This window comes from Sander vitreus, chromosome 15, assembly GCF_031162955.1.
Source record: "Sander vitreus isolate 19-12246 chromosome 15, sanVit1, whole genome shotgun sequence".
NCBI classification, from domain to species: domain Eukaryota; kingdom Metazoa; phylum Chordata; class Actinopteri; order Perciformes; family Percidae; genus Sander; species Sander vitreus.
The window spans coordinates 14,253,982-14,398,160 of NC_135869.1; the positions used below are offsets into that span (position 1 = coordinate 14,253,982).

The 144,179-nt window shown below is 38.5% G+C and overlaps 6 protein-coding genes across 11 annotated transcripts; 5 read left to right on the forward strand and 1 right to left on the reverse strand.

Moving 5' to 3' along the window:
- The first annotated feature begins 16,675 nt into the window (after nt 1–16,675).
- psmg3 (proteasome (prosome, macropain) assembly chaperone 3) lies at nt 16,676–19,670 on the forward strand. Its single transcript, XM_078270205.1, has 3 exons — nt 16,676–16,784; nt 17,666–17,894; nt 19,071–19,670. The coding sequence occupies exons 2-3, from the start codon at nt 17,676–17,678 to the stop codon at nt 19,221–19,223; spliced, it is 372 nt and encodes a 123-aa protein (XP_078126331.1). The 5' UTR covers nt 16,676–16,784; nt 17,666–17,675; the 3' UTR covers nt 19,224–19,670.
- Nucleotides 19,671–20,534: 864 nt separating this feature from the next.
- tmem184a (transmembrane protein 184a) lies at nt 20,535–42,272 on the forward strand. Of its 2 annotated transcripts, none has more exons than XM_078270542.1 (9): nt 20,535–20,927; nt 21,153–21,374; nt 24,510–24,675; nt 25,312–25,402; nt 30,112–30,187; nt 36,769–36,860; nt 38,103–38,272; nt 38,361–38,558; nt 40,639–42,272. In XM_078270542.1, exons 2-9 carry the CDS (start codon nt 21,153–21,155, stop codon nt 40,866–40,868), a joined length of 1,245 nt encoding a protein of 414 aa, XP_078126668.1. In that variant the 5' UTR covers nt 20,535–20,927; the 3' UTR covers nt 40,869–42,272. The 2 variants fall into 2 exon arrangements, with proteins under 2 accessions (XP_078126668.1, XP_078126667.1); XM_078270541.1 differs by having other exon boundaries at nt 20,535–20,900.
- Nucleotides 42,273–44,414: 2,142 nt separating this feature from the next.
- Nucleotides 44,415–53,970, reverse strand: mafk (v-maf avian musculoaponeurotic fibrosarcoma oncogene homolog K). Its single transcript, XM_078270543.1, has 3 exons — nt 53,785–53,970; nt 47,348–47,426; nt 44,415–47,263 (listed from the first exon to the last, which is right to left on the reverse strand). The coding sequence occupies exons 2-3, from the start codon at nt 47,390–47,392 to the stop codon at nt 46,826–46,828; spliced, it is 483 nt and encodes a 160-aa protein (XP_078126669.1). The 5' UTR covers nt 47,393–47,426; nt 53,785–53,970; the 3' UTR covers nt 44,415–46,825.
- Nucleotides 53,971–59,237: 5,267 nt separating this feature from the next.
- ints1 (integrator complex subunit 1) lies at nt 59,238–77,681 on the forward strand. 5 transcript variants are annotated; one of them, XM_078268956.1, is made up of 48 exons: nt 59,238–59,366; nt 59,608–59,730; nt 59,849–60,139; nt 60,266–60,462; nt 60,565–60,702; nt 60,811–60,970; nt 61,089–61,194; nt 61,332–61,518; nt 61,929–62,074; nt 62,163–62,304; nt 62,448–62,624; nt 62,720–62,828; nt 62,921–63,041; nt 63,145–63,222; nt 63,320–63,477; nt 63,786–63,882; nt 63,965–64,056; nt 64,156–64,216; nt 64,688–64,885; nt 65,371–65,500; nt 65,902–66,081; nt 66,307–66,456; nt 66,549–66,728; nt 66,835–66,948; nt 67,593–67,760; nt 68,089–68,200; nt 68,286–68,444; nt 69,086–69,232; nt 69,331–69,429; nt 69,712–69,836; nt 70,070–70,324; nt 70,410–70,569; nt 70,655–70,786; nt 71,127–71,295; nt 71,884–72,010; nt 72,121–72,236; nt 72,337–72,424; nt 72,532–72,782; nt 74,208–74,337; nt 74,566–74,699; nt 74,803–74,995; nt 75,120–75,244; nt 75,381–75,490; nt 75,686–75,799; nt 75,896–75,966; nt 76,064–76,155; nt 76,354–76,463; nt 76,633–77,681. In XM_078268956.1, the coding sequence occupies exons 2-48, from the start codon at nt 59,676–59,678 to the stop codon at nt 76,746–76,748; spliced, it is 6,570 nt and encodes a 2,189-aa protein (XP_078125082.1). In that variant the 5' UTR covers nt 59,238–59,366; nt 59,608–59,675; the 3' UTR covers nt 76,749–77,681. The 5 variants fall into 5 exon arrangements, with proteins under 5 accessions (XP_078125082.1, XP_078125084.1, XP_078125085.1 ...); XM_078268958.1 differs by having other exon boundaries at nt 71,887–72,010; XM_078268959.1 differs by having other exon boundaries at nt 66,835–66,939.
- Nucleotides 77,682–87,986: 10,305 nt separating this feature from the next.
- LOC144530025 (visual system homeobox 2) lies at nt 87,987–90,019 on the forward strand (the record flags this gene model as incomplete). The annotated part of the gene is made up of 3 exons (XM_078269427.1): nt 87,987–88,239; nt 88,540–88,697; nt 89,597–90,019. Coding segments are annotated over 3 exons (834 nt in total), but the record flags the coding sequence as incomplete, so codon positions are not given.
- Nucleotides 90,020–93,552: 3,533 nt separating this feature from the next.
- Nucleotides 93,553–106,137, forward strand: micall2a (mical-like 2a). Its single transcript, XM_078270364.1, has 17 exons — nt 93,553–93,766; nt 94,241–94,289; nt 95,547–95,688; nt 95,871–96,037; nt 96,239–96,369; nt 96,459–96,971; nt 97,119–97,303; nt 98,093–98,147; nt 98,796–98,995; nt 100,045–100,152; nt 100,340–100,404; nt 100,591–100,714; nt 103,412–103,514; nt 104,182–104,255; nt 104,339–104,453; nt 104,596–104,642; nt 104,734–106,137. Exons 1-17 carry the CDS (start codon nt 93,624–93,626, stop codon nt 104,811–104,813), a joined length of 2,301 nt encoding a protein of 766 aa, XP_078126490.1. The 5' UTR covers nt 93,553–93,623; the 3' UTR covers nt 104,814–106,137.
- The last annotated feature ends 38,042 nt before the right edge of the window (nt 106,138–144,179 follow it).

Genomic DNA, 144,179 nt, shown 5'->3' on the forward strand with positions numbered 1-144,179 from the left:
ATTAAAAGATTCCTTTTTAAAGTTTAACTTGAAATTGTGTCAGTTACAATATGCATCAGTGGTACCAAAATAGTTTCAAAGAAGAAAGATGTATTAAAACTCAATGGTGGCTGGAGGAATGTATTTCAGTGGGGGTTATGCCAAAAATTGAGCAGACTTTCTGCTGATACAAATATATAACCTGTAACACTGAGACAATTGTGTGTCAATATAGGCCTAATGAGTGCACACTGAAAGAACAGCTCATATTGTCCCTATCAATAACCAAAAAGATAAGATAATGACTGACACATTTTTGTTACTGAACTGAACAGAACATAACTAAACATGCTTTTCTTTCAGATGTCTACTTGAAATATTTAATTAACCAAACATGGCCAATTTCATGGCATTTTCAAATTATTATTTCAGAAAGGTGCTGTAGATATCTACGCAGGCTTGGTCTGTTCCTTTGATTTGGAAAAGGAGGCAAGAAAAGCAGAATAGTGCCGGAGCATCACAACAGGCAGCTAGCCATGACATTTTTGCAAACCATTTGTTCCAAAACAATCGATTGTATTTTTTACCTCTGTCACAGGTTTTCTGGTCAATTGTAACATCACGCTGATCTGGTGCAAGTTGTTTGACAACAAGTTTATCTGATAGTGATCTTCTCTCTGTGAGATTGGACAGTCAAGAACAAGTGAACTGAGGCCTGTACTACAAAGCAAGATTTGGCGTTAACGAGCTAACTTCAGGTTCAAGCCAGGATTTTCTGTACCACGAAGGTGGATTAGTTGTTATCGGGTTCAATCGCCGTGGTAACTCATGCTGAACACCTAACCTGCTCGGGAGCAGGTTAAGTTGGAGATTAGAGATCAACCGGTGTTAAAGCACCGCCTACTGACCAATCAATACTCGGTTGATAACGGCGTCACCGTTCTTAGAAGATCAGGTGGAGCTCGGTGCACAGAGAGAGAGAGAGGGAGAGGGAGAGAGAGAGAGGGGTGCGCTCATAAAAGTTAAAACATTTAGAGACCGACAACCCCGTTAACATTCACTGATGGGTATCTTTATCAAAGATTTAGATTTTTAAGCGGAGGGAATTACATATAGGCTATTTGTCAGCTTCTTCAGCCGTGTGTTGCCAATACGCACATCGGTTAGAATTATGTTTTGATATTTCTCTCACGATCGCTTACCACTGCCAGGGTTTCAACTGAAATAAAAGGCTAAAGCAATGACAGTTCATGGAAAGCAAAAGTGTAATAATGGTCAGATCTTGTGCCTGACTGATGGGGAAGTGACCAGTGTAGTCTAATGTATACTATTATAGTGGGTGTACTGTAGCCTACTGTATATTGGCCAGAATCTGCCTTTGGGGGAGGAAGGGGGCATATCATAGTGGGGGGGCCTGGGTGTCCTCCCCCAGGAAAGTTTTAAGCATCAACGACTTCATTTCCTGCATTCTGATACACTTTAATGCACCAATTTACGGTAAAAATACCTTTATTCAGCCTATAGATGTTAGAAAAGCAGGGATGACAATTCAAAATTTATCATAATTATAATGGAAAGTAGCCTATGTTGTTACGTGTCATTGGGCATTTTTAAGTGGGTAGCCTATATAGACATCCTGGAGCTTACTATCACGTAGACTACACCACTGGAAGTGATATTGATAGGATAAGTGTTGTGATTTACGTAAAACAGCGTATTTACCTGAGAGATGAGTAGATGTTTGCGAGTGGTCATGGTGCGCAAACACCGCCTCTTTTATGTGAACGCGCGCGCTGCTGGATTGGGAAACGCGCACGTTCACATAAAAGAGGCGGTGTTTGCACAGCATGACCAATCGCAAACATCTACAGAGCCACATATTTTACATAAGAAGAGCAAACTATAATTCTACATGAATATGAAGAACACAGACAGTTTTACAGGCAAAACGCAGGAAGGAAAGCTGGCAAAAAAAGCCAACGCTGTTATGCGTAAATCACAACGCTTATCAATATCACTTCCCCATCAGTCAGGCACAAGATCTGACCATAATTACACTTTTGCTTTCCATAAACTGTTGTTGCTTTAGCCTATTAAATATCAGATGCAACCCTGGCAATGGTAAGCGATTGTGAAAGAAAATAAAAAAACATAAAAACTAGGGCTGTCAGCATTAACGCGTTAATCGCGATGCGATTAAGGGCCGACGCGATGCGATTAACTTTTTTTAATCGCATTAATTGCATGCCGGCATTTATTAATTTATGCTCGGAGCGAGCAGCTGCAGTGGCCGTAGCGGGCAGTGGCCGGAGCGGGCGATCACGGGGGGACATCCTCAGCGGTGAAATGCGAACGGGGGCTAGAGTATAACCTAGCTATGTCAGTGAGTAATCAACATTATTTAGGAGTTACTAAACACTATATTGACTCTAGTAAGGATAGGGATTTTTAGTTTTTTAGTTAGGTACTCGGAGGAATTGTGCAATAATGACAGATTCACACATTTTCCTTTTGTTTAGGGACCGTTTGGTATTTATGGAATGGACCACCGGAGGAAAATAGGGGAGGTCATCCAACATTTTTTAGTCCAGAGGGGGGGGTCACCCAACTTTTGTATTCATGAAACAGCAACATTTCAAAGTGGCTTGTTTGGTGCATATTTTTCCATGTAGCTCTTAGTCTCGGCCCTCCTTCTCTACCAGATGGGTCTGACCCATGAGTTTTCTGGGGGGCAGAGGGAGCTGCCCCCCTGGTGGCTGAAACGAATAATTGCATTGTTTAAAAAATGAGTGGAATAATTACGTCTGACATGATCAGATATTTTATAAATATCTTAAATAACACAAAACAATTAAAATACTTTCGTAAAAATACTAGGGCTGTCAATCGATTAAAAAATTTTATCTAATTAATTACATACTCTGTGATTAATTAATCGAAATTAATCGCATACATAATTAACGGTGCCTGAACCGAAAGAAAAAAAAGGATACTAAACAACAATCGGTGACATTAAAGAACAGCTTGTTTATTGCTAAGGCCATATGGTCAAAATTAAATGATTTAATAATAATGTATAACAATAACTTATTTCACTAGTAAATTGCTGTTGAACGACAAAAACAACCTCCAGATGGGAAATGGACATTTACAATAACTTCAAATGCACCACGAGGCTGTAGTTTACCAGTTTAATTGAACGCACCGCCTGTGTTGTTTCTCCGATGGCAGCTGCAGATTGTTACATCCCGGTGTTGAATCCTCTACAGTAAAACACAGTCAAACTTTACACCGTTTAGCGTTAGCTGTCAGCATTTTAACCGTGTTTAATCCAGCTACTAGCTAGCAGTAGGCTAACGTTAGCTGCTGTCGAGTATAGTGTACGGGGTTGTCGGTCTCTAAATGTTTTAACTTTTCTGAGTGCACCTCTCTCTCCCCCCCCCACCGAGCTCCGCCTGATCTTCTAAGAATGGTGACGCCGTTATCAATCGAGTATTGATTGGTCAGTAGGCGGTGCTTTTACACCGGTTGATCTCTAATCTCCAACTTAACCTGCTCCCGACCAGGTTAGGTGTTCAGCAAGTTACCACGGCGATTGAACCCAGTAACAAGTGATCCACCATTGTGGTACAGAAAACCCTGGGCTGAACCTGAAGTTACCTCGTTAACGCCAAATCTTGCTTCGTAGTACAGGCCTCAGGCTTTTCTCACCTCGCTGGCTCGGTAGTTCAGTTGCCAGCAACCTCCACAAAGGAAAGTATCTATTTGCATTTCAGTCGTAGCTTTCAGTTGATTGAGAGATTGAGTTCATAAATTTGATGTATAGCAGGAGGTGCGGCGCCTTGGCGCCCTCTATGTGCCAGCCGCCACTGTGAACTGAGACTTTGAATCTACTTTACCATTGTCCATCCATTTGACCTTACCCCTAGGGGGTCCTCAGAGTAGCTGCAGGGGGGCCGCCAAATTATTGTGCAATGGTTTAAAAAAAAAGTAAACTATAAAATATGTCTGAAAATATACATACACATGAATCTGACATATTATTAGTAAAGATCATTTTTGTATGTGGCCTATAGATAAGGTAGCCATCCACAGATACAGTTAAGCTTTTTAACATTAAAACATGATGTCTAAATATATGAATATGCCAACATTGTTTTTATTTTAAAAGCTTATATTAGTATTGTATGCACCGTAAAAAGGTATGTGTAAAGGCTTTAGGCCACCCTACACGTTATTGTAGGTCCAGTTTAATATGCAACTAAATTTGATACGATATATGTAGTAGGGGTCCCTGCTCCGTCTCTCTTTCAGTGAAGGGGTCCTAAAAAACGTTGAAGATCCCTGCCTTACACGGTCGAATCTGGCTCAACTTTTGTCGTGACACAACATTTTGGTGGATTACCGGTACTTTGTGATGTCAATGCCGTATTTCTACCGTTGACTCATGATCATTGTGCAGTGTTTTGGTGTCTGAGAAGCTTTTAAGACTGGACTTCCTGGATCATATTTCTTGTCTAACCAGTACCTCAAACAACACCTTGTACCAATGCAGACCTTTGCATTGTTTTAAAGCAGGGTTGCTTTCGGTGTGAACGCCTGCTTGCTGTTCTTCTTGACTGCCCAGTTTTTTTGGTTTGTTGGCCAATTTGTGTTGGTGGCAAAAACTGCCCATTTCACCCAAAATTGTACCGGGAACCAATACAATAATAAATTACGGAGTAGAAACGTGTAGAATACAATACTAATACACTAGCATTAGCTCAGTTTCCCACACTGTGTATGTAATTCTGTCAACTCTAATTAAACACTGACATACTGAGGTAAATGTTCTCCATGTGGGGTTTAAAGTTTTAATTCATCAGTCCCTGTTGTGTGCAAAAATATCCACATGATAACAGAATGGATCGGCTTGCTTTTTCGTCTCCTTCATGGATTGACGGCTATTGATTTAAATTATTTTCCTTTTTAGAAAATAGCGAGCAACCATTATTGCCTGAAGTGGAATTGTAACCATTCTCTTTATTTCTTATACTGTGGCAGTATTCATTTGAATAATTTAATAACAAATATGCCTTTCAGTGGAAACTGGAAAGCAAATTAGAATGTGAGAAGGATACTACCAAGGGGAAGATAAGGACAGCCAAAGTCAAACACAATGTTTCTCTTCAGTGAGCACATTAAACTGGCATAATTTTGCTCTTTGTGCCTGACGAGCCCTGGACACTGGCTACACTTGCAGAAACACAGCCTTGAACATTTGAGGCTTTGCTGGGAGTCTTTTCAAAAGAGATTGTAAACCAAAGCAAACACCCCAGAGGTACACACCTCTCTGACTTCATCAGGCACTCCCCTCTTATTCTTTACACCTCCAAAACACACATACGTACACATACAATGCTCTGATGCCTTTGTGAATGATGGCTCTGAATTTATCCTGCCATGTTGTTGATTGAGTGGAGCCCTGGGGGAGAGTTAAAAACAAGACTAGGTTGAAACCTAGTATATGGCTTGACCGTGTATGTGTCAGTGGTGTCTATAATGTGAATTCCTGAATGTTAAAAGTTCATCTGTAGTGGTCCAAGTATTTGTTTGTTGTGTAATGAGTACATGAAGCACATCACATGACATGGTTAAGATATTTTTAGACAAATAATTGAGGATTGCTTTAATGTAAAAGAGAGCTATTTACTCGTTTTCAGGTAAATACTTGTATTTTGTTCATATGCTTTAATGTAAAAAAAAAACATTTACAAACATACTGCCCATGGCTGCTGTATTTACCATCTGTTGGAGTGCCTGTAATCACGCGTTTACTTCCCCCGCCAGAAACCGCTTGATTACATTAGACTCGAGCGGTTGCGGTTACATTCGGCCTCGACATACTATTTACACACTCATACTGACCGACACTAGACTCACGAACTGACCACGGTTACATTCGGTAGCCTGGTGCGCGGTCTCCTCGTGACAGTCTAACTACTACTAATGTAGCAACATTCACTTCTAACATTTATCTTAACATAACTACCAAGATAACATTACGTGTATTTGTATGTGATATAATACTTTCCCCTTGGTAATGTAGCCTATGAATTTCCATGAACACAATTCTAAAATGCACGAGACATAAAGGCTTCTGGGATCGGTTGATAACTCAAACTTGCCGAGAACCTAGACACCCGTTTGAATATAGACTCATGCAGTACCCTCGGTTATGGTCCTTATGGTCTCGTTCAGTAGCCTGGTGCGCGGTCTCCTCGTGACAGCCTACCTACCATGTAGCAACATTCACTTCTCTAATATTTAACTTTAACCAAGATAACATGACGTGTATTTGTATGTGATGTACTTCTCCATCGATAATGTGTGAATTGCCATGAACACAATCATCTAAGATGCACCAGAAACAAGGCTTGGTTCAACTTGCCGAGAACCAAGACACCGCTTGATTACATTAGACTCGAGCAGCCAGGTTGCACGGTTACATTCGGTCTCGTTCATGGATGTATTAAGAGAGCGGTCTCATTCAGTAGCCTGGTGCGTGGTCTAGGCCATTTCCTGATTGATTCTACCACCACTCCAGTGGAGGCGCTAGCAGTCTAGCAAAAGAATACCAGCTACACATAACAGCACGAATGCATGGATGTATTAAGAGAACAGGAGTGAGTCGGTTCATTGACATATGGCACTCGATTCTCCCGGTTCAGTGACACGTCGGGTTAATTAACCGGCTCTTCGGTTCGGGCTCAACGGAGTATATAGCGGGACTATGTACTGTGAAAAACAGCAACACAAACGGATATGTTCCAACAGAAATGTGATCGGAAATTGGGGAGAAATTAACAATATCAGTTCATCTGAAATGTTCATTGTATTGAGTTATAGAAGCTAGTGGAATAGAGGCTTGCCTGGAAGTAACGTCAGGACTGTCTATACAGAAAAAGGAATAGCAAAATTAGGGCAGTACAAACATGTAGTACATTCTGATCTGAGCCACTGAGAAGCTCCACTGGAGAAGGAATTTCAAAACAGTCATACTTTTTTTTTTTGCTTTATAAAACTGCATATTTAATATGCAGCACAATTTTTCAGTGTATTAAATATTTTAAATATAAATTAAATACTTGATCAATAAAATCATTAGCAAGAGAGATTGTAGCCTTGATGAAGAGATGTAGTCCCCATTCACAGGCCACATGGTCACAAACCTCAGGGATGAATGAGAAGGCATATTAATCTTTGCAATTGCAAAATCTTGTAAATCATTCAAAACTCTTTTTTTTCAACAAGGACTTCAGCATTATTTTAAAGCAAAAACAAACAGACATAGTTAGACATAGACATAATTACTTATCTGGAAAGCCCAAAACAGCTTTGAGGTTATTTTACTCATATTCATACATTTGGCATTAGACATTATAAACCCACAAATATCAATTAACCCTGATGTTACCACAAAATCAAAAATTAAAGACGTGGTAATAAAAAATGTCCTTCTAGTATTCCTAATTTCCCTTAGGAGGTAAAACAAAGAATTTGTTGACAAGTAGAAAACACCCAGGCCAGATTAATGTAACACAGTCAAAGTTCTCGGCCTGTGGCAGACTGGGTAACATATTGTGGTAACAAAGACTAGTAATGTGATGGACCGGCAATTAGCCGCTGTTCTCCATTTTTCTCTGTGACCTTTTCTCAGGTGTGTTTAATGTATCTGTGTGCCTCCTGCTGTTCTAAATAATGCCAAGGCAGAATCACAGACCTGCCACTATACCTGCACTCAGTCTTCACAAAAAGCCACCCAGTCATCAAACACAGAGACCCAGATTGATGAATGAATTTAGTGTGGTCCGCCTACAAAGACATTGCCATGTCACTGTAAAATATTGTGCCCATTATGTCTCATGAAAAACAATACCCAAATTGACATGCTTTCATCAAACAACCAACACCAGCCAAATGTGAGATGAATTCTGCTACTGAAATCTACCATGGTGGGCAAAATGTAAAAGGCGTAATAAAGGCTGGTATTTCAAAATGAGGATCTTCATTTCAAATTAGCATAAATGTCACATATTGAAGAAGTAAGCCTATTTCGGTTCATTTTTCTTCAGCATTTCTTTTTAAGTCAAGTCCTGACACCATTCTCAGTGTGTGTTAGCAGTCATCTCACTGGTGATAAATCATGCAAAATGACACACAATGGCAGCACTGAAACACCCACCACAACTACAAAAATGGGAACCAAGCACTAAAAAGGAGGTCCGTGCTAAATTGAAGAATGCTTGTTGAGACTGCTTGTAGATTACAGATTCAATTTCCCTTGCTCAGCCAAAAATATATTCACAATGTTTTCCACATTTAAGAATATTAAATGAGGTCCTGGAGCAACCCAAATTTCATGAACCTGCTGCAATGGCTCTCTATTGAGACCACATCTGTGATTAAAAGGTTTCTTTATCTGCTGACAAAACCTTCCTCAGTTGCTCTTCCATTATACACAAAGACAGGCAACAGACACCAGAGCTCCATGTGACAAGCCTAACTGAGGCTGGAAAACTGAGTGCTGTAGAGGCTGATCTGAGCAGGAAAATTAAAAGGCCCCATTCTCACAGAAGCCACGAGTATTGTTTTATTCATTGATTGTTTTGAGGTTCAACTCATGCTAGCTGAACCTTCAGGGATGCATCGCACCAAATGTACAACAGACTCAAAAATGGGATCACTTCATCACATGAAGTATTCACATGTGAATTTCCTCTTAACTGTAATGTATGAGAATATGAGAAAATATGTATATCATGTATTTTTTGATCCAACATAAAATACCACCCCTTCCCCTGCCTGGATGTGAGACGTCTTACAAGCTACAGTATATTGTATTATCTACTTAATTGACCTGCATAATTCTGCTTTTTTTGTTTTGTTTACTGGGTGTTAAGTGTATTAATCACAGTGAATTATCCATTTGAGTGTCAGAGGAGTAATAGTAGTAATACATTTTTTTGTCAACCTTATTCCATACAACAGTCGTGTGGAGTAAATACTCCTTGGGAATACTCAGGGACAGTGTAGAAAACAAATGGATGCCATTTGAGTCCAGTTCCTGAGGCTTCAAGGAAAAAATAACCCTTCCCCATTAGGCCTACCATCTGTGAAAATACATTGGATGTACTTTTTATAACCTGCATTTTTCTTCACAGCTTCACCGTTTTCATCCATAAAGTGTACTGAAGTTTCAAATACGTTTCAGTGTACATTTAATAATTCAATTAGGAATTACATTCTGCACATCATGTTGCTGAATATCAATATTAGTTTGAAATATATAATTTTGTAGCTAGACTGCTATGAATGCCTTCTGGCCGTGCTGGTCTAATGAGGTGCTGCATCACAGACCAGGCAGATAATCAGTGGCACAAATTAACAAAGTTATTTGACTTAATCAGGTGATACATTTGTGGGAAAATTTAAACAACACTAAAGGGCACGCTACTTATGTTTCATTTACATGCACGTGTCAAGAGGCAGTTGAAACTGATTACCGTTAATGAACTCATCAACCAAATATGCTCAACTATTTAGACGGTGTTGGTGAAACCCATCAATATCTCCTGACTCTGACGACATTAATTCCATCTTGTATTAACTATTATATTTTCCTAATTGGCCAAGTCTGGCTCTCAGTCTGCACAGTAAACATGCATGGACATAGATAAACTAAGTTAGGACCTAATGGAGGTTGTTAGTAATGATTAATGATCACAAATACAAAATGGAGGACCAAATACTGCTGCTTAATTTGTGAGAACAATGAAAATGTGAAGCACTTAATATCTTAAGTACCTCTGGGATGAGAGCAATTTGTTTAAAGCAAGTCTTCTTTGCTGCTAATTATTCACATATTCTTGCTGAAAAGGTGAAGATAGGGTCTTTCCATTCTATAAAAATGTTGCTTAGGAGACTAACAAGGATGTTTGTAAGTGTAATCCACAAACACGGACAAGCAAAGCATACATCCATTGCTGATCGGAATACTGAGGAATCTAAAGGTGCTGCTCATATAACACCAAAGGAATAGGTTTCACTTTCAACATGAGGCAAGTATTAATAGTGCACAGAGTTCCCACCTCCACTCAGGTCTATGGATATATTTTGCCCTTCCTTTTGGTATGGATATTTCATAAATTGATTCAGACAAACAGTTATACTAATGTTAACTGCATGGAAATGGAGAGCTTGAAAAATGTTTACACTGATATGATTAGTAATTATTGTGTTGGCCTACACATTCTTTTTTGAAACATCAAATCAACATTTTTTCCCCAACAGGGTCCATTTTGTTTTTTATTAGCCACTTCCACATCTACATTACTAATTACACCACAAAGCTATGTACAGTAGACACATACGAATGGATCCCTTCCCGTCTTTTCCAGGTATTAAGGTTTAAGCAGTTCTTTTAAACTGCTTCTGTAGCTTATTATCATTAACCTCATTATTTTTTTAATTTAACATGCCAATTTAATTAATGTTTTAACACGAGTTGCTGCTTGCACCCTATTTTAATAATTGTGTTTTATCTTAACCTTTCCTTGTTTTGTTATTTTACTTTCAGGGAGTCTATTGTAACATATGGCCAGGGACTGCAGGTGAAAACAGCCTTTTGGCTAATTCTGACATATTTACAGTAATATATATTAATATGCACTGTCCCTGTCAAATAAATAAAAATTCAAATATGTTTACGGTATACAGTATACATAGCACAGGAATTTCCCCAGTGTGGGATTAATAAAGTCTATCTTATCTTATCTTATATCAGTCCAACGTGTTTACTGTAGTAACAGATATTGCTGGTGAGAGAAACTTTTAAGTGGAAGTTATGTTATTTGACAGGTAGCCTAATTGGATCATAATTGGATTAAAGGTTACCTCAGCATGCTATGTTTGTTTCTTCCAAAGTATTAACTTTATTACACCTTGAGGTATTAATGGCTGCCTCTGCATCAGCTTTGGGAGAAGTTTTTACAAGCTGGCTAATGGTTTGTCCACGGCCATAAAACAAGTAGAGCAAATTATTTTCAAATAGATAGACATTTCTTTGACTTTTGTATGCTACAGATGGACATCACCATTGCAAAGGCACTTCAATCAGCCATGATAAGATTATTTACATTTTTATATTTATTATTTATAATATTTACAGATTATTTTTCTATTAGTTATATGGAATTATTATCTTGTTTTTATGTCTCTGCTTTTGTGTGATATGGTTTGAGAAGCATGGAGTCAATTCACAAAGCATTCAAACATGAAGCCAAAAACCTTTACTGTCTGAAAGATGTTCCAGTCATGATTTAATGTGTGCATTTCTGGAACACTGTGAAGAGCAGAGATGAGACAGGGTGGGATGCGTCTTTGTTGCTTCTCTGATTTCTGTTTTCCTCTCCACGTATTTGGATCTGCCTTCTGTCAGTCACAACTCATTCAAGCCAGCAGACAAACAAAGAGATATAGAAACATGGTGCCTTAATATGGTTTGTGAAACCATATTAAGAAATTGGTAACCTCTTTCACGGTGTTATATACTGGAATGATAGGGCTTTGTTGTGTGCTTATTCTGATTTAAATGTTTGATATGAAGGTAGCAGTGGTGGGATTTTAAACAAAAAAACTGACTACCAAACTCAAAAGAAATCATTAAGCCATACCAAAACCAAAACTATTGTTATTGGGTGGTCTGTGGGCAGAAAAGGTAAATCCAGTCTATTGAGACTGAGGCAAATGCCCTGAAAATTTTGTTTTTTTACCCTTTGGTTTGTCTTTGCCTGTATTTTATAAACAATTAACGGAAACTAATCCCAGGGGTTAATCCCCGTGGCGTGAGTGCAACTTTCAAATGTCATGGTAAAGACGCTTTTGAGCTCTATCTGTAATACAGCACAGCACTCTAGTGGCCACAAGGGTAATAATTGTCTGTGTGTATGTACTGTATGTGTGTATGTGTGTGTGAGCATGAGAATGTGTGACTATGGAATATACTGAGGCATGAAGGTGCCCTTTTCCCCTCATCCACCTCTATGAGCTTCTCTGATTTAACAAAGCAGGTGTGAGGAAAATGTTTCAAATCCACTTGGCTAACGTTATCATCGATGGCCTAATACTGAGATAGTTATTATTCAAAAGGTGTAAAGAGAGAAAAATTAGTCTGCATGATATGTATTCAATGCGTGCCAAAGAGACTTGATTAACAAACAAATGCAGGGTGGTGATGGGAGCTGCCTCATAAAGAATATAAGATATTCTCATAGGGGATGACATTTTGACACAGAGGGTCTGTATGTTTTGTGACAGACAAATAAAATGCTTGACTAGTCATACAGACACCTTGGATGTCTTTGTAAAATTGAGAACCCTGAAGCACCATCAACTCTTTTGGAAAAGTGTGACAATCAACATTTCTTTTTCTCTGTGTGACACCAACACCTAACTTTTGGGATACAGCTGGCATTTGTAGCATGTTTATAGCCCAAAGAAAGATCATGAAACATAATATATCAAGGATGTCCTAAAAAACTGTTTAAAAGTGCATTGTGTTCCTAAATTTGACATGTCTGTCATCCAAAGTACATGTTGATGAGTACAAATCTATTTACATAGCCAACTAAAATTCAACTCCTGCCCCTTTGATATGTAATGCAAAGATTTTGATATCAAGGCCCTCCAATGCATGTACATTTACTGTAGCTTCAATGCTACTATTGTTAACATGTCCTATGATTTGGAAAAGGTTAGGGAAAAAGTCTTGTAGCCTTTGGGATGAAGCTGTCCCTGAGCCTGGTGGTACGGGGGTGATACATACCCTGTTGGCCTTCTTCCTGCACTGCTAGGTGTAGAGGTCCTCTATGGATAGCAGCTCTGTCCTGGTGATGTGCTGAGCCGTTTAACCACCCTCAATAGAGCCTTTCGGTTGAGAGTGGTAATTTCCTATACAATTTCTGCTTATAATTCATATGTGTTTAAGTATATAAATGTTAAAGATGGACAGATATATTGATGAAACATTTGCTTTACTGTATGTAATGACTGTCTGTGAACATCCATTACAAATTTGGTGACATCCTGATAATTATTTTCTGAGACACGTGATAAGGCTGACCCTTTGGGAGAAGCCTACATTTTCATTATTTTCGGTTTTGGGGAGGATCCAAACATCAACCAAATACATTTTTTTTTGCAGTAAAATATTTTTCATCTATTTAAAAAAATAGACATTTTAAAGTTATGAAACATGGTTGTGCTTTGTTTTAGGTGTATCTCAACTTTTAGAGGCCTTAGTTTCCCTACTAATATCTTCATATGAATCAAATTATAATGGATTGAACTACTCCTCATTTTTCCTGGAAACAGCTCCAGGACCCTTGAACCCCTGAAACAGCCACTGTAACCATTAATGTGAGTCTACTGTAATTCATGCAAAACAAGTAATTAGTAATTCACAAAAAAATATTACATGGAATGTGTAATATGAAACTCACACACATTTTATATAATTAAAAACCTACTTGTGACCCACTGGATAAACCTGGCATGAGCTATTTTTCTCCTTCCTGCCATATAGCTGATGTTAATGAATAACAAGGGCCATGAGGACATTAGACTTAAACTGATATGAACACAATCTTCAAGAAAATATGTCATGTAGCTGTTTTGGTGTGTTTTAAATTATGATGTATAAAAAGTGTCAAGGGTCTGGGTTAATGTTTGTCTATTTGTATGTGGAAATATCTAATTAGACTAAATACCATGTCTCATGTGATGGGAAATGCTTATTCATGGTAAGGCATGTCATCATTGTCATAATTGCCTTTCAAAAACATTTTTGTGCATTGCTCGTTCACATGAACATGTATACCATCACAGATTCTGTGCACAAACAATGCTGAAATATTGTAAATTGATATTTGCATTACAATTTTGTTTAGATCAAAATCATCAGTCAAGGACACAGATGGTCAGCCAGAGAGTATAGGGAGCGGTCCAACCAATTTCATACCTACTGCTGCTTACTCAGAGTGCATAACAATTCCGCTGAGCCGGCTCTATTTGACATTGTGAGTGTGTCATGTTCATAGGGATGGCTCCTTTTGGATCAGCCTGATGCAGCACTCGCAGACTTCAGTGGAGCCTCACATCCACCTAAAAAAAAAATGTAATGCAAGCACTTTTGCTAACAGTTCCTCCACTGCTAACCTCTCCTGGACTGTTGCAGATGTGACAGCTGTAGTTGGCCAATTTGTAGCCAAAATGGAAGTGTCCTACTAAACTGTCCTTGTAAAGCCTATAGCATTTGAATGCAGTTCAAATAGCAGGTCAGTACAACCACTGCTGGGCTGAAAACTGTTTTTCAGTTGATTTTCTTCACACATGCTAAAAAATTAATACTTCCATTTCATTTTTCAATCATAAAAGTCTTTGCACCACTTATGTCATAGTGCCAATATTTACATCTCTCCCTGTAAACAAAGGGTTTATTCATCCTGGGGTGTAAAGTGCTACTATTAAATAAAATGCACTGCAAAAATAAATAAATAAATAAGAATAAAAATGAAAAGCAGGACTTTAACTGCTCCTTAAATTAAAGGTCCATTGACAGTTAATTAAAACGTCTTGCCTCTGTGGTTTCTTGCTTTGGAAGAGATGGTTTTGTTACTTAATATTGATTGAAATGTACCAGGGCAGAGGATCAACTTAATTTTTAAACCTAAAGAAAGTCACTCCTGATAAGTTCAGTTCAATCATCCTCACTACATCAGTCATTTCTGGGAAAATCACTAGGCAGATTGAGTATAATTATGCATTGTGAACAATGCTGGAACCTTGAATATTATTTTTAAGAAAAACAAAGAGAAACACAAAGTGCACTTAAATCTGTTAATCTTCAAGTCTCTGGCAAACCTCAGGCAAAAACAGAAAATTCCAACCCTAATCTATTTTATTACTGTGGGTGAAGTCGTGGTGATCCTGCAAGGAAGGTTTATTGTGAGGCCAATGGCTAGGACAAAAAACAACTATAAAAAGATTATGAACAAATAGCAAATACCTTAAGGGACAATTTCGCTGTTTATTTAACTTACCACTGACCATAACGCTATCTTTTGTTCTGAAACACTTTTTACCCACTCTGCTGCAGTTCCTTGTGGATTTTAAGATTATTTTTGTGTGCAGAAATTTCAAAATAGATCCTAATGAAAATATGAATGGTAACAGTTGTATGATTTTGGAAGGCCAACAAGTAACAAGTGGACAAAGTACAGTCATGTGAAAAGATTAGGACACCCATGCTAAAGTTGACTAAAAAGAGGAATAAAAAAATCATCTTTTGGAAATTGATCTTAATGCCTTAATTAAAAATATGAGGAAAAATCCAATCGAGATGGGCATGGGGTACTTTCCATAAAATCATCTCTCAATGCAAATCAAACCAGCTATTAGGCTAACTGAAATAAAACCATGCCCATCTCTAGGTATGGTGAAGATTATGTGATGATGTGGGGCTATTTTAATTCCAAAGGCCAAGGGAACTTTATCAGGATGCATAGTATCCTGGATCCATGAAATAACTGGCCTTTAAAAATAAAAATCTGCCTGCCTCTATGGGAATTTAACATAGGGCTGTACTTACTTATGCCCCCTGTATTTTAAGGAAGAACATTTATTTATTTACGATACATTATTCATTCACAAACAAAATTGGTGTCCTTAAAGGTTGGATTTTTCCTCATATTTTTAATTAAGGCATTAAGATCAATTTCCAAAAGATGATTTTTTTATTCCTCTTTTTAGTCAACTTTAGCATGGGTGTCCTAATCTTTTCACATGACTGTACTTTGTCCACTTGTTACTTGTTGGCCTTCCAAAATCATACAACTGTTACCATTCATATTTTCATTAGGATCTATTTTGAAATTTCTGCACACAAAAATAAATCTTAAAATCCACAAGGAACTGCAGCAGAGTGGGTAAAAAGTGTTTCAGAACAAAAGATAGCGTTATGGTCAGTGGTAACAAATTTTTTCACATGACTGTACATATCATGTATTAGCTTTTATTTAAAATACATAGAAAAAGGAATAGAAAATACTTCAGTATCATTTAGTAGCCTATGTTCAAACTTTCATTTCTATATTCTCGGTTTTTCATTCAATTAGACATGCCACTGCGATTGGAGGCTATATGATGTTCCACATCATTTAAGCCTTTGCATAGAACTATACATAATAATTGCCTAATCATGTAGCCTACCAAATCTGTTAAATGAATCCAATTCAAAACAATTCAGATTTAGTCAGAAACAGTAATAGCCTATCCATCAAAAACGATTTTATTCAACAGCCTTAACAGAGAGAAGCCTTATGGGGGCTGTAGTTGCTGGATTCTAACGTACTAGTGTAAGTTATGTGTCCAGGACACATTTCCTAACTCTATTTTATCTATCTTATCTTGTAATAATCTGAACCAGAATCAAGTTATTTGCTAATTATGCTGACACAAAAAAACCCAAATGTCTGGTTTCAGCTTTTCATGATGAAAAAATGATTGACCCATTTGTTTTAAATTGAGCCAGAAACTACCTCGGAAGTCAGGCGTGACTTTAGTCTACGTCATCACGCAAAGATAGCATACGCTCAACCAAACGACGCACGTTTGTTTTTGGCAAATGACAGAGCCCTACTGAAGTTGCTGAAAGTCAAGTGTCTCCGTGCAGAAGCTGTTACTTTGTGCACAAACAAAGAAACAGGGTGAGGATTTTTTTTATTTTACACAGACGCTGAAAAATCTGTTCATTGTAATGTCAACTGTGAAGATTACAACTGAAGCTAACAGCAACGTTTGCTGTTTAGCTAGCTAACTGCATGTTAGCCTCTGCATGTCAGTAAACAGTAAGCTAGCTACTTCCCTGTAGCCGAGCATCACATAGCCTATGCGGAGCTTTTCTTTCTCGACCCCGCTGAAAAGTAACACTATAATCGATCTTAAAATGTCTCTGCAGGTGGTGGCATGTGGATTTTAGCGAGGACACTCAATTATCCAATACTTATGTCGTTTGCTTTCTGAACGTTAACGTTATTTAATGTTAGCGGCTAACAATGTGCTGTATCAGAGTCTGAATATCCCAGTATAACTTGTTTGAATCGTAACGTTATGCCATCTTTGAAGATTATGTCCACGTTTTTGCAAATAAGTGAGAGGTTAAAAAGGTGTAAAGGGAACTTAATGTAACGTTATTTAAAATCTGGAAATGCACACTAGACTTATCTGAAGGATGCTAACGTTACATAGAGCAATCACTATTAAATAACTTATCTGACTGGAGAGGCATTTCCTTTGCACTTAGGCAGTATTTGTAGAGTTAGCTAACTGTAGATCGTTAGGCTATATGACAAACCTATACCAATTAAATGTTATGACTAATCTATAGTGTGATGACAGTAACGTTAATGATTTTGCAACTGTTATTTTAAAAGCAAAAATACCAAACATTTGCTGTACCACCATCTCATGTGTGGTTTTAATGATTTTCTTTGTCATATATGATAGTAAACTGATATGATGATACATTTGGGGATTTTGGTTGTCACCTTCGGCTCTTGGAAATTGTAACTGCCATTTTCTTCCCCAGGATTACCAAAATGTCTTCTACTGAGCCCATCATCAGATCAAGACAGACAGAGAAAGAAGTCAATGGAATTTCAACACAGGTCGTCTGTACAGAGTTCAGTAATTACATATTCATAGTTCTCACTCAGTATGGCAAAATGGGGACGTTGATATCTGTCACACCTGACTCCAGATCTAATGATATCAGCACCCCGACGTTCTCCACCAAAGTATTGCTGGGCAAAGACGAGGTAAGCTGGATGAATTTGGTATAGATTAGATGGACATGTTCACAGGACATAAGACTGACTTGTTGCAAGATTTGGTTCTGAATTGCTGTGGTGAATGGAGAGAAATTAGATGTGTGCAAGCAGAGTTCAGTATTCAGTGTCTGTTAACAGTCTGTTAACGTTTGCACAAGAAAACTTATTTTGGCTCTGCATTAGCATGTCATTTTCTAACTGGCATGCAGTGCCAGACACGGATCATCAATAGAGAATTGGATAATTTGTTTCACTCTTCTGGTCATTTTAAATAAGACAATACTTGCACTTTATTGTAAAATGTGGGGGTTTAGAGTCAGGGAGGGATGCAGTGTTGAAGAATGGTAATTGTAACTACCTTACCTATGGGACAGTTAGCAGTGGGGATTCATGTTTGCTAATAGTATGTTGGATTCATGTTAAGACTTTTTTTTTTAATTTTTGAAAAAACTTTTTAAAAAAAACTTGGAGGCCCCCCTGCACTGACTCTGAGGACCCCCTAGGGGCCCGGGACCCCCTTTTGAAGATCCCTGGTCTAAAGCATATGAGGGAATATTATTGTGATTATTATGATCGGGTTAGCCGAGTCTTCATCTCTGTTATTGTCAAATTTACAGATTACACAGCAGCCAGATAACCTGCTACAACCACATTAGGGGTTTCATTAAAATAGAATAAAGTCATATAGTAAGATGTGAAAACGCTTTGGGAAAACGTCACAAAAATAAATCACTTTTCTCATGGTGTGTTTGGAATATAGCCCAATCAATAATGCTGCAAGACTATTTACGACATATTCAATGGCAACACCACAATGTTATTAGAAAGGTCTTTTTTTCTGATCAACAACAACACTGACATTATTTTAAAAGTGAGTAGATATCTGTAAAACAGTGTTGGACAATTTGCTGTACACTTAAAAAAAAAAAAAAAAAACTGGTGAAAACTGGTTTGTGTGTTAACTACAAACGATTGTTGATAGGTGTGTGAGGAAAGTGCTACATGTGTAGTTTCTTCATTTGATTAATGAGGTTTCACAGACCTTTGCACATGCAAGGATTGTAGAAGTCAATTTTCATTTAATTTTCTTCTGACATTAACGTGTTACATCACAGCATTTTTATGTGTAATTATCTCACGCCTGATTTGTATTTCTATTTTCAGCCACTGACACATGTTTGTGCCAAAAACCTGGCAACTTTTGTGTCGCAAGAAGCCGGCAACAGGCCTGTCTTACTGGGACTGGCGCTCAAGGATTCCTCCATAGATGCAATAAAACAAATGAAAGAGATCATAAAAAGTTGTCAAGTCTGGTAGAGGATCAACATAATGGACATGAAGCCGAAAGGCTTGGTAAAATACAGGCCTCTAGATGCCCCCAATGTCACATTTTTCTCTTGTGTATTTTTAAACTGGAATATTTTGAGTATTTTCTAAATGCCAATCTGTGATTTTAAAAAAACAAAACAAAAAAAACAACCTGAGGCTTGTGCTGCGAGACAAATGTTTGTTTGTTGACTCTGATCTTTTTGATAAGTTGAGACAGTGAATAATGTCTTCTGAAAAACAATTTAGATTGTATCTGGTGCTTTCTGCAAGCCACTGTGCAATCAAAAACTGAACTGTGCAATAGCTTCAGTTTAATGTATGAAATATGTATTAACCTTACCTTTTTTGTTTGTTTGAATTTGTTCGACTTTATACTGGTTATTTTTGTATGAAGAGAATTAAGAAATAAAACAGCTCACTTCTAAAACAAAGTAACTCCTGTCATCTCAGCCCCTATTCTTTTTCTAATCTTTCTAATCTGAAAACACTAAGCAGTGAGTTGCACTGTTATTTCAGATCCATTGGCTGTGATGAATATTTATTTAATTGTGTAAAGTGCCTTAAATGAATTTATAATATGTGGGAGTCATTTGTAATTATTTGTGTTATTGGTTATGATATGGGCCCTAACTTTGTAAAGTTGATGTTATGTCTAACTTGTTTTTGTAACATCCAGCTTTTAAAGCATGGATATAGTATAACCTGCATATACTATTTATTATGTGTTGAGGATTTTATTCAACGTTATGCTTGATTTTCTATCATTTCTGAGTTTGTGGTTGATTGTATTGGATTGCAGTAGCCCATATATGCAAATAAATGGCAATACAAATAGTAGATATGTAATATTTTAATGTTAGTCTTAGGCTAAAACCTATTTTTTTCAATCTTAATTGAAAAAGCATTCACATTTACAAACAATGCAGACGTGCTCAACATAATCGTACAAAAAAACAAGGGTATGACTTTTATACAAAATAAATATATTTGGGATAAATAAACTTAAATAATAGAAGAGTTTACTGTACAGTTTGACAGTTTTATTATAATTTTTAGTGTTATAGGCTACGTTTGAGAGTCTTCATTTGTCTTTAAATTCAAACTTTCGTTACTGTATATAGAATTGACCACATATGACAAATAAGTTAGTTGTAGTGAAGTAGTACAACGAATTCAATGTTATATTCATTTTTACACTTCTGATTAGTTTTACACCATATGTAGTTTAATAATAAACGTAATAATTCCAGACATACTGTAGGCAACGTGATGACGAGTTGTGGACACGTGACCCGTTCACCTGTGCCCGTGCGTGTTCAACCTGTTTATGTTTGCTGCTCCTCTGGCTCTCCGCTCAAGGATAAATTCAGATTGCCGTCGTTTACACTGAAAATCAGACTTTTTCTACGTGTTTCACAGAGTAAACGCTTCAGGCTACCGCAGTAGTACGTTTTTTGTTACAAGTTTTGTTTTAGTTTTTACTCGGTGACTGTGTGGACTTCGACCTCGGTAAGACACCTGTTTCAAACAAGGAAGTCCAGTCTGTTGAACCCGTCGTTGATTGAGTCGACGGGCCTTTTGTAAATGGCAGTAAATGAGGTCGTTGGCATTGTGGACAGTATAATCTAAACGGGATAAAGCTGCTCCCACCGTCCTCGGGACAAGGTGAGCTGTTTGACGGTGAATTTTAAGGTAGTGATCATTTAAATATGTCAGTCTTTTACTTCCCTCAACAGTAGTATATTTTCTAATGAATTTATTGTTTTAACTTAGTATAATAACAATACAATCTAGATGTTGTGTTCACAGTAGGCGGCATGAAATAATTGGGCAATATTCTGTCAAACCCACAGGGGAGATGTTCTTATGTTTTACCTGAAAGCCTTACTGACTGTGTTTTTATTCCATCGGTTTCAGATGAACACTTCTTTTGAAGGGATGGATTCATCAACCGAAAATAATTCTATTGTTCACCTGGCTACACCAATTCTCCCAGACAAGTCAGACATCTCCAATATGACTATTATTCGAACAAGCAACGGGTCAATCATAGAAGACCAGATGTTCTTAAACACATTGGCTGCTCAGGGCCTCTCAGGGATATTCGTCTGGTCCGCCTTGCTCATAACATGCCACCAGGTGAGTTTGTGTCATTTAAAAAAAGTCCTAGACAGGAATATTTCTAAATACCCATGCTTGAAGAAAATCACTGCACACCATAACACTAGTGAATAATACAGCCTCAGTGGTGTAAATGTGTAATCAGGGATGGTTACAGAGTGACGCATTGCACCTCCCTTGCCAGAGGACAGAAACATCTTATGTCTTATATCCATAAAGGATTACTGGCTTACACCATAGTGTTGTAAAGTCAGTGTCTATGTTTACACCGCTTATTTTCATACTTGCACTTTACACAAACCTTGTTTCAGGTAGGTATTATTCTTTCTACTTTGTGATCACACTGTCTATCTGCATTGTGGAGATGTTTTGCTTAACTATCAGGTGTGTGTGTGTGTGTGTCCATTTCAATACTGCTGTAAATGAGTGTTTCCTCTTGTGTGGGTGAGTTACCCACTGTGCACACATGATAGCTTATCATTATGGTTTCATCATTCGGAGAGAATGCGGTGGGGTGCAGTGTATTATCAGCAGGGAAATCAATTGATATTGAGATAACATTTACAGCGTTATTAAGGATGAGGGTGTTGTTTTCTTGTTCGCTGTGGGCTTAATGTTGTGCAGCTGTAATAGTTGCCAGTTTTAGTTGATTGTATAACCCTTGTATTGAATATGCTTCCATCCGACATCCTCAGTCCAGAAGCATATGCCTGGATCATATAAACGTTAACACGCATATAGTCATAGTATCTGTTTTTTAGGGTACCTTTTCTAAGCTTTGTAACAACCTCAAATAACAAAAAAACTAGCATACTGTGAGTATTGTTTAGGGATTTGTGACTCAATATCCTGCAAATTGGTTTCTATCTTTTTAATTTTAATAGTACTTGCTTTGCCAAACACTTGCGATAAGACATTTTAATTGGACAAATGAATACTAGCAAGTGTACTGCAGGGAGATTGGAGCAGGTTTGCAACAGGCATCCCTTGTGTCACACAGGTGGAATGAAATGGTCTGCAGGACTATTGTTGCAATGCTGGTGGTGTTTCATCTGACTTGGCTCTTGAGGATTGCTATAGACTCCTAAACTCACATTCTGAATACTAAACACAGAACACCAATGACCTTAGATCCTCCTTGCTGTAAAGTCGGCAATGCTTTTCGGGCTGGTAATCGGCAGAGTGTGGCTCACTTTTCTTGGTTGGCTTTTTGGTCCCTTTGCAACGTGAAGCATTTGGGATTAGGAGCAGCAGACTATGCTTATCATGTGCTGTAGCTGCGTCATACTTTGCACATGTCCCTCTTATTTAGTGACAGTATGTGCAATCACTTCTGTTATAGGTTATATATGTTTTTAAAAATGTGATTTTTCTCTGCCCCCAACTCTACTCTTGAGCAGAAATAAGTCTGAGCTTTGCTTGGGCTCGAAGCTATTATTCAGCATACAACTATGCATTAGCGGTATGGAGTCAAGTAGGACGTAGTCTATTCTGGTTTTCAAGCAAATGGAGGACGTCCGTCTACAGTCGGCTTCGAGATGGCCAAGTGCATCACACCCCCATCCTCACAGTAATCGGGCTTTAATGTGCAGCCTCTAACGGGCATTTAATCAAGCTGAATTGTCAAGCAGAGTGAGACACTGGATGTTGTTTAGCTTGCTCCTACATATGGAGGTTTTCAAAACAAAAAATGTTCAGACCCACTTTTTTTTTTTTAAAGCTTTTTCAAAAATTAAAAAGTCTTAACAGGAATCCAGTATATTATTAGCAAACATAAATCCCCACTGCTAAATGTCCCATAGGTAAGGTAGTCACTAAGGCCATCCACATACACAGTTCATCCTAAGGGTTCATTGTGCCACATGTATAACATTTAAACGTGATTTATCATGCCAACAGTTAGTAGGCCATTTTTATATCTTAGTATCCTATGCAAAAAGGTATAAACGCTTTAGGCTGGTTTATTATGCAACTTCATTTTATACAATATATGTAATACGGGGTCTCTGCTCCATCTCTCATTTAGTTAAGGGGTCCTTGGCTTAAAAAAAACGTTGAAGACCCCTGCTTTAGACTGTAATAAGCACTACTTTTTTTGGAGCTCTTTCTGCACAACTGCAGTGATCGGCTGAGGCACAATAATACTGGAGAAACAATTTGACAGATTTTCCTAGTAAATATGCTAATTGTTTAGGAGATCCTATGTGGAGATCCTAAACAGGTTTGGTTTTGATTTGTTAACATTGTTGCGATTAGCCAATCTGCAGTCATCTGCCAGTATTGCCTGAGAAGGGCAGTTTAACTGTACCTTAATTTCACTGTTGAAACATGTCTTCCTTTACTGACATACAGATCATAAAGTGCTGTATTTACTTGATCAGAATTGATAAGCTAACACTTACCTCAGCTTTCAGTTTTTTTTTAAATGTAATTCATTTGGATGAGGCTCACATGTGTAAAAATGGTTATATCAGGTGTTAGTTCTGCCATGTCTAAAAACTAAGCCTTGTATATAAAACTAAATGTCACTGGAAAGAATGATAATCAGATCGTCGGCCATATGTTGTGTGTATTCCAATAAATGTTGGCAGCTGCACCATATTACCTTTTTTATGGGGGCATTTTGCAGTTGTGTGTTTTTAAAAAGCCTAATACCTTTTTTATCAGCTCAGTTAAGTTTAGTGATCATATTGTCCGCTTCTGTATCTGACGTTAAAGCTGCACAATATAAGGTGTGGCCACTAAGTTTAAACCTGGAATTTTTTGGTAGGTGATTTTAAAATGGGAGTTGGGTGATCTCTCTTTATTCTAGTCAATCCCGCTGCCGTGTTTCATAGTGACACATCTTTACACGGACAGAGCAGTCAGTGCAAGATCAAAAAGCTATAATTAATATCTAGGTAAAGAGCATATCTAGGTAAAGAGCATATTGAGCTACTCACACAACAAACCTCCTCACGTGCTTCAGAGTTAGTGCTACAGGAAAACATTGTAGGCTACTTCATACGTCCATGAGCAGAACTTAAGTTTCCTAGTTATATAATTGACAACTCTATTCTATTGAGTCTGTAACAATGCTCACCAAGATCAGGGAATACGCATTTTCTTGTTGACTGTTTTTCATATACTTTGTTTTATGTATTTTCATTGTAGATCTATACACACCTTCGATCCTACACTGTCCCCAATGAGCAGCGCTACATCATCCGCATCCTGTTTATCGTGCCAGTTTATGCCTTTGATTCTTGGCTCAGCCTGCTTTTTATCAGCAACGACCAGTACTATGTCTACTTTGATTCTGTTCGAGACTGCTACGAAGGTTTGTGACAGTTTAAATTATCTGCATGATAACGTCCTTTCTGGACAGTCAGGGATGTTCCCTACCCTCGCATTTTACATGACTGAAAAATGTAAGACAAGGGAACTTGCCAAACTAGTTTTACACACCAGTCATTGTTCTCATGTAGATATACCTCATTATTTGAGGTGTTTCTAGGTGGAGTAATTTTAGAAGCATCCTTTGTGCACTGGTTTCAGTGTTTGCAAAAAGAAAAGAAACAACTTTATTAAGTAGGCTAATTGATAGTGCAGGGCATCAGAAAGCAGGGAGGAATACCACCAGTGGCTACGGCTAAAACATAATGAACCTTCTCTTGACGACACCATCTGCATTAGCTTCATTTAATCCCTCCTTAAATAGCAACAAAGGATTAGGAAGGGATTTCCAAGACACAGAACCCTTGGAAGCTTCTTAATGGAAAGACTGAAACAGTTATTGTTCCAAAATGTAGGACTAATTATTTTTTATCATGTGGACGTTTTCTCCCCTTAAATGACTTGACCTTTTTAAATGAAGTTATACTTGAAGGTGATGAGAAATTACTCTACAGTTGAAATCATGCTATGCATGGTTCAGGGTTTAAACACGTAACTCTCTCCCTCTCTTCTGTTACAGCATTTGTCATTTACAATTTCCTGAGCCTGGCCTTTGAGTATCTGGGAGGAGAGAGTGCAATCATGTCAGAGATCCGAGGGAAGCCCATCCAGTGAGTGCTCTCATTCTAATTCTCCATTCAGTTGTGGCATACATACATACATAATCGTTTGGTTTGCTACTGGTTTGAAGATTTGTAAAATATTTTTAAAATTATTAAGTTGACAGACAGAATTCACTTCTCTTAAACTCGACTGGGGCCAACTATGATATGGTTTTGTCTTCATGTTTACAATCCCAAATGGTGCAAGGTACATCTTGCTGCCCTTGAATTAGCATTTAGTTTGAAAACACAGTGAAAGAGCACGCAATAAATTGCTGTTATCTATGACACTTTTGACCAGCCTAAGACGGGCTCTATTTTATGGCTGACTCAGCCACAGGGCAGCAGCTCTTTGCCAGGTTCTTAAGACAGTGGAGACACTGTTGAGCCCTGATAAATGATGGCATTGCTCAACACCAGCCACTGGAGACGAAGCATACATTCTACATCTTGTTGTTTTTTATTAACTGCACTGCTTGCTGTTACACTTAGGATTTCCATAGACATCCAATATTGTGGATGTTAATATTGTAACGGGTTAAAGTTCAAGTTGAGTATGTTTTTAATCAGCAGCATGGCAGAATAATTAGTTCAGTTTGTATATACGCCATTACCATACTAACAATGTAGTTGTGTTAGCATGTTAGGAAATGGTCACAGCATTTTAGTGGCACATCAAGCCTACTCCTATTCTAATTAATATTGTACATTACTATTAGATTCAGTGTAATATGTCACATTCCCATTAATAAAGTGTGAACTGCTTAAATAAAACAACTCAGATGCACACAGGTTCTGTGGGAATCAACACAGAGCAACAAATACTTGGACTACTTTCACTCTGCAGGAAAATCCCAATTTGTTTCTCAAATTCAATTTGACTGAATATCCATGCTCATTTGCAAGTGATGACAATGCATTTGAGTGTTTTGGGCATCAGTACCCTGTCTACAAATAAGAAAAAGACAGGGAAATTAAAATAACTAGATGTGTAGACATTATAGGCCAGTAATTAAATATTGCTAATCTTTGTAAAGTCTGATGGTTAGGAGCATTAAAAACCACCAAAGCGCTCTGAACAGCAGCACCTTAGTCTGATGCAGCTACAGAGCATCCTGATTGTGAGCTGTTGTATAGAGTCAGTTGTTCTCACCAGTTTATTTATTCCATTTGCCTCCCCACCCCCTAAAGCACAGCTCTGATACACGCGCAGAGCTGCAGTGCAGACGGAGCGAGACTAGGTCGCCTTGGCAGCTTGATTAAGTCACGGCAATGCCGATAAAGCGGTCACAAGTGTGGTTACAGTTTTTAAAACTTCACGCAGACAGCGTTTGCTGCAATATAATATAATGGCGAAATCACGCTGCAGTTAACGTGCCGAGACAGACGGGCACAATAGTGTTCTCTATGCCCTGGTGACAGGCTGACAGACTTTATTTCTATAGCACATTTCAGCAACAAGGCAATTTTAAAGTACTTTGCTTTACTTAAAACATTATAGAGCAATTAAAAATGGTCATGAAAATAAAACCGGCTAAAATAGAATAAGATACAAATACATGAATAAAAGTTACAGTGCAGTGTGAAATTAATAATTATTTGATTTAACAGGTTCATCTATGGAGGCACAAAGTTGAAGTATTCCTCTGCCTGGAAAGGTTATGAGGTTATGTTGGACACTGACCTGAATGACACCTGGGTACCATTGTCTCAACTTAGATAGCACAAGCACATAAGCTGGAAATTCCACAACAGAGAGGGAGAGGTTTTATTTTGTTCTAAATAAATAACAATGTTCTAAGTAAATAGGATAAATACAGTGCTCGGCATAAGTGCAAACGTTGACTAAAAAGAGGAATAAAAAAATCATCTTTTGGAAATTGATCTTAATGTCTTAATTAAATTAACCTTTAAGGACACCAATTTTCTTTGTGAATGAATAATGTATCGTAAATAAATAAATGTTTATTATGAGTGGTACCCGGTGGTGTCTTCTGCTGGTGTAGCCCATCTGCCTCAAGGTTGTGCGTGTTGTGGCTTCACAAATGCTTAACTGCATACCTCGGTTGTAACGAGTGGTTATTTGAGTCAAAGTTGATCTTCTATCAGCTGGAATCAGTCGGCCCATTCTCCTCTGACCGCTAGCATCAACAACATGCCACAACATAGCATTTTCACTGCTGTGTGTGTGTGAGTGTGACCAGCCTGTCTGGCACCAACAACCATGCCACGCTAAAGTTGCTTAGATCACCTTTCTTTCCCATTCAGTTTGGAGTTCAGGAGATTGTCTTGACCAGGACCACACCTCTAAATGCCAGACATGGGGGACTCGAGTCACATGACTTGATTCGAGTTAGACTGGAGTCACAAATTTTAGGACTTGAGACTTGCTTGATCAACATTCATGAAAGACTTGACTTGATATTCATGTCTTGAGACTTGACTTAGACTTGAGTCAAATGACTTGATTTTCTATTTAATAAATATATTGTTTCCCCTCTGATATTGAGGAGGAGTTAACTTTACGCAGTAAACGAGACTGGCTACGGCTAGTAACTTAACGTCATGGATCCCTCTGCACCGAAAATAATAAAGTTTGGCTATAAGGATTACATATCTGATCAGGCAAAGAAGAAACGAACTGTCTACAGTACAACAATTTCCGACGTCACCACCACCACGTCGAATTTCATCAGACACTTCAAATCGGGAGAGATTCGGGTTCCAGTCCCCATATTCAGCTGAACCACTATTTGGACGTTTGTGATGGACAGAACTCCTTCAGTTTTGGGCCATGAATAAGCACCCCCTCCCCTCTTTGTTCAAGGTGGCAGTAAGAGTGAATAAAACTAGGCACACACATACATGCATATTACACACAACACAAACTGCTCCTTTCTTTCTTTCTTTCTTTTTCTTACTTGCTCTCTTTATTTATTTTTATATATATACATACACACACTGCACTCATACACATTCACTCACAAATACACTGACAAATATTAACATATGCTATCCATTCCATGTGATACATACACTCAGTCAATCTCTCCAAATTACACAAATGTGGTGGGATTTAGCTACTCTTAAACCCTTTAAGACAAGGAAAGGTTAAAGGATCTTTCTGTCCCATAAAAGTGAGGCATGTTTGAAGAATATTATTTGACTAGAAACCATTATACTTGAGTTGTTTGAATGAATTTCATGATTTGATGTCATGTTTGAGGCATATTGAACAAATATGTATGTTGATTTATTGTTGACCTAATACCAGTTTTAGGCTGTGCTTTTATCTGTATAAATGTAAACTGTTCAGATGTATGTGGCTTGGACGCAATGCCTTTTTGAATATCGAGTAGGAAAAAATACAAAAAACTCCAGCAGTTCATAACCACTGTCTTTAGCTTGTTTAAAAAAGGAAACTTTTGTATGACTTGCTTGATTGTCACAAAAATGACTTGGACTTGCTTGAGAATTGAAGGTTAAGACTTGAGACTTACTTGTGACTTGCCCATGTGACTTACTCCCATCTCTGCTAAATGCATTGAAGCAGCTGCCATGTGATTGGTTGATTAGATAATTGCATTAACGAGAAATGTAACAGGTGTTCCTAATAATCCTTTAGGTGAGTGTAAGTAAATAATACGGTAACAATATTAGCAACATCTTTCAATGCATTGCATGCAAATACAGCACTACAGAACATGTACCATAGAAATGAGTTAACATACAACCAACTAAAGCAGCAATGTCAACTAGGGCTGCAAACACATTTATTTTCATTATCAACTGATCTTTCCATTTTCTTGATTGATCGATTAGTTGTTTTGTTTATAAAATGTTATAAAATAGCCATCACTGTCCCAAAACCCAATGTTGCATGATGTAATTGTTTGTCCAACAAACAGTTCAAAACCCTAAGATATTAATTTTACCGTTGCATACACATTCAAGCGACTGAGTTCTTGAAAAGCGCTATACAAATTCAATTTATTATTATTATTACATACAGTAAAACTGAGAACAAAACTGCAAATACTCTGACTCTGGAGAAGCTGGAAGAAGCAGATGTCTGGCATTTTTGTTTAAATAATTGATTTAACGGATAATGAAAATCGTTCTGTCAATTGACTTTATTAGCTCTAATGTCAACAAACACTAATTAAGCAAGCTAGTGTTTATTGTATAGCAGTATTACATTGTACGTGTGTTTCTATCTTGTCACTCAATACATACTTTAACTTGCTTCTGTTATCTGATGCTAAATACAGTCGTGAAAAAATTAGGACACCCATGCTAAAGTTGACTAAAAAGAGGAATTAAAAAAATCATCTTTAGGAAATTGATCTTAATGATTGATCTTATTCTTGATGCATCGTATCCTGGATCCATGAAATAACTGGCCTTTAAAAATAAAAATCTGCCTGCCTCTATGGGAATTTAACATAGGGGTATACTTACTTATGCCCCCTGTATTTTAAGGAACATTTATTTATTTATGATACATTATTCCTTCACAAAGAAAATTGGTGTCCTTAAAGATTGTATTTTTCCTCATTTGTTTAATTAAGGCATTAAGATCAATTTCTTAAAGATTTTTTTTATTTTTTTCTTCCTCTTTTTAGTCAACTTTAGCATGGGTGTCCTAATTTGTTCACATGACTGTATATGATGGTTGACATGACTTACTAGCTCATCATTTCTTGTTGTCTTCACAGGTCAAGTTGTCTGTATGGTACCTGCTGCCTTGGTGGAATGAGCTACTCCATCGGCTTTTTAAGGTTCTGCAAACAGGTGAGCTTCAATCGTTCCCTTAGCTCCGCTCTTGAAATGCTCCTTCTGACCACTGAAATACATTGGCAAACAAAAGATACTGCTCTGTAAATTACCATTCTACCGAGATCTCCAGACTGCTTAAAAATGACAGCTGTTATAATTGGCTGTGTGCTTCTCAGAGAATAGTATCTACTGATTTAATAAAAAAATAAAAAAAAAAAGGTAAACGAAAGCAGTTGAGGCCAGGTGAAAGCAGCTTGATAATATCCACAGAGTAATGATATGAGCTGTCAGACCAGTGCTCCTTCTGAGTGTCTTGGGATGCTGCTCAAGCTCCCAGCCTAGACAGAGTTATATCTTCAAAACAAAATACAGGGGGAAATGAACTTTTTTTTTTTTTTTTGATAAACACTAAATATACCTTCACTGGAATCCTATGTGAGGTGTTTTTAAAAAGAAGACATTTTCTCTGGTGGCATATCTCAAAAGAATCTTGCATATAAAGGATATATTTTTGTGAGAGGACAATTTAAGATCGGCAAAGTCGATTTTTCAAAAGAGTGTTAAACAATGTTTTGCGTTCTTTGTCTTCTGGTTTTTCTATTTACCCAAATTTTGTCTTGCTATTGTTTGGCCGTACTGTTTACCTCTGTTGTTTTATTGACCTCTGGATATCCTGCTTTTGCCTTGCTTTGTCTGTCAAATCACGTTGTAAACTCTGTTTTTAAAGGTGCTATATAAATTATGTGTTAAAACTAGGGCTGTCAATCGATTAAAAAATGTAATCTAATTAATTACATACTCTGCGATTAATTAATCAAAATTAATCGCATACATAATTAACGGTGCCTGAACCAATACATTTTAAGAAAGTAAGAAAAGAGAAAAAAAAAAAGGGTACTAAACAACAGTTGGTGACATCAAAGAACGGCTTGTTTATTGCTAAGGCCATATGGTCAAAATTAAATGATTTAATAATAATGTATAACAATAACTTATTTCACTAGTAAATTGCTGTTGAACGACAACAACAACCAGATAGGAAAAGGACATTTACAATAACTTCAAATGCACCACGAGGCTGTAGTTTACCAGTTTCATTGAACGCACCGGCTGTGTTGTTTCTCCGACGGCAGCTGCATATTGTTACATACCGGTGTTGAATTCTCTACAGTAAAACAGTCAAACTTTACACTGTTTAGCGTTAGCTGTCAGCATTTTAACCGCGTTTAATCCAGCTACTAGCTAGCGGTAGGCTAACGTTAGCTGCTGTTGAGTATTGTTAACTAGCGTCACATGCAGCGGTGTTTATGTTGCCTGTAACGTCTGTTTCAGAGCAGCAGAGAGAAGCGCAGACCTATCAGTGGCACCAGATTTTTGTCTGTATGCAAACGTCAATATGGAATGGATTAATCTGCGTTTTTTAACGCGTTATTTTTTCTCAGATTAATTAATCGAAATTAACGCGTTATTTTGACAGCCCTAGTTAAAACACAAGTTTTGTTAGTTTGCTGAGTGTCAGTGCAGAGAAAGTGTCGGCCTAGAGCAAGGATTTATAACAAACTTATTCTGCTTTTAAAATGGGTCAACATCATTAACATTCATTGAACAATTTTAGAAATCAATATATTGAACGCTTCAGAAATGATCGAATGCTGTTTTGCAGGTCAACGCCCAAGAAGCGTGTGACTAACTGGATCCAAATTAATGATAACTTGCTGTCGGACATTTTCATTTATTCTAACTGGATTACTAAAGCACTCAATTATATTGATCACATAGGGGTCGTCGTTGAGAAAACATCAGCATGTTCGTCTTTGAGAGAAAACTTCAAGGTGAATTATCTGCAACTGCTCATCAAAGTCAAATACTAAATCTAACGGTTAGTACCCTGGCAGAGCATAAGATGTGAAAGGCCTTAATCCATGTTTTTGGGGGTAAAAAACCTGAAATTCTTTGCACATTTTGGGGAAGCTTCAGTGTGTGATAAGAAGAGGAGTTAATAATTGAATCACTGATATGGAAAAGCAGCCTAGAGTAATTGTGGTTCTTAGAGATAAGGTTAGAGGATAAGCTGCTCTTGCATCCCAAACAGTTCTGACATTTGAGTTTAAGTCCTTTATCATATTGTAGGACAATTTAGGGTCTTATTTCCCTGAAACTGGGGAAAAAGTGGAATCCTGTGGACCCCAGGAGCTGTTTAGGGCCATAGACTGACGACTGTGCGTTGTGGCTGCGTTCGTGCTACACCTGGCTTTACACCAGCACAAGACCCTTAATACAGCTGGCTTTTCTACATTCATCATTTAGTACAGGCATTTTTTTCTATTTTTTGTTTTTACCTAAAGTTAAGAAGAGCAGCAAGAATACATAAGCAGTTAAATCACCAAAAATAATGTACTGATGTTGGGCAAAGGTTTTATTAAAAAAAGCCTTAGTTTCCTTGCAGATATTAAAAATGCAAGCGTGGACAGCAGCACAGAGGCTTGGAGAAGAGTGTAAGGCAACAGGACAATACAAACGATGCACAGATTTCTTAATTAAACTGTTCAATTAAGGATTAGCTTTGACTGTCTGTATTGTAATACACAAAGTAGAGGGGGTTTGCTGTTTGGTAGGACTCAGGAGAAATTTTAAAAGCAGTTCTGTCGATAGTTGCCACCAGTGAAATATTGTGGTGAACTTTGAAGTGGTACAAATTATAACCGAAAGAAAATGCCTCAGGTCATTTCAAGCTGTGAGTTCTCTAGAAGACGTTATTTAGTATTGTAATGGAAAAGGCCGGCAGGTTGCTAACAAAAAATGGGAAAAGTCAAATGTGCTGAATAAAACCGAGGTGCACGTTCTCTTAAATTCACATAACCCTTTGATGCACCAATTTGCAATAGAGCTGTTATTCAAGCTGTTGACAAGCATGCATAATGAACATATCCTCTTATTTTACATTTGTATCGTGCAACGTACACTGACGCTCGCATGTAGCTTAATATTAAAGGGTGTTACTAGGTCTGTAATTTGAAGCAGAAACCGTGGTTGATCATGGATTCAGTGTTTATGACATTTGTCTTTATTAACCTGTGATAATGCTGAAAGTTCAATAAAACTAAACTTAGAAGCTTTTAGTACTGACAGGCTTTGCTGTCCCTATCCCTGTTCTGGTGCCAGATTGTCATGCTGAATATTCTCAAAGCAAATCAGTAATCTAAATGATTATTGATGTCATTTTGTCAAGCCCAACTCCACCGACTCTTGCCGTTCTAAAAAGCCTCCCTCTGGCTATTAAAGTTGAGCACTCGTGGTCTGTTGCCTTTCAAGTGCCGACACAGTGATGGGAGTTTAGAGCAGCCTCTGTCGAATTGGTTGGTTCAGGCTTCAATACACAACACAGAGGACACCTGTCCTCCAGTCTTGTATTGCATGCAGGTGTACATCCCCCATCCAGCCAGTCCCTATCCACATCAGCATGGAGACATCAGTATCAGATGGTTTACTTTCTAGAACTGAAGGAAAGACAACTTTAACAATGACCTTTTTTACTCAAACGTCTTTTTATTAAAGCATACAATTTAACATACAATTCACTTGTACATTCTGAGAATCTTTTTTTGACTAATTAAAAAAAATCTAATAAACAGTAAACTTAAAGTGGTACAACATTACATCAAAGCAAAACAAGACAAGTAACAACAGTACAAAAACGATGGCAAGAACACCAACAGGCTGACCACGATCCCCCACACTATCCCAACCCCCTATCCGCCCGTTTAAGCCCTCCCCATGTATCTCCACCCCATCCAGCCTCCCTCACAGAGACCTTCACTCTAAAACCATATCGTAAACATATCGTGCTAGGATGCGGACTGTTGTACTGGATTTGTAGTTTTGAGGTATGATATGAGGGGTTTCCATGTTTTATTGAATAAGTTGAGCCTGTCTTTCAGCGTATGTCTTATCCTTTCTAAATGAAGTGTTAGTTAAGTCCTCTAACCACATCTTAGAGGTAGGTACAGCTGTGCTCTTCCATAAGATGAGGATTAATCTATTTGCTATTATGAAACAATAAGAGAGAAAACGCTGCTGTGCCACACTCAGTTTCCTGAAGGTCTCCGATATTCCAAGAATGATGAACAGCTCAGGTTTGATTGAAGTATTTATGACCTCAGACATAATGTTACATATATCAATCCAGAACAATTGGACCCTTGGGCATAGAGCAAAACTATGGAGAAGTGTTGCTACGGAAGAGTGGCACTTATCACACAAAGGTGACACCTCTGGGTTAATGTTATGTAGTTACTTCTTTGAGTAATGAAGCCTATGTATAATTTTAAATTGGACAAGACAATGTCTTGCGTTATCGGAACAATTATGTATTCTTTCAAGACTTTCTTTCCATAAATCATCTGGAATACATTCACCAAGTTCCTCCTCCCACTTAGGTTTATGATTTTTAGTCGATGGGGAGCTTATTAATAAGAGATTGTTATAGATGTGGGATATCAATTTACTTTCGTTAGGAGACAGTTTCAGACAATCATCTAATTTAGATTGTGATTCAGTCTCAAATTCTCTTAAGTATTTCCGAACGTAGTCCCTAACTTGTAGGTAACGAAAGACGTTATTCTCCAGCTCATACTTCCTCTGTAGTTGTGTGAATGAAGCAAAGACACCTCCCACGTATAAGTCACCAATACATTGGACACCCCTCTCACTCCATGTAGAAAAGGCTCCATCCAGACTGGAGGGGGCAAATGTGGGGTTTCTAGCAATGGGTAACAGAGGAGAGATTGGTTTAAGATTAAAGGTGGTCTTGATTTGTTTCCAGGTACAGATCATGCTATGTATGATGGGATTGTTATTATACAGGGACTTATTAACTGCAGCCGGAGCTAGTAGGACCGCGGCCATAGAATACGGGTGGCAGTCTTCCCGCTCCAGCATTAGCCAATCAGACATTGGTATTGATGTGTCTAACCAAAAGGTAAACATCTTAATCGCTGAGGCCCAGTAATATAGCAAAAGTTTGGGAGTGCCAATCCTCCCTTTGGCTTTGGACTACAGCGATGTGGTTTGCCTATTCTGTGAACCTTGTGTCCCCACAGAAAAGGAACTATTAAAGAATCTAGTTGTTTAAAAAAGGATTTTTTTTTTAATTTTTTTTAGAAACATTGCCTGAAAGTTTGCCTGGAATAGAGAGGAGTACTGCTTTGTCACTTCTATCCCCAAATAGATACATTTTTCTAGAGACTGTAAATGGAAAGTGATCTAGGTGTGCCAAGTCACTCATATGGGCTGGCATTAAAACGCTTTTAGTCCAATTGATCCGATAACCTGAAAAGGTCCCAAACAGGTTGATTTTGTCCAGAAGATTTGGGATAGTGATTTGAGGCCGCGTTATTTATATAAAAGGATGTCATCTGCGTATAATGATATCTTATTATTTGTGTCTTTGGTGGAGTAACCATAAATCTGGGGTTCTATTCTGATACATTGGGCTAGAGGCTCGATAGCCAGCGCAAAAATTAAAGGGGATAGTGGACACCCCTGCCTTGTCACTCTATGTAAGCTAAACGGGGAGGATATTGTCCGGTTTGTTAGGATTTGAGCCGTGGGATTCTTGTAAATGAGTTTAATTAGTGACAGGAACTTATTTCCGAAATTTAACCTATTAAGAACTTCAAATAAGTAACGCCACTCAATCTGGTCAAATGCCTTCTCGGCGTCAAGCGCAAGTATGACAAGATCAGTAGGTGGACCTCTCTTTGTATATACAATATTGAAAAGACGTCTAAGATTGAAAGTAGCACTCCTATTTGGTATGAAACCTGTCTGGTCCATATGAACTAGCTTTCCCAATAGAGGATTCAGCCTGTTAGCCGGTATCTTGGCAAATAATTTCCCATCAACATTAAGGAGGGAGATAGGACGATAAGCGCCTACTTCCTGTGAGTCCTTCCCTTTTTTGTGAATTAATGTAATCACAGCCTCAGTTAAGGTGGGGGGTAAATTACCCTGTTTCTGGGCATGTTCATATAATTTCAACAGGTAAGGGGATAGGTTTTCACTGAATGTTTTGTACAATTCCCCTAGAAGTCCATCAGGACCGGGTGTCTTGTTACTCTTTAGGGAGGCAATGGCGCTCCGAACCTCTGCAATTGTGAGGTCAGAATTCAAAGAATCACAATCTTCCTCACTCAGTCTGGGAAGCTCACATTTGTCTAAAAATGGGCTACCGCCAGTTAGCTTTGGTTAGCACACAGACTGGAAATGGGGGGGGGGGGCAACTAGCTTGGCTCCACCTCCCAGCACCTAATTAACAGGTTATATTTTGTTTGTTTAACCTCTACTAAGAACTGAAGTTTAAAAATGACTATTTGCTGTTTTATGAGGGTTTTGTGCCAGACATTTTGTAGGAATAGTCCCAACACATAAACGCTAATGAACACTTTGTTTTTGTATAGATTTGTATGTCATTTTCAGATCTTTTTTTTCCAGGTAAGTAGATGTACAACTGATTCTGACGTCCTTCATCCTCCTCCTCCTTCAGAGTGTCCTTGCTTGTTTGGATGTCTTATTGTCAATTGTAATGTGTTCTCCAGGCGACTCTCCAGTTCTGCGTTGTCAAACCCATCATGGCAGTCATCACCATCATCCTGCAGGCCTTTGGCAAATATCATGATGGAGATTTTAAGTGAGCAGCACCTCTCTTTCCATTTCATTCTTTGTGTATCTTATGCATTCCATGTCATTGCCAGCAGGCTTGTTTGCTGTTTATGTGCACATGGAAATATTTTGCAAATGGGGACAATTATCACTTCCTCACAGTTGGCACGATGAAGATGTTTAGAAGTAATGGGTTTCATTTCTGGCTGGAAGTGCTGGGTTCAAACTTTCCTGTGAGTGTGCCATAATCACATTCTTTTGGGTATTGTTGGTATTGCAAAGAATAATTCAAGGGTTTTTGATATATGGAATAAATAAAATGTATTTCTTTAGGTTTTCCCCACGTAAGTGTTCTGGAATGAAGACACTTAATTCTTATTGTATGTTGCACTCAGTGAAGCACTTTGTTATAATGGGAGATGAATTGTTTCATTTCATACTTTCTGTTTGGATGTGATACAAAGACGGGGGTAAATTGCAGACAGGCTAACTTAATTTTCGCGTATTTCTAATCGTACCAGATGAGAATATAAGGGTCTCAACGGAATATGGAGGGGTTAATACATTCAATAAAATTGTCTTTAGCATGTAATCAAAAGCTATAGAATTGGCAGCCCATAAACTCTGCCTGACTTATTTTCAGATGCTCTTCTCTGCCTCTCAGCTCAGTGTCTTTCTTTCTAAACTACTCAGAAGAAGCACAGAGTTCAACAAGGGCTTGAGACAGATGTTTTCAATCAGCCTTAAATCATTACCCTCTTAATGTCGAGCTAAAAGAGACATGATTAAATTCTTCCTGCTTATTTCCCCATATTCTTTAACAGCTAAATTAGCTGGCAGACATATTTTTTTCACGTCTTTCTTTAAGCTCTGTAGCAAGATGAAGATATACAGATTGTTTACTTATGAAATTTCAGCCAACCATGCACTCTATACTGGATGGAAGTAATTAGTGTAGTCACAGCTGAGGCCTCAGAGAGGCTCTCTAGAATGCAAAGAGGGTAGAAAGGTAGTCTGACAATGAAATATAGTCTATAAGGCTGCCTGTTTATCAAATGCATCCTGATATTAAAACATGTACGCAAGCTGCCAGTCTTTTTCATTCAGCCCAAAGTAATAAATGGATTCAAAACATAGATAAATTGTTGCTGTCAAAAAATTTAGGGAACTTGCTGTACACAGGCTTGTCATGAGCACAGATGGAAAAATGTCATGGTTGTAAATTTACCAAATTTGTAATGATGGGGCTTTTCCTACTGTTTCTGTGCAGCATAAATGGAGGATACCTATATATCACAATCATCTACAACTTCTCAGTCAGCCTGGCTCTCTACGCTCTCTTCCTCTTCTTCTTTGCAACAAGTGACCTGCTCAGACCGTATGAACCCGTGCTAAAATTCCTCACAATCAAATCTGTCATCTTCTTATCCTTCTGGCAAGGTATGTTAACCCCTATACTTTTTGCTGTATCAAAACCAATACATAAAAAGAAATAGAAATTGCTGATGAAAATGTTGCTGCTTTGTAGGAATGGTCCTCGCCATCCTGGAGCGCTGCGGCGTCTTACCCAATGCGCTCTTCATAGATGGACAAGAGGTCGGCGCCGGAACCGTGGCAGCAGGCTGGCAGAACTTTATCATCTGCATCGAAATGTTCTTTGCTGCTATAGCCCTCCGATATGCCTTCACTTGCACCGTTTACCAGGAGAAAAAAAATGAAGTACCAGGTGAGCGCTTTAGTCTCATCATTAACGCTTGCCTTCCCCTTGGAAATATGTTGACATGTTCCGAGGCTTATTGCCATTCTCCACCATAGAATAAGGACTGCCACAGGCTTGAAAGTGTTTTGCAGTAACTGTAATTGCATTGCTCGATGCCGTTTGCAGCCAGTCAGTTTTAAGTCCGGTCAGACTGACTTTTAAAGTTAATTTCACATTGAATCCCTCTATTCTAACTGATACACAAACTGGAATGTCTACATATTTACAAATTTGTACTTGAATTAAATGTAACGCTGTCATGATCAGTGACGCACCAAGTCAGGTTAGATTTCAGCAGGGGCTTTCATCGGCCTAAGGGCACACATTATTACTCGTGGCTCAGAGGACAGTTGCCAGTAAAATGATGTAGAGGAAGAGAGTAACTAGCAGGGAGGGAACCGCACCTCTTGGACATCAGTGCTGCTTGCAAGTAAAAGACAAATGGAAGCCATGGGAAAAGCCTTTCGTGCCAATATCAATCATAATGCCATTTTTTTTTCCTGCTATAGGAAAACCTCTTTTCCAATGAGCTGCTTAACATTCAGAAGTGATGATGAAAACTGAAACACTTCTGTATCAACTTGATATTACTTTTTTATTTTATTTTTTTATTTTTTTTTATTTTATATATATCATCAAGATGAAGTTCATGGGATGAATGAACCATTCTTCTGCCCATATGAAAGGAAATCCATTATTCATCTTGTTGTCCAGTTAAAGTATAATAATGATGTTGCTCCAAAGTGTTTGACAGCTGATCATTACATTTGTTTTGTTGTATTGCTTCAGTAATCCTGGCCCCTCATACAACTGAACTTTTTGGCCCGAACATTAACACTGCTGCTGCACACCCACCCTAAGGTGTTGACGTGTGTGACTGCAGAGATTGCCACATCTTTTTAAGGTTCCTCTGCTTCAGCCCTGTGGAACAGGCAGGCAGTAAGTAGAAACTCAGCAGACCGTGCCTAACTGCCCTGTACCCCCCAACCCACCCCACCTTGCCCTTCTCTTTGCCACCTCCATAAGCTGATCCGGGCAGCACTGTCAGTGAACCTGAAACCGACAGCTGTAGATGTCTGCCTGCTCTTTTTTGCTTTGAACTCCCTTTTTAGTTCTAACGTAAATTCTGCCTGGCTCACAGCTGGGTGCCAAGGGACCATCAGTAGAGAAGGTGTTTGTGACTGAATTGTATTCAGTCCTTTTATAGACTGCAGCTTGTGAAAAAGCCATGATGAAAGAAATAAATCATGCCCATTTAGTGATTTCTTTTTATGTACCTAAGTACGAGATGTTATCTCCTACATACAAGAGGTTATGTCCTACAGAGGAGCTAATATCTAAAAGTTGATCAGACTTAATTAGGTTGTTTAGAGAGTGAGAAAGCCGTGCCTAATGAAGCGCTGAGTGCATAATACAAAGGGCATGGACGTTCAGCCAAATGAAGCATAAACATGAGGTTTTATCTTCTCAGTTAGCTTTGCATGTCCACTGTACAAACATAATGAAAGTGTGCAGTGGAGCAGGATTCTATTTCATAGTATGCACAAGAACTGCCCTCCCGCAATATCTAGTTCCCCTCGGAAGCGAGCAAGAAAGAGATTGATTCATGTTTTTTTTGGACCAACGTTTACCGTACAACACCATAAAACTTTGATTAATAGGTTACCATGCTCACATCTCTACAATTAATATGTAGCCTCTGGATCCAGCAGCCAGTTAGCTTAGCGTAAAGACTGGAAACAGCTAGCCTGACTCTGTTTTTAAAGGTAACAAAATCCACACATTTCAGCACCTCTAAAACTCACCAATTAACACATTATATCTCATTTGTTTAATTTGTTAAAAAAGAAATTAAAACAACAATTCAAAGTTTTACAGGAGATATATGCTAGTCTATTCTTTGGTGGCAAGCAGTTGCCAGGCCACCAGAGGAGATTCCTGTAAGTTGGTGTCAAACTATTTCTTTGAAGCCGTAACATTGAAGTCTTATGCATGATTGTGTCATCGTTCATCTCTTAATGTCCTTGTTCCTATGTTGTTCCTACAGAAAACATCCCTCCTATGCACAGCATCTCCAGCGGTCTGAAGGAGACCATAAACCCGGGAGACATGGTACAGGATGCCATCCACAACTTCTCCCCAGCCTACCAACAGTACACTCAGCAGTCCACACAGGAGGTGGTCCAGCCCAGCACCAACGGAAAAGTGGCCACTGGCAACAAGAGCTCCCGCAAGTCTGACAAAATCATGCTGATTACCTCTGATGATGAGTTCTAGGCATGTTCACAGCAAGATCCAGGTGTTTGTGTCCTTGCCACCCCTATCTCTAACCCCCTGGGGAAACGGCTGTATCACATATTGCACAGAGCTGGATTGAATCCAGGTGTTTAATTTTCATTATCCCAGTATTTACGATGGACTGCTTGCTTTTGTCCTATTTTAATGAATAATTTAAGCACCAAGAGGAGGAAGAATTAATAATAGTTTATAAAAGTGATAACTCAATGACCAGAGAACTGATCTGTCTTCATCTCAGCAGTAATAATCACGGGAAATGACATGGAAGTCACCTTCACTGTATCGGAGACATCTGGAGCTATGCATTTTCTTTAAATCAAGCTGCTGGATGTTCAGCAGTGTCCCTGATCCTGATTCTGTTTTGTTCGTTATAACAGTGCTCGCTCTCTGGCCGTCTGAAGTGCATTCCCTCTGATTCATGTCAGTTTCAAAGAGGAGATGATTATTATGGGACTCCAGGAGGGAAACTGGGAAGCCAGCGATGGCTGGGAATGGCGCTTAATGGACTGTCTCTCGCATCTGCTTGTTTGAAGTATTTGCTGAGCATCTCATCCTCTGTATGGTTTCCTGACAATTGGAAAGATTTGTTCAGAGACACATTAGTTTTGGAGCAGGCACTTTTACACTGCAGACTATTGCTCTTTGCAATCCTTTGTATATACCGTAGCATGGACAAATTGGATAAACCTGTCTCCTACAAAGTGGGAGTTGTATTATTGTCGTTATTTTTCCCAGCATGCTAAAGAGTTTAATTCAGTGCAACTAGGCTGTTCAATCAATGCTAACAATTAGTCTTTTTGCAGCTTCTACACTTATATATGCTTTTGGAAGAACCTATGTTTGATGTTTTCACATCACTATGTATGTTATAATTTCATGTACCACAGATTACGAAATATGCACATAATTTGATGGGTATACATTGTGGTGTTTAATATGATGTATTTGTGTAAAGAAACTCTTTGGATTATGACATTTTTATCTATTTAATGTGTGTAGTTCAGGCATAGTCGGACCAAACCAAATTCTGTGTGGGGGGGAAAAGAGAAACACAAACAAATCTTTGCTTTAAGAGACTTTGTAGTTTCTTCTCCCACTTTGTTTTTCTCTAGAAATGTTATGTGTTTATGTCACATAGGAGAGACATAGTTAAGCTTTCTAAGTGCGTTAATTATTGGAGACCAATTGTGTAGCCTATATTAAGTCGTAAGTTTTAATTTCCATACCCTCTTGTGCCAATTATAGCTGTCTTTCTTGGAAAACAGAAATTAATGTACAGTTGGGTACAAAGTAATATTTGAAAATATAAGAAATAGTTGAATTGTGTGTCTTAGTCCTGTGTGGCACTCGTACAAAATTAAACAATTGTTTTTGCTTGTGTAACTTGGAACTGAGTGAATCTGCACTCCTCAATGAGGGAAAAAGCTTTATTTGAAGGTACAAAAACAGACACAGCAGACTTATTTATAGGAATAATTTACCATACTTTAAAAGAGCAGAAACAAATAGACTTTATTTGTACATGAAGGTAGTTCATTGAGAAAACATGTACATAAATGAATGTAAAATAAAAAAATAATTTAGATGCTTTTTAATAAAATTAAACCATTTAATGAAATAAATATAAAATATATATGAGCAGACTTATGACAAGTTGTGATGGGTACATACTCCGTTTATGCTGCCATATTACTGTCCTCGGTTAGCCTCAACATTTTGCTACGAGACTAGAACAAGGAAATCCTTTAACCTCTACAAACTTAACATAGAAACAGCTGCTGTTGAACAAACATTTAATGTATTTCACCTACAACCCTATCATCCATACTGTATACATGCTCCATTCCTTCTATTATGGAGCTTCTTCTTTTTTTTTTTTATGTATTAGTCATAACCTCTTCAATCCACAAACAATACTAAAACTGACTTCCTACATGTCTAAAGTTAAATACTGTAGCTTGTAGGACTGGCAAAGCTTGTGTGTGTGGAAGCTTATTTAATCAAATACATGTTTTCAGGAAGTATTTTTAAATTAAAACCTTGAATATCTATTCAAGATATACAAGAAACCTCATTTCCATACATTTGCATTGTTATGGTTCATATAAAAATGTAAAATAACCACTAATCTATTAAACGGTTCCATTGCAGCTCCTTGGTACTATAACAAGCTGCAGTCGCTTCAACTGTAGGAAGAAGGAAACATCCATGGTAGGTAATGTTTATACCTTTTTTCAGCCATAAACTTGTCCACTTTTCTGTATAACACTCCCTAAAATGATTTGCAGGTCTGCTTTTATTTTAGAAAATGTATATTATGTCTGGAAAAGATTTGCATGTCATTAGCCTAAGAGCAACATGTATTTTAGAGCTTGTAGGATCTGTGCTGGGTCACACTGGCTTTAACAACAAAGTATTTGATTCACCTGGAGAGAGGTTTGTCTTTTATTATGGCACAGTACGGAAATGTATACTTTTTACATTATCTGAACATTTTCAGAGTATTTTTAAGGTGTGCTGCCTTAAAGCATGAACCTCCAAACCAATTACAGTAATGTGCTCAAATTAAACAATACCTCATTTTACAGCATTTTGTTTTGAAACTGTACCACAAGAGGTCACTGTAATGCTAGCCAGAAAATGCTTCAAGCTGTATTGTCTTATAAAATAACTTGCTGAAAAATGACTTATGTAAACATATATATTCATCTGACTCGGGCTTAAAACAGACCTTAAACATAGAGGTCTGGGTGGACAGTCTTTAGCAGCTAGGAAATTATTTATTTTCAAACTTTAAAATAAGAGCATTTTTTTCTTTTCTTTTTTCTTGAATATAATATTCTCATTTATTCTTAGCCCGAAAGGCCCAACCGAGTATTGAACATTTGGTCAATATTAGGCTTTTATTTTTTAACTAATCACATCAGTCTAATGTGCTCTTGTGTTGCATTATGTACAAGTGTTTTCAATATTTGGCATACATTTCCAGCTAAATGCTCCAGAAATTATGTAGAATTTGTTGCCTTTGAATTTCTTTTTCATAATTTGATTCCGAACCTCTCACTTAATTACATTTAAATTGGTGTTGTTTAACAATATAACAGATTTACAAGTTCTGAAGTCAATAACGTAAAATGAAAGATACATGTGCTCTTCACCAACAGCGAGAACCTGCAGTTAGAATATCATTTCCCATATTAAACGGTTAACTCTTGACTGTTACAGATAATTAGCTGCAGCCTGTATGTTACCCTAGTCATGGTCTGTCCAATAATAGTAAATGTGCTGAGAAGAGTTATTCATTGGGTATAAATACTAACAAAGAAGACTTAAGTTATGAATGAATAGTTTTCTCATTGTAAATGTGAATACAACTTTATCAGAAAAAGGTTGGCATTAACATAATTTGACTGATTTAAGAATGATTACATAATCACACCACTTCCAGGATAGTAAAAGACATAAATATAGAAAAATATGTAATATATTTATATATTGTGTGTGTATATGATATATATATATGTATATATATATATATATATATCAGAAAGAGAACATATGATGTATCAACATAGAAACCAAGTGAAAATACAAAATAAGAACACAGCATTGCCCCTGCTTAAAAATCACAGCAGGTTGTACAGCAGCAAAGTTCCCCATACTGTTCTTTGCAGCTATGGAACAGGGGGAAAACGGTCATGTCCTCTTAGCCAAGAGAAAATCCTGACATGAACAATCTCTATTTACTTCACTCCAAATTAGGAATGGATCCTTGATAAGAACGACTTTATTTCAAGTGAATTTCATATTTAAATATCTGAAAATGTACAACAGGAGCAAGGTGTTGAATGCATTTAGTTGTCATGACACCGCTGTTTTTAGAGATGGGCATCAGGAGTTCTCTTGTAAAAGAGTGTGTCAAAAGCAAAGTTACAAGCTACTGTTTTAGAGTTACCAACACCAGCAGCAGCACTTCTCATGACCCAGCAGTAGGAATGATTTCTATTTGGACGGAGTTCTGAATGTAAAGTAACAACGGAGGCAGTGGGAGCTTTATCATTTCGGTAGTCTGTAATATACAGGAAGTAAGTTCAATTGCATTTCACTTGTAAGGACCGCTCTCATTATCACTATATCCAATATGGATTACTTACTAAAGAGTGGCGTATGAAGTAAAGGGGCAAAACATCGCCCAGTAAGTGCTGTGGCATACATATCAGAGCATACCATCCTTAGTTGCATTAGGCTTGACCTTACAGTAAGTGGTCACACCACATTTAAACGTCATGCAATTAAGCCCAACTAACATCAGTAATGCAAGAATACCTTCTGTCATCTTCTCCAATTTTTGAATCAGTTGTCCTGTAAATTGTTTTCTTTTATACTGCATCTTAAAAGTTGTCTTAAGTGCTATATAGTGATAGACTCTGGGCAATATCAAATCTTTTGAATCCAAACAAATCTGGCCCAAAGATCACTTTCCAACTCTACATTTTACTCTTCCCAAATCTACCTGTTCAATCAAATATCATTTTCAATCTGTGGAAAACAAGTATTCACCTCCTTTTGCATTTTAAAATATTATATATATATACTTTTTCTAGTCAAAGGGCCATTAAGATACCAACATAATCACATTGCAGCACCTGTCGAACACCTTAAACAGAGCTAACTATACACTTTTCAGCCCTACTGACAAAACCAACAATTTCTCACACAAACTACTAGCACATTTCAATTGTTCCATGGATTAGCCCTAATGACAGCAAATTAAATTATTTAAAAGCTGATTTACCTGAAGTATATGTGAGTAATGTATTTTTGTTTGTGCAGTTGCCAATAGGTGAAAAAAGGCACAAATAGCCATATTGTAATACTATTTTAAAAGTGGAGTCGATATAGTCTAGCAAAGGCTTGCAAACAAAATCTGGCCTAATGATTGAGTTTTAAACTTTTAAAACACTGGAAAGTAAATAAATGTTACTTCAAAATTCCTAAATTAGACCACCATCAGCACAAGCATGGAAGCCTTTACTGGAGTGTACTGACTGCTGTTCTCCGGCATTACTTTCCCTACATACTAAAACAGCTATTTGGTATGACCACCGAGTAAAACTTTGCATAACCAAGACAGAAATATGAACAATAGCGCATCACAAGTGATCACGAGAGGCCTTTAGCTGAACACTGGTCAGTTATCAAACTGTATAATGCAGTGCTCTCCAAATGGGCCATAGAGAGCCATGTGTAGGCAGATTTAAACTCCAAACAAACACTACAACAGGTGATTTTTACGGCTTAGAACCTTCGGCAACTGGTTGGAGACCTCTGGTAATTGGTTATAATGGGGCATCCACCTAACCTCAAGGCTGGAACAATAAATCCTCATCTTTGTGTTAAACTACACGTTAGTATTCTATAAGAACTTCTATTGATCATTTTAAGGGAAAAGCTTCAAAGGCTCAATTTACATTGAGACACTTCTACATACAGAAAGTGGGATTTGGCATAGGCTTTACAAATAGCTTTACTGTCACATATGTACTACTTAAATCTCAAGTTTTATGCTCAATAGCATAAGAGCAGTCCCAGGCCAATGCTGCCACGTTAAGGCATGTCAAATACTTTTTTACACTGGAGTAAAAAGCAAATCTCTGCTAACAGTCATGGAAGAAGGGTCACAGAGGCCCAGTACCCTGCCAGTGCTGGGGGGTTGGGGGGGTGGGGGTTGCACAGTGCACAGACAATGTAGATTTGTGTAAGAGAGCCAGAAGTAGGGAGACAGAGTTGTGAATGCAGCATAACATCACATAGAGCTTGCCATCGTATTCCATTCCTCAGTCTTACTACTGAGGGTCCTTTCAGAACAGGATTAGTGGGTTCAGGCTGGGTTGGAACCGGGAAGGACCAGGCAGGAGAGCCCAGTCCTGTCAACACTAGGAGAGAGTTGAGAACGGGGACGGGCTGGAGTTGTTGCGGTTGGCGGACTTGACGATGGTGATGACGCTGGTGGTGGCCACCTTGCCTGGAGAGAGGGGCCCGCGGGTCACAGACCGTGCAAAACATTGCAGGGCCTCATACTTGGCTCGCAAGGCATCCAGCTCCAACCTCATGCTAGCATTCTCGCGGGCCAGCTTGTCTACCTCATGCTGCAGCTCTGTCTTTTGTCTCTCCAGCTCCTCCTTCTGGGTGACACGTTTGATGCGGCAGCTGGCAGCGTATCCCCGGTTTTTCAGGGTCCGTCGCCGCTGCTTCAACTTCGCAACATCATCCTTGGTCAGCCCACGCAGGTGCTGGTTGAGCTCCCGCACGGACATGGCCACCAACTCATCGTCGCTGACCGCCGGGGCATTCTCACCCACCTCCTTCTTGACCTGCAGGACATAAGCAGTGGATTGAGAAATGTGGATCTTTTTAATATTAAGACATGGTGCTGCTCTTCAACTTCTCACGCTTACCTTTAAAGCTTTGCTCGTCTTGAAATGAGTCGTCATTCCCTGCATGCAGACAACTGGCCAGAATCTCACAGAAGACACACTGAGGAGTGAAAAAGAAAAAAATAGTGTAACTTAAATTAAGTGAAACAACATTATCAGTGGTAGAAAGTAACAACGTGCTATTCAAGGACTACTTTATTAACAATTTAGAAATACTGGCATATTACTTAAGTAGGCTATTTCCATTTTATATTACTGTATACCTCTTCAGGACATTTAACCTGTGTTGACCTCGGGTCACATTGACCCGTTTTAAATTTTTGTTTTATATCAGAAAATATGGGACGTAGAAGCGCTGGAAATGTGTAGAAGAAAAATTACAAAATTTAAAACGTTGGAAAAAGCAAAAAAAACTGAAAAAAAGGCGTCAAACGTCGAAAAAAATGTTTACATTTAAAATTGTACATTTTACAGACAACACATGATTAGTGTTAAACTATGATGCATTGTTAAAGATGAACCTGCCAAAATTAATGTAGTTTAAAGGATCTCCATTTTGTCCAGTTACATTAAAATGATGCATCAGTAATACTTAGGTAATATATGTAATATTATAGCACTGATGGATTATGTTTCTACAGGAGTTATTTTATTGAACTACATTTTTGCTGACAATACCTATGTAGGCCTACTCTTAATTGGATTTTGAATATCTTAATATTTTAGCTACTAATGCATGTTTGTACATTGCAGGTACTGAGTACAACATAATGTTGGCACTCCTCACCCCACAAATTCACTGACAACATTCCAGGATTGCGTCATGTGTCAACATTAATGTTAACACCACAGATGCCAGCAGAGGGCAGCATGACACCATTAAATACAAGCCATGGAAAGCGCCTATATTTACTTGTTAGAGGAGGAGGGCACCAACAATGTAGTTCACTAGACCAAGCAAGATTAGAAACAGGCAACCTCTGTCCCTCTCTCCATACAACTTTGAATTGAAGCTCTCTAGGCTGGGACAGTTTTTTAAAAAGCCTCTCTGTACTCATTACAGCGAGGCACATCGTCTCCAGACTGCTGCCATGGCCAAAAAAAGCGAGAGCGCTGAGCTGTAATCCTGTGAGAGGCACACATACCCTAAGGCTCCATTTCAGGACCTGCAGACCAGCCTGACTACGAATGCACTGTTCCATGCTCGACTGCTGCCATGGAAACGCCCTGCAAATGGGCGTGGGAGTCACATGGTCACCAAAAGGGTAAACAAGTCTCATTCATAACCGCACCACAGCCTATTCATAGTACATTAGAAGTGCTGATAACTTAAAAGGCGTCCTGTGTACAAACGTCCTCAATTTGTCTTTATCATGTTACATGCCTTAAATCCAGTCCAATGTAGATTGTTTATTCCCCTAATCTGATGTTTTGGCACAGCCACCACTCTGCCTCCTCATTGCACATTAAAACAGACCATCACATCAGCATGACATTAACAGTTATGCTGAACTTTACAAGGCACTATACGCATGTGGAAAATTCCTGGAGAGTGTCACAGAGAAATACTTTCCTTTATAGTCACTGATGTATTTTTGCTGTGAGACAATGTAGTCGATCGATTTAGTCCTGTGTCTCGTTGGTTGGTTCCTCTTACACTGGGCTTTCCTGAGCTGCTCTATGCCCTTATTTAACTCTGGTGGATATATTTAGCCCACAGTGCTGGCACAAATTTCTGCTAACTAAACAATTTAAGTCTGCATGCGATAAGTGATACCTCAGCAAGAGGGCAAATATTCTCTTGCAGTCTGCAGTTAGCCTGCAGCTTCAATGGGAGAAATACTCTGGGTGTGGCTGCTCTTTTTGGGATGTTTACATATTTTCACATAATATGGCTATATTGCTAATACAGGACTTTGAAACCGTTGACATGCAGTTGCTGATTGCAAGAAATAATGCAGTGGGCATGAAAAACAACTTTGTCACTCTGTCTTTGATGTAACCTGAACATTAGTCATTGTTCTTATAATCACTTAAATTCAACAGAATGTGTTTCAAGTTTTTGTCACAAGCAAATGAACCTCAAAGATGTACCAACCAAACGGCTAAACCCAGAGCCACATAAACTCATGTTTAGACATTTAGGGAACATCTGCTGCGCTTTCTGGTGTCCTTTATTCATTTAGCAAAACACATAGCAAAAAATGGCATAATTGAGATTTCAGAAGCATCAAATAGAGATGAAGAGCTAAAATACAACGTTCCTTGACAGCAAGTTGGCCCGAACTGCCTAATTTAAGTGGTATTGCATCAGAGGGGGGTCCCTGGATATATTCATTGCTAAGATCATGAAAAAGTGGTGCGGGGCCTCTCTCTCTTCATACAAGAGGCCTCCAGCTTGAACCAAGAGGCCAGGTTGCTTGAAATTCTTTAGGCATGTGCTTATGTTTTTGCAATTCACAGAGAGACAATGTTTTCCTGATCAAGATGCCAAAATTTCCTCAGAGGAAAAACAGCAATTATATTACACATCCAAATCCACTCTTTATGATTTTGCCACTCAGACAAGACAGGCATATTTCACAACAAATCATCTCGCTATAGTCAAAACGACACATTAGTTTTTTTTCATAACAGTAAGAAAAGGGGTCTGGGAAAATACCTCAAGGAAAAGCCACAGATGACGGGTAAAGAACAAAACCACATTCCTGTGGAATAACACACGTGCAAACCCTTACATGCCCAACACAGGCAGAACATTCAGTCTGAATATGTCTTGTGATGCACTCAGATATGGGGTGGAGTTCAAATCCTACTTGTAAAACAACGGCTGCAAAATTCACAAAATGTCTGGAATCTAGAAGCGTCTCACATCATTCACTTGCCCAATCATATCAAAGGCAGCCTGTGTGCACGTGTGGAAGATAGAAGTCCTCTATACATTCTTTCATTTTACTTTCCTAACTTTCTCAGAAAATATTTCATTCCTCAAGATAATTGTCTGCTGAATAATAACCAACAATGTACTATTTACTCAGCAATAATGTTATCACTAAAGTATGACAAAGTGCACAAAAATGCAGATTAGAGCCAAGGGATGACATGAGAGTAACTCCTGACCTAACTGTTTGTTACAAACACTATACACACATTTCATGGCTGTGGTTGTGTGTTAAGCATGTCTTATTTGATGTGGAAAGCAGAATGTTTGCTGGTAAACCTGCTACTTTGTTCTTTGGGTGTACACATTGCTTTGAAGATGAACTGACCCTTTCAAGACTATTTTTTTTAGAATGCCTGAAAAAAACTAGGCAAAGACTTACATGCATGCAAATCAGCCTGAGTTAAACAGCTTTTAAAGAGCAAATTCATGTCAAATATAGACTTTTTCAGACTAGATCAGTTTAATAAACATATGTACCATTTGTTCACTGATGCCAAATGGTTATATTTTCAAAGTCAGGCAACTGGTCAAGTTCAAGTCTGCAGGTAACTGTGGGGCCCAGCCTTCTCCTAAAATAAACGGCATATCAAAGGCTTATGCGCTCATACTGCAGTGATAAATGCAGAGTCGGCTTGTCTGGACTCTTTTGTTTATCTTCTGTTTTTGTTTTAATTTGGGAGTAGGTTAAGCACCAAGCAGACTTGTTGCTGCCCTTGACAGCATGATACACTCCTCTGAAAAAGCTCTTGCTTTTCTTGCATTTTTCTCAGGGAGGCGGAGAGATTTCCCTACAGACTGGTGCGCGCGGCATTCTGCTCTTTCTCCAGCGCAGCACATTTGGTGGGATATGTGAAGGAAATGAAGAGCATCGCTGAGCAGTGAGTCATGCTGTTTACTGGTAAAAGCCTCGACCAGCGGCAGGGAATCACACCCTCCCGATCTGACGTTTCCTGGAAAATCCCGTTGTTTCGCAGGGAGGAAGGAACAGTACAGAGAACCTTGGAAATGGCTGGCAACTTTTGTGCGAAAAGGGAGAAGAACTCACAGAATATCTGAGCAAAGATACTCTCCCAACCAGGGACACTGGGATTCAAAGAAATGTCAAGAATGCAACAAAAAAAAACAGGACATACCCATCCCACTTTTTACTACCTGAAACCAATGTGTGAATAATATAATAATAATAATATAATAGGAAAATATTAATGTTTCCAAAAAAACATACACCACATCCCTCATTTCCAACAAGATATACCAAAGCAAAGCTCTTCAGTTGAAAATGGTGTTAATAATAATCCAATACTATCCAGATGTCAGTGCTTCTCCTTCAAAACAGCCAGCTGAGAAAGACAAGATGTGACAGCATAGCATACATTCTGAATGCGGTGGAACCGTAACGCCTTTGTTTATGCATCTGCCAACATGCAATTTGAGTCACGGTAGAACCAGGAAGTTGCCAAGGAAAAAGTTCAACAATTGAATCAGCAAGTCAGCCCCAGGGAGAAGAACCAAGAAGAAATCCCTAATAACACCACAATCCAACAAAATAAATGAGTAATCTTGACACTTGCCACACCTCCCACCATAATGAGGTGAAAGCAGCCGGTTGAGATTTGGTCACTGACCGAAAAGCAGCAGAAGACAGAATGCTAATCCCTGTGGGTGGCAGAGTTAGCAGCCTGAGACACTATACAACTGCCAGGGACTCACTTCGGACAGACACACCACAGGCCTGTAAAGACATGCATCTGTTATTGCCTGCCTACACTCTGTTTGGCATGTTCAGCTGTGAATAAAACCACTGGCTTCCAACGTCAATAATCAAAACTCAACATCTTTTTTTTTTTCTCCAGTAAGACGAGCTAAACACATCATGGCAAACGTGAGTGTTTTGCTGTGACTTTTGTGAGTCACAGAATCACAAACCACAGCTATTTCACTTTCACAACACTCCACACCACAAAAACATTTTCAATTCTGCTACGCTTTCATCCATCACTACTGACTGGCAAAAAGAGAAATCCTATATATCTGATGACAATCACACTATATCCTGTGTTTTCAGGGGAATTTTACCAGCTGTGCCTTGTCACTATCACAGACTATTCTGGTGGTAAAATGAGTCATCCACTGTTACTTCTCCATCCAAAGAAGACATCATGACTTTGGTGATTGAACCACATGTTCACCTCATGACAGAGGAGTGCACCGCTCCCACTGTTTGTCTGTGCACCCACCAGAAACGCCTCACAGATACAAATTTGTGACCATCTAAGTGAAACAAGTTACTCAAAGACAAATAGTTTCCATATATTAATCACAATGGCCTTAAAATGTCACAAGTCCTAGTTATTCAATAAAACAAAGTGCACACTAAAACGTAGTAAAGCATTATTATTTCTGAGGTAAAATGGTGTTGTTAGGTAAAAGTCAAATGTACCTTTAAGACACGGTTTCCTTATCTTTACCCAAGTCATAAAGATTTATGTAGACCAGAAATGATAGCTCAACAGAAGGATAACAAAGTCTTTTCTTGTTCCAGAGTGATTTATTGTGTGTAGGTCAGTCAGCCCTGGTGGTCTAACTTCACATCGTGCCCTTTGTCCCACATGGCTAAAATGCAGACCACGTGTTGTTTCCAGTGTCAAAAGTAGGCTGGTATTTTTGCATTATAGAAACCGAATTAAATCCCGCGTTGAAATGAACAGTGCCAGAATTAAAGGGGGTGTGAGAATGTGTTATATGAATTCGTTTAAACGGGACAGTCAGTGTGTTTACTAACTTCCATTTCCCCCCCCCCCAAAAAAAGCATTCGAGTGACAAGTAGGCTATAAATAAACAAGCAAAAATGCCAATTTTTTTTTATCTTATAATAACTCATTATAATGGTTCTTTAGCGCTCAGTAATAAACATATATGGGCGATTTAAAAGTAACTTTAACAGCATTGAACCGTGACGTTAACATGAATGTACTTGGGCAAAACATTGTGATTTCTATAATATTTTTAATTAAATGCGTTGAATAGACGTTATCTGTGCTCGTTAGTGTTATTCTATTTTTTTTTATAAAATTAAATAGCCAGATTTCACTCATTGAGACAATGCATCCAATTAACTTAATTAAAAAAAAAAAAAAAAAATGACCCGGCTAATTCAAATGATTGAAAATCGGCAAATAAAGTAGAAACAAAGTAGGCTAAGCAGTTATTCGAAATTATTATATTTGTTTAAGTTTTTGCCTATTTTCCCTCACTTATTTCACGCGACGAGCTCTGAGCCACTTTTGGGGCATTGTGTTTTGTTACTTTAACACAACACGTGTCGACGCGACTGAAACAATCTACTAAATCAACATCAACTTTCATAATCGGGATCAAAAAGTTATCCTACATGATGGGCGCGCGTGGCCAACATAATCCTGTCTGCATGCGCCAATATATCACAGTGACAATTTAGAAATGGATGTCAAAACATCTTCCCCCCCCAAAAAAAATTAAAAATACACAAGCTCACCTCTGTGGACGCGGATAACTGTGGACCGTGATGCGTAAAAACTGTCGGAGTAGGTTTCCGATACAGGCGGCGAAGTAACTTGACACAGTTGGTATAAAGCGTCCAGCAGACAGCAGCGGTGTATCCTCGTCCTAAATCAACTACAAAACAACAACAATGTACCAACATTCCACGCTCTGCTTCCGCAAGCACTCACGTCACCGATTCCTCGTGACCGCCCCCTCCATTCATGAAAATAACTTTCTGCTGACGTCAGTCTGGGAAGGGGGTGCTGGGGGAGGCCATAAATAGAAGGTAGATACTGCTGGCGACTGCTTTTGCTTACTTTACAAAAGTAATCTGTACAAAGTCAGCTCTAATATTAGCCAAGAATACTCATAGAAAACTATGTATCATCAAAAGTAAGTCATAAACTCTCATCTACTGACCCCCCTCCTATAGACTCATTTATAGTCAGATCTTAACAACAAGGTATTCAAAAATGTGCATTAACAGAGAAAACAGCGACCTCCTCTCTCCGTCTGACTTGGGAGCAGCAGCAGCATTCCTTTCCTGAGGAAAGTATGTGGCGTAGTAGCCCAGCAGTCACAGGATTTCTCTATTTTAACTGCACTGCTGTCAGTAACGTCACAGGTTATTCTGGGTAATTAAGTACTGAATGTAAATATGTAAGTCAGTAGCCTTTTAAGGGCTGCTGCACTCTTATGGGTTTCCCTGTTCATTTATCCAATATGAAAATACCTTAACTTTGAGGTTGCTCAGTAGTGTCTGTGAAAAAACAGATGCTGTGTGTTTACACTATAAATTCTGTTGGCCACACAGTTTAAACAAGGATACAAATGCAATGTTTTTCTTCTTTTTCTGCTGACTGAACCAACATGACTAGGAGCACATTTTTAAAAACTAAAAGTATCTTTATACTGTAATTTATGGCATTTTTAAAACACATTTGAAATACAGCTTAGATCACAAAACCTATATGGGAAAGGTAAAAGTGGAGCCGGTGGGTCAGAAATGATGACATTAGATGTGGAATCTGGTTAGTTTTATAAAGAGCCCCATCTACTATCAAATTTAGCAATTAATGGAGCCTATACTGTCAAAAAAGATCTTTAGAAAGTATACATGGACAGAAAAACCCCATCATAATAAATAGCAATGCGCCATTTGCCACATGTAGACAGTCATTGTCTGGCTCATGGTGTAAGACTTTGAGCTTTTTTAATTGCCCATTTCAAGCCAAAAGCAGCTTCATTATTGAATCTGTTTTGTTCCATGATGGTTTCTGTCTGAATGGTGCTATGCTTAGCCACTGGAGAGACAAAAGAGGAAGCAGAGACACTTACAAATTGAAAGCACACACATGTCTCGGATGCATGATGTATTTTTGATCTTTAGATAAAGTTAGACTAGCAGATGACAAGTAAACCAATGAGAAATGTTAAGATGTTGCTAGTGTGCCAAAATGAATGAACACTTTGCACACATACTGTACCGATGTCTCTCTTAACTTTGACAGTTTTTCCAGTGCATTGACGTCAGACAACAAACATTGCATATTGACTTTAATGAGTCACAATACAAATCGTACTTTCAGTAAAACAGACTTACTCCTGACAAATAATCACTGTTAACTTGACTTTGTGCTAGATATCAAGATTGGTGTATGGTTATGTTACTGTTCTATTGTACGGTTAGTGACTCAACAGATCGAGCTCCTCCACTCGATCCCATATGGAATCAATTACTTACTAGAGATGGTCATGGCCTGATTCTTTCAGCTGCACTGGAGCATGTTTGAAGTAAAATGAAAATAAACGTCAGATGAGTAACCAGCTTTGAATTCTCGTTAGTTTGTGTCACCTTTGTGTTGACCACAACACACCATTTCCTTTGTGTGGCCTTCCTGTAACCAGTTAAACACAAGCAGACAAAGTTCTCTTCTGCTTCTGTATTTTTTAGATGAAATGAAACAGCTTTGTAATGCACAAAGGCAGAATTTTTTAGATGAGGTAAAATGAGACGGGATTGGATTTCATCAGTTTCAATTTTAAATGAGATGTGATGGGATAGAATTAGACTGGATTATATTAATTTAGACTAGATTTTATAGGAGGTGAGAGTGGTTTACATTATTTAACATTATAGATGGCAATGGATAAAATTAGATGAGATTAAATTACACTATATTAGAGATGAGATGGGATTAGATTACACTAGATTAGAGATGAGATTAGGTTAAATGGGATGAAACTGGGTTACATTAGATAAGAATATGTGAGATGAGATTATATTATATTTAATTTTAGATTAGATGGAATGAGATAAGATTACAATACATTAAAATAGATTATATTATTTTATGGATGTGATGGGAATAAATAGCATTGGATTACATTAGATAAGAAATGAGATGTGATGAAAGTGGCCTTGACCAACTGCCATGCTTCACTTGTTTTCAAGCCATGATGTCTCTCTCTTTCTCATGGGCGGGCCAAATTCTCTGGGCGGGAAAAGCAGAGAAAAGGGGAGGTAACCTTCCTCCTTATGACATAAGGAGGAGATTCCAGATCGGCCCATCTGAGCTTTCATTTTCTCAAAGGCAGAGCAGGACACCCAGAGCTTGGTTTACACCTATCGCCATTTCTAGCCATTGGGTGACCATAGGCAGGCTGGGGGAACTCACATTAATGTTAAAAAACCTCATAAAGTGACATTTTCATGCCATGGGACCTTTAAACCGATCACAATCGTCTTGGGCGGCGCTATGCACCATACAGAGCAACGGCGCCTCTGCTAAATCGCCTCGGGAAGGAACTTGTTTTGGTGGAACATGTGTACGTTCAAAAGTTGTTTAAGTCATGCAACAGAAAACTCAGATTGGACAGATACTCTAGCTAGCTGTCTGGATTTACCCTGCAGAGATCTGAGAAAAGGTTAACCATAGTCCTCATAAATCCACTGGAGTTTAAAATGCCAACACAAAGGCAGCCCACGGCAACGGATATCTGGCCTAAATGAGTGAAATCTGGTAGAATTTTTGCAGCAACGGAGTAATCCCGGAAGTGAAACATTGTGGATATAGACTAGTGTCCATGTGGGCAACAGTGTACACAGATGACCTGAAGTACCACACATTGTATGTAACAAAATAAAAACAGCGGACCATGTGCAGCAGACCTGTGGGGGGTTTCGCTAGATCGACATGCTGTGGGATCTGAGTTCTTACAGGCAGTTTTAAATTACAGGAAGTAACATTGAGTCACTAATCTTGCTCCTTTGTGACTCAGACTGTTGAACTCAGAAATGTGATCTGGCACAAAGAGGCCCCCTGTTGTAAGGGACCAGACTGAATTTTTAAAAACGGACGTAATAGCACTATCAATAAGCCCAAAAAAAATCACGCTGGATAAAAACATTAACTTATTAATCACATTTTCTTCCTTCAAGTGTTTTTACATCGTTCAGGAGTAGCTGGGTGAGACATTAGATAGCTGCCTCTGGCACAGTTTGAGCCATTCGTAATTTCAGAAGTAAATGGACTGTTTTTGCAGACTTCCCTTATGTCACAAGATTTAATTGGGAACATTAACTGGACATTCCACTGACTTCACCAAAATGTGTTTCATATGAAAACACTTTACGTAACCAGCTGGCAGGTTAGAGCTGCATGAAAACGAACATGGTGAAGTTACAGTAGTAGTGGAGGCTGCAGCAGCAGGCCCTGGTGGACTGTTTGAAGACTAGTTCTAAAAGATTCTCTTAAAGCTGAAAACTATTTGTTTATCAAAACAAAAGTTTGGGATTTTGAGGACAGCAAGTGAGAATAGTTGAGACTGCTTAGTAATGTTTAAGGAATGAACAAAGAACTGACCATGACCATGGGTGCGACTAAATATGGACATTGTTAAGGGCGGTGAAGCTCTGATGCTCAGACTTTGTTCTCGTCGAGGCATGGCCATTTTAAAAGAATTAAAACAGCTGTTGGGATCTAAATTTGCATGCTGTAATTTCTCGCATCTACATTGCTTTAATGTGTGACTCATCATCAACATCACATAGTATTTAGATTTAAAACTTTCTTGATGACTTAAGATCTTGTTTCCTTTCAGATCTGCTAGTGTATCTACTTGTGGCTACTGTGTTGTGTCGTTTTATGGCATTTTATTCTGTTGTGTTATCTGTATTGAAATGTGGAATGTTATGATACAGTTGCTCTTATTCTTCCTTCCAGGTATGTGGTCTTTAATAAAGCCATCACAGAATGCTGTTATTTTATCATGGCCGGTTTAGATCAAGCGTATATTTATTAAGATACTATAAAGATTAAGATACTGTTAAGATATATTCTTTCCACTAATTGTCAGGATGACTTGCTTAATACCTCTGATGTGAGAATTATTATCAGTGAGCATAAGCAGAGATAGGATGGATGTCCTATCAAAGTCTTTATATTGATCAGGTAATGTAAGTGTTCATGCAGCGAGGCCAATCTGAATATGCAGAGATAACTGTGATGATGATTGTAAGATGGTAAAATATCTGCTGACACATTAAAACAATCATATTTAAAATGATTCAATGTTGTTAAGTTGGTAATAAAGTCAAAATGATGACATCTGCTGAACAATTATTTGGTATTTGCTTTGTACACATGTATTAAATACAAGACCTTGTGAAAAAATCCAAAAGTCATATTCTATAAAATTATGTATTTTTAAATACTTTTTACACTCTGTAGTTATATCCTTAGTATAATAAGATTTACGTTTGTTGATAATGTGATATACCAATACCGCTACGCGCTGTGCATAGTAAAATAAAATAAAAACGAGTCTTTAGTGCCCTCTATTGGTCACAAAGGGTAACTACATTTTGTTCATTCAATGTTTTACGTTGAAAGTTTTTACCGGAAGTGTAGTATGCCATTTTGTCTAACTTTACCCACTGCAACTTCCAGATGGCACACGCATCTTCTAATTTGCGCCATACACCTACACAGTACAGTACACAATGTCCTACAGTAATCATAGTACATAATTACACATCCGTCTATTGTTTAATTAGCCAAAGATAACCGTCTCTGATTTAGCATAGCCGGGCCCGTTCTTATAATACATCCAGGATGAGCATAGCACAGGAATACAGTTACACGTGACCACCTTACCCTTTTGTTTCTGCCTTGAGGCTGGCTCATATTTTCAACAGTCTATGGGCGAGTTTCCTGCTCTCTGGTGGTCACAGTGAGTAACTACAACACAGTACTACTCTTTTATCAAGTTAGACATTATGGTATAATGATAATCCGGTGAACAATTACAAAGTAAATCATAGATACACGCCGTGACAAGCAGAATAAACAGCTCAAAGTAGAAGTAACGGGGATTGTCATCAATGACACTTCCTGGCACTAGGCGGCGGTATGCACGTTGTTTGTTAACGAACAACATTGATACAGAGAAGAAGAAGGAGCCGTCATGGCTCAGATTGTCTGATAGCCTTTGAGTCGCTTTACGTTAATTTCTGTTTAAAGTGCATCGTTCAGGATAACCATGATCAGTTTCATGAGACCGAATAACTACGTGAGCCACTTTTAAACTTAAATGTGCAGGTCAATTAATGCTAGATCACTGTCAGTGCTGCGCTTGACACCGTTAAGTTAGCTAAAGTTGCTAACAGCCATTTGTTGTCGTTAGCCTAGCAGGTTTTGTCCTGTTTGTTTGTTACTGTTAATATAGATGTAATTAACAGCATGCAGACTTAACGTTACTGAACTTGTGTGTTTTACGTTTGCTTGGGTTTCTGTGTTTTTCTCACACGCAGAATACACCAAGCTAAGTAATGTCACCCACTTAACCTGCTGTGAATTTGACTTGTGCCTGTTAGTCAAGATGAATCGTCCAAAGCCTACAACTCTCAGGCGCCCCAGTGCTGCAAAACCATCAGGTACTATAAAGCCAACCCATTGCAATCTAACGTTAGTGTTAGTTTGCTCGTCTTATGTTAAAGACGGTAAACAAAGCAGAGGGAAATTACAATCTTCTTTGACGTCTGCTTCTCCCAGGTCACCCTCCACCAGGAGATTTCATTGCTCTGGGATCAAAGAGCCAGGGTGGAGAGCCCAAAGCCCCCGCTGTCTTGCTGAAGCCAGCATCCACAAGTTTACCTGCTGACCGTAAGAGAGAGACTTCCTCCACTCTGCCCTCCTCATCGGGTCTGTCCAGCCTCACCAAGCGGCCCAAACTATCCACCACCCCTCCAGTCAGTGCTCTTGGACGACTCGCTGATGTCGCAGCTGTGGACAAGAGGGCGATATCACCCTCAATAAAGGAGCCATCGGTGATACCTATTGAAGGTAAACCAATTACTTTTGTTTTTAAACTTGAAAAAGCTAACGTAGAAATGGCTACAAAATGTATATTGTATATTTTACACTGCCATAGTTGCAAGGGAAGATCAAACTCCTCTTTTTTTATTGTAGTGTCACCGGCAGTGCTGCTGGATGAGATTGAAGCTGCAGAGTCTGAAGGAAATGATGACCGCATTGAGGGACTGCTGTGTGGGGCAGTGAAACAACTCAAGATGAACCGAGCCAAGCCTGACATAACACTGTACCTCAGTCTCATGTTCCTGGCCAAAATCAGGCCCAACGTTTTTGCTACTGAAGGAATTATTGAGGTAAGATTTCTCTTTGACTTTGTGTTAGCCTTGCAAAGGTATTTCCCCTCACAGATGATGGAATTTGATTGGACTTTCCACCTGTCTCACTTTTGTCACAAGGCCTTGTGCAGCCTCCTGCGTCGGGATGCTTCCATCAACTTTAAAGCGAAGGGGAACAGTCTTGTGTCTGTTCTTGCTTGCAATCTGCTGATGGCAGCCTACGAGGACGACGAGAACTGGCCAGAGATCTTTGTAAAAGTGAGAATCTCCTAACACTCAAAACTGTTTTATTTCCTTTTTTAATAATGTTTTATTTTAGCTAATGTAGGAACTCTTTCAGACAATCAATCCAAAATGTATTTTCAGGTGTACATTGAGGACTCTCTTGGAGAAAGAATCTGGGTGGACAGTTCTCACTGTAAGAATTTTGTTGACAACATCCAGACTGCTTTTGGGACAAAGATGCCCCCTAAGAGTATGCTGCTGCAGGCTGACACTGGCCGCTCTGGTGGAGATCTCAGTGCAGGTACAGTTACATTGAGAAAAACACACTGGCTTGTTGGGTGTTAGGATTGCTGATGCAGGAAACATGTGCTGAGTATTTATGCTGCTTTTGTTTTGTTTTTTTATGTTTTGTTTTTTAGGTAGCAGCCCTCATCCCTCAACCCCCGATGAGGACGACAGCCAGACTGAGTTGCTGATAGCTGAGGAGAAACTCAGCCCTGAGGATGAAGGGCAGATTATGCCGAGGTATGAGAACTTTTCAGATTCATGTTTAAGTTTTAGATACAATATTTTTTATTAAGTTATAACAATTAAGTCATTTAAAAAAATGTACTGAGTTCTGGACCATTTAGTCTTTTGTCTCACCCTCTGGTGTACTGTAGGTATGAAGAACTGGCAGAGAGCGTGGAGGACTATGTGCTCGACGTCCTCAGGGATCAGTTGAACCGCAGGCAGCCGATGGACAACGTGTCCCGAAACCTGCTGCGTCTGCTCACGGCCACGTGTGGCTACAAAGAGGCACGGCTCATGGCTGTGCAGAGGCTGGAGATGTGGCTCCAGAACCCAAAGGTGATCAACAATTATCCTGGAATAAACCACTTGTGAAACTCAATTTCCCAGTATCTCATTGTGTTAGTAGTATTATCTGTCCGCAACCTGGAGTAAAATACTGCATTTGGGGAGTGAATTGCAGGGTGAATTTGTCACAATATCTTTATAATGAAAGGTAAAAGGTAGCTTATAATGGCAAAAAATGAATGAAAAAAAGAACGATGAAGTCAATACATTAATATCAATATTGTGATACATTCTCTTGCAATATTGATAACAGTGCATTGACTGTTAAATGCAAGAGACGCAACAATATACTGCAATATTAATTTAATATCTAATATTTTCACAGCTTTTGTGTATGTGAAATCATGAATATGAAGATGAATGTTGATTAACTCACTCTCTTTGTTTTTGTGTGTGCACAGCTGACTCGACCAGCTCAAGACCTCCTCATGTCTTTGTGTATGAACTGCAACACCCAGGGATCGGATGACATGGAGGTGATCTCCAACCTGATCAAGATCCGACTCAAACCTAAAGTCCTCCTCAACCAATACATGCTGTGTGTCAGGTCTGTGGAGTCTCTTTTGGTATTACTTCTTACTCGTTTTTACACGTGGAGCCTTCCACTAACTGATGCTTTGGCCGTGATTCTCCAGGGAGCTGCTCAACGCTAACAGAGACAACCTGGGCACTACGGTGAAGCTGGTGATCTTCAATGAGCTGTCCAATGCCAGGAATCCTAACAACATGCAAGTCCTCCACACAGTGCTGCAGCACAGCCCAGAACAGGCTCCAAAGGTGAAACTACAGACTTTTGAATTGTTTAAACAAATAGTAGTTTGGAGATCATTTCACTATTTTAATCTATCATAAGTATCTGTGTTTAAATTCTATTGTTTTCTCACAATCGACATTCTCCCTGTCTTCCATTGTGTCTGTAGTTCTTGGCGATGGTGTTCCAGGACCTGCTAACCAACAAGGATGATTACCTCCGTGCCTCCCGAGCCCTGCTGAGAGAGATCATCAAACAGACCAAGCACGAGATTAACTTCCAGTCCTTCTGCTTTGGTTTAATGCAGGAGAGAAAGGAGACCAGCTATGTGGACATGGAGTTCAAAGTATGTATCTATGTGAAAATCCCATAGTTATTTCAGCTTTTATCTTCATGTATTTATACTGGACTTTGAACGGTTTATCTTTGTCTCTCCCATAGGAGCGTTTTGTCATCCAGGTTACAGATTTACTGACTGTCTCCATGATGCTGGGCATCACCGCTCAGGTCAAAGAAGCAGGCATTGCGTGGGACAAAGGAGACAATAAGAGTGAGTGCTGTGTATTTGTTCTAATGATATATTTAGTAACGATATTACGCATGATTACCTTTGCCTTAAACATATGTCTGTTTTTTTTTTAGATCTGGAGGGCCTGAGGTCGTTTCAGAATCAGATAGCTGCCATCCAGAGAGATGCTGTGTGGTGGCTTCACACCGTGGTTCCTACCATCAGCAAAGTTGGCGCAAAAGACTACGTTCACTGGTTGGTAACTGCATGTATCTGATGTGTTTATTGTTCAAACTGCACAAGCTAAATCATGTTTTCAGCTACTTTGTAAATGAATTATCTTGTTGTCCGCACGCAGCCTTCACAAAGTGCTGTTCACAGAGCAACCTGAGACATATTACAAGTGGGACAACTGGCCTCCAGAGAGTGACAGAAAGTGAGTTTTCTTCCATTATTCAAACTAAGCATGTTTGATTTCCTGACTATATCTAGCACTGTCACCTTACAAAGCTGTTTTATTTATTGTTCCTCAGTTTCTTCCTTCGCCTCTGCTCCGAGGTGCCTCTGTTGGAGGACACACTGATGCGCATTCTGGTGATCGGGTTGTCACGTGATTTGCCCCTGGGCCCAGCCGATGCCATGGAGCTCGCAGATCACCTGGTTAAGAGGGCTGCTGGAGTTCAGTCTGATGGTGGGTCATGATCCACTTAGGCTGTAACTGTTTATGATCACAGTTAAAGCTTTGTATATTTCTCTCTGGCAGAATATTTGGACGTTTGGTAAACACGTGTCTCAGTTTAATGAGCAGCCAACTTAAGTCTTTCAAGGGGCCTACTCCTCATTCACATCTTATCCTCACAAGTCAGAAAAGATGCATGTTAGGAAAGTATGAACAAAGGAAATATGGTATTCATTGTAATTGTTTGAATACTTCTTGGCATGATTCTTGACATGTCAGTTTGAGTCCATAGAGCTGACCGATGGCTTCTTTTTAAACAGACCTGGAGGTCCTGAAAGTGGAGAGGATCCAACTCATTGATGCGGTGCTGAATCTGTGTACATACCACCACCCAGAGAACATTCAGCTGCCTGCAGGGTATCTACAACCGTCATCTGTCAAACACTTTCAGGTCATACAGTTTACAGTGTAAAATAACAAAGTACTCTTAATATTTAAGGTACCAACCGCCAAATTTGGCTATATCCACGCTGTATTGGAAGGCATGGCTGCTGCTGCTTGTGGTGGCTGCGTTTAATCCTCAGAAAATAGGTACAGCATTCCGTTTTCTATGTTGCATACATTAGAGTAGCTACTTTTAAGCTATTAAATATTCTTTAACAATATATTGTCTAACATTTTGTCCTTTAGGTTTGGCTGCCTGGGATGGCTATCCTACTCTGAAAATGCTCATGGAGATGGTTATGACAAAGTAGGTTAAAAGTTGTCATTTACAGGGTTCATACGTTTTGAAAAAACCTGGAAAAGTTATGGAATTTAAAAAAATGCAAATTCCAGGCCTGGAAAGGTTTTGGAAACATAAAAAGACCCAGAAAGTTTTGGAAAAGTCATGGAATTTTTTTTTAACACAGCATAATAATATGTGATTAATAAATGTATTTCACGCCGTTCTAACCTCAATGTTCTATTCGGGGCACGATATTACGAATCCCACTATGAATCACATACATTGTCATTCATTTTATTGCTAAACCTCTGAGGGTAAACTTTAACACAGATTTCTATTTTTATTGTATGTCGACTGACATTTTCAGGAATACATAGTCATGGAAATTTGCCGAAAAGTATTGGTTAAAATGCGTATGACTCCTGCATTTAGAATAGAACAGTTCCAGGATAACAAAGCTGAAAAGCTAACACACATCTTTCTATGCTTCCATAGCAACTGCACCTACCCTCCATGCACCATTGCGGACGAGGACACAAAGACTGAGATGATCAATAGGGAGCTGCAGATCTCCCAGAGAGAGAAACAAGAGATCCTGGCCTTTGAGAGCCACTTGGCAGCAGCCTCCACCAAACAGACCATCACAGAGAGCAACAGCTTGCTGCTGTCTCAGCTCACCAGTCTGGATCCACAGTAAGAGACCAAGAGGAATTACCTTATAGAGGTGTTGAAATTAATCAAATAATCGAAGCATCGAATCGTGGACATGGATGATGCTGCATCGATATTCGGCCGGGCCATAATCGATTATTTCTGTTTACAATTTAATGTAGGCCTAACAACCTTTCTGTTTACATAATCTGTTATGTTTTGCACATTCAGGAAGTGCCATGTGCTCAGTGCTGTAGTTTTATGTATCCAATTTATTTAGTATTAGAGCACTGCAGAATGTTTTGTTTTTAAAGCTTGAAAAGCTATGAATTAAATATCCTATATGGCTTTAATAGAAAAATGTATTTGACGCATCGTGATGCAGCTATTACCACTAGAAAATCCTTGTCAGTCTATATTGTAAGAAGTCCTGTATTAATCTCTATTAGCATTCTTAAAATCTTGATGAAAGTGTTTTTACAGCTGTGTGACTGGAAGATGGACTCATGGTTTTTGTTTGTGCTCAGGGGTCCTCCTCGTCGACCTCCTCCTCAGATCCAGGAGCAGGTGAAAACCCTCAACCAGTCTCTGCGTCTGGGACATCTCCTCTGTCGCAGCCGCAACCCAGACTTCCTCCTCAACATCATCCAGAGACAGGTAATGGCCATGGACACACTACTACACAATGGCCCAATACATACGGAAACACCTTTCCACTGCTCATAGAACAAAATAAACATATGTCTGACTCACTAAAAACTTAGCAGATGTAGTTGACAGCTATGTTACCTATTTATTTTGTATTTTTGTCTCAACAAGCACATCACGTGTAACAGATATTAGCTTGGTGCTATACTGGACTTGCTTTGGGTTAGAATCCAAAATCTTTAGTTAGGTAAACTTGCTTTTCATTTGGAATTGAGTGATTTATTGGCAGCAAAAACATTGGTCAAGACCAATTTGAGCCTGACTTAAAGAGGAGAAATAACACATTATTCTAAAGGCTTTTGTCTTCAGTGTGCGTCCTGTAACTGTAGTACATTTTCAATTCTTCACAGGCTTCCTCTCAGTCCATGCCGTGGTTGGCTGATTTGGTCCAGTCCAGTGAGGGGTCCCTGGATGTGCTTCCAGTGCAGTGCCTGTGTGAATTCCTACTGCATGATGCTGCGGATGACAGTCTGCCAATAGAGGATGACGAAGAGGGAGAGAGCAAAGAGCAGAAAGCCAAGAAGAGACAAGTGTGTTGATTATACCAACATACCTTACTGTTGGCAGGCAGTAACTACTGAAACTGTCCAGTTTTACATTGCTTTTTAATTTTTCCTAATGTCTGGTTTTTATTAGTCTTTGGGCTCAAATTAACATGCTAAATGTATACCTGGGCTTATTTATATTTAAGTGCATCTTATGATTCTTGACTAGTCCTGAATTATTATCTCCTTCTCCTACCTCCTTTCTGTTAGAGACAGCAAAAGCAAAGGCAGCTACTTGAACGGCTCCAGGATCTTTTGTTAGGTCCTAAGGCTGACGAACAGACAACATGTGAAGTGCTGGACTACTTTCTGCGTCGTCTCAGCTCTTCTCAGGTGGCATCGAGGGTCCTAGCCATGAAGGTACCATATTGGAAGCGGAAAAACCCCCATCTCTAGTAGCATTGTGTTACTGTTTAAACATAACTCCATTTACATTATATATTTGTGTGCAGGGTTTGTCATTGGTGCTGACTGAAGGAGGCTTGAAAGACGGAGATGAGCGGGATCAGCCCATGGAAGAAGACTCTGCAGATGCCGAGCTCTTGCCAGGGTACCAGTGGCTGCTACAAGATCTCCCAAAACTCCCCTTGTTTGACAGCGTCAGGGGCATGACATCCACTGCTCTGCAGCAGGTCAGTGTCTGACTCCACAGTAAACTATAGCTGGAAATAAATGCCTTTTTAGAAGGATTAATTACAAGGAGTTTGATGGGTGTCTTGTCTGTCTGCTTTCTTAAAGGCTATTCACATGGAGACAGATCCACAGACGATCAGTGCCTATCTCATCTACCTATCCCAGCATGCACCAGTGGAGGAGCAGTCTTCTCATAATGATCTGGCCCTGGTAACTACGGCGAGTTGTTTAAATTCATTACATTACATTCTTTTCTTGAATCTGTTTTGTTTTCATTGAGCAGTGCCAGTGTTTCCCGTATATACATTTTGCCGCCGCTGCTTCAGAAGTTTATGAAATGTCACGAAGTTGCAATTACACGACTCTGCGGAGCTGTCCGCTCCACTGAACTCAAACGAACGGCCGTCTGCTTTCTCTCCACTGTGGGGATAAGTCATGACAACCAAATAAACAACAGCGTAAGTACAGCCTTTTTCTACTCAGCCAGAGTGACAAACGGGGACAAAATCCTTGATGGCTGTGTTCCCATGGAAACCGCGCTCACGTGGGTCCTGCGAAGTATGACTGCTACAGTAGCTTGGAAAATAGCAATATGGGGCAATGAATTTGATGAATGTACTGTTTATCAGACAACAAATGATAAAATAATTAGCTAGCTAGCACACCCCGGGGTCCCTCTGCCTCACTCCCTGCCGCTAGGAGACTACTTTGGCGGGAAGAGAACAGACGGAGCTCCGGAGACAGACGTTCAGTTAGCGACAGCAAATTTTCTGTTAACCCTAAACCTTTCCCCCCGTTGCTGAAAAGAATCCTAGAGGAAATACTGTGCTGACGTTAATCAGATCCTCAATCACTCTCTATAGGACGTTGCCCGGCTGATCGTTGAGCGTTCTACCATCATGAACAGCCTGTTCTCCAAGCATTCCTGCAGACCTGAGTCTGATGCTGTGCTCAGTGCTTTCCTCACCATCTTCTCTACATACATCAAGAGAATGAGGAAGACCAAAGAGGGCGAAGATCTTTACAGCTGGGTGAGCACTGGCAGGAGTTGTTACTAACTGAACTACATCGTGACTTACATCATGGCTTACTTTGTATTGATCCTCTCACAGGCTCAAAGTACGTGACACATTTAAGAATATTCTGCTAGTTCCATAAAATCCTTGAATGATCTTGATAGTGAGTGCTAGAAAAAATAAACACAACAGGAACCAATCAGCAGATTTGAGAAATATGCTTTGAAGCTACAACTGAAATTTAATCTGCAATTGAAGATGAATCCAAGTTTGACGTCTGTCGGCCTGGATAGAAAAAGTGGGGGGGTAATTGCATGATAACACTGCTTGACACTTCCTCCAGTCAGAATCTCAGGACCAGGTGTTTCTGCGTTGGACCACAGGAGAGACTGCTACAATGCACATCCTTGTAGTCCATGCCATGGTTATTCTGCTGACACTGGGGCCTCCCAAAGGTAGTCCTGCTCACTTTGTAGTTTGCAATGTTTGCAGTGGTAAAGGGGCTGTAAGAACATGTTTACCATTGTGCATTTTTCACAGGAGAGAGTGATTTCTACGCTCTTTTGGACATTTGGTTCCCCGACAAGAAACCTCTACCCACTGCCTTCCTGGTTGACACCTCAGAAGAGGCCCTCCTGCTGCCTGATTGGTTGAAACTGAGGATGATCCGATCAGAGGTGTCTCGATTGGTTGATGCAGGTACAACTTGCCATAGTACATAAAAGTATTTCACTAACTAGTCACTTACAGGTACTGTATAACAACACTTAAAACATTATACTTTTCAAGAAAGCCATAAATGTTTTTGATTAAAAATTGATTTAAAAAATATATAATTTCTTCAACTTTGAGAATTAAAAAAATTCAAATATGTTTGGCTCTGTATGGGCTTTCCCCACCTCCTTTAAATTAATTCATTAAAAAGAGGGCCATATAGGCGCACAACATTTGGACAAACTGTGCTGTCGGTAAAGGGAAGTAAATACTGGAAATGTCTACCACGTTCAAAAAGGTGTGCCCTACATATTCCACTTTTAAGACTCATTTTTGAAACAATGGCTTAAGGCAAACCAGAACTGTGATCACTTTTACAGTACTGAAATGTTGCACAATGTATTTATTCCTCTTCTACCTGTGTATGTATACTTGTATCTATATATTGTTACTTTTAATGTTCTATTTTTGTTACCTGCCTAGGGACTAAGGATGTAAATTAGCATTTTTGCTAACTCTGGCATGTTTACAGCTTGTATTTTATACTGATGTTTATTAACGTGCTCTGTCCCTATCAAATAAAGGAATAAATACATTTTTAATGGAACAATACATGTTTTTCTTAGCTTTACAAGACCTGGAGCCTCAGCAGCTGCTGCTGTTTGTACAGTCCTTTGGTATTCCTGTATCCAGCATGAGTAAATTGCTGCAGTACTTGGATCAGGCTGTCTCTCATGATACACAGACGCTGGAACAGAACATCATGGACAAGCGTAAGAGTGCTGCAGATATCCTACTTTTGAAATGGTTTGAGATATTATAGTCTTAAGATAATTATGATTTATCAAACTTTGTATGTATCCTGCAATAGATTACATGGCCCACCTGGTTGAAGTGCAGCATGAGCGAGGTGCCACTGGGGGGCACACCTTCCATTCATTACTGAGCTCCTCTCTTCCTCCACACAGAGGTTGGTGACTTTAGCCTCCAAATGATTGAGTATGTGCTGTTTAAGGTTATATTATATGACATTCAAGTAGTTTTCTCCATTTAATGTTAGGATTACTCGCATTGAACGTTTTTATTACTCACAACATTGTAAATATGTCTAACAATATTAAGATTTTTTATACTTGCACATAATCTTTTAGATGGCATAGTGCTTTAAATGTGAAGTATCTGGCAAAAAATGTTATACATGTATGAAAATAATCTAAATTAGTCCATGTCCTGACTACATCCCTCCTGACAGATTCTGCTGAAACAAGTAAGGCCAAAGTTACCGTGGAAACGCCCCATAGCTCTGTGAAGATGAGAGCAGCCAGTCAGCTTCCTGCAGTCGGGCCTGATGATGATCTCACTGGCATGTTGCTTCAGGTGGGATTTACTATGTGTTTTATTCATATTTCTTTGTGGTAGGATGTTTTCTTTTCATTTGAAGGTTTTGGATAACATGGGGTTAAAACACTATTCATTTCGGCTAAATGTCAATTGTTGATTACAAAAGAAATTCACCTCTAAAAAAAGTTGATTCCCTTTAGGTATTCCAAGCTGTTGTTGAGTCACTTCTGTGTCAAACTGACATGTTTCTGTTTCCCTTGCTTTCACAGATATTCCCCCTTAAAGTGGACCCTCGCTGGCACGGCCCCCCTCCCAGCCAGCTCTCTCTGGCCTTGCAGCAGGCCCTGGCTAAAGAGCTGATGCGGGCCAAGCAGGGCCAAATTCAGCAGGGTGGGCTGGCATTTCGGCTCCTACAGGCCATTGCGGCCCTGCTCACCTCTGCTCACGCAGGGCCTATTGTCATATCAATGCACCACAGCCATGCCCTGTCCTGTCCTCTCATGCGCCAACTTCACCTCTACCAGGTAAGGCTTGCTGACAATTGGCGCAAAATTCCATGTTGAGTCATAACACATTAGACTATAATACTTTTTTTCTTGTTATTTCCAGCGTCTAGTGTCCCAGGACATGGCTTTCTCCTCACTTTTCCTTAAGGTCATTGTTGAGATGTTAATCTGGTTAGACAACCCAACTGTGGAGGCAGGACCACTAAAGACTCTACTCAAAACCTTCGCTGGTCAGAACTCTCACAAACACAGGCACAATGATGGTAAGCACCTCCACTCTTTATCTTTTCAAATGTTGATTATTTCATTGTATATCATCAGTGGGTGACAAGTGTTTCTGCCCTGCAGTGCGTACAGGTTTCCTCCACCTGGCGGAGGCTTTGGCATATCGCAGAGATATTGAAGTGCCTCTGATAGCCATCATTGCAATGCTGAAGGCTGGAGACAGATGCAATGCAGAACCAGAGCTCATTGGGAAAGGTAATGATAGTCATTGTGTGGATGTGCATTGAATTTGTCTGAAGTGAGCATCACATTTAGTGTTTTAAACATTAGTCAAATAATTAGCTGATTGACTGAGATTTTTTTTTTAACAATAATTTTAATAGAAGTATACATTTTGACACTTAAAACTATGGATCTCTCCGAGAACATTTTTAGATTTTTATCAGCAGCATATATAACAGAAAACAAAACGTGTTTTTACAATAAAAGCTGAACTGAGGACAAAACCTGCAGTGAATTGTTTTATAGACATTGTGAACCGAAGGATGCATAATGGCAGTCCAAGCTAAGCGGGCTGTCTTTTCTTATATTCCAGTGTTACAAGGGCTGATGGAGGTGAAGTCGCCGTATTTGGAGGAGCTACTGTCTCTGTTGATGACTGTTGGTACACAGAACGGGACCGCTGGCCCTGTTGCCACAGTGATTTCCTTGCTGCTTCAGGAAAGTGAGGAGCGAGCTGTGAAAAAGGAAGTGGATTCTAACAAGTGAGCACCGCAATTCTATTTCCCTCTCAAGTCATGCAAGAAACATTTATATTTGACAGGACTAAATGACAAACACGGCTGCCTGTGACAAAAAAATAGCAAAGCGGCGCCAGCGCCCGCTGTCTGTGGCCTTGTACTCGGAAACTGCTATTGGATTTGGTTCGAAAATGTTTAATTGGTTTTGCAGCTTTACAGATTCATTTGCTGTGAAAACCACTGAACACTTCACAGAATAACTGCCACTGAGGCAGGTACATACTGAAAGATGCTCATTGACACATGCAAGGTCTTGTGCAAGTAGATGGAGTGATAACATGTATTTGTATAGAATACTGTCTGTGTATTGTTAGAAAAGTGGAGTGATTTAACTGTAGAAGCCATGTTACTACTGTGTGAAACATTTTGTATCACCAAGACAGGTTTGACTCAATGTCAAAATGTTTGACTTGTAGGTTGTAATAAACCAGCACATTGTGCATAGCATCTTTGGCTCAGCTGTATTCTGAGGTCTTGATTAAGGCTATAGGAATTGAATAGAGGTTGAGTCACATCTCCACAGAGGTAACCTTTCAGTTTCACCTTTGCCAGCAGCTCCGAGGTGACAAAGTCGGGACTGAGCTCTGGGCTGCTGGTTGATTGGCTGGAGCATCTCGACCCTGAGGTCACTTCAGTGTGTCCAGACCTTCAACAGAAACTGCTGTTTGCCCTCAACAAGGTAAGATAAGCATTGCCTGCAGATAATGTACTTCTCTTGTCTTATCACGCTAGAGTAAGTGTTTGCTTGGCGTTCCTGATGCATCCTTTCCTACTATATCTCTATTTCAGGCAAGAGGAACCCCTGCCTACAGACCTTATCTTTTGGCCTTGCTTACACATCAGTCAAACTGGTCCACCATCCTGCAGTGTATCAGTGCTCTTCTCAGCAAGCGCAGAGACTACAAGTATACCCATTTACATTTTATTTTTTTTTATTTTTTTTTAGTAAGCATGATGTTTCTTATAGTGAGAGATTATGTTAAGTGTCTGCGTAACGTTTTTCAGACTTGACCCATCATCAGCCCTGGATTTCCTGTGGGCGTGCAGCCACATCCCACGTATCTGGCAAGGACGCGACCAGAAGATTCCTCAAGTAAGATCTAAAAGCCCACATACAAAGTCCCTCGTTACACTTTTTTTCAGCATTTTTGATAAGACAGAGTTCATTCGTGTGTGTGTGTGTGTGTGTGGTCTGTGTAGAAGAAAACGGAGAAGTTTGTGCTACGACTCAGTTCTCTGGAGCTCATGAGCCTGGTGGACCTGATCTTGTCCGAGTCGGAGCTCAACAGTCGCGACTCACCCCGCGATGACAAAAGCAGCTTGGACCAGGCTTCCTGCTCCCTCATCCAGTCCAGGCTGCCCCTCCTTCACTCCTACTGCAGTGGAGAGCTAGAAAACATCAAGAAAGTCTCAGAGTACCTCATCTACTGCACAAAGAAATGGGAGGACAGGTATGTTGTATGTTTGTTGTGTTTGTAAGTTGCATATGTGAAGACACATACTTATCATCTTTTGTCGTATAAGGTTCACTAAAGTGCTCAGCCCATCCATTTCGACACATTGTATTGTTCTTTCTAATTAGCCCAAATATGGAAAGTCATTTTTTTCCTGTTATGGTGTGCTGATAAACTTGGGGTAAATCGCACTAGATTTTCCTTCTCACTGCAGATTAACTTTTCAGACTTTCTCTGTCAGCCACAATACTGTGGACCAGGGAAAACTCGATAATTAGGTCTATTGGTGTGAAATTAAAACCAGCAGAAGTCGTCTGTACTGTGATCTCTTTAAAAGCTCAGTGTTTTATAATGAAGCCAAGAGGATTAAGGCTGAAGCTCCAAACTTCCCTGTGTTGTGAATTCCTGCTCTGACTTAGCTGTCAGAGATCACGGTGCAACTCTTTGTGGAGGCAAACCCTCCTTTCATGAAAATGTCTCTGGTTATTAAACCACTTTAATGAGGAAACTTTGGCCAAGGTCAAGCAAAATTAGCTTTCGAATTACAGTATTTTAAGTACAGCTAAGCTCTCTGGTGAAATTGTTGCTCATGAAAATATGGCAGGATAAAAACATGTTGAAAGTAAAGGGTTTTGGCCTTGTATTAAATAAACACTTGCTTGTATGTTGAGCATTCTTCTTGGGGAAACCTCGCTGTCAGTTAAGCTGTCGTTTATTCCGATTACACACCAACTGTTGAAAAAACAGCGGACTCTTGGTCAAGGTCGCTCTGATTTGCTTAATTCATAGCTGTAGTAAACTCTTCAGTTAGTAGAGAGCACATCATTTGAGCCTGACAAGAGCCTTAGAGGATTTTATGAAACCACAGTGACTTCAAGACAAATGCCTCAGAATGACATTACGTCTTTCATGTGCCTAGTTTGTATTTGTGTACATTAATTATTGTCTCTTGTAGACAGAGACAATAGAAACATGCTTTATCATGCTCTAATCTGGGATCTCCTATCAGCTCTGTTCACAATCTGTTGAAAGAGATGGAGAAAGTGAATTTGACAAAACCCAAGGTAATTTTTCTGTAAAACTGGGAACATTGTTTGCGTTTTTTTTTTTTAAATCTTATAGACTATAAACTATAGAGTGAAGCTCCCTTGAGTTAAAAAGCTGTGACAAACTTTCTATGGCTGCACAAAATTGGTCATTGTCAATTAAATAGCTTCAAGCTACACAACTCGATAACATCAGGGAGCACAGTCTTGATTACTTTGTTACTAAGCTTCTAGCTTTACCATGGACAGCTGAACTGTCCTAAACCAATACTAAAATGTATTTCACCTAAAGTTGAATGGCACATTCCTGTAGTTGGGGCCTTGTCTAAACCATAGCATACCGTATACATCCCATTTTGTTTATATTGCTTTTCAGTGGCATGAGTAAGCGTTGCCAGAACTTGCTGCTGCAGATCTATCTGCACTTCCCTGAGGTCATCCAGCACGTTACCCTGCCTGAAGGCACCTTCAGCAGTGGAGGTGCTGCAGACGGCAGCAGCTGCAAGGTAAAATTGTCTTGTCTGTTTCATAGACCACATAGTTATTAACATCTAAATGTAAGTGGTTTTGTTGTGACATTTTAGGTCGATCATAATGCTGAATATTGAGATCTGATATAATGCCCATCTTCTTCTGTTCATATAAAACAATTTTGTCTGTATTTGACGACTCAACAACACATCACTATGATAGTTCACAGTATGGTATATACTTATTTTATGTGTTTTTCCCAGCTTGATGTCCTGGTGCATCGTCTGGTCACACTGCTTGCTGATATAGGAGACTCAAAGTCTGTTGAGGGCCGTGTGTCTGATGCCAACCTTGCATGCAGGAAGCTGGCTGTGTCCCACCCTGTCCTTTTGCTCAGGTGAAAAAAAAACAACAACTAGGTGGTACTCTATGTACAAGTGTTTTGGGAGTTAGTCTACAAACACTGACTGTAACACTGTTCTTCCTTTCTGTTTTTCCAGACACCTGCCTATGATTGCAGGTCTCTTGCACGGTCGCATCCACCTAAACATGCAGGAGTTTCGGCAGCAAAACCACATGACATTCTTTAGCAATGTGCTCGTCATCCTGGAGCTGCTGCAGCCGCTTGTTTTCCACAGCGACCACCGGAGGGCGCTTCAAGACTGCCTTCTGTCCTTTATGAAGGTCCTTCGGGTAGGCACTGTCAAATCTCCGCCAGGGGATTGAGGACTGAGATCAGACGTAACCACTTTTTCAAAGAGCTACAAATCACAGTTTTACCATGTTCATATGTGTTTGTGCATCTTTCCTCTCGTAGAACTTCCAGAGGACTCGTTCTCCGTTGGTCTTCATTAACAAGTTTTTGCAGTTCACACAGAAGTACATCACCCACGATGCAGTGGCCGCCATTCCCTATTTACAGAAGCACTCTGACATCTTGCAGTAAGTGTATCATGGCAAAAGAATCTTTTTGAATGATGCAATTGTGACAATTGAATGGCAAACCATCAATGAGTTTATCGTATTTACAGCAACAATGGCTTTGTTAGAGATTTTGTTTTGCTGTTTCTCCTGCCAGGTGTCTGTGTGCAGAAAACCCAGACTTGGTTCAACTGAAATCTCTGCTGGCTGGACTCACTTTGCCAGTGAAAAGGTCTTCTTCAGAGGTTACGCCAGAAGACAGAGATGGTGAGCACAGGGGGATCTTTGAGTTCATGGGGTTGTTAGCTCACATGAATCCCATAAAATGCACTTAAAATAGATCACCTTTTCTTTCTGTCTAGATACATGGTGACATTGTATGTATTAAGTCTAAAGAGCCACTGTTGCATTATTTCTTGTAAACTACAATTTTGCTAATGAATTGCTTTTCCTCTTTACCAGACGACTTGTCCACTGGTTCCCTGCCCCTAGTCAACATATCTGCCTCGGTTTCACTGAGTGCGGCTGACATGACAATGTACCTGAAAAAGATGTCTAGAGGAGAGGCAGTCGAGGGTAAAAAAAACACACTGCTGCAGCAATTTCCCAGGTATGAATCCTGTATCATAATGAGTAATACACTGCCCCCCTCCCCCCCCCCCACTGCTATAGATGTGTTGGAAGTGTTGACAGAGGTGGATGAGAAATCGAGGAGGAGTCCAGAGATCATCCAGTACTTCATTGTGAGTCATAAACAACATAAACAAAAAAAAAGTAGATCATGGGTATTACCTGTCGGTGTGTAACCCATCAATCACCACCTTGTGTCACTGTTTGTAGAACGATCTGCAGAGACTCATGACAACCTCTGAGGAGTTGTGTCGGAACATGGCCTTTAGTCTTGCCCTACGCTGCATCCAGAATAATCCCTGGTAAGTTTACAGCACTGCGGGACAACCCATCTACAGAAAGCATGCTGGAACTGAGAAAGAATGTGTAGAGATAAAGAAAAAATAATGCAGTGCAGTGATGCCTATCTGTGTATTAATCAATCTTCAATCTATCTGTGCATACTTTCATTTGTTACCATTCACTTTTCACTATGTAATAGTGTGTTTTCTCCGCTGCAGCTTGGCAACAGACTTCCTGCCAACTTTCATGTACTGTTTGGGCAGTGGTAACTTCGACGTGGTACAGACGGCTCTCAGGAATCTTCCAGAATATGTGCTTCTCTGTCAAGGTAAGAAGATACTCTTAAGTCAAATATCTGTTTACAGTAATCTTGTAAGAAGCAGCATGACAACACATGACCGCGCTATATTTTTTCGTAGGACAAAAAGTGATTTAAAGAAGTATGCACCCAAAGTCCTAGTCAGAGTCACACATCCATGTGCTTTTTTTCTTCACAGAACACGCAGACATCTTGCTCCACAAGGCATTTTTAGTGGGTATCTACGGACAAATTGACACCAGTTCAATGATCTCAGAGTCCATGAAGGTCCTTCACATGGAAGCAACAACATAACAAGAAAGCGTACAACTCTACGTCCTTCATTTTCTGCACTCCAGGGCTGATTTTTTTATTTTTATTTGCTTTGAGTTCAAATACTGCTTTAATTTGATAATGAGACATTAACAAACTCTCTGGCTCTTGAATGGTACAGATTAAAGGATCCACCAGTGAGCTGGTAGCTACCAGTAATGTAATAACTTCTGGATAATATAGTAACTTCAAAGAATGCATTACAATTCCCTCTAAATGATTTGTAAATGTAATACTTAAAACTGTGAAATTGCTGTTATTGTAATAATTCAATTCAATGATAAAAGTAATAAGCCAGAATTAATACATTTAGTACTACTTATGGCATGTAAGTTATTTTTAAACTCATGATAATGATACATTACCCAATACTTGAAAAGATAACAAGAATTGGAATATTATTAGGTGATATTATTATAATCTGTTAAAGACAACACAATATACAAAAACTATTAAATATTATAATAAACATATAATTATAAAAAAAGGCTAATTGAATTAAAATTAAAGGTTTTTATTACATTTTCAGACTTTTTTGTGGGAGTTTTTGCAGTTATTAAATTACTAATATACACTAACGAAGTGCAGAGCTCAACATTTATTTGGAAAAAATGGCACACTAGTTTGGAATGTGTTTGAATGTGAAACATTGACATTATACAATTTAGCTGACTGTATGCGTCATATGTAGTTGTTTTTAATAAACAACTATTAAAAAAACGAAGTTTTTTGTAGAAGAATAAGAAGCCAAAATGACAAAATATGTTCTTGCCTGGATACAATGTTAATTCTGAATTATTTAAATAACTCAGAAGAACTGGTCATTTATTTTTAAATCACAATGCTTACTGTTACCTGAACATCATCTATGAGTCACCTTGATGTCAACTGAATAAAAATAACTTTTGAAATATGCCTTATTTGTATTTTTACTTCAGCTTTACCTGATGGAAAGGGAATAGTGTAAAATATTTCAGCAGTTAACTACTGTAGTACAGGGATTCAATGCAGACGTTTATCACTATTTAATTGGAAAGCAGTTAAATGTTGAAATTGTAACACACATTTCCAAAGAACCAATTATTACCTTTCAGAATGATTTTAGCACCTTGAACGAGATGGACGGAGAATAATAAATGGTGCAAGGTTTATAGCCTTTCATTTAATTTCCAATAATTCTTGGATCCTGATAAAACTGGAAACAGCCGTCATAGCTACACTTGCTCTTCATTGGTGTGCAACAGACAAATTAACAGCGTGATGCATATGCTGTGATGGAAACCATTTTGCCATGAAAGTGTGAGTTGTTTAGCCCAGTGCCACTGACTTCATCTGAAAACATCTTGATGGAGTCATAGGGAAAAGTTAAATAGCGTGTGGGCATGCCGGTAAACTAGGAAAGTGGTTGTCCCTATTGATAGTAAATTAACCATGGCGGTAATTGTTCAATCACACAGACCAAAAGGTGCTTTGAAGACCTTATGTGGGTAGGCCATTTTACAGCACACACTGCTGCTGGTGTTTTGTTACATAGGGGGACATGAAGATGGTTAAGGATCCTCAGTGAGGGTGAGACATGCCCACACTGGTGGGTCAGTGGAATCTGTCATTCAGAAATAACAGGCATTCAATGAGATAACTGGGCTGGCTGGCTGAAAGCGGTTTGTCTCAGACTACATTACTACTAAAACAAGAACATACTGAAAACCATGTTTCTTTTATCAGTTTGGGCAACATGTATATAATAGGCTGAGTTGTGACAACAGTCATGTATAGAATTCAAACCCAAGACATTGTGAATACATTATATATGTATTCCTTTGTCTTCTGAACCCTCATGAAGCCTCCAAATCCACTTTAATGAATATGTATTCACACATCCATTCCTATAATTAACTTGTTCATATTTAAACCCAATCATGTCCTACCTCATCATGCCTCATACCTGCTGATCTCTCTCTGCTGGCTCTGTCTGATGTGTTAATTGCACCTGTATGGTGTCCTATAACTAGCTGAAAGCTCTGTTTATGGTTATCTATCAACTTACAACACAAGTCTTAGCAGCGTGGGCTCTTGGTCAGGCGCCAGCATCCTATTGGCTGGGCAGCAGTGAGGCGGAACAGAGATGAATGACAGCTAACGAGGAAGTGGTGGGAGGAAGGGGGGGGGGGGCAACCTGTTGCTGAATGGTCTGACGGACCACTGACAAGTTAACAACATCTGCCTTTATTCATCATACAAGCCTGGATGCCCCGATATGCAGCTGCTAATAGCTAACTGCTCATTTGTCCATTCATTTGCTTCATGGTAATAACACATCTAGTATATATTTATTTAGCTATGGTTATCTACAGTGGCGGAAAGTAACTAGTCCATTTACTTAAGTAGAATTTTGAGGTATTTATAGTTTACTATACTAGTATTTCTATTTTTATGCTACTTAATACTTCTACTCCACTAAATTGCAGAGGGAAATATTCTACTTTTTGCTTCACTACATTTATTTGACATCTTTCGACACTAATTACTTTTCAGGTTACGATTCTACATAAAAAAAAGCAAATGCTAATCTTAAAAAATACAACATATTGTCAAGACAGTATTTAGTTTAGGTCCTTTGTCATGTTTCAGATGTCTGCGAGTTATTAGCAGTTCCAACAAAGGTTTCCCCCCTGTCTTTAAAATGGATTTTAATTATTGTTCAAGAACCAAAAATGTCTAATTTAATGTTTCACAAAAAGTAGCAAAGAGAAGTAAAAAGTGTAAAAACTACAAACAAGTACTACAGTCATACTACAAAACTGTATATAGTTAGCTCCACCTCGACCTCCTAAAACAGTAAAATTCTACCTTTAGATTTTTGCATCAGAAGGGACATTTTGTGCATAACAAGGACTTTCACTTTTGATACTTAAAAAATATTTTGCTGATAATACTTCGGTATTTTTCCCCACTTTTATGTAAAATGTAGAATGCAGGACTTTCACTTGTAATTAAGCATTTTTACATTGTTGTATCGGTCGAACTTTAACTTGAGTACAGGATCTGAATACTTTTTCCAGCACTGGCCACGGGAATGTTAGATTGTGAAATATTGTTTTAAAGTGCAGGCATATGGTTGTCAATGGGTCTTCCTGCCCATGTGAAAGTGGACAGTGAATGAGCAGCGAGCAGGAATGCGTCCAGCAGAGGCTTCTTGGTGTCTCTCTCAGCTACAGGAGGGGCCCTGATGTGCTGCTACCTGCCCATGCACATCTGTCTACTCTCCGTCTTCCTCTCAATGGCACCCTCACCTTAGATCATCTCCTCTTTCTCCACGCTTGAGTTGCACTTGGCTTTTGTGGAAAAAATGTGGACCATCTCTCGCCTCTCTTCTCTCTGGCACTTTGATGTCTCAAGTGTGATTGCCCTTGGATTGTGGCCGTTTTCCCTTGAAGGTTTTGACATGAAAAGCAGGTTGGGCTCTCAGGTTTATCCCATGGCCAGTGATCCAGGACTAAAACAATCAGCCTGCTCACTGTGGGATACTATTACCAGGGAGAGTGATGCATGCATAGGGGCTTCCTCAGCCATGAAATACACTTTTCTTCCAAGTTAGTGTGCTGATTGAATTATACCAATCCACGCTGCCATTAATAGATTTTAGTTTGAAGTTTGTGCAGGCAGTTGATGTTGACACTAAAATACATATGCAAGCAGTCCAAGAATACATTCCCGGTGTGTTTGCACAGAGCTGGACGACTGAAATGATTCAACATTTGTAATGAATTAAAAAGAAATGAGGCCCGTAATTGCAGTTAAGTTTGACCCAATCTGATAAGTATGATAATGTGACATGTCATTAACAGCAGAGGCATAAGTGACAACCCTTAAGCCTCACTTACACTTTCATTAAATATTGATCTTATCTGTGCTCATTGCTGTTCCAGCCTGCAAATTACACCAGATAGATATATTCCCATGACAGTGGAGCTGACGATAATCATCCATCTTTGCATGACATTTGGCAGAACTCTTGCTTTATGAGCTAAAGTGCCTTTCTTGTGGATGAGAAAGAATAATAATGTGCAGTGTTCATGATCTCCATTATGTTAGATTGTATCTTATCACACTGAGGGCAGAGCGTGATAGGTAATTCACTTCAGCCATGTCTGTCAAGAAAAGAAAAGGGGGGGGGGGGTAAATAGACCGCATCATTTAATTCAGATTTTAATTTATTGAAAGTGCTTTTCTGCAACAAATTCCAGAACAGGAGTCTTCAAGTTTCCAGATAACACTTATGTAAGTTGCATATTGGACCATGATTATTGTAGTTATTATTATAGTTGTGGTGTCACACATCTTAAACTCAGATTTAAGCACAGAAAAATGTTCCCTCTTCAGCACATACATGTGAAAACAGCCTTCTATTGTCTGCACATACATCATTCTGCCAAAAACCAAGTGAAGCAACATTAAGCCAAACACTTTTTTTTAATTTTAAGGTGACTAAAGTGTTTTCAAATTGAAAACTGTTACCTGAAATCCAAAAACACACATTTGAGGAGGATTTCAGATGTCCCTTTCCCTCTACTTTGCAATGAATGAATGCAAGCTCAAACAATTCCATTTCAAACTAAAGCCATCTGAAGGGCATCCCATTGGTGGCTTACTAAACCCAAGGATAATGCACATTCTGTCCCTGCAGTTGAAGGTCTGCTAATGATACGATGATTCCCATTTCAGCTGTGAATCTCCAGTGTTGCCTTGTTGTCCAGGGAGCTAGAGATACCTGAGACACCAATAAGGCCGGGCATAAGCCATTACTATTGTTGTCTTAATGCCTCCTTCAATTATCCACAAGCAGCTCTTTTGAGCAACTACTGTCAGAACCTCCCCCACCGGTTTTTCACCAATTTTGTCCCTGATTATCTGGATCAATGGGCATTAAAGGACCCAGGCACAGACAAACAGTAGTTTGGGGGGTTGGGAAAAGGGGTCTACTTTCAGACAGACCAGAAATCCCTTTAACTACCTGTGTGCCAGGGACAAACGGAGATAGCTATTCAGTCGTCAGTCCAATCACACAGTGTTTATTTAGCCACAGCTCAAAGTAGACACTTTTAATCTATTTCGCTTTTTTCCCTACAAAACTTGCAATCCCAAGAAATGATTTCTTTTAATCTCTGTCTGTCTGTCGCACACGCACACACACACACGCATCGGCTGGTTATATATCGCCCATTGATGCACCTACATTAAAGTAATGTAGAGTCTAATATATATATATATGTCAATATACCTTCTAATTATATACGGGATATGGCTACCTTATAAAAATGTTTTGTTAGTCAAATTTCACTGGAGAGTTTAAATGTCCCATGATGTTCCTAATGCTGTTACAGAATTGTTTTGTGTCAGGAATCAAATTATGGGTGAAATTGGGAATATTTGAAATTCTTTTGACGTAAAAACATATATTTAACTAAATATTGTCTTTCAGTCTCAACATGAGCTTTAAAGAAATCCAAATTGGTCAAACCATAATACTGATCTCTTCACTGCCTCCACTAAGGCATTAATTTAGTGTTTGAACAGGTGCAGATGAAAGGGCCACAGGTGAGGGAGTTGCAGTTCTCGCTGCTCGCAGAGGAATGACCATCCTGTGACTCACCTCGGCTCCGACCAGCTGCCGGCTGCAGAGGTCCCGGGCTGATCAAAGCTGCCTCAGCCATCCAGTTCAGCCGTGACAACACTGACAGCTGAATGTTTTCACCACCGTCTGAGCTGATGAGCAGTTTGCTAGATGTGTTGTTAGGTGATATGTATATTCAGATTAATTGACACACCTGTGTTTAATTCACATAGACAGTGCTGGCGATCATCTCATCAGAGATCTATCAACAGTAAGCTACAGCTGCCTTGCTCACAGAAAAAAAGTGTTAATAATCTTCCTGTCTTGGCTGTTAATGTGTTGATGTGTATGCTTTGATCTGAGATGGAAAAATTCTGTAAGTGTTAACACTTTGACTACTGTCTAGATACTTTACAACGATGGTAAGAATACATCATCACCACTAATTATTGCAGTGTATCAGTTAATAACAAACACAGGATAAAACATGAATACTAAGTGCAAACATCTGACAGTGAATGTTTTTATACTGTTTCAGTGTATTGTTACACTGAAAGTTAATCTAGCAACCTCACGCCAGTTGGTTTCAGAAAGTGGTATTCTAGTTTCACAAGTTCAATATGTTGAGTTGACAGTTTACATTTAAATTTCGGTCTGTGCCAAACTAGCGCCAAGTTTTTTACACTGTCTTAAAAAAAACTAATTATACCAAAGTGGTATGAAAGTTTATGTAAAAGCTTGTGCTAAACTGAATTGCCAGCTTTAATTTGGATGAGGAAGTAACTGAAAGAGTAATGAATAAGTTAGGTCAAATTAAAATTTATAAGAGCCTGGACTAGGTATCGAACCAAGGGTCACAGGCTACAGTCAACTGCTAACTTGCTGGTGTAGTTGGAGCAATGCTAACCACTGAGCCACCATGCAACAAAATAAAGTATGTTAATAAAGTATAGTATAGGTACGTATATAGCATACTATACTATACGCATAGTATGTCGACAAAAAGTGATGAAAAAGTGATAGTATAGTATGTCGAAAAAAGTGATAGTAAGGTATGACGAAAAAAGTGATAGTATAGTATGACGAAAAAAGTGATAGTATAGTATGACGAAAAAAGTGATAGTGAAGAGAATAAAAAAGTGATAGTATCGTATATTAATTAAAGTTATAGTATAGTATTCCAAAAGAAGTGATAAAAACTAGCTCTCATGGTAGCACTTCAATGTACAGAGGCTCAGTGCTTGCCGCAGCGGCCGCCAGTACCGACCTGCGGCCCTTTGCTGCATGTCATTCCCCCTTTCATATCTGAGCTGTCCTCTTAAAAAGTTACAGTATATTATGTCGAAAAAAAGTCAGTGCAGTAAGTCGAAAAAAGTCATTAAAAAATCATAGTATAGTATGTTGAAAAAAATCATTAAAAAGTCATAGTATAGTATAATGCAAAAAATCTATAAAAAAGTCATAGAATAGTATGTCAACAATAGTCATAGCATAGTATGTTGAAAAAAGCTATTAAAAAGTCATAGTATATTATTTTGAAAAAAGATACAAAGTCATAGTATAGCATGTTGAAAAAAGTAATAAAAAAGTTATAGTATAGTATGTCGAATAAACTGATAAAAAGTAATAGTATAGTATGTGAAAAAAGTGATAAAAGAAGTCATAGTATAGTATGACAAAAAAAGTCATAGTATAGTATATTGATAGAAGTTATAGTATAGTATGTCAAATGAAGTGATTAAAAGCTAGCTCACCTGGTAGAGCAGGTGCCCACTGTACAGAGGCTCAGTCCTTGCCACAGCGACCGTGGGTTCAATTGTGGCCCTTTGCTGCATGTCATTCCCTCTTTGATATCTGAGCTGTCCTATTAAACAAATGCCAAACAAGTAATAGAAAAAGTCATTAAAAATCATAGTGAAGTATGTTGAAAACAGTGATAAAAAAGTCTTAGTATAGTATATCGGAAAAAAACATAGTATAATATGTCAAAAAGAGTGATTAAAAAGTCCTAGTATAGTATGTCGAAAAAAGTGAAAAAAAGTAATAGTATATGTTGAAAAAAGTGATAAAAAAAAGTCATGGTATAGCATGTTGAAAAAAGTGATAAATAGTCATAGTATAGTATGTCAAAGAAAGTCTGGAAGAACATGCAAACGCCACACAAAAAGGCCCAGTCAGGACAGGGTATCGAACCAAGGGTCAAAGTCTGTACTGCTTACTTGTTGGTGTAGTTGAAACAATGCTAACCACTGAGCCACCAGGTTACCAAATGAAGAATGTTAAAAAAGTGATAGTATTGCGGATAAAGAGATAAAAAATTGTCATAGCACAGTTTGTGGGGTGACCTTATGAAATGGACTAAACAATCAAATCAAACATAATATTATACAGTTCAAAAATAGAATAAAGAAAACAATACTTGACCAATATAAAAAGGAAGAGACCTAAACATAGGAAATTAATGGTAATGTAATTGTATTGTTGTATGTTGTGTATTGTGAAAGGTATTGTATGACCTAAAATGTCATGTATGCATATCGTTTTGGTGTTGTAATTATATTATATTACAAAGTAGGTTCAGGATTTTGTAAACATTATGCTTCCGCCTTCTCCTTCTCGAACTTATCCTCGTTTTTGTTCTTTGTTAAATTGTGATTGATTTGTCTATGTTTGTGTTTTTGTGTTTTTATTTTATTTTGTTTTTAAAAAATGCTGTTGATTGTTCAAGAAAAATAAAAAATAAAAAATGTAATGTTTTTTATAAAAAAGTATGTCAAAAAAAGTGATAGCCATAGTATAGTATGTCGAAAGTTGTCATAGAATAGCATGTCGAAAAAAGTGATAAATAAGTCATAGTATAGTGAATCGAAAAAAGTCAAAGAATAGTATTTCAAAGAAAGTGATAAAAAAGTCATAGTATAGTATGTCAAAAAAAGTCATGAAAAAGTCATAGTATAGTATGTCAAAAAAGTCATGAAAAAGTAGTAAAAATAGCCAAAGTATAGTGTGTAATAGTGATAAAAAGTCATAGTATAGTAGTAACCGTCTAGTATGTCAAAAAAGTCATACTATAGTAGTCAAAAAAAAGTGATAAAAAGTCACAGTGTGGTGTCTAAAATAGTCATAGTATAGTATGTCAAAAAAAGAGATGAAAAGATCATAGTATAGGATGTTGAAAAAAAAGTAAAAAAAAGTCAAAGTATATAGTATGTCGAAAAAAGTGATGAAAAAGACAGTATAGTGTGTCGAAAAAGTGATAAAAGTGACAGTATAGTATGTCTACAAATGTCATAGTATAGTATGTTGAAAAAAGTGACAATAAAGTCACAGTATAGTATGTTGAAAGAAGTCATAGTATGTCATAAAAGTGATAAAAAGTCATAGTATAGTTTGTCGAAAAAAATTATAAAAAAGTCAAAGAATAGTTTGTCAAGATAGTCATCATATACTATGTCGAAAAAAGAGATAAAAAAAGTAATACTATACTGTCATAAGTCATAAAAAACTCATAGTATATTATGTCAACAATAGTTATAGTATAGTATGTCGAAAAAAGTGATAAAAAGTAATAGTATAGTATATCACAAAGTCATAAAAAAGTCAAAGTATAATATGTCAAAGTAATCATTGTATAGTATATTGAAAAAAGAGATAAAGTCATAGTATAGTGTGATGAAAAAAAAGAGATAAAGCCATAGTATAGTATGTCAAAAATAGTCATAGTATAGTATTTCATAAAATAGTCATGAAAAAGTCATAGTATAGTATGTTGGAAAGTCATAGTATAGTATGTAAAAAAGTGATAAAAAGTCATAGCATAGTATGTCAACAATAGTTAAAGTGTTGTATGTTGACAATAGTCTTAGTCTTAGTATTGTATGACAAAGAAAGTCTGGAAGAACATGCAACTCCACACAAAATGGCCCAGCCCGGACTGGGGATCAAACCCAGGGTGAGAGTGTGCAGTCCCTAATTGCTGGTGCTAGAGAAGAAGCCTGAAGAGGATCTGAAGATTGCTCCATTGACTTTCAACGTAAAAAGAAAAAAAGCTTCATATTTTAAAAAGTAGAATAGTAGAAAAAAGTAGAATACAAGCACAAATGTCCTTAAAGAGCTAAACATTTGAATGGTTTTCGTAGCTGAAAGTATGCAGTAGCAAGTAGTAGGCGACCAAAAGTCATACGGAAGAATCGAATAACAATACTGTGAATGCTGCATTCAGACAAAAACTCAGAAGGCCATTTAACAAGATATTGGACTATATCAGACCATGTGTATGTAAAAAAATCTGCATGCTGCAAAATAAATAGAGTAATTTTAACCCAATTCTCAAGTAGCAATTTATTTTCCTTATCCAAACAAATATGGCAGCCGGTGACTACCTTTTCCAGAAATCCATAAATTAGGGACTATGTGTTGTCAAAGTTTCAAATATAAAGATGACATAAATGTATGATCATAAGTCTTATAAGGATTGAAAGTATGCCATGCAAAATGCACATTTGTACCACTGTAGTAGTTAGGCACAATAATTTAGGTGTTTGTTATTCTCACAGGTGTCACATTTTCATTCCACCTAGTTTATCTCGTTTAATATTTCATTAGTAGATTTCTACTCTCATGTAAAGAAGGGATTTGTGTGTGTACGCTGCCACTACTCGTTAAGTTCCCAGGCATCATTATTTTTGCACATTCTGTCTTGGTGATGTGGAAAATAAACAACTCAACTTTAGAAATTTTTTTTTTAAATTAAATCAACAATAGAGTAAACACAAAGTTACTAGGAGGGATTATAAACATTCAGCAAATGAGCTTTCAGGTTTGTCTCTTCACTGTCAGGAGTGTGTTTATCCTGGAACCTGTTGTTCAGGGTCTGCTGCTTTTTTGCTTGTTTTCATCCCTCAGGACTTAACAACTTGTGTTTTGATTATGGCTCCTTTGCAGTAATTTGTTCTTATTATATTTGACAACTGTTAAACGGACCAGATAAGAGTTGTGCAAATCCTTTAAGGCAAACGTGTCTAAATATGCATACACATCTGAGTTTCCACACACTGAGCTCCTGTCCATCTCACTGATTGAAATTTCAGAAGCCAAAGATGTTGCAACTTGTCCCAGGTAGGCAGAGAGAGAGAGAAAAATCCAGGGGACACATACCCTTCCACTAAAATGTGAGAAACAGATTGCTTTTGGAAAAGTAATGACAAATACAGCAAACACTGATGGAGTAATACTGATAATCCACTGAGAGATGAATCACAGGTTGCATTTTCACCTCCGTCCTGAAAACCAAGCCCTGCTTTCTGTTTGGAGGTCATGTGACTGGGAAAGGCGGGGGAGAGGATTTGGAGGAGAAGCACAGAAAACTAAAGTGAGACCACCTCCACTACTCAAGCATTACCTTTACTCTTCAGACAACCTGCATACCTGTTGAGCCCCTCAGCCATATGCAGCAGCTTTACCAACCAACTGGACAGATACATGTAGTGGACCATCACTGTTTTCTATTCTAACCTTCATGGACTTTGGGATGCATTTAACCATTCCGTCAGCATCCCTGTAGGAGTCAACCTGGCCCTTTTCAGAGGACTGACACTTAATATTGGACTACTAACAGCATGGACATGTTTGGCCCAGGGCAACTGGTATCTACTCTCCTGCCTGCAGTTTTCCATTCACCTGCAGCTCACTTTTTCCCTGCATTCCCAACCAGACTGGGCTCTCAACCTCAGATTCTGATCCCAGGGTCCTTTATCAGCTATGAATCCTTGAGGAATTATCTGCAGCCAGAGCCTTGTAAGGAAGCTTTTCTCCTGGCAACACAGGCAGTTGGGATGGGGCCACTCACAGAGGGCATAGGTGAGTTCAAAATAACAGCTGTTGTGGCCAAAAAGGGGCAGAAAATACAGGACTTGTGGAGATAGTGCACAGCCAAACTGGCACAGTTTGACCACAGTCTCTAAGACAGTCAGTGAGCACCATCTGATCACAGTGTAAATGTTTACAAAAGATTGACTAACAGCTCGTAACTAACAATCAATTATCAAGCAGTGTTAAAGTGGGCCTAATGATCGCTGTGCTAATTATCCAATCTAGAGCCATTAGTTCCTTGTCACCCGTTGGCGATTGTGTAATTGGTGCTTGCGCTGTGCTTTCCAGATGAACAGAGGCCAGTGAAGCAGCGTCGTGCACGGGCCAACTACAGCAGCTGGCAGCTGGAGGAGCTGGAGAAGGCCTTCGAGACAACCCACTACCCAGACATCTTCATGAGGGAAGCCTTGGCCCTCAGACTGGACCTCATCGAGGCCAGAGTACAGGTAATTGGTAGTACACTGAACTTCTTCTGGAAATGTTCGCTTCATACTCATTCAACTCACTGACATTAATTTTGATGTACAGTGTGCAAATAAAGCTCTTCAGCCCTACAAACTCGTTTGCAGGTGCATCAGTACCAACTAGCGCTGAGAGATAAACATTATTTAAATCCACACACATTTCTTAATTCTATTCAAGATGTTAACATTTTCAACAATACCAAAAATGTGATGCTGAATTCCAGGGAGATGCATCATTTTACAGCAAAGGAAAGGCTGTCTGAAAAATTTATATTTCTGTCAGTATAAATGCAATGCAGCTTTAAAGTATAGGTTCATATTTTTTCAAGTCTGCCTTAAAAATATACTCACATTTCACAAGTATATTGAAATAGTCATTGATTTCTGTACTTGTGCCACTTGTCCGTGCTGGCCGCAAAGAAATTCCTTAGTAACACAGCTACACTGTAAGAGATGGAGCCCGAAATTTTCAGTACTTGCAAAAGTGCTTTCCAAATTTCAGCTGAGACCAATATGAAGCTTCAGCAGTCAAAGTTAGTTAAGTCAAATGAAAATTTTCCAAAGTTTGTCCTTTTAATGCAATTTTCTTTAGTGTTATTACTTTGGGTCAGACAGGGATTTTTTTCATGGCTGTTATGGATGGGACTGATTACAACAACCTAAAACTCAGTTGGCTTACAATGGGACCATATCCTAAAATGTGCTGAAAAAGTGGTCAAACAGTGTGGATAAAGGTTGTTCAACTTTGAAGCTTAAATTTGAGCAAAACATTTTTTTGTCATTTTGAAACTGTTACAAGTTGTTACATTACAAATGTATTTGTTTATTTATTTATACTTGCATATCATTTATATTGAGTATTCCTTCATTTCACTTTTCAGGTTTGGTTTCAAAACCGCCGTGCCAAGATGAGGCGGCAGCTAAAGCTCCAGGGCCAGCTTGCAGGGCTTTATGTAAAAAGAGACAATGATGAAATGTCTGAGAAAGCGAGCAGGAGTTTAAAACAGCAGACAGAAGGTTCTGACGGCGAGCACTGGGAGAGACGGCAGGAAGGAGAAAACTATCCATGGACAAAAGTGGCGGGCGCTGCGCTGAGCGTGCGCATGCAGCCTGTGACCCAGAGGCCGGGGAAGTGGGAGAGGCCGGAGGGGCCAAGCTCAGAGGAGCTCCGCACGTGCAGCATCGCCAAGCTGAGGGCCAAAGCCAGAGAGCACGAGGCTGAGATCCACTGCACTGTAAACATGTCAGGAGGCGACACACAGTCACAAACACAGGAAGATGATGCCATGCACAATGATGGATAGTTTTCCTACTTCCTGTTTGTACAGATAATAATAATAAAAAGCTATTAATACTATAACTATTAATATGCAGGAACATACTTTACTAAACCTATCTGGGATGAGGAGCTTCATTAGTTAGCAAAGCATATAATGTTATAGTCATCTTTTCATTTTCCAATTAAATTGATAAACAAGTACTTATCTTGTCACACTATTTTCAATTTTATCTTCATGGTATATTCCAACCTCTTTGATGACATTTTCTAGACAATTTTATTCAAATATAATTTTGAAAGTTCTTTTAATACAACTGTAAAACTGTAAATACTCTCTGTACCCTCCCATTTTCAGTCCTTTTAGAACTGCTTGATTATCTCACATGCATGTGCTGTTTATGTCTCCATATTCAGAACGCCGTTTTCAACGAGTCATGCATGTGACTGAGGTTGTCAACTGTGAATGAATGTATACAGGTCAGTCTTGAACAGATAACAGTGACAATTGATCACATCTTACATCTATACATCTTATCATATCAGTCTATCAGGGTGCAGCTGAAATCTGATACAGTCAAATCATTTCTAAATGATTTCACTAAAGACGAGCTAATCCTGACCTCTCGGGTTACCTTCACAGACAGGCAGGATGTCTGCATGCAGCCACACATCCTTACAGGAAACAATGGAAATAGCTGAAAAATGAAATCATGAAAAGTGAGTCTACTGTATATAGATGGTACATGTCTATTTTGTTTTAAACTATATGCATCAAAAACATAGTACACTTTTTTTTTGTTTTCATTGATAGTGACACAGATTCCATGAAGATATGTGAATCTGAAAAGATGAATATTTGAGGGCTTGTTTTAAAATCGTTAAACGATCAATGCATTCAAAATGGTAATATCATAATACATAATAGGTGTGGTAAATAAATGGTGAAGTCACAAAATGTGACACAATGTGGTGTTTTTTAAACATCCTTGATCTGGCTATAGCCCTAAAAACACTTGTTTGGCTAAATTCAGGTTATGAAAGCAATTTTCTTTCAGTCGTTAAACTGCAGACAAAATTATTAGTAGGGCTGGGATATGGCCCTAAAAAAAAATATCACAATATTTCAGGGTATATCCTTAATAATAATATTCTTGATGATATGACAAAATACTTATACTACTTATAAATACTTACTAATAACAATATTTTATTATTAATTACAAGTACATACAATTGCAACAACATAAGTGTTATAGTGTTATATGTCAGCATTAATGTTAACAGGTTGCCTTCAAATATTCAGTAAAAAAATTATCTCTGTTTTTTAGTCTGTAAACAACAGTAACTCAGAGTGAGATTCAGATTGTATAAAATATAAATAGTACAACAAAGTGCACATCTAAACAGTTGCCAAATTAGCAGGCAATGACATCAACAAGTCAGAATATTTCCATTATCACAATATGATTTTTTTCACATCATATAATATTAAAAATGTTATTATGGTAAAACAATATGATATGGCACACCCCTGATCATTAGACATGTTAAACTTCACAGCAGTGAGTCTGGAAGCAATTCATATTTCCATGTCTGTGTCTTTAAATACTGCCTCTGCCCACAGTACTTTATATCATGCTTTACTCAGTCAAAACAAAGTACAACATCATAAGAGGTTGGATCTTCTGATAACATAGACCTATAAGAAGTTACATATAATAATAATAATAATAATAATAATAATAATAATAATAATAATAGATAGTACAAGTAATGGATGCTACATACTTCTGCATGGAAATTATAGTAGCACGTCTGTTTGCGTGCATTGTCAATGCATTTGACCACAGGTTGGGTTAGTGGTGAGACAGTCTCTAGCAGTGCAGTGTAACACTGCCCCCTTCTGGGCATGAAGATGTCCTCAGACAGGATAGATGGGACTGATAGCCATAGGTCAGACAAGGCAACATGCAGTATGTGTTTTCAAAATCCAACTAATGCATGCATTTTAGCCACACATCTCTTATTTAGTTGTAGGGACAATAGTCAAACTGTTGAAGGTATGTTACTCTGCTTCATTTCAATATGGAGACCATGTTGTTATGACAAATAAACAATGTATGTCTTGCAGTCTAAGTTTAAACTACTTTGTCAGAGAAGCACATTGGAATATTAGAGTTATTTTTTTTCCCTGTTTAGATGAAATGACTTCAAACTTTGCCACACAGCTCTGACAAACTTTACAAGTATAATTTTCCATGATCAGTTTACTTTATGAAAGTGGCTGAGAAATCAAGTCACAAGGTTTCCCTAAAATTTGGTAGGACACAATAATATGGGCTAATTAGGGCAGAATCTGACAAATAACAAAAGTTGGCCTCAATTAAGCCCCAATTAGGCCCCACACAAAGATGACTGGGGGAAAAAAATGTATGTCATAGATTCAGTTCTGTTCTCATACTGTACACTGACCCCGATATGCTGGCTGAGAAAGCAAGCCTGTTGTTTTAATTACATACAGCATCTTCCTCTTTACTGGGACCCCAAAAAGATTAATTTTAGGAAGCATTTGATTAAAAATGAATTATTTAGGCTATATTAATATGGTATTTAAATAGACCTTTTATAGGCTACAAAAGCAGAGCAACATCCTTTCTCACAAAACAATGGCTCTTTAGTCAACTATATTCTATCAAATAAGTCAAAGTCTCTATGCCTCATCAGAAGTAATCTAAAAAACAACAAAATAAAATGTAAATAGGCCTACATTTGTTCCCTTCAGTCAGACTGTTAGCACTTGGATACTGCAACTTACATTTAAAAAAAATAAATATCCAGATGGCAACTTTACAGGAAAGGATTTAATGACCAGAAGCAAAAAAACTATAAACCATTTAAATCTGTCTTTTGCCTAAAGGTCACATTTAGCGGTTGTGTTTCCAATATAGGGAGCTCTCTGTGGACTCTTTAACATTTCATAGTGGCATCCTTGAATGACAAACCATTTATTATCAGCTAAGTGGAATTTTACCATACTGGAAGATGATGCTGAATCAAACAACACAATCAGTTTTTAGCTTTTGCAAAGTTAAAAAATACATTAACCACATTTGTAGCCTAGCCTATATGATTAGATACTAAATACCGATACTTAATGTTTTGTACACTAGAATGGTATTCTGTAATGATTGGTGCATTAAAAAGCAGGTTAGTTAAAGTTATTGATATGTTGATTTGGACACCTGCCAGAACTCTACATTAATTCAGTTTGCATGTTTACTTAAAAAAAAAAAAGTGCACCAAACCAAAAAACTATTTACCGCTGATTTTCTGGCTGAGTTTAATTCAACTGTTGTTAATGATGAATCAGCAGTCGGTGTCAATTAGTGTAATGAGTGGAGGGAGAAACGCACAGCAGCAGCTTGTCCTGCTGCCCAGCCCCGGCTGTCGTTCAGGTGAAAGAAGGAAACAGGACGCAGCTGCAGCGCCGCAGTTCACGGCCAAACCCCGAACAGACACAATTTGTTTTGATCGCTCTTTCCTCCGACTCCTCCACACTGAATCCTCAGCCTGTTGCACACTTTGTCTGTAGGCTACTGAGCGCACGGTGTCTCTTTCGCGCTAGGAGCATGGCTGCCATCAAGGCTTTGGAGCAGTGGTGTAAAGTGCAGTGTGACGGCTACCGAGATGTAGCCATCACCAACATGACGACATCATTCAAGAACGGATTGGCTTTCTGTGCGCTTATACACAAGTACAGACCGGATCTGATGTGAGTATTTAACTTTGAAGAAGTGGTTTAAATGTAGAGGTTAAATTCTGCCGGGGTTTGGTTTAGTAGGCTACTTTTGTTGAGTCCTGAGGCAGCCTGGACAAATTGCTTAACAAAGTGTAGTTTTCTACAAGGCTGTATGTGTCTTTGGTACACAGTATTGACCTGAAAGTAATTTTATTGAAATTCTATTTTGTAATTTCGATATTTTCCAGTGCTCGTTTTAGTTTAGTTAGTGTTGTTAGTCCTGCTGTTAAGTATGAAATGGTATTTTTAAGGAGATCTATCATGTGTAAGAAACATAATGCCTTGAAAATGTAACCTCTTTGTATTAGTTTTTTTATATTTAAATTTGAAATCCTAGGGTCCAAGTTAGATGTTTTTCACCAGCACGCCTAACCTCCTCTCTCTCTCTCTCTCTCTCTCTCTCTGTCTGTGTCTGTCTGTCTGTTCATTGTATTTCTCTTTTCCAAGAGACTATGACTCACTCAAAGAGGAGGATGTGTTTGAGAACAACAGACTGGTAAGATGTCAAGTTGTTTAACCTTTTTGTCGCATTGAGTGGAACAGAGTTCATACTCGAGATTTGATTTGATGTAGCATTAAACATCCACTTCATTAACCCCTTACACATGACAGCGCATCCAGAGATACACACAGTGTTTGTTCTCGACTTGGCTTTTATGCAGCAGATTTAGCTGTTTCAACATTTTAGCAGCAGAGCAGTTTCAGCAGAAGCTGCCTAGTAGAAAGTACATCTCGCTATCACTTTTAGACTCCTATCAAATTTAAAGTTTCTGAATCTTTACTCAGCCTCAATCTGTCCACTTGACCTCATTTATTTTTTTTAAACCCCAAATGACCCAAACAACACAGCGGGGACCTCTCCATTATTTAGTCTTCTTCCATTTTACCAGCTTCCTCTGAGGGTTACAGACCCTGCAGAGTGCTACATTATGCACTCTGGACGACTTCCTTGTTGTCTTGGATGATCCCGGCAGTGTCAGCAACAAACCTGAGCTCAGGGGAGAGGCTCTCCAGGCTATTCATTTTGAATGAGGCTTGCTATCCTCTGCCACTTGATCTTCACGATGACAGTTCACTTGAAGCCACTGTCGTTTATTTCTTGAATGTTATGCAAGAAGAAGTGTTAACCACATTTGTGGCCACAGCATAGTGTGTTTTTATCAGAATTTAGTTTTGATCAACTGTTTGAGGATGCTCCCTGTACTGAAACATAAGAATGTTACAGTAATTCACACCCTTCTATATTTCATGAATAGTGTCATGTTTCTTACAGGTGGTTATTTTACGAGTTGTCTGTGTGAGTTTGTAGGAAAAACAAGCCAAACAGATCCTCAAATTCTTTATCTTTTGTGCTTTTCTTTTATATAAGCAGACTTGGTAGTCAGTAAAGCTTTGCTTTAAATTTAATGAGCATGGCTGATCCTAAACAATGCCCGCTATCCTGCTCCCTCCATCCCCTTTCTTATCCCTACAAGCTCACAGGAAGTGTGCTATTCATTATGCAGCCCTTTCAAACCTCTCTGGGCTGAGCCACAGAATACTGCTAGTCTATTTAAAGTAGATTGTATTGTCTGACATTTTTACACATGCTGTAATTGTTGGAGCTGACATTACTGAAGTGAATACCATGTTTTTGTATGACAAAAATGGTTTGGATGTGTTTACTTGGTGCACCATATACTACCATTAAATGTAGTCTTGGCAGAAGTCTAGGGCTGTTTTGTTAAACTGTGTAATTCTTTTTCTTCTTAAGGCTTTTCAGGTCGCAGAGGAGAAGTTGGGAATTCCAGCATTGTTAGATGCAGAAGACATGGTGGCTTTAAGGGTCCCAGACAGGCTGAGCGTTCTTACCTACGTCTCCCAGTACCACAACTACTTCAAAGGACGGCCTCCCAGTGAGAATATGGCTGGTTTAAAAATGCTTAGCCACTGTGTAGATAATCTTTGAGCTGCAACAATGCATACTTTCTTTAATTCAGGCATATTTCTTTTTCAGTTTCAAGTTGAAGTATATTGCTTCTCTCTTGTGCTATAATGTAATGATGATAGTGTCTCTCCCCCCCCCCCTTTCCCTCAGCGGGAGGTGTAAAAAGGCCAGCAGAGGGCTCCAAGGAGGAGCCATCAGAGAAGAAAAATCTCCCAGTGGTTGCCAAAACCTTTGTGCCTAAAACCACCATTGAGAATTGTTTACCTTCCACTCTCCCTGCTCAGACCTCACCCAAGTTGGCCAGAGCTGCTGTTCAGGTCAGTGCTTGTGACAGAACACATCATCAAACATTTGAAATTTACAATACATCTTTGTTGTCTAACACGATTACTTTTTAAATTATCATATATAACAAGGAGGAATTTTTTCCCTTTTTTTTAGTGGGTTAGGTAAATGTTAAGGTAAGTGCAATTCCTTTTTGAATAGAGCGTTACCTCAGTTTTAGTTTTCTTTCACAGAAGGAAGTTCTTGTGGAAAACTCTGGAAAAAATGGAACTCTAAATGGCAAATGTGCTGCATGCAAGACCCATGTTCATCTGGTTCAGAGGCACTTTGTGGATGGCAAGCTCTATCACAGAAGCTGTTTCAAGTAAGAATTGAATCTATATTCACAGATGCTTACCTTGTGTCATGTACTGTTATTGCATTAAAAATGTCATGCTAATAAACTTCCACCAGATGCAGTGAATGCTCCAGCGTGCTTCATTCAGGAGGCTACAAATCTGGGAAGAATCCAGACACTTTGATCTGTAACGCCCACCAGAACAACTGCAAATCATCCTCCTCCGAAGCTGGGATCAAAAACAGACCCGCCAGTTCAGTTGGGCGATTAAATAGTGCCAGCCAGACCCAGCCTGCATCACGCCCCTCTTCTTCTGTGCTGTCAGCCCCACTGAATATTGTCCTAAAGCCAATCAGTCCCACTCCACCTTCCCAGTCCTGGATGGCCTCAGCCCATAAGACACAGACGGCCAGGCAGAGTTTTTTCCAGGCTGCAGCTTCAGTCACAGAGGCCTCAACAGGTAACAGGAAGCCCACAGAGCCCTCAAGTGTTTTAGGAAGGCCAAAGGTCCCACTGAGTCCTGATGATGAGAAGAGCAGAGTCAGAACAACCACTGGAAAGAAATTGGCAGAGGAAAACTGCAACAATAACAACAAACGCCTGTTCACCATCCGATCAGCAGAGAGACGGTGAGTATTGCACTTTGAATACTCTCTGTGGCGCTGAATAGATTCTCCCTTGCAATACTTGAATATTTCTGGTCTTTCCCACGTCTGTATGGTTTTGTAATGAATTTTCTTACTAATGCTGATGATGAGGGTTTCCCCTCTCTACAGGTTTGGAGACAAGCCAATTTCAGCTGACAGCCCCAGTTTGAGAAAAGATAAATGCAGCCAAGGCCCAGCAGGAAACTGGGCAAGACAGCCCTCCACCAGCCAGACAAACAATAAGGAACCGCCATGTCTGAAGGCCATCAACAAAGACAACACAAGGCCAACAACTGTACACACAACTGCCAAAGGCAAGCGCTACTAAATTCCTTTTGGTTGTTCTTGATCCATTATTTGACATCTAGCCAACACCCCTTACCCCTCCTCTTCTCTCTGTCTGTCTCAGAACACATTCATAGAAAACAAAGCCCTTTTGTCATCTTTGCCCTATTTAAACAGCTAGTGCATTTAGCATGATGGCAGGTCAATGTTGCATACTGACACTTTAATTTCTGTCTCATACTTGTAATGAGCTTTCATGGTTGAACTGTCATTCTCTTTGGATGGACGTGCAAGCATGGCTGTGGCATCCTGACACTCAGTAGCTTTTCAGACAGAAACACAATTACTGTTAGTTTTTAATAGAAGTGGTCATCAAATTATCATCTTTTATAGAAGTCTCCCCATCATGGAAAGTCATTTTTTTGCCTGTTAATAAGGACACCATATTGACAATGGACATTACTCCAAATTGTTTTGGAAATTAGGATTAATTACACTAATTTGCACATACAGATGTGCAGGAGAGGATCAGTTACTTTAGTGCATTGTTTTGAGAAACTGGATAATGACACCAGTAGCTGCACTCATTATCAGCTGTTCAGGTTAGTGTTTCCAGGTAAAAGAGTCAAGGGAGTTTTTTTGTTTGCTGTGTACAGAAACTTGTACTGCTTTGAGAGCGCATTTCATTGCTAAAGCAGATGTCAATTAAAAGTAAACGCGATAATTTCTCCCTGGTTTGAAGTGAAGAATGATTTCAACAGTTATTTACGTGATGGATGAAGTAGTGATTAAGTCATTCACTCTACTTTTGTCTGCAGATCCAATCTGGGGACAATTGAAGCTCAAACCTGTGAAAATCGAGCAAGGTTTAAAGTAAGTATCCTCAATTATCTTTATAATAACTATTACCTTGTGACTCACTTTGGAAGTGGGAAAGTCACACAGATGGACAAAAAAACGTCTTGAAAGATTTTTCTTTGAACAACGCTTACCATTCAGCTTATTCACTCTCCAGAATGCAGAACCATCAAGCCTTTGTTAATGTTGACTGGCTCAGAGTGCAGCAGCTAGCTCTGTTCCCCATCCTAACAAGCCCCAGGGAGTGCCAGGCCTGAACCTTTACTACTCTAACACTAGATTCTCTAATTTCTTATACCTGCTGATGATTCCTCCATTCATCACCTTTTATCATTACAAAATAAAAGGTGAGGCCTTTTTCTTATTTTTATTCTTTGTTGTATACTATAACTGTGCTATGTACAATACTGTGAAATCAACCATTTAGTCTGTCTACTTATTATATCTTGCTTTTCTTTTACTGTACTGATGCTTCTTGTTGTTGCACTGTCCCCTTTGCTGCTGTAACACTCCAAATTTTCCACTATGGAACTAATAAAGGATTGTCTTACCTTATATTCAGCCTATATGTGTATCATATCTGTATCAGATAAATGCTGTACTTTTACACGGAGGGAATGGTGACACACTTTAAAGGCTTATTTCATTGTGTCTTTCTTACAGACATGCTGAAGCTGAAGCCTTTACTGAGCAACATAAGCCTGGATCCATGTCCGCGACTTCCTCTAATGTCCCCATCAGTGTAACAAGGTCTCCCATGGCTCCAACAACTGCAGTACCTCCTGTTAGTTTTGCTCTGTTTGATCCTGAACACTTTAGGGTAGTGTCTCCCCAGAAACCTCAGCTTGGTTCTGGAAACCTTGGTGAGTCCCTTCTGTTAGTTATAATAAGAGACTTTGAGAGAATATGAGGATGTGTCTACTAGTAGAGTAGACAAGATTCAGGTGATAATGATTACAGATATTAAAGTGTACTTAGTTCTGCTCTTCTGCTGCTTTCAGTATTCTGCTAAAATAAAACAAATGGCTTGTTGTATTGTTGAAATCCAACATTATTTTATTGAACATTGAATTGAACATTAAAAGCACCAATAAAAAAGTGAGTTACATTTTAAAGTGTAGTTTTCTACCGATACTCTTTCAACTAACTCAAAAAAAAGTGTTTTATTGCGCAAGTTAATATTGCAATAACGATAAAATAAACAATATATTGTACAGCCCTAGTATCTGTGTTTCATCACTATGAGCAGCCTGTTTCATGTGGTTCATTGTTATTATAAAAATATTGATTATGGCAGCTTTAAGCATAAAGTTAACCATGTTCACCATCTTGGTTTAGCTTGTTAGTATATGCTAAATTGCACTAAACAGAAAGTACAGTTGAGATTGAGAATGTCTTAAGTATCTTGCAAGTAATTAGTCATAATCCAAAGTATTGGACAATTAAAATTATGATGACCTGATTCTGGCACTAGGGGAAAAGTCAGAGGATCATCACCAAAGTGATTTCAATCCATCTTGAGAGGGAAATTAATGTCTGTACCAAATTTCATGGCATTCCAATAGGTTTGACATTTCAGACAAAACTACAAATGCCAATCTCATGGTGGCGCTAGAGGAAAAGTCAGAGGAATACCAAGATCATTTGACTTCACCCTCTGGGGACCATGACTGGTTAACAAAGTTTGATGGCAATCCATCCAAAGTTGTTGAGATATGTCAGTCTGGACCTATGTGGTGGACAGACTGACAGGGCTGACATGGCTGAAAATTCACAAGAATGCTGCCCTGTGTTTTAAGATTCTTGTAGATTTTTTCTTTTTTTCTTCTGTTTTAGCAGAAACCAGAAAAAGGCATTAGCAGGTTGAACTCTGCAGATCTACAGCATGTAAACCTTGTTGTCCTCATTTTAGGTTTTAAACATGGGAGTCACTCGCCTGTGAAATCCCCACCCAGACGGCCAGCTGTGGAATCTATTAGCTCTTCAATGACTGCTCCAGCCAATCATGGAAATCCGCCAGGTTGGTTCCCAGCTTTTTTTTTTTAAATGTCATCATCAAAGGCACACATACATGGCCTTAGCCATCTTGTTGATTTCATGAGCAGTCTTTTCCACTGAAAATAAATCAGGTGAAGTCATATGTGACAATGCTTTTCTGAAAAGCTGCCATGAAAGGACTATCTAATCCTATTTTATCTACCTCTTAGGTGCTAAAAAGGGAAAGTATTTGTCACCCCCCAACGCCTCCAGAACTGAAATGAGGTCACCCTCTGTAAGTTCCCTCCATTAAGTCTCTTAAGAGATTAATTAACAGCTCTACAAATATGCTTTCATTATATTCCCAGTAAAAAATGGACGACCTTCTTTACATTTAAGTGGCCAAAGTTGGAATTTTCAAATTAAAGTTATCAATACTTATAAATACTGTGACTCTTAAATTCTTTTGTTTTTACATCAGGTGAAGTCTTATCATATTCCAGTGGAGCAGATTGAGAGGGACCTGAATGATATTGAGACAAACGTGGCTCAGTTAGAGAAGGAGGGTGTGGAGCTGGAAAAGAAACTCCGCAGCTGTGAGGAAGGTACTTAGTTCCTGTCACTCTTCCTCTACAACACATTTTACCCACTTCCTTCCTTTTCCTTGTTTAGATGTGCACACAAAATTGAATGTTGAGATGTCAGAAACAAGCTGTGCAATTTTGAAAATATACACTTCCTCAAACTCACTTATTCTGAGGAAAAATATGCCAATGCAATAGTCAATTTTGCTATCGTGCAGTGAATAACCTTGACACAAACTTTGGTATTTGATTGTATTTGTGCAAACTGCTGAATCCCACTGCAGCTTCAGTGAGAGCATCTCTGGTGCAGAGTTGTGTCCTGGTTGCTTCACACAGAACACACACATTCATTTGCCATCAGCTGGAGGTGTGTGTGTGTGTGTGTGTGTGTGTGTGTGTGTGTGTGTGTGTGTGTGTGTGTGTGTGTGTGTGTGTGTGTGTGTGTGTGTGTGTGTGTGTGTGTGTGTGTGTGTGTGTGTGTGTGTGTGTGTGTGTGTGTGTGTGTGTGTGTGTGTGTGCGCGCACCTGCCATTTCTATTACTGTTTCTGCAGCCAAATGAGGTGAGAGGCACAGACAGCCCACAGGGATGTTGCTTCTCTTCTGAGGTAGTGGGAGTAGGGGGCCTGATTGCTTTGCTCAAGGTCAACATGACTTGGGTATAGTAATGTATATTCTGGTCGATTGCGTACCTTTTTTTCCTATTCGCCACCCAGGAAGCCTAAGCATGCAATCGCTTGGCCAGAATTCGACATCAATTGCACACCACCTAGGAGATCATCTATTTCTCAACTTGTCGTCGTAAAAACTAAACCCTGGCACTCAAGTTCAATTCGGAATAAAATCCTGTTTGTTCTGGGGATGGCAGGTTGTACACCTTGTCATATCCTCAGTCTTGATCTGTCCTTATTGTTAATGTGGCTTTGGTGTGTGTGTTTTGATTGATTAGTCACTAATTGGGATTGGCAAATATTCACTCTAAAAATCTATCAATCACCTACTCAGTTATTCCAGTCTGACTTGGTGAACCATGATTACTGCTTTAGGGACATATTTAAACATTTTTAGATGTGTGTGTGTGTGTGTGTGTGTATATACTAATCACTGTCTTTGTCAAAACTTAACTGTATTTTGAGTAAAAATAAGACAAATTTGTTTATTCCCTCTGTGTTGCATGTTAAAACTTGCATATTAAGACAATTTTGGGGATTTTTAGATGAGGAATTATATTATAGATTGGAATGCCTGGCCTTGTATTTACTGTAGTATTTACAGTAGGGCTGCAGCTAATGCTTATTGCAACTATTGATTAATCAATTCATGTTTAGTTTTTTTTTTTTTTACATACAATATCAGAAAATCATGAGAAATGCTCATTATAATTTCCTTAGGTGACATTCAAAAATGCTTGTTTTGTGCGACCAACTAAAACCCAGAGACATTGTTTACTTTCATATTTGACAAAGAAAAGCAACAAAACCTCACATTTGAGTAAGTGGATCCAGAGAATGTTTGGACTCAAGATTATTATTATTTAGTTTATAATTTTAAGAAAAAAATATCACCCAAGCTTTCAGTGAGAAAAAGGAATGTAGTGTTATTTGGAAGTAAATGCAGCAAGGATGACTAATACTGTTAATTATACAGTAAATGAAGACAATTTTATTCCTCACTGTTGAAAATATCTGTTCTGCAGCACATGACGCTAATGTTTACATTAGGTTTAAAGGGGCTAAAATACTGGAAAAAAACAATGGGCTGGGATTGCCTCCACACGGCTCTCACAGACTCTTCCCCAATACGTGAAATACGTATTAAATTGTTTTTCACGGCCACGTGTATTAACATGCACATGCACCCAGACCGGCTATTAAAACAAAGAACAGAAGCTCAACACACACACACACACACACACACACACACACACACACACACATACACAGAGTGTGACTTCATTCTCTGCTCAGGACCCCATTACTTTATATCTTATTATATCAAATTTGTTTGCTTCTATATTAATGTTCTGAATGTCAAGTGCAGCCACTTTTAAAGTATCAGATTTAGGATTACCTACACCTAAGGTGCAGAACTGTGTATTATTGACTGCTACAGTACCTTACGTGAAGTGTTGACATGGCCCCAGGAGGTGAGTCACCCTCCATCTCAACAATCCTGCACCATACCAGCCAAATCATCCAAAAACCTCATTTATTATCATCATGTCATATGAAAACAAGGAGTTGATCTGGTGAACATTAAATGAGCTGTGATTCTGGATGAGGAGAGGCTTCTGGATTGTTATATTAAATAAAAGGATGTAAACGATTTAAACAACCAAAACATATGTGAATGAAAACAATTATTCTACAGCTTGCTCTTTAACCTCAGTCACTGCATTATGTGCTATCAGGAGAGCACAGAGCCAAAATGATATTTAAATATTGCTGTCTGAACACTCCTGAAATCTCTGAGCTTAATTTGTCCCTGGAGAATTTAATTCACTCACAAGTCAGAAACATTTAGTTGAGTTGCGTTAAACTGTTCAAGTTAGCCCGAGTGGATAATAAATGCTTATTTTTTTGAAATTTCTAGAAGGTTTACAGGTGTTGAGTATGTATGTACACAATATATTAGAACTTGACTTTTCTAAAAGATTATCAAGGGTCACAAATTGTATCTCAGTGTATTAATACCATAAAAAAATGCTGTGTGTATTTCAGAGGGGAAGGGAGACGTATTGATGGACCCACTGATGGTCGACTGGTTCAACCTGATTCGAAAGAAGCAGATGTACATTAGGAAGGAGTCAGAGCTTGTATACATGTGAGTTGTTCTGTAGCTTAAAACATTTCACAGTTTTGGTTGTAATTGATTCTATTAGTCTGTGTTTAGTCTCGCATTGCCAGACCTTCCTTCACAGCGCTGCGGAGGAGGGTCTGGCTAGTCCACACAGCATTCCGGGATGGGAGAAAAACATGCTCTGGTTTATTGGCATTTCTTTAAACCAATCACAATCATCATGGGCGGCGCTAAGCGCTGGATGGAGCCTTGGTTCTGCTGCAAAACAGCCTCGGGAAGGAACTTGTTTTGGTGGAACATGTGTACGTTCAAAAGTTGTTTTAGTCGTGCAACAGAAAACTCAAATTGGACAGATAGTCTAGCTAGCTGTCTGGATTTACCCTGCAGAGATCTGAGGAGCAGTCAGTCCTCACAAATCAACCGGAGTTTAAAATTCCAACACAAAGAAAGCCAAAGGTAACGGACATCTGGCCAAAAAGAGGGACAGCTGGTGGAATTTCCGGCGGCAGTGGAGCAATCCCAGGAAGTGGAACATCGTGGATATAGTCTGTGTTTAACTTTATGCCAATGCCATTTTCTTTTCAATTATGTAAAATAACTTCTTATCCTGAAATGTTGATGTTGATGGTTTACAGATGTGATGTGCATAATAAATCAGGTTTACCATATGATTGCTGAATGCATATCTCAGAGCCAGGACTCAGGAGCTGGAGCAGCAGCAGCCAGGTGTGGAGTGGGAACTTCGTAGGCTGCTGGAGAAGCCAGGTAAGAGATCAGACTCTTTTCTTAACATCACTTCTGTCAACTTTCTTTTTCCAGCACTAAAGTCTGTCGACTTGGTATAACAGATCATTTAAAGTCCAAAGAGGAGCAACAGCAGGAGAAGAAGTTGATGCAGAGACTGATGGAGATTGTGGATGGCAGAAATGCTATAGTGGAGGGTCTGGATGAAGACAGGCTGAGGTAACATGATGCATCTTACAGTATAATCAATTTTCACATTACAGGAGTGATCAGTAATGCAGAGCAATGCTGCTTATATAACATCTTGACATGCAAGCAAGACAAAATGCCTAACTTTTGTTTTATTTTTGATCAATTTCAGGGAGGTGGAGGAGGATCAGCAGCTGAATGAAATGATGCAAAATCTTGGTAAGTATTGCATGAAATCCTTTTTTCTTTTAGAATGGATTTTCCAATTTTGAATGCATTATTCTAATATACACTATTCTTTGGTGAATAGGAGTAAAGACAGCTAAAAATAAGAGGAAATCTTCCATCTCGAAACTGTTCAGGCGAAGAAGTAAAAGACGAGTGGAATGATCCGCAAGGCAATTCTTACTACACTTACATTATTGTCTTTGTCTACTGAATAATTATCTTTTTAAAATGGTTTAAGGTTTTTATATTCAAGTACTGCAGTACGTGGTGTGCTAATGAGAAGGCAAATGAAGAGATGTCCTATTAGGAAGCACGATGGGTCAAATTATGTGTTATTTCTATTTGTTTCAGAATATTTCAAATGTAAAGGTTCAGTTAAAGTGTTTTTGTTTAACATCCACCTTCAGTTCTCTGTTTTGTGCTACTTAAGTGAAGTGAGAATTTCTGAATAGCTTATTATTCAATCTTAGCTCTTTTCACAAGAGGTGTCCTGTTTTATTCACATCTGTTTTTCACAGTTTAAAAAGAAAAAGAAAATGGTGTTTAATTACGTGGCAAATGCAGCTACGAGTTTTTCTCTTACATTGATTAGACTTCAGTGTCACAAGAAAAATGCCTTGAGTCACGGATATGTTAGTTCTGTAAATGTTCTGTATATTTATTGAATGATTGGAATGAGGTATAATTAATAATTTAGCAAATCAACTCGCACTGGGTCAAAGAAATTGGATGTTGGGTGTTAAACCATACTAACTAAATGCTATCATGGTTTTCAAATTACAGAGGGGACACTGGCTGTTCCACATGCAAATAGGAATGAGAATAAATGTGTAATCCTTCAACAGTCTTGATCCAAAATGAAATTATTTCAGTATTTATTTAATAATGGATTTTAACAAATTTCCTGTAAGGATATTAGCAGGAGAAAAAGGCTTGACAATTAAGCTTGAATGGCTGTGGAGTGTAAAATGGAGAGCCACACATGTTGAACTGCTTTGTTGCAGATTGTAGTTCCTCTCTCACACTGCACTGTAGGTGGCAGCCTGGGTATGCTGTATCACAAGGCAAGAACTTGGAAATCCAATTTGCCACAGTACGGACAGTTAATTTCTTTGCTAATTTTATAAATGCTGCAAAAATGTTCAGCTGTGCTGATACAATAATGTTATGTGAAAGAGGATTAGGTAGAGCAGTAGCTTATGGCCAGGGAAGGCTTATAAACTATAGGTTGTATTGAGCTTTTTATCTTCAAACCAGGTTTAATTAAACATTTACTCTTTACTAATATCTGCATCAGAAATGCTCTGCACCTGAGCCATTAAAATGTTCAAACGTCGTGTGGAGTCACTCGTGTGAAAATGGCATTCGCAGTGTTTGTATGAAATGTACTGTAATGTTGCATTTTAAGTGTTACTGAATGGTATGTACTTGTACCCTATTTATAGTATTTTTAAACTTGAAATCTGTAGTCCAATAAATCCTTTGAAGATTAGTGTGTATGAGAGGTTCAATTATTTACTCAACAGCTTCCTTTGGCACACATCTTTCTATTTAAACACATCCTTGAACTTTTTATCACTCCACTTCCCATATTACAGGCTTCACCAATGACTGTTGATTCAACGATGCCAAGACTAAACCTTGCTTTCTGTAAGAAATCAACAATGCTGCGAATCCTTTGCATTGAAGCTCTGCAGTAATCACAGAACTGCATCAATATATGCTTTTAATACGTTTTTATTTTTTTTAATTTATTTTTTAGGATGATATCAAGATAATTCACTGGCGTCAATATATTACAGCTACTTATAAACTACATATCTCCCATTTTGAGATGCATGAAATTGTGATCATGAACTTGGAACACATTCTTTCTAGCTGAGCAGAGTTGGGGATGATATTGGTACAAAATGCCATGCATGATGTGGGTGACAGTCGAGACTGAATGTGTGATATTAGAGTTAATTAAAGCTTTGCGCCCCATCTACTGCAAATGCTTGCACTACTGCAATTAAGAATCAAAGGCGAGGGCTTAGTGTCAGGGGGGTGTCTAATACATGGTTTTAACAGGAATGGGACCTGATTTGCCAAGCTCCTAGCGACAAGCATTAACAACAGCCTCAAATTAGAGGGACATTAATATTCATAAGTAAAACAATTCATCCTGTGAATGTGTGATGAAATGGAATCCTCTGAGGTGAGCTCTTGTGTCCAGGCTGCCATCGTTCATTAAAATATGCCATTACCCATGAAGTGCTTAATCTCTATGAAACAGTGGTAAAATCAGTTTTACCTACTCTGACAGAAAGGTGGAAATTTTAATATTGTTCTGCAATTATGTTAATCTGGTAAAAACATTTTTTTTATGATGGTGATGTAAAAAAAAAATATAGGTTTCTATATGTCTCATTAACTGAATTGCTTAGGCTTTTGGAATGTACAATGTATAATCTTTGCTTGTGCACAGTGATATTAGCCTGTTATTCTATTAATAAGACGTGAGTGCTTTGTGATGCTTTAGGTTAGCTGTTGTATCAATCTAAAGTGTGTGTGTGTGTCGTGTTATTCCAGTCCCTGCCAGAGTCTCTGCCACTAGCCTGTAATTATGATCCTCGAGGTAATTTTATCAGGCTCATTAGCTCTGATGAGTAAACGAGAAGCGTGCCTCTAATTTATTGGCCATCCAGGCTGGAGACTTAATTCTCATCAGAGAGATCATAATATTTGTATAGAGACGGATATACAGTATATATACTCTGTTACCATGCTCCTATACCAATACTGAGGCCGAGACTTTAGTGACTTAAAACCAGTAATTACACTCAAAACATGAAGTCTGTTTGGATAATTGGGCATGTGCTAAAATTGTTATTTGTTATTCTGATGAGCAGGGCAACAACACATTGTCTCTTTTTGATTCAGGCATGATTTTAAATGAAAGCTATTGTTTGTGTTCTACCACGTCTTGTGACTTTATCTTCCTGCCCAAAATTAGATTCTCACACCTCTGCAAACAAAATTGCATTGTTTTGTTCCCTGTTCAATAGAGATGATCCATTTTCTGTGTCAGAGAATGTGTTAAGGGAGCGGGGTAAATATGCTCACAATTTTCAGTGTGTAGAAATTTGCATTGAGGGGAAATTATGCATGCTGGCTAGTGGAAATGAAATGTATAAAGTGCATGACTGGTAGACTTGACAAGTGCAGCTTTCATCCATCTCAAATGAATAATTTTCACTTCCCTTAAACATCCTTAATCCAACCATGTTATCAGCGGGCATGCAGGATTCTGCCAGACTTTCTCCTTAACGGCACAGCAACTTTCAACTCGCTTGAGATTCTGCACTGCAGTTGCTTACCACATGGTCTTAGGGACTCACTCTTATCCTTTCCTGCTGGTTTTGTGGATCAGTAAAATTCCTTCAAAACACAATATATACATAACGCAAGTCTTAATAGATAGCAGAATGTCTCACTCTACCCTCCTCTGTGCTGCCTCAGAGGTCGACTTAATGCACTGTATTTTACCTCTGATTCACATTGGCGGAGAACTCAGAGGATGGTGTCTAAAAAACCTATTTGCTCGGTGGCCCTTTGTCCTCTATTTCAAATTTTAGTGACAGAACCTTCCATGCTTGTATAACGTGGTTGGATATTCATACGGTGGTAAAGGGATAGAGAAGGATATTCATGGTAAATTACTCATTTACAGCCCAGCATTCAGCAGTTTGACTTGTTATTTTGGGAACATTTCCTTGTCGTCTTTACTGAAATACATACTTATGATGATACTATATTGTGGCAAATTCCCACCTCTATCCCATCCTTTTAATTAATGCACTGTGGCAGGTTTTCTAAATACTACTGACAATAAACAATTAAATGTGTAATTGGTGTTTATGCTGCTAATCCTTGTGATAGCCTCTAATATGAAGGGTTACCTGGCTATTTTCAATATCCACTCTCTTAGAAGCCTCAGTTTGCGATAAGAATATTAACCTCATCAATTTCAGGTAACTTTCAACGCTTTAACATCTTGTCTTAAAGACCTGCGTGTTAGCAGGAGTCTCAGCCTTGGCATTTAGTGACATTTTAAGCCTTTTAACAGAATCCAGACAGGGATTTGCAGTTTCCACCAAAGGAAAATAATTTATATCCTTCTTTCTGAGAAACTGTGGGTAGAGGGATTAAATGCACTAGAGAGATTTGTATGTGGTGCAAGTAAAACAATATTGTGACTCAGTTAATACATTTACTACCATCTATCTTTCATACTTTGAGGAAGTCGGGAGTTGTTACTCCTCTGGCTGAAGTTGGCATGCTTTTCTTGTTTAATTTTCTCATTTTCAAGGTTTTAAGTGTATAGGTCAAAGTGACAGCACTGTATACCTGACCTCTTACAAGAGTGCTTTGAGACACCATAAGTGTCTGCAGGGTCTGAGGCAATGAAGAGTCTGACCCAGACCAATTATTTTGCATTCCTTCCCAATCAAACACCCTTAAAACCTTTGGAACAAGCAAATGTTTTCACCCTACTTAGAATTACATTTAAAACATAATGATGTCCTGTGCACACAAGGAAATATTTCTGAATGACAGTTTGGAACACAAAAGGTCTTTTCTGCATGTTGGATGGTTTGTGCACTGTATCTGCCAGTGTGTGTGATGGCTGCTGTGTAGTGGAGACATGCAGAGCTCTGTTCTCTCTGTGGGCAAGCAGCTTTGATGCACTGCCTCTCTTATCTCATGCCTGGCAAGGTTAATGAAGTGGTGGCACTTTTGGAGGAAGTAGAAATGGGATGAGTAGCAAAGACCAGAGGAAGCTTGGAGATGAAACATCCCGCTCTTAGCGGCTGTAAGTGGCAATTTTGGTGAATTACATAGACAATAAGGAAGGGGGGGGGTCATCCTCTTAAACACAACTGTGGTCTGAATCAGGAATGGTTGATTGCATCTCTTTCAGCCTGGTTCATTTGAAATTGCATTAGCATTTAGGCATCACTTGTAACTTGATCTGTCAAACATCTCCTTATTAATGCCATGCTAATGTTTCTAAGCAACATTTAAGTCAGGTTTTGTGCTCTGTAATGTTGTGAATTGCATTCTGATGCACAAAAGAACATTATAGCACCTTAAAACCTGGAAATCGACTTGTGAAATGCTTAACAAGTCTAAGTTGTTTTCTGTCTTTGAGCTTTAGATCATTCCTCATTTAAATCAGAGAGAAAGCTCATATTTTCAGCAGAGTGTAGTCTGCTCTAGTCCTTTAAAGGACTTCTGAAAACCCACTGTGATTTGTCAGAGGCAACAAGTCTCAATTAAAGCGAAAGAGTTGGCTTATTATTTTTGTAATAAGTGTCTTGGAAGTTGGCGTGGTTTCAGTTTAAACAAAGGGCAGAAATGCCACCTTAATATACATTTAATAACAGGTGATGTACTGCTAATGCGCTGTATTCCTTAGCTTTTTGGCTTTAATAGTCCAACTCCCTTTGCATCTATAAGAGCTAATAGGTAAACAGTCCTGAATGGAAGAAATGAAGCAGGTCTACATGCCAATGAATTAGCATATAGATGAGTTCATCTCATACAAATAGTGCTCTTTTGCCCAGAACTCCCTGTGCTGAGCAAAGATCATGTATGTAAAGTATGCATGCAGAAAATGTAAATTAATCCATTTCAATCATCATTCAATCTAATAAGATATTATTCTCCGCTCTCTCGTTTGTCCCTCGTTTCTCAAATGTCCAGAAATATTGAGAGGGCGACAAATTACTCCCTGAAGCTTAATTGTTTTACATTTAAACAAAACAACATACTGTACACACAAAAATATAGAAAGAGAGCAGATGTAAAATTGATGTCAATGACAAATGAACACCAGGATCATTTACATGTGGATAAGGCAAAGGCTGAATTGAGTTTTACATAAATAAAAGCCTCAGTGTTGCTGAAATCAAATAATACTTTGATTTTCTAAAGCAGTGATTCCATAAAAGAAGTGCCATTGACCATATGTTTTGTATTTGATCCTCATTATTGTAATTCCATAAACAAACACCACCTCTGTAAAACAGAACTATTTGTTACATAGCTCTTGTTAATATGCTAAAAGGAGCTTAAAGAATTGGGTCAGCTAATTAAGCAATTAGCTTATTTCAGCTCTGTGGTCAGGCTGTTACTAATCTATGGCATTGTGAGCCCAGATCTGCCAAAAGCAAGAGGCTTGTGTGTCTGTGTCTCCCATCCCGTCTGACAAAGGATCATGTTTGAAGCCGTCCTTTCCCTCAGCAGAAAGGCAGAAGACTTGTCTCTGTTCACTAATGCTCACGTTCCTCATGCAAATCCCTAGAATTGAATAGGTTGTTTATTGTCTAGTTAATATATTGAGACATTTATGTAGTGCTGTTGAAGTGTTTGCTTTCCACATTTGTAGCTGTGTTAACACACATGAAATCCCAGACAGATTAGAGTTTGATAGCATTAAAGCCATGATGAATGTTGGTGGCTTTTAGCAGAGCCCACCACGTGGCTTGTTACCAGGCGTATGACTAAGGCTGCGTTAGGCAGCTTGGCTGTGATACGTTAAATACATCAGTGGTATAACTTGATGAAACTTTTTTTTTTTTTTTGGAAAGTAAAATATCCTGAAAATTCTCTGTCCAGAAGTGACAACTGTCACTTCCTGGTACATTTGCGGACTGTGTAACTTAAACTTAAAGGGATTGTTTCCTGTTTCCCAATTAACTAGACTGAAAAAAATGTATCTGTCTTTTAATATCTCTGTGTGCAGTTTGAAGGTAAGTGATGAGCTTAGCTCGAGCGACAGGATGTCTGTGGGATCAGTAGCAGCTCAGCTGAAAGATAGGCAAAGATGAGGGTTAGTTTCATAGTTTGTACCACATAGCCTTGTTTTAACATTTTTTACAACATTTATAGCTACGTATGAAATCCTAACTATTAGTATTTGGAAATGTGTTGCCGATGTGGGCTAACGTGGATTTGATGTTCCGTTTAAAGTGGTATAATTGGACACATCTTTAGAATTTATGTGTCTTTCCCAATATGAATGAAAGGCATTTGAGTTTGTCCTAACACCAAACTAATAGGTTGTGGTAAAACCACCACCAACAACAATAGCAACTGCAAATGCTTATTTAGAGATGCTCTAGTTATACAGGATTAACTGTGATCAGGTTTGTAGGGTCTCGCAAAACATCCTCACTGCAGTAGTTATGTGAATTTGCATTCATGGTATCGGATTAGTTGATGAGATGTTGCCTGCAAATGAACAACCATGAGAAGAAACACCTTAACAACTGTCACATGAGGTGCTCTGCCATCTTTGCTGTAGTTTTCAAGTGGAAAATGGTACAGATTACAGCTTTGTAATTGTAATGTGCTTTACGTCTACTTTTAATAGTAAATGTGAAATTAATCACAATTTATTTTAGAGCTTGTATTTAAAAGGACCAGTATGTAGGATTTAGGGGATCTCTTGGCAGAAATGGAATATAATATTCATAATTATGTTTTCATTAGTGTATTATTACCTGAAACTAAGAATCCTTGTGTTTTCATTAGCTTAAAATCAGCCCTTCATATCTACATAGCGAGCTTCTTTTACGGAGCCTGCCATGCTGCACCGCCATGTTTCTACAGTAGCCCAGAACGGACAAACCAAAGAGAGGGCCTTTTTACGTTACCTGAATTGAATTTTCTCTTAGCTCTGTTTTTAGTCTCTACCAATATCTAAAATATCAGAAACATCTGCCATATCTGTGTCAAAATCAATATGTGTATTCTGGGGTTTATCAGAGAAAATTTAACAGAGCTTTTTTTGCTGGAAACAGCTGCATGCTGCGTGCGAAAACAACACGGCTTATATCTGTGAGAGTAAACCTAAACAGTGAAGTTGTGTGCCTGAAAACAATCTACAAGATGCTCCGTAGAGCTGTTGTTGTTGTTGAGTTAGTGATTCATTATTGTGGTCTAATCACTATAAGCAACCACTTTCACATTACACAGAGTCATTGTTAGGATAAAAATATTAATTATAGCCTTTTTAAAGCTTGATTTTGAGTTTCCGTTTCAGGTTAAATATCTACACAGGGACACTTTAGAACAATATATTACGAAGGCAATACTCTACTCTTCCTGATTGTCATCTGCATTGTTTAACAAGTGATCATTTTGTCAAGGTTGTGATGCTATAGAAGTCTAGTATATTTATATACTATAGTGTGCTAATGATATTTTGATGAGCAAAATCTGAGTGAGAAGTGTACCTAATTGAAGAAAAAGGCTTGAAATGCATTGTTAAGGGGTCAGAGAGACACCACTTATAGGCATGATGATGATATGCAAGGTGTGGAAATGCATTTCCAATCTCCCTGGCTTGAGCCCATCAGTTTCCATTCAGAATTGTGTGCACTTGTTCATTAAGCTTATGCATATCATCAACTGGTGGACTCATTCTATCAGGCAGATATGGCAGGGATAAAACGCTGTGAATGATGGAAATTCAAACAACCATTCTCATTTGCAAAGGTCATTAAAGCCTGGCATACATTAGAAAATCTGCTAATTATGAAATGGCTTAACTCCACATTCAGTGGGATTATGTCTACTCATTTAGAATATGTTGATCCCCTTCCTTACTCGTCACAAGACAGTTGATGTATGGGACTTGTGGCACAGAACTAATGTTCCTAGTGCTTGTCGGTCATCTTAACTGACTGTAAGAAGCACATAAAAGTGGCCATCTTGTTCTGAGTGAATATCTGTATCAACACCACAGGACAGACACAAGTTTTAGAGCTGCTGGGAAAATCTGTTGTACTGATAATATTTGGCTCAGCCATCTTTTTTTTTTAATTTACATTAGACTCATTGAGTAAATACACTGTGTATCAACACAATAATCACAGTTAAACTGATGATTAAAAGCTGCATCTAGGATCAAGGTTCCTATCTGTAACATAACTTGATCACCGAGGTTTTCAAGGGTCAGTCTGAATACAGAATAACAGTAATTTACTATTAAGGGGCCATTTCCACAAGCAGTTATAATCTGCTTTTTATATATAATATCATACAGAATCAAATGATACATTATGTGACTTTAAAAATGTAACCCATCCATCTCCAGTGGGACTAGTTACTGGTTTGAGAGCCTATTTGTTAAGGAGTTAAACGTGCATGTTTCAAATCTAAAACCTTTTGGCTTCAGATTATCTTATTATATAAGGAGATAATACCACAGAGAAATCGCCCCTTTCCTTATAATGAAATACAGCACTTACTATTGTTGAAATTAAATATCTATGTCTACTATATAAATATGCTATATGTAAAAATAGTAACCTCATACAATCCAGCCGCAAAATAATATGGCAACAGGAGCTAAACACACATGTAATATCTATGGAATTCTCAGTCAGGTCAGTCAGACAATGTAGTCAACATGTTTTGCTCAGCAAAAGTTTGTGAAAACAGCATTGCAATTAGCCAAATTTAGGACATTATTATTTCACTGAGTTAGCTACTGATGCCCACAGTCTGGCATGTCACCCTGCTGCATCAGCTACATACACACCAGTACTCCTTGTCAAGTTGAAATCTTCATTCAAGATGAAATCAGAATTATTTTGGAAAGTAAGATGGTATAATACACAATAAATGAAAATGAGAAAATGACAGATTTTGGAAAACAAAACTCACTGATTGCGACTGCACGTATTAGACATTTATAAAAACATTTGTGTTGAATTGGGGTTCTTTATTTCGTTGATGAATTCATCAATTTCCAGCAAGAAGAATATTAAATAGGGGGAATATTTATTTTCAGTTTGATATATGGGAAATAAATTTGTTAAAAGGCTATAGTATACTTCATGGTGGGAACGTCAAATGTATGGTCACATCACTTTTGCAATTTGCTTAATTTAGGCTAAAATGAAGTGAATTGGTACAAAATACATGTATAAACAACTCTGAATGTAGTAAACTATCAGCCAAAGAAGGCTGTATATTTAAAGCAGCATTTTTTATTCATAATATTATTAAGTTGCTTACATTTAGTCACTGTAATTGGTCTTAAATGGGGAGAAGATTGAAAAATAAACAAGAGTGAGGAATTAATTGTTGTTGCACTTAAGAAAACCTTCATGCAGATCCACTTATAAGTGGTTAAAACACAATTTCCATCATGCCATAGATTTTTCCTCTGACTTATATTTCCTAGGAACTGATTCATTCTCTGTACTATTGACAGTGTAATTCACAGTTAACCTAATGACTTACCTCTATTAACGATTGTTTCAATCCTATAATTGACTGAGAATCTTCCCAGATCATTTTTTTTTGTAGAAGATTGAACCTCTTACATGAATTCAATGGACACATTGTCACAGACCGGACCGGAAGCCTCCACATTGTGGACCTTGTTGGATCAAATCACCCTGAATTTGGTCTATTTAATAATCCAATTGCCAATTAAGACAGGTGGCAGTGCTTAGATCAATAAAAGGTTAATAAGCCTCAGCTGCAGTGTGTTTCTCTTAGGTAAATGTCACTTAGACGTGGACCACCATGGGTCAAGATCTCCCTCCAGATCTAAATTTAATCACATAACATCGCCTTGCCCTATCCTCACCCTCATTAGTCCTTAGCTTGTGCAGGAGTGTGGTCTGCCCTGTTTTAGCCCAGGCACTCTCCTTCCACCCCCTGACTCTGACCCAGACGTGCCATCAGCCAGCAGCATCCACACAGCTACAAACTTAAAGCTGAAATAAAGTCTAACAACTCTATAGATCTAGAGTAGTTTTGCACGATGTGTGTGTCTGCAGAAGTGTTTTGCACCAGGGGATGCTATGAAATTTGTCCGTACCATCATATGGTGCGATCTGTTGGCTGAGCTGTCACCTGATGCAGGCCTGTGCCACCTGTCAGCCTGCCCCAGATAATGGCAGAATGACCGGAGTGATTCAAGCAGCCGTCTCATCTTAATTATCTCCTCAGAGTTTAATTAACTAGCTCATCTATTGGCCAAAAGAAAAAAGCAGCCTTGAATCACTTCAAATCACAGCCACCGAGACAAACGGATCATCATATGATTATTGTTTTGTTTATAGCTGTTCAAATGCTCAAGGTGCATCATTAAGAATAAATCCTGAGAGGCTGTGTATGATTAGAATGGATACATTTCCATATTGTTTGTGGGAGTACCAGAGGGAAAGGGCTGTCATTACGCTCTGTATGTGTTATGAATGTGTCACTTATTTTACTACTGTATGCTGAGAAGATGTCATGGTGTAAGGAGTCCATATGGAACAGAATACAAAATCATTTAGTTCTGAATGTTAATACGAATTACGTACAAAATGGGTAATAATTCTTCTGCCCCACAGAAATGATTAACATAATTCTGATAAATAGGCAGATGGCAGAATGTGTGAATTGAGGTAGATTTATCTTAATTAATATCTTGAACCTACTTGGAGAAAGGTAAATGGTTCCACCGGGGCCAGAGATGTTCCTCTGTCTTGTGTGTGTATCTTTCTCATGGCCTGACATGTAATAGTGGCCTGAGGATATTAAGTTGCTCTCCAGGTATGCATCAAACCCAGGCAGCCTGCTGATAATGAACATATACCCAGGCAAGCGAGTGAGCAAAGAGAGAGAGACACACACACACACACACACACACACACACACACACACACACACACACACACACACACACACAAGCACACAAAAATTCCTTTCCTTTTTTTCCCTCTCGGCTGCAATGTGTATGTGGCTAAAATTCATCATCATTTTCCTGCTCAGATTGCGTGCTTTATTGCTGGTGTGTTGAATAAAGAGTGAGTTTCTTTTACTCATCACAAATTAAGGCAATTCAAATGTTAATTATTACAAGTAGAAAAGGGACAAAGGAATTCAAATAAATTGATGTATTGACGTTTTTTTAATTAATTAATTCAGGTTCCTACTGTGTTGGATAATTATGCTTAAGTGTTTAATTACATATTTTGATGGGATCCTCAATTACTCTGGCTTAATAAAATATCATTAGCCTGTCTCCCAGGTTCTAAGCTATGGAGACATACAGTATTAGTAGATGTATTTAAATAAAATATTAGATCACAGGCTGGTTCGGATGTGTTGCAGGTCTCCAGTCCTCAATCTCCACTAAATCTCTGTTAACCTGGAAGCCGCTCCTCACATCAAAGTTTGACACAGCAGCAAACAAACAATGTTACATTTACATATTAATTAGTGGCAGGCTATCGGCACGGGTGATGCATTCAAATGTGTGGCCCTTTGCTGTGGCTTTGCAGCGATCCACAGCCACAGTGCCGCCTTGCGGGAGGCTCGGCACTCAACCCAGTAGAACAATGAGAAATGACCTCGACCTAAAGGCCGACAGAGCCTTCCCCATCAAACATGATAGGTTTTATTACACGGCGAGTGTAAATATTCAATATCCTTTCACTGACTGTGTTTTACAGTAAAAATCAATTTGCAGTGTCATGACATCAACTGCAAAATATGCAAAGCACAGATAAGTACCTCGTTGTCACCCATCCAGTGTTTCTCAGTCAACCTCCTCTGTCAAAATGCACATAAGGAACCATAGCTGCCATCTGGTTGCTGTATGAAATTATCTTGTTTAAATCCTCTAAAGGTTATTGCAGTTATACAAGTGATCTGTCAGTTTTTCAGCTGTTTTACAGAGCAATGGGAGCACAGAACGTGTTTCCATGAATTCTGTAGACTTTATCACTTCAACGTGTATTTTCTTTAAAAATGTGTTTTACATCTTCTTGCTAGGAACAAAGATCCTTGACAATGGCTCAGAGGCAGGATCCTATAATTAGAACACAGTTCAGTTGGTTAGCAGGTAATTTACCTTTAGGGGGAGAAGTCTAATTATTGTCTTTGAAAAGCTAATTTAGCGTCAAACACTTCAGGTGTCTTTTCCCCTCTTTTCAGCAAAGGGAAAGGTATCCTGGAGCACTGTGGGATCTGAGCCATCTCTTGTGCCTGGTGCTTTTACTGTTTTATGTTTACATGGATGATTCTTAAAGAAGAACTTAGGAGCTATAAAAGCAATGCAAAGCGCCTTCTCCTTTTGTTTTCTTCAGCAGGTGTGTCGGGCTTTTTTTGAGAGGAAGGCACCACTCCTTGACCTGCTGATAAATGCTCTAAACAGGCGGATCTGTTTTCAGGCAGATGGTGTTTGTGTGTGGCACTGGTTCCCAGCAGAAGCAGGCCCAGGGAAACGATCACAGTGGAGTCTCTGTAGAGCAAACCAGCCTGGTTACTTGACGGCATATGCTCTGCTGTGGCCTACACCTGCTGAAGGATGGCGTTTACACCACAGTCCCTGGACTCCATCTCCGAGACGACTGTTAATCATAGCTCACCACTCATTCAGGCACTTTTAAAAAAACAGAAAATAACTGAGTAGCAGGGGGTTTCTGACTTGAACTTACCGTTGTGTTTTTTTGTTAGTCAGAAATGAGATTGTGCTTTCAGTTGGTACAGTTATTGCAACATTTAGGATGATCTAAAAAGCTGTTCCAAGAATCTGGACACCACCTACTGTATGTGTTTCCGACAATATCCAATCCAATATTACATATCAATTTTAAGCAGGTTTTGTAGTATGTTCACACTGACAAAGTGACCAAATAAAGATTACTCAAAAGTCAGTTTGCATAATAATAAATGCTAGATTGTTGAATGTGCTTTTGATGGCTGCTATTGTCCCACAATTCAATGCATGAAGTAAACTGGATGAGCTACTCACAGCAACAAAATAAAAGAAATTGGGACTAGTGGAAAGACAGCTCCAGAGTATGTGGTATGGAATTGGTACAGCTCCAGAGAAGTTTTGCTGTCAACAGTGGGTGGATCAGTGTTCAGCAGATTCAAACTGAACCTCCTGCCTTCTTTGAGCTTCTGAAATGTATATTTGCAAGTTATTACAAGACATAAGAAATTCAAATGATCTTACGTATATGCTCCTCTTCTTAGATCCCCCACAAATCAATGTTTTGTCTTGTTTTTTTTGTAAAAAAAATAATTGTTGGCCCATAGTATTCTAGTTAGACACCCACTTTGTCTAGGTTATATGTTTACATTCTTTTTTTGGTAAATGAATCAAATGTATGGATTTCTAAACTAATTGTTAATATAAAGCTACAGACACTCTTTTCCTCTGGCTCTGAGAATGTTTATCCCTTAGTGCTGGTAAAAATCTAGCCACACCAGCAGGGGCAGAAGGACAACAGTGTCCACAGCCACAGAGATCAGTAACAGGTCCACTGGTGAAATATGTGCAAAGTGTCAATAGTCTGGAGCTCCTCTGTCCAACTGGAAACCATTGAGCTGTTAAAACAGAACTGGTGATTAGGATACAGTCACCCTAGTCAGTGCCAATTCAGATGTCTTAGCAACCCTGGGCACGGCAGTTTGATCTGCCTTGCTGTCATTGATTCACAAGGCTTCCAGCTGGAGCAAAGATCCCCATTGAAGCGTGAGATAGAAACCTCTCCATCTTGGCACATCTTGGCTGGCTCAATCCCCTGCAGGCCATTAGGGATAGAATATGTTGTTTTCTATTTTTTGCCTCCAGAAGAAAAATACAGTCTGTCTTCATTCTATAACAGCCATTACTTAATTGTGCCGGATTTTCCGAGCAGAGTGTTGCTTTAATTAAGCAGCTAATTGCAATGTAGCTCTTGATTAGCTTTGGGGGATGGGAATGTTCAGACAGGCTGATATGTTGTGCACACTTCAGAATCATTTACAGAAATTGAAGCTAATTTCGCTCTCTGTCTAGTGCTGTATTAATTTAATTTGGGTTGCTTTTAGCTCATTAACACTTCTAATTAATACGTTGACATCACTATTAAGATGTCTCTTTGAAATTGGTGTCTCCTGATAATCAGGATGGAAGAGGCTGACGGATAGAGTGGGAAGCTGACTGGGGAAAATGTAGATACTCCTTCAGACTGAAGTGGAGGAAGGCACCATTCTCATTTATGAACCTCTAATATTGTATCATAGTGGACACTAATAGGAGCCTGTGGCAGGTGACTGAATTGGAAATGAATGGAATGCTGATTGTTTTAAAATTTGATTGGGGTTATACTGTGTGTGTGTGTGTGTGTGTGTTTATTTATGTGTGATGCTCTAGGGAGTTGGGGGCGGAGGTGCGTCAGGGCCAGATGCCATACACAGCTGAAGATCACGCCTGAGTAACTGTGTGTTTGGGTTTGTCATTTTAATGAGCAGAATTTAGTGACTATGGGCTGGTAACGCTGCGTGAGAAGCCCCATTACATTACCATCACTTTAACCAACCTCCACTGACTAGTACACATTATGTAGTATGATTGTTTTTTTCTTGTGTAATTTTAGAAACATTTTTTTGTTTTTTAGAATTAAATTCATGTGTGAATTTTGGTATGGCCTATATGCTAATTCTTTATATTTGTTCTGTGTAGCCCAATGTAATCCCTGTATTGTACATTTCTAGACTTTACCTCTTACCCCAAAGCATGTCAGAGAATAAAATAATACAATTTAACCATTATTAAAATCCAAAATAATATGCAGCCTCAGAATTCACCCTTTACAATATTCGCCCATTAAACTGCAGGTGAATTATTGGGAGTATTACCATCAAGAGGTTAAAAACGGCAGTGTATTTGACAACCACACACTCATTCATGTACCCTAAGCAATACATTGCCTCTCTGATTGACTTTCTCTCACTGTTGTCGTCTATTAGGTTCTATAAGTTGAGAAATAAGCATTGATTGGGAAAGGATTCAGTTATTTGGCATGACGATCAATAGGGGACCTTGTTTTCCTGTGAAGTGCTTTCTTTGCTGAGTATTCCTAAGGACAGGCCACACTGTAGGAAAGCCTTCTGTTTAGCACTTCATTAAAACTGCCTCTAATAGGAGCCACCAGGGAGATGCTCCCTGCATCGTGTGTAAAAGCGATCAACATCTGCATCAATTAACCCCTTCGTCCCCACGGGGCCCATTAGAAAGAGGAACACCCTTTAAAGCTGCATATGGTTTTAGCTCACAATGGAGAGTGAACAAATATAATTGCTTCTTTGCTTTAACATTTTCTTTTGTTGTTTGTTTATTTCAAGAATATGTTCATCCAATATTTTTTTTTAGTTGGAGCAGTTTAAAGAGCAGTTACAGCTCACTGTCTCTCAAGTGGTGAACTAAATAAAGAACAATGGATATGAGTTGAGAAAAAGATATATCAAACTTAGAGAAAAGCTCATTATTGTTGTAGACAGATATATCTAACTTTTAGTTAAACTCATTATTCTTTATTCTAATAAGTCACAGTCACACATTATCTATCAGCCACACTTATGGCTATACTGACATCCGGTGTTTGGATCCCTTTTTCTTTCCTCAATCAACAGACAGTTCCAATTAGAGAGTCTTTATGAGCAGCAACAACAGTGTGGACACCTGCAATCACTATTGGCAAGATGTAAGAGGAGCATTTTTTGGTAAGAGCTTTACAGACAAAACATTTGTCGAGCTGCTGTGATTTTAGAAATTAGTAAAGTAGCAGCTCTATATCACAAGAGAATTTCTCTTTTAATTTACGTCAGATGATGGCATTTTTGTAGAGAAATACTAAATGTTTTATATATATGAAGAATAAAATCCTAAATTGTTGCTGTAACTCATTTACATTTTGAGCCATGATAATCTATGCAACATATAATAAGGAAGGCATTATGTTATAGCATTTAAATGAGGACTTCAGATGTCACGGGAACATTTAAACAAGAACATTTGCTTAATAACACAAGAAGTGTTTAATTTTGAGCGCAATGCAATATTGGGTTTAAATTGGGAATGATTCTTTGCAGTACCACAAGTGACATTAGACTAGAGTCAGCCTCGCAGTGTATCTGTGTGATTAAACTGAATAAAAAAACATTTTTTATACAAGGAATATAGGTAACTGCACAACAAAGTAGTGAACAATATGACTAAAGAGCAAAAGGTTTATGTTCTAAATTGCATTTTTATAATTATTTTATAGATATGATATTTTTTTTTAAATTAATCTGAGAAAATAAGAATCAGTGGGTTGTTTCTCTCATCACCTGTCCACACGTGTTTATCCCTCAGTAAACAACGACAGCTGAGCCCTGATACGTTTAACAAACCCCAAACCAAATCAAGAGTAATAAAATCACTCATTTTGGTTAATGAGCATATTAACAGCAGAGGTAGTGTTTAAGCACAAACAAGAACAACAACATTAATAATTGCAACTCTCTAGTGCCCGGCTGATGTAAGCTTTAATAATTAACAAGTCTTTGTCTTATCCCCTAGAGGCTGTATTCCTATTATCCAACTAAGTTACAAACGAGTAATTACGCTGTCACTGAATGGTCACAACTGTTTAGCTCAGAATATCCCCATGTCCACATTTAATACCTACTTTCAATCCAGCTTTCCAGACAGATGCCTCAGTTAAAGGCAAGGCATGGTATTTTAACTTATTTATTTCACTTTTTCCTCCTCTCATTAGAGGATTACTCCTCTTACCTCCTGTGTTTACATATTAGTGCTAATCCAATTGAGTCAACAAGGGCACTTAGTGCAGGCTATGAACTGAGTCTGAGGGACTTAAAACAGGAGGGGAGGGGATATTAATTTACTTCTTCAGATTTTAGGCTTCCAGGGAAAATAGTTTTGAACATCTGCTATGACAAATGAAGCATTGCGAGAGAGCATGTTGTCAGTAAAAGACTGAGCTGTTAACAGTCGGCCTGTAGAGGGAGCCCCTGGTTATGAGTCTGTCTATGAACTACACTGGCACTATGATGTAAACAGCAAAGTGTATATTTTTGTATATTTTTTAAATAGCCTTTGGGGAAACATACAGTATAGGCTACATTTATAGAATCTGATCTCTTTCTATTTCTGCCTTTATGCTAAAACACACACCAAGGGACGAGCTGTTTGCACAAACAGCCCTAACTTCAGATTTTTAGAGTAATACAAGTGATTAGAATAGGAAATGTGTTGGGTTTAAGTTTAGTCTGGGATTTGATACATAAGAGCAACAATTTCTGGTTAATGAGGATTCAGATCCCTGGGCGCTCCCCTGCTTCTCCCTTTCTCCACCATCATCTCCATAACATCAGTCATGATCTTTGACCTGAGGGCCATACCCCGTGTCAGCTGAAACTAATTAGCCTTTGATCGCTGGTGACTACACACAACACGAGTCACACCAGAGGGGTGTTTTTCTTTTTTAACCATGGGATCTGATTGCTACACTGGCGTGAGCGCACAACATTCCTTGGTGTGGACATAAGACATCTTTTTAATTGTAAGCTTAACAAATATATAAATGATTTTATGTTTTTATGTTCCAGTTTTGTTCTGGCTTCAGGTATCTGTAGGCAACCTCAGTCACATTAGTTTTTGTTGAACATCATGCAAGGTCTAATATAGAAGAATAGCCTCATATTACGCAGAACTCAATTAATATGTCTTGCACTGTATCGGCTCATTATAGAGCCTGTATTTGTTTAGTTGAACCATTTATCTTACCCTAATTAGTTATAGATCAATAAAGCAATTGATTTTGCAGTATGCTCAGAGATTCAGTGGAGGAGTTAAAGCATGAAAAATGCAATACAACCTGACCATTATATACAGACAGAAACATGACTCTTCAGATTTCCCTGAAGACTTTGCACTGTCAGCCATTGTGTGTCAAAATTACCTTATCAATTACTGATTGTGGGGGGAACAGTGTCCTTTACAAATGCAAATGGCGTTCTAAAATTCCATCTGTGTTTGGAAAAGCAAAAAACAAATCTGAGTTTAAACAGGTTTGTGAGCATAAATAATCTTTGTCGGCTTCAAGGAGGGTAAATCACAGCAGTAGTTCACGTCTGTAGAGGACACAGGGTGACATGTTGTGTTTTGTCAAAGGTTTCTTTTCCTGGCATTTTTTTTTTTTAATCATTAATCATTAGCCTGTCCCTCTTTCTCCGGGGCTCAGAGATTATGGCAGCTAATTAAGTAGTGGCTGGTGTCAAGTATGCTAACAGACCATGTTAGGCAGGAAGCTGTTCTCTCAAACCTCTGACTTAAAAGGCATTTGTTTTCTGAGTCTTTTCCCCCCTAAACATTTTTTTTTCTTTTCTCCACCTATTTCTTTGAAATGTAGCAATCTACATTTCCTCTATCCAAATTCTCCTGCTGCAAAATAAAGAGCGTTAAATTATACAACATGAAGGGTTCAAACACGCAGGCATGCAAAATGGTTTGGCTTTGTTCACAGTAAGCTGGTGGAAGACAAAATTTGGCAGTATGAGTTGAGGCATTTCAAGTATGGAGGGAACAGAGTCAGAACAAAGTGTCATCACAAAATGAATAAGCTTTTTTTTTTCTTGAGAAGTTGAGCTGCTAATGTTTGTATTTTTTTTTTTAGCATCACTGAAATGGCTGCAAATTGTAATTGCTTTTTTTCAAAATAAGGGGCAGGAGGAACATTGAGTGAGAGGGATTGTGTGTGGTAGAACCAAGCTAGTAAAGTAACACCCATTAAAACCTAATTTGCACCTTTAGGCAGTTCATTAATATAGTGAATGGTAGAATCACACCAATATAGTCTGTCCTCACCTTAGGGCACCATCTCTATTCATCAAAACACACACACACACACACACACACACACACACACACACACACACACACACACACACACACACACACACACACACACCTCATTTTCATTTCAACATGAGTCACCATTGCTTGAGCTAAGGAGCAGCCCTTTTGAGACATGGACACATACAGTGTAATGTGTGTAATGTCACACAGTCTCTGTCAGCCACCCTGAAGGCCTGTCCAGTGTCATTATTTATAATTTGGATGCTAAACAAGGTCTGATATGATTCTGTGTCTTAAACAGTGACACATTCAATACTTTCTAACATGAATTCCTGCCAGTGTACACTCTGCCTGCCAAGAGATGACATAAAGAAAATAGAAATGTGTATAATATAGTCTCGCCATTATTGTCATTTTATCAACATGCTGCAGGCATATCATACTTTTTTGAATGGTTGACATTATCATTTGACTTAAATATCCATTTCAGGGTGGTTATCACTTGAGTAATTGCCAGAGGCTGCAGTGATCCAATCAATCAGCGTCAATGAACTTCATACACTTCAGTGTTCTTAACTCTCAAACGCAGGCTTTCTACATGATGAAGGCCATACATAAACAAAAATGACTTGTACACACACCCTGAGGCCAGACTACAATGGTTGCAGTTCTGCTCCCCACCAGCAGATGACCAATTCTCTGTTTTTTCCCCAGTGGACCATTCTGTCTGGGTTCTCCATGAATTTCCCTTTCTTTTCATCACTCTCTGATGTCCAGCTGCTCCTGTCAACACCTTCTTACAGCAAGCAATTCATTGCAACATACTGGCAGCTGAGACCCCTGTGATGAACTTCAATCTGCCGTTTGCAGAGGGGGCTTCACCCTGAGTCGGGCTAATCAAGGGAAACACCCCCTTCCAAAAGGGAGGGTGTCTACAGACAGATTGAGCCCAAGTTACCCCATAATTACCCTGCCACTGCCCCTCTGCTGCAAGCTGCTGCATCTGAACCCAGTCAGTAGAGGAACAGACACTTTGGTGATTACTTTCCAATCTGTTTAACAGTGAACAACAACCTATGTGCTTCCATCACGCTCATAAACCACAACCCCCCCTTAAAAAACATTTTTTAAGGGTTCAGAGCACCAGGCATTTTGTTGTGCTTCCTACGGTAACAGTGCAAATGTCTCTTGCCGTGGGTTTCGATTATTTCCAACTTGGTACAGTCCCTGGGGCGAAGTTCTCGGGGCTTTCTGAATTTTATTAAAGCCTCTACAGCTGATTACTTGGAGTGAGGTGCACAGGTTGGTGCATTTTAGGAGTGGAGTGGAGGCCTGACAGGGTCATGTTTAACATGTCCACAGGCAATCAATTCACCTTAACCCCTCCTGGTACTCCAGCCCTCTCCACCTAAGCTGTCCTTAATAACCAGGCAATGGCGAATTACTGATAAGGTACTGGGGTCTCTGACCTATATATCCCTCCCTGTATGCATTGGAAAAATCCACCCTGAAAGAAATGTACATGTATAATGCATATAAATGGTGAAATTAAACAATCCCACATTAAACAGCTGTGAAATTCCCTTTATTCTTCAGTTTGCTGTACACAAAGGATTTGTTTGGTGTTTACTGGGTGAGGCATTAGGCAAAATATTCAAGATGGAAATATGTCAGACACATGCAGTACATGAAGGGTTGAGTGAAAATCAGTAAAATCCTACACAAACACTGAATGAAACATAATATAAAAACAGCAGTGTCCAGATTCTGTAATATGACAGAATGTCCTGTCTGCAGTTACTTCATTTTAAATGTCTTGTAAATAATCTAAAATTATGAGGTGGTCCAAGTTATATATGCTATTATGCAGATAGTGATTTCATTTGTTATATTGTTTCGCTCTGGAAGTTTACGTGTTTTGGCAAGCAACATTAAATGTGTCAGATATGAAGAAAGGTGATCAATAGCTTTCAGTGAAAGCAACAAAAGCCCATTGTGTCTTTCAGTACATTCAATAATGAATGTATTACTTTGCATGTGGTTAATAAGACTAAGTTAGATTATATTTAAAATCACACATTTATATTTTAATGGTGCAGTTTTTATCTGGCTTATTTTACTCTGGACTCATAGCTCAGTGGTTAGACTGCATTTCTTTTACAGTACATGTCAGTGACCTCTGTGTAAGTTTTTACTTAACAAGCATGCAAAGGGTTCTACATTTGCCCTCATATGACAGTGACTAATTGCCCTGAGGATGCGAGCAGCTTGTTAGGCAAAGGGAAGATTCTCTTGCTCTTCACTCTGCTAAATTAATTATTTCTCCTTTTCAATTCACTACCTCATCTTATAAAGGTTAGAAACTAGATATGAAGATTTTCTTTCTCTAATTGTATGCTGCTAATTTTCCATGTGGACTTGCTCCCAGTTGTGTTTTTCAGCATGAATACCACACGTACTGTGACTGTTAGGGGCCAATTTCATGTATAGCTGCAATTTGATACATAACAGTTTGAGGGAGTCAAGTTTGTTTAATTTTTTATCTTTAAGTTGAATCATTTCTGCTCACATTATTGATGTTACACAGACTCATTTTTTGAATAAAATAATCCAATGAAATCTTAGTTATATTACAATTTATGCTCATCAGTTAACAACTTTTTAGTTTTCTCTTAGACTCCAATAACCAAGTGGCCCTGTGCTGGCATAGGCTATATGCAACAAAAAAAAAGCGGAATTTGCTTACATATGAACTTGCTTACACATACTGTAAAAGATGCAGTTAAAATATAGGCTTTTTAAGATTTCCATTGATATAACCTACCACGGCTCCTAAGCAAAAAAAACATTTTGACATCTGACTTTTGACATATTGTTGCTCAAAAATCTGTATAAACATCCAGAGTATTTGCATGACCTTAAAGTACTTGTGTAAAGACTTATTTACACTGTCTCTACTGCTCTACTTGATGTTTTGTTGCTTGCTGTCTTCCCCCTTTCCATCTCTCCAGTCTGCAGTCTTTTTGTTCTTTCAGTGAGGTACCTGTGCAGCTGTCACGGTCGTGGCTGTTTAGGCAATTAAGAATGTTAGATGGAGGGGGTTAGTAAATCACTAAGAACATCAATCTGGCTGGACATTGTGCTCTCACATTACCACCCTGCTGTTTTGGTATTTATGCCCACTGTTTACACAGAGCACACAGAGGGGGTTCTCCAATCAATGCCATTATCTTTGCTAATACTACTGATGCAGGTCTACCAGACACTCATCCCTTAATGATCAACATTAAGGTGTGCTGTATCACAGAAACTTTGCACAGGTACAGCAGTTAGCATTAATCTACTGCACCTACTTCCTTTGCGTTGCGTTATATAACAGTTGGTTTTCTGCATTTATCTTTCTTCAGGATCTCCTCCGCTCTCTGAACATACAGCGTCTCAACCACCTTCCCCTGTGTTCAGCACAATTTCACCCCACCTTCCCCCAACCTTTACCACCCCGTGCCTGTCCCTGGACAGGTTTCAGCATACAAATTTGAAAAAAGATTTGTCCTGCCCTCTTAATAATAGATGAGAGCAGAGTCAGGGTCCCTTCAATAAACTCCATCCTCGCTTTAATTAGTGAACAAAAAACACCAGGCCTGTTGAGGACTCTGGCTTTGGCTCTGTGTTAGTAATTAAAACTGAAACCACCAAAAGGAGAGGATAGGAGAAGGCTCTATTTTTAACGGGCAGGCTGTTGGTGCCGAGTGCCCGTATAAGGTTCTGCAATAAAGAGTGATAATGAAGGTGTGAGACCTCTGGGGGCTGACTGGGCGCTCGCTACAATGGCTGCTCTCACACCAGACTGAAATACAGGGAGCAATTAGAGGAGGCAGTGCATAGACTGGCCACCAGAGATTAGTTAACACCTCAGGAGCTCCGCTTCAGGACAGGCACATGCTTGTTTTCTTTCGCTCTCTTTTGCTTTCAAGACAACGCACTAAGGCCTTAATGATTAGATTTATTTTATTCAATTGACATCTCAGACAAATAATGTTTGAAGCGGTTTGGTTGCAGGTTGTGTCGGCATAGAAAGGGTCATTGATCTTTTCACGATTTGTAGTTTTCCTTTTAAATTATTCACACACATATAAAATATCTTACTGTCACAAGGTTTTTCTCCACATATGGGTTTAAACACTATGACAAGCGCTGCCCGAGTTGGAGGAGACCTTAAGCCCAAGAACCAATCAAGAGGACATTGTTAATGGAGGCCACATATAAGCCGTTAAGCCAGTATATGCATAATGTTATTTAATTGGAGTCATAAAAAGCCAATTAACCCCCCCCCCCTTTCCCACTCTCTCATTCTGTCTTTTTCTCTCTGTCAAATCACTGTGAATGTGTGTGCGTGTGTGACAGAAATTTGAGTATGTGATGCAATTGTACAAATTTATTTTGTTACATAAAACACTTACCACAGTAATGCACTACTATTTTGAAGTCATTTTTAAAGCAAATTCTTGAGATCTGAAATAATTCCTGCAACATTCAGATATGTATCAGTTTCTATAAATAGGCAAATAGAGAATGGGGTTTGGTCCTATATAATATTTGTAAAAAAGGGGAAAGCACAATGGTGAGGGACCTCATGTGATCACTCTTCTTTGCCTTCTCATTCTCTAAATATACGGATTTTGACAATATATTTGCTCCCAGGAAAATAGCAACAGTGGGTCGCAATATTGGATCTGTCAGGCTCAGGCCATTTAAATTTCAATGGCAGTAAAGTGGGGGAAGCAGACACAGTTAAATATGATGCTTGAATGAAAATCTAAACCCTCCAATACCTCTAAGCAATGTAACTCAATGAGATGAATTAACTGTAAATGCCTCATTCTCTGTGTGAGTGTCTTCCAATTTAAAATCTCATTATTCATATAAGATCCTGAACAAGGTGACTCTTAGGATAGATCGAATAAGTGAAGATAATCTTACCGGACAGTTTTATGCAAATAGGAAATGTATTGAATCAACTATGAGGAGAATGGGGAATCAAATAAGCTAATAAAGTAGAGTTAGGATGAAAAACACCATGAATAATGTTTCCTTCCTATCTCAGCTCAGTGCTTATGCCACTGCCTGTGAAGTTACAAAGTGTATTAATTCAAAGGATGCTGTCATTTAATGTGCATTCTTTTTAGTATTTTCTGAAAAGTATTAAAGGGTTCACTTCAATAAGCCTTTCAATGTTGCTAAATCAGTGAACTGCTTAATCTCTGTTGCCACAATCTTTAAATCATCACAACTAAAATATCTTAATATTTAAATTTACTGGCAATGAATTTTCTGTAAATAGAAGTGTAATGCATGCCTTGACTGCAGGTAATAGCTCATATTATTGCTCTGTACCTTTTTTTTTTTTTTTCTTTAAACAGAGTAACCACTAATAACTGTTTGTTGGAGAGGTCCATCAGACAAGGATTGATTACAAGCTATCCCCATTCAGGGCTGCGCAGGTCTGCACAAGTTCATCCATAATTCATAGTATAAATAATGTAACATTCATTACACAGAAAATATGAACTTTTGTTATGGTTTGTGTTGCTGACATTCTGCTTATAAAGCTAACATACGCAGTGCTTTAATTTGTTCTTCACCCCAAGGGTGAACGCAAATGACAAATGCAATGATATAATTATATAATAGCTTTACAGACACAGCTTGTAGATAAAGGAACTCTGACAAGACCATGCATGCTATTAAGAAGGGAATGCATTGTGTTTATTAACCTACAGGATTAACCTTGTCCAGTAACTATACGTTAGAAGTCAGATTTGTTTATTTATTTACATTTGGTCACACACAAAAATTGCTCTGTGTTAATAGAACTGCAGTTGTAGCTCTGACTGCCTTTCTCCATTGGATTTAAATGATTTTCTAAATGTTGGTGTATACAGGAGGATTCTTACTACACTTACTTTCAAAGCTGAAGCAATTTACCACTCAAAAAGTCTCAAAAGAGAGCATTTCTTTTTTTTTAATGGATTTGCAAGATTTATGGCAAAGACAGCTGTGTGTCAACGGTTCTGAGGCTACTGTAGGCCCACCCATCACTCCACATTAGGACTCCTTTGAACATAAGTATATTTCACTCTGAGTTGGTGACATGCCGTGTGAATCTGTGGATGTGAAATTATACACAACAGTGGTTAGAGGAAGATAAGGTTGGAGGAGGAAGCTGGGAATTATAAAGGAGATCACAAAAAATTATGTGCAATGTATTTATGGGCTTGAACTAATTTCCTAGACAAAAATGCGCTTGATTTTCCTCTGCTTTTACAGCTAATACCAGCACTTTGTCTGATGAATAGGTTCTCTGCAAATGTGATACAAGTTTGTGAACATTGTACATTGTTCCATAACCTACAATACATCCTCTGCAGCTACTCAGAAAGTAAATCATCATTCATTCAACCACAAAAGTAAACAATTTCACTCATGCTCAATGCAATGTGACAAAGTTGGATAATAGGAATGTGAAAGAAAGTGAGGAGAAACACTATAAACCTCAGGCAGAACATGCTGTATAGGTGGAAAAAAAAAAAGATGTAACAGATTGAGCGAGGCTATAAATATGTCAAAAATAAAGGGAAACCTGTGGTGAGAACAAGAAGCCTCTCCTTCCTCTTCCCATCTGTCTCCACTACACTGACCAGGTACATCTGGATCAAAGCAACTCATGCAGGTTCATCGTCTGCAAATCCCTCCACACACATTAGCCCAACATCAGGCATCACTCCCTACAGATTTATTACCACAAAGATTCCCTGGCATAAACTGTCACAATGCTTGACGTGATTTACTAAAAATGAATTTACAAAAACTTCTAGGCATAACAAGTTCAATTATCACACAGTATTATTTGAACTAAAAATGTACGCAGTTTGAATGGAGCATATTTTCTCTGCACAGAAGCACTTCCTGGCTGACCATCCTGTTTGATTTGATGGGTTATTAAACACTTCTGTCAATAAAGAGCGTGGTGAATGCTAATTTTAGAAGCCTCCGTCGATAAATGACCATGAAACTAGTGCAAATTAACCTCCAAATGTCATGGGAAAAGCCAGGGCCACAGCTATTACCGATTGTGCTTCAGGTAGGAAAAGCTTGGTGACAGACTACACTGAACATATACTGTATATAACACTGGCATCATTTGTAAATTATATAGTATCCCGGCAGAACCTTTATGTGCATTGCAGTGCAAAATGAATTGCATGATTAAGATACAGTATTATCAAAAGACAGCAAAGGCTTTGGTGGCAGAAGGGATGTGTCATCCATCCATAGGTGCTGATACAGACCTTCCTGCTCCAACAAAGACCCATCAATTAGTCTCTGATCGTTGCTGGTCTGGTGCATTATATGTATGCCTTAGTGGGCTGTTGAAGGCCAAACGTGATATTGGTGTTACTGTAAGTGAATTGCAATGTAAAGAATAAGCCTGGTAATATTCTATATTTTTTATATTGTCAACAAAAACCATGAAAAGACCAAAACCAACAACAAATTGATTTTGCTAATAAGTCATATTTGTGTAGTCTTGCTTTGCCAGACCATCCACACGCTGCGGAGCGGAGGAGGGTCTGGCTACTCCACACAGCATTCCAGGATGGGAGAAAAACGTGCTCTGATTTATTGGCATTTCTTTAAACCAATCACAATCGTCATGGGTGGCGCTAAGCTCCGCATGGAGCCGCTGTAAAATAGTTGTGCGAGAGCTAGCTAGCTGTCTCAATTTACCATGCAGGGATCTGAGGAGCAGTCAACCATAGTCCTCATAAATCCACCAGAGTTTAAAATTCCAACACAAAGAAAGCGGAAGGAAACAGACATACATGCATGCATGAAATTTCCTGCGGCACTGGAGCAATCCCGGAAGTGGAACGCAAAGGATATAAACTATGTTTGTGTAGCCAAAGCTACCATATTCATCTCTGCCATAGACCTCCATTTCTGTCCAATAAACATGGGCACTAGTTCATTTTGACTCAATCCCACATGCACAGACCTGCTGCAGTAAATATTCACTAGCGCATCAAATCAAATTCGGTGTGAATCTAAATGTATGATGTCAATGGTAGGTGTAATTAGGTCTAATTAGTCTAAAGGGGCTCCACAATTTACCTAAGTTCTCTGGAGATGTGATTTGGTTACAAATAACTCAACTATCCATGTTTTTATGAATGGAGTCTTGGCCAACATTGACCAGAAGTAGATTTGACTTATTTTGAAAATAAAATACATTTTATTTGCTATTGCATGCACGTGTTGTGAATGTTAATTCACAATTTGTAACTTGCCATATTTTTTGAGGACCTTAAGAAGAAGACCTTAAGAAGACCTTAAGATTTAACGAGCATAACATAATACAGTAGATCATCTATGCCTCCACACAGGAGGGTGTGAAGAAAAGTTCTTAATTGTGCATTTTTCATGTTCAGTAATACAAAATGATTAATTCATAGTCTCTTAAGTTGTGCTTTTAATATTGCTTTGTATTCATGAAAAATAGATTTGCTTTCACACAGAATTATGTATGCTTTCAGAGAATATTCAGTACAATAAAATCCATTAGGGCAAAAAAAGTGAGGGAAATGCAAAAACTGTGGTTTAATGCAACAAATAATTTGCCATTAACCTCACCTGATATTTTATGGTAAGTAGGGTCTTTGTTATTCTAATAATAACTTCTAACAGAAACCAATCAGGTTAGGATCACACCACAACATAAAAAACAGCGACACTCTGACCCTCTATCCATTACATGTACTACTTTTTGACATGCTGCTCTGCATGGGAGCTTTTACATTTTGCATTTGTGATGTTTCAGCTGTTCCAGGTGTCAGGCCTGACCACAAAACTATGATGACAGAGAGGAAACAGCCCTGATGTATGATCCTGGTCTGTCACGTCAGGTCAGTACCACAGCTCATTCAACTGCCAATGATACACTAAGTCCTACAACACAGGCCGACAAAGAGGAAAATACAACTGTGTAAGTCCTGTAAGCATTGTAAGTCTCTGCCGTTGCTGTCCTTTTTACTGCCAATATCAACAGAAATGTCAACAGTGAGCGTCTGTCAGCATCTTGTGTCAGATAATCTTAGGAAGTGGGGCTTGTTATGGCTGAGTTCATAATGCTCACCTTAATCCGTCACTGGGCATCAAGTAGGGCAGTAATATTCTTTGATAAGCAGATATACTTTTTTCCCATAACACGATTATCAGTTATAACTTATTCCAACAACCAACATGACTTCAAGAACGATCATCAAAGGCTCACATATACTGAGTGAAGCTCATGCTTGAGATACACAAGCTGTTGAGCTGAAACACATAACAATATTCAGCTGTTTATTACGCCTTGACATTTGAAAAACAGCCAAGTGTATCTTTTTTTTTAATGTTAACGTCCGTGATTCAGGAATATGAATCGGCCCTATGTGAATTCTCTATGATGTGCTCTTTAAAGTCATATCTGAGAGCAGAAGTAACCATTTATTTGCAGAGCAGATGAGAGTCTGCAGCGATATTAAATTTCTTTGCATAAAAGGCTCATAGGAATGTATTCAATAATTCAAAGTTTGTTTTCTCACTACATCTTATGGACTCTGAATAGATACAGTTGCAGCACAGCCTGAGATATTTCAGTGGGGAAGTTATTAATTTGGTCGATATTGATATTGTCCCGTTGGTATCACTATGAAGGCAGAGTTAAGTCTGAGGGAAAATCAATCCAAAGTGGGTGCTGTCTTAGATGCTGATGCTTTTGTTATGTTTTCTCCAACCATACTGTTCTATAATAGCAAGTAAATTGCATATGGATACATAGGCATCTTATACTTTAGTTCTACATGCGGATGTTTCTCTTTGCAACGCAATGCAATATGCTGACATTTGGCAGCACTGTTAAAAAAAAGTATGTAAGTATCATCAGGAAAATGTAGTTAAAGTATTAAGTACTCAATGCAGAAAAATCCTCACATTGTAGAAACTGGAAACGATCAAAACAGTTCTGTCAATCAACTAAGTGTTCAATCAATCAGCTAATCATCTCAGCTGTACTTGTAGGCCTGTATATTGTTGGGTAGTTTAATTTATAATGAACCCTATAATTTTATAAACTACATGTGTTTTGTGTGCAACAATCTTAATTTGTAAAGTAACATGTAACTAAAACTGTCAGATTAATGTAGTGGCGTAAAAAGTACTAAATTTCCCTCTAAAATGTAGTGGAGTAGAAGTAGAAAGTGGCATGAAAAGAAGTTCCTCAAATCTGTGCTTAGGTACAGTACTTGACAAAATGTACTTCGTTACATTCCACCAGTGCTATCTGGTTATCTTGGTGTTTTTGTGCAGAACACCTCAGTCATGACTCCCAACAAGTATGTTCATGGTTGTTGCAGGATCTATGATGCATCATGGTGTGTGACTGCATGTTTGATTAAACCATCCAAAGAGATGCTGCATTAAGAACAACCCTGCGTCACAACTGCAGAGCTCAGCTATGTTCATACTGGAAAAACGACAAAATTAAGAATACATAAAAATGTCAGCATGCATAAATTTGCTCTTCGATACAAAGTGAAGAAGCTATGCAAAGCTAAATATAAGCTCTAAATATAAGTGAAAAATTAGTAATAAGGGTGTGACGACTTTTGGGACTGTTCAGAAACAAAGCAACCACGCAACAAATCTTTGGATTTTTCTTAACTTGTCAGATTTGAAAAAAGAAATCTATTGTTTGATGGTGCACTGATATAAAAATGCATTAAATCTAAACTGCTAAACTAGAGCATTGCCAATATCAGTTTGCTTGCTTTAAAGCGCTATAGACGTGGAACAGAATTGTAAACACAATGCGTCTGTGCCACAGACTACCAGACTCAGTAAATAAGAGTATGTTTACAATGATTATTGTCTACTACATAAGAATGAGTTCTCTGCACACACACACAGCCAGAGACAGGCTGATACTGCACAAATCAGCTTGCTAAAACACCCTTGTTAACATTTTAAACCTACAGAATCATAAAAGGTGATGTCGGGGAATTTTGGACTTCTATTACCCCTAAATCACACACTCTTGATTTGCAATTCCAAATCTAGAACATAAATATGGCTTCACGGCAACAGCATGAATCTAACTAAAAAAAAAATTGAATAGATTTTAAATTTTAAAAGCGAGATCAAATGAAAATCACACAAAGGCACCAGCAAGTGGAATTGAAAGTGTGATACAGATGAGGGGGGTGTTGGGGGGTACGGATGAAAACAGGATTAGACTCCACAGGCCTGGTTCCCACAGATTGCTTGAAATGGGGAACAGATTTAAAGCAGGTACTGTGTGTTGACAGGTTTTTTTTGCACAGGCATTTCCCTTTTGCTTTTTTTTCAGCATGTCTTACACATTTAACTAGACCCATGTCAAAACCTGTTTACATGTCATGAAAGGAAGCGGAACATGTTCAAATCGGGTAAGCTATTGAAGAAGAAACTTGGATGATTTGACAGTTTGAGTCTCTTTAATATTGCCCACTTTGAGCAGGCTGAAACAAATGATATGCATGTCAACGGTTTCGCTGTTACTCTGCTATTAAACGATGTTGTAATTGACGTTGATTAAAATAATGCTATTTCTCTGAGGCAAGTGGAAATTCTGCTCTTGTCTACACGTGTTATGCACACACAGAAGCGCAGAGTAGTTCAGAGGCCATGTTGTTGTACCTTGATTTTCCTCTACAAATCAAATACAGGCAGCATGCTTAAGCGTTTCCTTATATGTCAGCAAGTTTTAGAGATTAAACTGTTTCATGTTTAATGGGATAAGGAGGAACATGAGCCTCTATCCAATCCGGGCCCAATTGAGTGTTTTTAATGCAATTTGTCAACTCCCTCTGCTAGTGGGATTTGTTCCATACTGTTAGATGTGGAGTCAATTACATAGTATCTCTAAAGAGTATTTTGCTTGAGAGATTGCTCATCTGGCAATATTAAAGCTACTTAGTATATGTTTGGCTGGAGTGAAGGAAATACAGTTAACAGGTTTTTGAATTCCATATCCACTTTTTTCAAAACACAATTTACTGGATGCAATTTGGAAATGTTTGATTTAAGTCTTGTTTTATCTGCACACATTAATATAGAAATATATATGTGGCAGTAATAATATGGATTGCTCTTCTCAAAACGGAAGCAAATAAAACATTCACTTAACTTTATATGATTCTGAAATGTCCAATATGATTAATCATAGACTCAAAGCATTGCAAATGTCTCACTGGTTAATGTTAACAAATATTCTCGCTTAAGGGCCTCTATTAATAATTTCATATTCTCTCCAAATATTATTCTATCCACCTGCTGCGTGTGATCCTATTTTTCCATTTTTCCCCCTCCGTTTTGTGATCATACATAATTTAGTCCCTGGCCACATCTAATAAATGATGTTGACATATGCTCTTGCAGAGAGCACTGCCTGGGAGTGTTGGTTGATAAGCTTCTTTGCATTCTTACTGGATCCAATTTTGCCCTATCAGTACGTGAATGTGTGGCTCTTCTTCTCACATGGTCCACTAGGCCTTGAGATGTCCCGAGGCTTCCGATTAGTGAAAACTGTTTGAGGGGGGAAAGAGATTTGTGTAAAATTCAAATTTGTCACCAATAGTATTTCTTTTTTTTAATGGTCCCGCATTTCGATTCTTGCCCTGCACAAGGTGGCATTTATAAAGATCATATTCATATGTTTATTTATTTTTTTGTTTGTCATGTTTGACTGACTAAACTCTCTGCTCCTGTGTTTGTGTTGTTTTAAATATGGCAGTTTTCATGGCATTTCGGTTTATAATGCGCAATAGTGTGTGTGTGTGTGTGTGTGTGTGTGTGTGTGTGTGTGTGTGTGTGTGTGTGTGTGTTTCTGTCTGTGTGGAGGGTCTTGTAAGGGCTGGGTGTGGGGTCAAGAGCCAGATTCACACCCACAATACTGTGAGCATGTGGTATCAACTGCGCCCACCGAGCCACCAGGATGTGAGATGGATTACAAATTGTAATTGCTCTAAGCACTTATACCTAAATATTTGTTCATTTTTAGCCTGAAATGAATTCCTACAGTTGCAACTCAACAACCCCACCCTCCCCACTTCTTCTTCTTCTTCTTCTTCTTCTTCTTCTTCTTCTTCTTCTTCTTCTTCTTCTTCTTCTTCTACCATCCTGAGCGAGAGAGAGAGAGAGAGAGAGAGAGAGAGAGAGAGAGAGAGAGAGAGAATCAATTCCATCTAATTGTTTTGTTGTTTTTTTTCCTGCTGACCACACCTCAAGGATTAATATTTGATTAGCCTTCAGGAGAGGTGGAAAGTACTTATTAACCTTATTTGTCAATCTGTCAGTGCCACTGTGAGGATTGTGCCTTGCGGCGGGGAGCGCGGGGCCGGAGGGGGAGGGGATCACTTCAGGGAATATCATGTCTTCCAATGAGTGCTCTCCCCTGGATCTATCATCATAATTATTCATTTTAGGCTGCTGCCACAAGCATGACATTCATTTCTGCATTTTGAATATGTTTGTTAATTGATAATATGATACGTTGTCCCAGAATAATGTAATGGTGTTGATGTTTAGTGTCTTGTTTCCTTCCACAGTCTGGCCAATTATGTCAAATTCTTCTCAGACTGAATAAAAAGATGGGTTTGTTGTTACTAATTTTATTCATAATGATTGTTTGTAAACAAAAAATGGAGTGTGTTGCCATTTAGGTCATTTTCATTACAGTCCATGAAGACAAAGCATTTTGAAATTGATGAGTAAACTTCCACATTGTAAGCAGTCCCTTTTTTCATTAGTAATTTTAATTAAGTCTTCTGCACAACACTGAAATTGACTTTATGTATAATTGTTCATTATACGTCTTGTTTTCTACAATGGGGAAATTAAGGGGCCTCAAATGGATGAATCTGAGACATGATTAGTCTTGTTCATCCCAAATGTATAATTTTTTTAATGCCTGGCGTGAGCTTTGCTGCAAAGTGAAATTGATACTTGGTATATGAAAACATTTAATGAATTGCCAATTCTGTTGTCAAAATCACGCTAACAGATATCCTTTGGGGAAATTTAAGAGGAGAATGCACATTTGAACATTCAAGCATTGCAGCATTCATATTGAATACTTTTTTTTATTGTCAATAAAAACCCTGTTTTTGAGAATTTAAAAGAATAAAAGCTGCTCAGATGTGTGTCAGCCAAACACACACACACACACACACACACACACACACACACACACACACACACACACACAAAGTATTTAATAACTAGTGGCTTTATCTGTCTTTTGTTTACAGAGTGCAACTCTTGCATCACCGCAAGCGTATTCAGGTCTGACTGTCTCTGCCTTTACAGTTTTTGGGTCTGACTCTGGTTGTGTCTAAATGATAACACCTCTCCATGCTCATTGGAGGCCTCCCAGATCTGTCTCCTCAACCTCGGTGTTATCTGTGATCATACGCCCCCACGCTATCGAGCTCAGTCAAAAACCATCCCATGGTTTGCAGTGTTAATTACAGATCCTTTGATGTGATAGAACACAACCCTGTAGAGATTGATTACTCTTTGAGCTAAGTTGTCTTCCAATTACTTAGACAATTAGCCAACTAATTAAAATACTTACCCTGTGCATTGAAAAAGGAAGAGGAGTACTGCTGTGAGGATCTCCCTTGATATATGAGCTGCCAGGGATTCTCAGAGTGTCTCAGCTGATGAGAAGAGGGCCTGGTGTGCTGACTGCAGCTTGGGAAAAAAGGCCCAAAATGAGTCACTACAGCAGTCTGTGATAATAATGTGGATCAAGCATTTGGATTCTTTTATCACTTACTGTTGACTGAGGAAAAGCATGATAGATCAGGGGATAAATTGATGTTTGACAATCCATCTTTTCATGAGTTTTCCGTACTGTCTGACAAATATATAAACTTTTGAATGACAGGATCAAATATTAAACATTTCTAATTGATGTTATTTGTTAATTTTACTTTTTATCTTTGCAGACTCACAAAGGAAAAATGTAAAGGACTAACATTAAGCCTGGAGTTTTCTACTGACAAATAATTTGACAATTGGCTTGAAGTCACTGAGGCATGTCTGAAAATCAAAATCATTTGTAGTTAGTCAGGAAATAGTCAGTTCGGGAATCTTTCCTTTAAGGGTCCGTGGAGATATTCCGTCCTCTAATAAAAACCTTGAAAAATAATTTCTGAGATTCTCAAGAGGCTTAAAAATAATTGTATTTAATAGCAAACAGTTACTCTTCCTTCTTCACTGTTATCAAAATATTCAATATGTTATTCATTTATTTGCAAGCAGTAGTTGTGTTTGGCATATTTCAGTCCCTGTTGTGGAGAATAACTACAGTTTTTGTCCTGTGTATTGTTTCTTCACACTATCACAAACAGTCTTAAGATTTATGTTTGTGTTTCTCATGATGAATGACAAATAAGCCTGTCTGACCTGTGGTGCTCCTCCCATAGAGGATTTATTCTAACCACAAAAGAAGAAAACATTAGAGAATCCATCAACATAGATAGTGGTTCCAAAGATGTTGCAGACTGACATCATTCCCACTATAGTGTAAATAGTTTGAAGGGTCTAATTGAGCTTCATAACCATGAACAAAAAATGCATTGTTTGTGAAGGCCCTCCAGAACAACACATACACATTTCTTGATCTGACACCTCTAGCAGGACATCATCATCAAGTGCCTTTCAAAACCATTACAAATCATAGTTGCCCATTGCATAGTTTTTGTTTTTTTAGGGAAAAAGTCCTTCTGCCCTTAGAGGGCTTTTTTTCCTAAACGCAAACATATATTATTTTTGGGCTGTTGCTGGAACAACTGATGCTGTTGTTTTTCTTGGTAATACAGTGTCTAAAAGTATGCATTAGCTTTAGGGTTGTAAAGCAAAGATTATCTATATTTGCATGTCTTAAAAAATCAGCATTCTGACACAAACTGGAAATGGGCAGTACATAAATCAAAAGTGAGAAGTAATAGATTAGTCACTGGTCAAAGAAAAACACAATGTGGTTTTCCTGGTGGCCTATTCTTGTAATAACATGAAAACATATTAGCATAATGAGCTCTTTTTAAATATACATATTAGCCTTCTTTCTTGCTTATCACTACATTCATTCATTCATTCATTCATTCAGTTTGTCCAAAGTGACTTACAGTACAATAAGTACAATCAGACTCCAGCTGTCCAATGTCCAATGTAAGTGCATTGCTCTCAAATAAACATTTTTTTTTAAATTATAATTCATTCTTACAGCTGTCTAAATGTGCAAAACAGTGCATTCAAATGCTGACGTTCTCTTTTAGGTACTGAGTGTATTTATGTTGGTGTTAAGTTTTTGTTTAGCATGGCAGTTCATCCCTGAGGCTATGATGTGTGTGATTCATTTGACTCTACACGCCCACATTTGAATGGGATGAAAAGTTGTTGTCTTTTTTTTCTGTGCCCAGCATCTGACTGAAGCTTGTCAAACTTATTGTCATGTCCCTTTAACCCCAGCTGGGCAACTCCATTATTCCCCCTCCATTGTAATGTTAATGCTGTGTTATCTGTGCAGGCGACAAATATACACGGGACAATGGGGATGTAGACATGCATTCAATTTATGCATCCATAATTGCTTTTGATGATGTAGATAATTATGTTGCACTCCGGAGAGTTTTTGCACTGGGCAAATTACAGAAAAACCTTAAAACCTTTGTATTTCCTGATCAACTATCCCATAGAAATACGATTTTACCAATATTCTTAGTTGAAAACGCCATTTCACTTTCATATAGCATTTTCAGGTTTAAAAATCACTTAGTTGCTCACTAAGTGTTAATCATCTCTGGGATTCAGAGTATTTCACTGACACTTAAGTGCAAATGCAACTGAAAATATGAACAGTCAGCACAGAATTACTCCTTGAAGAGTGATTGCTGAGGACTTAGAAGCAAGTGTTATGTCTTATGCCACTGCTACAGGGATTTGCATTAGAAAGTATGATTTTTATATAAAAATGGGGCTAAAATAATGGTAGCAAGTGACTTCACTAAAAGACTAAATGCTTATGTTTTAGGAATGTGTCAAGGACAAATGTAAAAATGCATTCAAATTTGTTCAGATAGCTAAGTTGTTCACCAATTCACCATTTTTAAAGGTCCAGTGTGTAACGTGTTTAGTTGTTCATTATCAAAATCTGTGTTGCCCGTTCACAAACTTGTCCTTTTTCATGAATATTTACCACCACCATCAATTCCAAGTATTCCTTTTGGCTTGAAATTTACATTTGTATTCGCATGAACTGGGGTAGACGCTCCATATTCATGCGCCATCTGCAAATACGTTAGCCGGTAAGGGACATACAGGACATACTGCTCCGCCTTTCGCGTTTTTGCTGTCACATGATAAACTCACATGTGCTGCTAATGCTGCTAATGGGTATCGTAGCTTCACGGCCCCGGCAAGTTTGAAGAAGGAAACATGGAGGACCACACATATTCAAAATCCAAATTTCAGGAACAGGAGTCTTCTTCTTCGCCCAGAAAAAGAAAAAGGATATTGAAAAGAGCAAGACACCAGCTTTTTGAAGCGTGAAGGCTACCGTAGATGTAATACGTACTTTGAACTGCGTGGCTCAACGCTAGACGGGAGAACTGCGTGGCGTGAGAGAGTTGATTGCGATATATGATCTCAACGCTAGATGGGAGAAATTCCTACACATTGGACCTTTAAGTAATTTTAATGACTTTAAAAGTTCTGAGGCAATCATATGACAAGAGGTCTGAGTCCTAAACACCACACATGCCTGATATATATTCATGGCAATTTTCTTTGCAAACTCTTGAAAACCAGTCCTGAAAACCAGTGGTCATATAGTTTTTCAGACTTTGAATAAATTAGCTAACAACTTGAAATGTAAATAACACAATGCAGATCTTTAAAATACATACCTGTATATGTATTCCTATGATTATCTAATCTAAAAATGCAAATACCCTTCCACAGTTAGTGTTACCTTTTTCCGGCTGCCAGTTTCAAACTCACAAGAGTGTGTCTGATTGAAATTTTTGGGGCAGGTTGGATCGAAAGACCCCCAGTGATTAGGGGGTCAGCAAGTCTGGAAGATCAAACTCTCCTTCCTTATCCTCTAATCATAGACTATATAAAACAATCTTAGCACCACTTAACCTGTGCAGGGGCCCTGATATGGCTTGGCATGCTCTGTCTCTATTAATCAATCAGCTTCAGGCCTTCATGAGATCTGTGATGCAAATGTGTGTTACAGCTGAGGGTCCCATTTCTCAGGGTTTTCTGTCGTAATCAGTCAGGCCGTGGGTGCTAAATTACTGTAAGTTTAAAATACAGGACTAATACAGTCAATTGAAGAAGAACATCTCTTAATTTAAGAATTCACAAGTCGCTCCTATTACATCTAGGAAACACTAAACATGACCAAATATTTAAATGAGTTACCGTTTTCCAGCTGGCAAAGAATGAATTGACTTGTGGATACATACAACTGTGTGTTTGAGGATTTATAATCAAATAAGCTTTTCTCTGTTTCGCTGTAGCACATGTTCCATGAAAATCATCCTGGTGTCTCACTCTGTCAAATCTGCCCCCCCCCCCCCAAGTTTATTTTCACTGAAGAGGTGCAGTATGATGACAACACAATTTAGGGAGCAGAACAAACTCAGCGCTTTTGTTTTCTGGTGACAGCTGTATGCGCTAACTAATATGCATATCAGAGTGTTGAAATTCAATATCATTCACCTCTGTTGTCAGACAAGAATGAAATGCTTTGATAGTGTCTCATAATCTTTGACTATATGACGTTCCTGGCAGTGTAATGAATGAAACATTAAGTGTCATCCATCGTCAATGGTAGAATGTGACAAAGTACTGTACTTAAAGGAACAGTTAAACATTTTGGGAAATACCCTTGTTTGCTTTCTGGCGGAGAGTTGATGAGAAGATCAACACACTCTTATGACTGTCTCCATTAAATAGAAGGTTACAGCCAGCAGCAAGTTAGCTTAGCTTAGCACACAGACTGCAAACAGGGGGAAACAGGTAGCCTGGCTTTGTCCAAAGATAACAAAAATCTTCATACGTACTATTCCTCTAAGTATCAATATGACGTGTACTTTACTTGAGTATTTTATGTATATATATATTATATTATATATATATTATGTATATTTAACTCACTACATTTCAGTGGAAAATATTGTTCTTTTTGTTGAAACTGTTGTAGTACATTGATCTGATAGCTATAGTTAACTACTGTACATATTAAGATTTCACATACAAAACATATGAAGAGATCCTTAAATACCGATTCAAATAGTTGATAAATTGTCAAAATTAGCTTGTTGCACCAGCACCAATTTATGGCAACCGCTGGCTGGTCATGTGACAGTTAAGTTCAGTGGTCTTTACAGTTAAATTGAGCAGAGAAAAGGTGACTGTACAGGGAACCGTGAGGTCCCAGTTGTTTCAGCGGCCATTGCAGTTAAGTTTAGCCGACATAAGGTGACTGTTTCCTGGGTGATAGTCTTGTGTGTTTTCCCCTTAACTTCTTCCGGGACACAAACTCTGCTCCCCCGCTTGAAAGCCCTGTATTTTAGAGGACACCCATCCACCCTGACCTCCTCCCTACGTGGATCTTCGCGGTCTTATACAGTGTCAGTCAATGTGGTTTATACAGTAATAAATATGTGAAATAT

Bases quoted from the DNA above. Each gene is read 5' to 3' on its own strand.
- ints1 (XM_078268956.1), top strand. From the start codon at position 59,676: ATGAATCGTCCAAAGCCTACAACTCTCAGGCGCCCCAGTGCTGCAAAA. The intron at 70,570-70,654 runs GTAAGCACCTCC...TCTGCCCTGCAG, and splicing joins CAAACACAGGCACAATGATG to TGCGTACAGGTTTCCTCCAC. The intron at 72,425-72,531 runs GTAAGATCTAAA...TGGTCTGTGTAG, and splicing joins GCGACCAGAAGATTCCTCAA to AAGAAAACGGAGAAGTTTGT.
- psmg3 (XM_078270205.1), top strand. From the start codon at position 17,676: ATGTCTTCTACTGAGCCCATCATCAGATCAAGACAGACAGAGAAAGAA. The intron at 17,895-19,070 runs GTAAGCTGGATG...TTCTATTTTCAG, and splicing joins TATTGCTGGGCAAAGACGAG to CCACTGACACATGTTTGTGC.
- micall2a (XM_078270364.1), top strand. From the start codon at position 93,624: ATGGCTGCCATCAAGGCTTTGGAGCAGTGGTGTAAAGTGCAGTGTGAC. The intron at 96,370-96,458 runs GTAAGAATTGAA...AACTTCCACCAG, and splicing joins TATCACAGAAGCTGTTTCAA to ATGCAGTGAATGCTCCAGCG. The intron at 104,643-104,733 runs GTAAGTATTGCA...TTTGGTGAATAG, and splicing joins TGAAATGATGCAAAATCTTG to GAGTAAAGACAGCTAAAAAT.
- mafk (XM_078270543.1), bottom strand. From the start codon at position 47,392: ATGCAGGGAATGACGACTCATTTCAAGACGAGCAAAGCTTTAAAG. The intron at 47,264-47,347 runs GTAAGCGTGAGA...TATGTCCTGCAG, and splicing joins AGACGAGCAAAGCTTTAAAG to GTCAAGAAGGAGGTGGGTGA.
- tmem184a (XM_078270542.1), top strand. From the start codon at position 21,153: ATGAACACTTCTTTTGAAGGGATGGATTCATCAACCGAAAATAATTCT. The intron at 38,273-38,360 runs GTATGTTAACCC...GCTGCTTTGTAG, and splicing joins CTTCTTATCCTTCTGGCAAG to GAATGGTCCTCGCCATCCTG. The intron at 38,559-40,638 runs GTGAGCGCTTTA...TTGTTCCTACAG, and splicing joins GAAAAAAAATGAAGTACCAG to AAAACATCCCTCCTATGCAC.